This window comes from Enoplosus armatus, chromosome 11 (genome assembly GCF_043641665.1).
Source record: "Enoplosus armatus isolate fEnoArm2 chromosome 11, fEnoArm2.hap1, whole genome shotgun sequence".
In the NCBI taxonomy this organism is placed as follows: Eukaryota; Metazoa; Chordata; class Actinopteri; order Centrarchiformes; family Enoplosidae; genus Enoplosus; species Enoplosus armatus.
Genome location: NC_092190.1, coordinates 22071756 through 22176468, shown reverse-complemented (window position 1 = coordinate 22176468; position 104713 = coordinate 22071756). Strand labels below are relative to the sequence as shown.

The following is a 104713-nucleotide window of genomic DNA, read 5'->3' as shown; positions in this document are numbered from 1 at the left end:
GTGGGGGGGGGGGGGGGGGTGCTTGTTGTATGCACTACACATTTTGCATTTACAGCCTCTGCAGTCAACGGGAAAGTATAATGTGTTCCCTGTGTGCTTATGAAATGTATGTATGTATGTATGTGTATACTGTATGTGTCCTCATTCGCATTGTAGAAGAGCACAAGATGGACACACCACAAGGACCCGCACAGGAAAACAGTGCTCCAGAGCGCCACTAGTGGTCAAAAACTCCACTGGGTACCTTTAACTTTAACTCTAGCTGCGGGGTCTTCATGCTTAACTGAATATTTGAGCTTTTGTGTAATCATTTTTTGTCTTTCACATTCCTTATGTTAAATGTCTCTTTGAGGAGTCCCATCAAGCTTACTATTGTGCGAAATTGTCAGCTGAGCGTGATCTGTCAATGAAATCCCTGACTTTGTATTACTGTGGATAAAGAATATCTCTATATTTGTTTATGATGGTACAGCACAAGCATCCTTGGTTTGTTTTTACTGTTGACTGTGTTGCATTAAATTGTACAGCACATTATACTTCAGTCTCTGGTGGTACATCACTGCTTGTTTTGAGATTTGAATCAGACTCTTCAGTCAGGTTGAGAGACGTTTCAGTATTTGAAGCAACTCCTGAGTCACTTTGAGCTTGAAAGGTTGTAAAGGTGGGAGGGGTTTTCCCTTGTGCAAGGGTGGAGCGGTTCATCCTGCTGCGCCGCAGCGACTTTAACAGCAGTGGCTGGAGGGAGCGCGCAGACGCAGCGCGGGAGCTCTGCACGGTGCGCTTGTTGGCGTGTTCGATGGTGAGGTGGCACCGCAGCACCTGGACAAACACCTCCCGGAACTGTCTGGAGGAGAGGTTGTAGAGAAACGGGTTGAGGACGGAGCTGAGGTAGAAGAAGGAGTCGGCCACGGGGTGGAGAGTGACGTAGCTCCGGAAGTAGGAGTTCGTCCAGCGGGACTTGGGCACGGCAGCAACCATGAGACGACGAATCTGGTTGGGAAACCAGCACACCGTCAAGGATCCCACGATGAGACCTGAGGAGAAGTCAGAGGAAAGTCAGGGACACGAAAGATGACAAGAGAGACGGGAACACTTACAGAAAAGGACAGCCGTGAAAAAATAGGAAATTGAAGGGAGAATTTAATATTATGATACCACCTGCACATCTGTACACTAAATATGAAGCTAGAGCAGGAGATGGTTAGCTTAGCTTAGCATAAAGACTGGAAACAGCTTGCCTGGCTCCGTCCAAAGGCAACACAATCCACCTACCAGCACCTCTCGAGCTCATTGATCAACAGGTTATGTCTCATTTGTTTTATCTAGTTGTCTCTCAAAAATGTACTCAGTAGGTAGAAGTCATACTGACCTCTGCACACAGTACGTAACAATGCAAGTCCAGTTTTCTACCTGTTTGCTTTCTCGAGTCAGTCAGCTCAACTCGAGGGGGAGCTGATAGTAATGATCATTGCACAATCAAAGCAAACCTGCACAGTACTGCCTCTGTCACATCGTCTGGTATCAGATACTTGCGGTTAGCTGCCAAGGTCTGTTTGGCTCTTCACTGAACACCATTAATTATCACTTCTTACACCAGGCATCAGTTCACCGAGGCGTTTTCTCCCCCCAGACTCATTTAATTTCATGAATTCCTTTAATAGGGTGCTGTGTGGGCTCCCTGCAATTCTGAACCTGGCGGACGTGATTGAAATCAGGCTCATCATGCCTGCTGATGTTTTATTCCTCCCAATCCGTTCCTAGCACTATCTGTACTGCAGGTGCTCCAAAGAAATTCACCTAAAGTTACCCACAGTGCCTGCACGTGCACCTAGCATAGTTTACCACTGACTCACTACAGTGAAACCCAGCGCGTTGACCTCCAGGACACAGGACGGCGAAACCAGCCAGCTGACTTATTTCATGGGTCATGTCTGATGTCATGTTCTTACCCTTTGCACGAACTAACAACATCCTCATTCTCTAATCTGGTGTTTATCCATTTCCCCTGCTGTGTTTTTAATGGGAATTACGCTGTGACCAAACAGCCTTTCAACATTCACAAAATGAGACATAACTTCCTGCAGTGGAACACAGATATCAACACATTTATTTATAATACACCGTCCAAGACTGCTGAGGGAAAAAAACAAACGTGAAAAGCTTCACAAACAGGCACATGTAGGTAGGTATGTGTTTGTTTACATGCAGACAAGACTGGTGCTCGTTATTAGTGAGAGGCACCAACATAATGAGTTTGGTGATTCTCACTGTCTGCAAGCTTTGATGACTGCAGCCCATGTCTGAGTTTGTTTTTTTTCCAAAGATGCTTAGAGACGGTATTCAGGCCTTAGTTACCGCTGACGACACCAAGTACACATCTTTGGATCTTTGTGTGTTTTAGTGATGTTTTTCTCCCCATTTCTTAGACTGTACTGGTTCTTTTTTAATGTCTCAAAAGTGAAATAAATACTGGGGAGGTGTGAACACCGGCTATTTTGGCTAAGCTGTTTTCTTCTTGGATATATTTAATAACTTGGCTCTATGGATGGCAATGTCAATTGGTCAGTTGGTCAGTTGGTTGGTCCGCCACAGACTGAAATATCTCAACAACTATTTGATGCATTGCCATAAAAGTTTGTATATAGACATTCACTACCCCTACAGGATGTATCCTAATGACTTTCCTGACCTGACTTTCCTCTGGAGCAGAGGGGCGGAGGCGAACATACTGCGTGGGGTGAAAGACGCAGGTGCATGGTGTTCTAAAAACTGGAAGTTAGTTATTGTAGTTCGGACCGCTGATTTGGCCGCTTATCAACGCGGTCAGCAGTTGGAGCTGCAGCACCGGCTGTGACACACGGTTCACGGAGGCAATTAAGGTAGTTTAAAACCCTTAGGGTCTGATAGAAGAAGAAGAAAGAAGACGCTCCTTACAACTCCAGAACTTGCCAAAGAATCATCACGTTTTTGTTTTGTTCAGTATCACAGTAATCCAGTGATAGTTGTCTGTACATCAATGGGTACATTGCAAACAGGAACTGCTAATAGCTAATTCGGTATACTTTTAATGGTGTCAATTTGAGCAATACAGGCAAAAGAAAACATGGCTCAAGTTGTAGCCCACTGCTAACTCACTGACGCCATGGCAACATTACACTTCCTACAGTTGTCTCGACTTTCACGTCAGCACGTAGCTTGAAGCACCGCTAACTGCAGACTCACAGAGCTGCTGGCGTGGCTGTAGACTCTTAGTCCTCTTTCTACCACTTGCTACAACACTCCTTTTTCACAATTCAATGTAGCCACACGACAGGTGCAAACACAGCTTCAGCGTGGGGCCAGTCCAACCACCTTGCCAATGCGACGCAAGCCTACGAGCTGTTTAGAAAGATCAGCCCTGTTGCCAGAGCGATGCATGCTGTTGCTTAGCAGGGTCACTCGCCTCGTCATCACAGATTTGAGGTTGGACCTGAACAAGAAATGATGGAATCTGCTGTGCTCCAACATCCACAACTCTGTCAAAAATAAACCTGGACCTTTCTGTGCTTTGACATAAAAACAGTCAACTAATTAGTAATTATTAATTGAGTAGTTGTCATTTTTGCAAGATTGCCTTTATTTCCACTTTCCAATGATCAATAATCTGATCCAACATCTGGCATTGGCATTCAATAACTGAAAATGTTACTTGCTAAAAGTGAGGAAGCCTACAGAGAGTTGATTTATTGTGTAAGTGTGAAATCATCATCATCATCATCGGCCAAACATAGGGCAAATGTATTGTCTGTGAGGACAATAAAGAGGGAGAAAGAGATGTTCGGCGTGAACGTACAGACGCAGAAAGGTGAGATAAAAGCGAATCATGAGGAGAAGAAGAGAACAAAATAGGAAAGTGAGCGAGCCGGGAACACGAATGCAATACATAAGACGTAAAGAGAGACAGAAGAGACAAAGGAAGGGACAAATGCTGGCTGTGTTGAAGACAAAAACTACTGTAATCAGTGCTGCCATGATTCATTTTTCCCTTAAGCTTTGATAGATCATTAAAGGCAGAAGGGTAATTGAGTCTGTTTGTCACCGTCTGCAAATGTATTCTCCTGGTGATCTTTTCAAAAACACTACTCCCACCCCAGAGGTTATTTGAATGTATGGGTTTTATTTAGCGTCTTAACTGCCTACAAACCTGCAAACACCCTGCCAAGCACCGCGTCGATGTCTTTCTGAATGGCTGTTCTGCTGAGTATTTAATGGAAAATGACGTTTCAGAGACATTTGCAGCTAGAAAGAAAGCCAGTGGCAATGAAGAATCAACATTAAGTTGTTATTGAGCATTTTATAAAAATTCAAAAACGTGCAGAGAAAGACATCAAGTCCTATTAGATTCATCCTGTCAGGTCCCACCAGTTAAAAGCACACGCTTGCCGAAGACAAACGACTTGTTGCCAGCGGTAGCTTTTTATTTTTTTTTTTAATTCCATATCGCATCTTTAAAAATCAGGGGGGACTTTGAATGCATCCATCAGTCCATCAAATCAACCTTCAGACAGCACTGACTCAACATCACATTGTGTTCCAGCCTGTAAAAATGTCACTGATTGGACAAATTGGCCCGCTGTAATTGAAGGCGTATAATTGTTTTATTTCGAACATGACGTCCCATCACATCACCACTGTTCTGACACAATGTGGATGACGCTTTGTGCTCTGGCATTTTAAAAACTTACATGCGTTGACGTTGATGAGAGGAGGCAGCAACAATAAAGGTCAAGTCTTCAATTTTAAATCCACAATTCTTTTTTTCCTCTTTTACATAACCGTAAGAAACAGGAAGCAGATGAAATTCAGTGAATGATTGGCAGTTCAGTATCAACATATTGCTACTTGCCAGATACAATAAATTAACAATGTCTCTTAATTATGATGATAAAAAAAACAAAAAATGCATTTCACAGGAGTTACTGGAGCCCAACCAGAGCTAAAAGGAGAGTGAGAGTTAGATTTACATGTGTCAGGTGGCCAGAAACACAACTGCAATTTAGCTCTGTGTCTGCTGGGTGTAAGAAGACAATGTGTGCTAACAAGTTAACCACAATATCTTGATTAGCAGAGACAGCGTGTCGCCTGTGTTTGCTTGGGAGACTTTCTGGCTGGATTACCAACTGGGAAATGCAGGTAGCTGCGCCAGGGTTCACTGTGTGTGTGTTTGATTGTGGTCATTTCATTTTGAATTTGATGGCGTCTTCCAATAGCTTATTGTTCTTTTACAACCAACAGTCTAAAACCCAATTTTCTTTTTGTTTTGTTTTTTCATTTTTGCTTAAAAAGTCATTTAAATGATAACTGATCAGTACTGTTATTGATTCAATTCCTGCTAGATCAACTAATTGTTTCCCCTTTAATTTGATTGAAGGGGGATATTGTTGGTATTTTGCACCACAATGGGCCCGTGGCTTATTTTTGCCCCAGATCCCCCCTAACCGCGGTCCTGCCCCCCCATTGGTGGAACATTGCAGCTTTTAAAAAGTCCAGTTTTCCACAGTGTATCATCCTTTATCCTGCCATCCTTATAAATGACACTAACTGTCCAACTAAAGCTGTTATCAATATCACACACTCCGCTGATCCAGTTTCAATAAAACCTGGAGGGATGGTACAGTTTGGCAGTTTGTTCTAATGTTTTAAAAAACAGGCCACTAAAATGTCCCTTAAAGTGATGATGCCGTTTGTTACTGATTAGGCTACGAGGTCGTCTTTATTATGGGTGGTCTTACTCTGATCAAGGCAACAGATCATGTATGAAATGGCACTATCTTTCTTAGAGATGGATTTTTCTTTTCGTTTGGTTTTACCAGTCACGTCGGCTCATTGATCACAGTCTAGTCGTTCATCTGGAAAATTGCCACTGAGTCAGCACAGATCAGTAATATACCTGCAGAGAAGATTGTATGCAGCGAAAGCTGTGAAAGTGCATGTGTGTACGTGTTCACTCCACTCACGGGTAGGTGTGAAGCACTCACATGTTGTTGATAAATCTTTATTATTATTATTATAATTCCACTCTTGTCTTGCTGAATGCGCCTGCCTCAAAAGTGCAATCTAAGCTCTCATCAGTGATGTCCCCGAGCTCACACACACACACACACACACTTACTGTCTCCCTGCCATGGGCAAAATATAACTGTCTGCTAATTAGAAAGCAATGAAACCAGATTATTGGAACAATTAATTGTGTGTCTTTGCTGTAATTGGAGTGTGTGATTGAGCTTCTTAGCTCCTTGGTGCAGTACACAGTGGAGGAGAACAGGGGACGTGAGCCATTGTTTCAAGTAAACATAATTTACATTGTTTAACACGTGGTGAGAAGAGAAAAGGGACTAAAAAATGAAAGAGATAAAGGTGTCCCTGTGTAGTAGTGGCAGGGTCCGCCATTCCCGTGGAGGATTCTTGTTGCCTTCACAGTAAAAGATTCATGTATGTAATCCAGCGTTACTGTTTGTAGTTTGGTCTCATTGAGATCAGCCTCAATGTTTTCTGTTCACTTTCCTGCAGTCGTATCAGAGTTGTATTAAGTTACTGCTAATGCAAACACAACATTTTCCTACTGCTGCGGCTTCACATTAAAAGCGTTCAACTGGCGAAACACGGTGTGGCTTTTATTGTGAAGCTGTCATGATAACTGCCTCCCAACAAACATAATGCATTTGTCACCGAGGTTAGCGGCGCTTACACAGCGACAGCAATCGCTCATCAAAAATGCACACCTCAAATAAGCTCCTTAAACAAATGCACAAGTTCCTCCCTTAATAGTCCTTGTGTTGTTCAACACAACAGTCGCTAAGTCAACGTCTAATTAGACTAATGACTGTCAGTCAGGTCAAAGGCGACGCCCAGGTGAGAACCAGGAAAAAAAGATGATAAAATTTAAGTAAATGATAAGATGACATTTCTCAGCTATTTAGTTTCAACTCACATTTTTGAGCTTCCTTTACTTTTGAGTCACACTCATTTCACGCCCTACAACAGTCTCAGCCTTACTCAAGTCAAGGAGTCTTGCGAGATTTGTCCTATTGAACTAATGTATTGATATTTGCCTGATAAATATTTAATAAAATTCCTGAGGTTGCTCAGACTGAACAGCCTGACCACTAAAACATCCCCACACTTCCAAACAGGTAAATCTCTACCACTGAAGGGTCTGGGACCAAATCTTATGACACTAAATGAGACTCTAAAATGAATCACTTTTTTCACAAACTTTGCAGCGGCTGCAGCTGATTTGACTCCTTCACTAGACTCTTTTGGAAGCAGGCTGTCTGCTCCACAACCACACACCTGGAACCGCTACAGGCCGCGTAAACCCGCACATGAATGTTCAGCAGGGCTGCAAAATTTATTTCATAACTCACGGAGGAACTTTTCAAATAGAGGGCATCGCCACATCATTGATGCCCTTCATTTCCATGATTGGAAACGGCTCTGTAGATTCAAATTGAATAATCAAGAGAAGTGAAATATCTCCCCCAGTATTTATGGATGCTGCCTGACTGAAGACCTAATCCCTGATTCTCTGAAGACTGCTGCATGGCCGTCTTGATTGCATATTGATTTAAAGCATATAGTCGAAACTATAAAATTACCAAAATGAAAAGTGTTGCTGAAGGAGAAGATGAGTGTGTGATGAAATCATTTCTGATTTGCATGATGAGCTGAAAATTAAGGAATGAGCTTTTTCACTTGTTTACTGCATGATTATGTAACAGATTTCCCCCTCAGGAACTGTTTATTTCAGTGTGCATCAGTGAGGGATTTATTATAGGATGAGCCGGCAAAATATGCTTGTTACCTCTCTTAAAACTAAGCTAATTTTTAGTTTAGTAAAATGTTATCAGACAAGTTAAATAATGTAACTTATATACATCAATAAACAATTAAAAATGAGTATTAAAACAAATATAAAGCTTTATATTTCTTTTTCAGCTATACCGAGCTTAAGCTAACTTTCATCATCACACTACATCAGGTAGTGCATGAAATGTTAATTATCTATATGCAGTACTATACTGCTGTCGCATCACTGTAGAAACTGTTGCAACAGTAGCTAAAGCATTTTATTATGTTATACCGTGTGTTTTAATGTCTCTTTTCTCATAAACTACAAAAGTTCAAAGTTTTGCCACCAGTGTTTCATTTAAGTTAGCGAGTAGTCTCGCAATTGATAATTAGCTTTTTTGAGGATAATGGGAAATGTTGTGTGGGGGACTAGATAAATGATTAAATGTGTGCCAGGACTAAAAAGACAGGAAAACTAAGGAGTTCAAAGATAAAAAAAAGGGCCAGTGAGAGATAAAAAGGAAATGAATTAAGTTTTAATTTATTTCATCAACTGATGATAAATTAAAGTATAAATCTTTATATTTCTTTTTACGTTTCATTTTAATTATCCAACAGCAATGTTTCACATTTTTGACTTTCACAACATTTTGTCTGTTTCGAGGCTCATACATCATCAACACGACATAATAAACTGCAAGTGTTTGATCACTTAACATTAGAGTGAGTGAATACGTGCAGCCGCACATTAATACGAGCCCCTTCTGTACTGGAGAAGGAAATGAAAATAAAAGAGAAAAATCTGTGTCATGCAGAACACTGAGATGAGTAAATAATCTGGCAGCCATGTTATTGATCCGGTTAGATTTTCTCCTCAGACATTGGATGAAGTTGTGCCGAAAGTCTGTCCTGTGGATAATAGGCAACCTGTGATGAAGGCAAACATTATCAAAGCCTGTGACAGCGAGTACAAAAACCCACTGAACCCACACACACACACACACTCACACACTATCAGTGAGCAGACAGAGGCACCGTGGATGATTTACGCCCACAGAGAGTTTAAAAGAGCTTTTTGTAGATTGGAATTTTGTTGCGTAATAATGAGTTTTTGAGTTGCCAGATGGGTGGTTTTAACTAGCAGGCCAACTCAGACAGAGCCAGGTAGACATCAATCACATCACAACATCATTCATTTCAAATAGTCAAACATTGTCTGATAATCCTTTAATTTTTCAAGCATAAATTGTGGTGTCCTTCATTGCCAACACCCATCTGACACCTAGGAGGTTAAATTAAACCATGAAGAGTGATGGCGAATCGTTTTTGACAAAAAGTCAATTAAGGTTTCTTCCTGCTCTCTAACAGCAGCGTTGAATGTATTACATCTTATCCACGAAAGCCTCTCCGACTGGGAAAATCTAAAGTCATTTATGCGTCTGTCAGGCACAAATAGAGTGATTTCTTCCCCCACTGCAAATGGAGAAAGAAGTGACTGTTGGTAATGTTGGGCTGAAATCCAGGAGGAGTGTGAACGAATTAATTTGGAGGCTAACAGAAGATCCTAAGTCATTAAAGCACTTGAATAACTTGAGCAAGTCACAGAGGAATATCATTCATAATGGAAGTAATTTAATCATCTTAGAGGAGATTTTCTCATGGAGACATGGACGCCTGCTGATAGATAATCCTGCTCTGGAGATTCATGTTTGTAATCTTGGAAGAAAAAAAAGGAGGCTTTTTAATTTGAACAGATGTTCATGAACAGAGCTGTGGTCTCAGTCTGATGCAGATCATTTTGTTTCATATAAACATTTGCTGGACGTTTTAATAAAGTTTCATTGGGTGTCAGTTAAATTATGTTGTTCGCACAGCATGACAAAGAATTCATAAGCTGTCGTCAACAGCGTGATTACCACGGTTTCCTCTGCCGTTGCAGGTTCTTGTGTCACCTCAGCCCAGTCTGATTCGATTCCAAGATCAGGTTGAAACTGAAGCAATATGGGAACCAGGGAGAAGAATGTCGAAGTGCATGAAGGTAAAATGTCAAAACTAATACACCTGGCTGACTTTATTTAGGGCAGCGTGTCTCAAGCTATAAGAAAGCTAGATGGCAATATGAAATGTGTGAGTGGTTACATCAACCCCTCAGGACGACGCATAGAAGCGTTTTCTGATCTGATGCCTGAAAAATAAAACAGTTTTCAGATCAGACACCACTACGTTTAAGGTGTGGTTTGGTTTAAGCAAATATATTTATTTATAATGACTACTTTGTTACGGTCAGGGAATGACTGTGGTCATGCTATAAAGAAACCAACGTTTGGATGTCAAAGTCCAACGTTCGCACACAAGAGTCAGACTTCTTTTAATGTAAACATGTCATTTAGGGGCATTTGCTGTCAGCCTCGAAGATCTAAAATATCAAAGACGTCCGGTGAAAGCCATGTACCTCCACAAGTTCAACCTCCGGTCATAGAGTAGCCGGAGGGAAAGTTGGAACTGCTTATCTTCACAAATTGTGCTTCAACAGGAGGTTGTTGGATTTGTGCAGATTTGCTAATCATCAATTTAAATGTGCTTTGTTTGACTTTCAGACCACGCAGGTTAGACAGCGCTTTCATACCATTAGTGGGGTTGGGGAAGGTGGGATATTATGTCCAGCTGTGTTTTAGTTGTCGGGACAGCTTAATGCTTGTAAAACATCTGGTGGCGGTGGAGGTTACCTAATCTCATAATTCATCTTTTTATGTACGCAGATGATGTGGTCATATTTTCTGCCCGCAGAGCCGCTCGACAACATCTGCTGCGTGTGAGAGCTCAATATGGCGCCGGCCATGACATGAGATATAATGCTGAACACAGTTCCACTACAGTGGAGGCGCTGAAGTGAGCAGCGAGGTCAAATATCTTGATCTTGTGTGACTTATCAAACAATAGATTGTATGGTAACGATAACACACGTGTACTTTGCACTTACTTACTTACACTGTACTTCTGATCGTTCTGAGATCAGACTGAGGCTGAGCTGCAGGGCAAAGTTTAGACGCAGCACAATGGCATATAAAGTTAATGTGAAGATTACCAAGTCTACCAAACTGAGGTGCAGATGTGCACAGACTGGTCCAGCAGTCAAATCCGATAATTTGAGACTAACATTGTCTGAACACACCTTAATATTTGTCCACTTTGAGACGAGTAATTGACAGTAATGATAACAATTTCATGGGATGGCTGTTTTTAATGCTTGTAAATATCTATTATACCATTGGCTCCTGCACATTTTCTGTCATTCTCTCCAATTTGGAAGCCAAAATGGATTATTTCCTGTCTTTGAAAATATAATACAATATTGTGTGCTCTGAAAAACATCTATGTATTTTCTCTCCACATTGTCACCCTGCTCATGTGAGAAACTGTGAGCAACAATGCACCAAACTCCACTTACATTACTTGTGAGTCACGATATTATAAACAAGAGGCCGAGACGAGTCCAAGGCGTCGGGAAAGTGTTCTCGAGACCGGACTCAAGTCCAAGACCGGCAGGAAGTACTTCAGCTCGGAGTAACACTTCCCTGAATTTGATTATTTCCAGTGAAGTCAATTAAAGGCACCAAGTGTACTCATAACGCCACATCTCCATTCACCACACCTCACGCAAGCCTGCTTCAATCACACGGTGCTGCAGAGGATTCCAGGCTGGAGCAGATGTCGGTTTTACCCTGATTACATGAAGGTGTCACAACAATACATGTATCGGCTGAGGAGAGTAACAAAGAGCAGGCCGAACACAGTTTTACAGCACAGGAGCAACCAGCGTGGGAATGGAGCCACCTTTTATAGGACATTACACCTGCAGGGAAGGATGAAGAAAAGGGAGCAAGGAGGAAAATAGACTTGTTAGAAGCACCTTCGTATCTCAACTTTAATATTATTATCATTATTTCATACAAGGCTCTAAAAGTCAGAATATCTCGGCCTCTGCTGCTTTGAGTGCTCAGTCAGGATGTGTCGATATGGACCACAAAATAAAAGAGTGCTTAGACAAGACACTGCTTTACATTTCTTGTAAACTCTTATTAAAGAATTATAATTCCCCACTTTTACTCTGAAGGTCAGATGCATGTTCTGAAAGTTTTAGGTGCCATTTACACATACACCTATCCATGACCTAACGAACAATGAATGAATCGCATTCATGAACTAAGAGCGAGACGTCCCCACAGGCTCTAACTCGTCCACACAGATCATTCAGTGGTTGAACTGATCAGGGATCAGATAAACGCTCTGTGCGCCTTGTATTTGATTGTATGTGTAGAAATCGCTGGAGCCGTTTCTCCTCGATGTTTTAATGAGACAAACAGTTGATTTCAGTGTAATTGTGGTGTGAGGACAGAGGAGACGGACAGACCATGGATGTAGGAAAACCAAACAGTGAGTGGACGGCTTACTGACCTTTTCATCAACATCTCGCTCGAGATTGACTAGCTGTCCCGTCCTCTCAAGACACATCATGAAGTGACTGAATGTAAATGGGGTATTACTTCAAAACCTCACATTTTACTTAACACTAAAGTGCATGGATTTCCACACCAATATTTATTTCTACCATGTGACTCCCGGCAGGCTCAGTACGAAACAGACAAAGAAGAGAGGAAAGATGAAATAAAGTGGTTACATTTGGTATCAACAGTCCCATCTGAGAATGTGGTCACTTCCACTGCCTGAATGCACATTATCCCCATTTACCACCACAAATGAACACGCTAACAGTACAAGGACAATCACACGTACCTATTATACCCTGGTCTATTTAATGATGCATCACATTGGAGGTTCACCGGGGTTTGGGTTTGTTCATGCACAAGAGCAGCTGGCCATCTGTTACCTCTGTCCAGTAATAATGTTATGGTGCCTTTTAACCTTCGTGGGAAGGACTCGTTTTTGTTCTCAGAGTTTTCAATGTTATCAAAGGTAGAAGTAATCCAAACAAGCAGCTGTGAGCTGTTTCCTCTCCACAGCTTCGGTTTGATGACCGTTAGAAAATAATTTAGGAACAAATGTGGTAATTGCTGTTCAGTCTCTGGTGAGAGCGGTGTGATGAGGTTGGACAACATTGAGAAACCTGCTGCGACCGCAGCACAACCAATCTCATGACCAATCAAGAGTGAAGAGTTTAATTCAAGCGTCTGTGTGGCAAACGTAACAGGCTTTTAGTAAAGAGGCAAATCAGGAGCGATAGTCAACATGTGTCAGACTAACAGATGTCTCCGTGCTGTAACTCTGCACTCGTTGCTGCTGCGACTGATAGTGTTGACAGAATCAGAGCGATTTGGTCGGCAGCCAAATCGATATCTTCCAAAAACATACACCGCGGTGTACCTTCAGGATATGATGACGGACTGCTGATAAAAGATTAGGATAATAAGTAAAAGTCTGATCCTCGTAATTAAGACCAGCAGTCGGAAATAGATTGAGCCATTTTTAAAAAAGCCGCCAATAAAGGGGAAACATGGATAAACATCTCTGATGAAGGCTAAAGTGATGAAGACGCTTAGCCCCAGCCTTTTTCACTGAAGACGTCTTGATATGTCTCAGAAGGAAGAGCACTGGTTTAAATACTGAAATGAGTGACGGATGAATTCCATTTAGCTGCCTCAGCCTCAAGCTCGTGCTGGCTCGTTAATCTTATAATAGTGATCAGTCATCTTGTTTGTATTCGTAGACTGTGTATAAAGATGGCAGTGTTAATGTTTTCCACTCACCGTGTCCACTTGTAAGTCGTCACAGTAATATCAACTGTCGGCTTAATGCTGAGACAATGTTAATGCTTTACTTAGTATCAGCTCACTGTCAGTTATTAGCCTGGTCCTCCAGCCCTAACCATGAAGTGAGTTAAATGGAAAACCCAGCTGAGGATGCAGCACGTTCAGTATTGGTGTTGTGTATGAGGGCCTAAAGTTTAAAACAATATGTCCAATAATGAGATAATACCGTGCTGAGTGTTAGATTAGATCTTAGCCACAGCATATCTGTAGCTTCATATTTAACAGACAGATATGAAATATGTGGTATTGATCTTCTCATTTAAAACTGCCAGAGAGAGTATAAGCGTATCTCTCCAAATTGAGGCTGCTTTTTTTAAATATTGACATATTATCACCGTATAAAGTTGTCCCGGCCAACATTAGCCTTCATGTGATGTCACGTCTCTCTGGCCGCCTGATGAATGTAAGTCCAACGTTCACTCTCTCCTCAGCTCGGCCTTGTCTCTCCGTTATTTTATCTTTTTATCTCATCTTCTTCTTTCATCACCTTTTCATCTTGGCATGAAAATCAGTCAAGGAAGAAGTTTCTATTCATTCAGAAAACCTACGCCCATTGAATCAATATCAAATTCTCATAATTGTAGCGTTTGTAATCGCAGCACCCTGATTCATCTTGTAGGCGTTGCTGCAACACAAGAGACGCAACAACAAATGCGGGACTGTCCCTTAGCGACGATGACATGTCACGGTTCATCAGTCATCCTGCTGGGCACATCCTCTGCTCTCATCTACTGCTCTTTAATTGCTTTCAGGAGTGAACGTGATCAAACATGCCGGTTTGTTTTGATCGAGGCAGAGCCCCTCGAAGCGCTGCGTCCCACAGGACGTTAAGAAGCTCCTCCAGCCTCACCTGCTCACTCTCGCGCCGGCAGCCTCACCCTCAGCAACATCCGGCGTGACAAAGGCCCCTCATTAGGGAGGCAAAGCAATTTTCCAACTTCAGGAGTGCTGTGATAGATTCCTGAAGAGAGGGAGCTCAGCCAGAGTTCAGACCTGAAACCTCTTCTTTTATGCGTTGTCCATTTCTCACTGAACTTGTTTATTCTGTTCAATGTGTAACGGTCCTCAAATATATAATATAATATGATATAATAAGCACTCAGTGTCTACATCTCATCTGGGACTTTGTTCTGATCTCAGTCATTACTTTTTTGCAATTTCAGTATCACTGATTTGAATTTAATTAATGTGAACTGGGCCCCCATCACTCCGGACCTGAGGTTCGAGTCCGCGGTTCTTGGCTTAAGACATCCTCTTATCTGCTGCCCTGAAGCCATAATAATGTTATGAATGTGACGTAAAATGCTTCAATACATCATGAAATACTAATCGCTGTACTTACAGGAAAGTATGAGCCTGATGAGTCTCCCACAGGGTGAGTTATGTGCTGCGGGGGAGTGCAGACACACCAGTAAGTCACCCATCTAATCTCTCCTCAAGGTTTTTGTGCTGCGTGCTGTTTTGAGGCTGAGAGCATTACTGACAGTCTCTACTCCAAACGCCTGTGAAGGTTCTTCTCATCAACTTCATCTTCATCGGTCAAACATGTCCTAATGTCTGCTCTTACTGATAATCTTAATGAGGGGGATAACATGTGAATATCAGGATGAACTGTTTATCTAACACATGACGAGTGTGATCACTGTCACAAGCTGCACTAATCAATATTTTCATATTAACAATGGATCAAATGTGTAACGTGAGAAGGCTCACTCAGAGTAATAAACCCACAGAGAATTATCACCAACTCGCATTGTTTTGTTTTCTAGTTTTAACCTCGTGTCAGCCTCATTTCCAGCCGTTTTCAGCTAAAAAGCATTGATTATCATGATCTGCACTTATCAATATTTACATGTTAACAATGGATTCATTGGCTATGTGTAATGTGGATTGCACATAGTGACAGGCCCATTGAGAATTATTACCTGACAGTTCCCCTCAGCTCCTCTTAGCATTTTAGCGTCTTTCAGCTCATTGTTTTGGTTTTATCTTCATGTGGTTCTGCATCACCACCCTCATCAGCCTCGTTCCCAGCCAGGGCCAGGGAGCTGTACGCTATACCTGCTCAGCTCAGAGCAGCAGACAGGCAAAGTTAGCAACTAGCTGGCAAACATAGTGGAGCGCTTAGCGGCTAAAGCGCTATTTCTGTCAGGAGTTGGTGGAAGTTGACCAAAACAGAGCTAAATGGACAGCGGACGACGTTGGACTCTGGATACTGGTGATTGTGTCAGCAACTATTTGCAACAACTTTAAGAGGTGAGTCAGTGTTGTGTTACCAGCTCGTTCTGCTGACCCAAAGTTGACAAAAAATATCAGCAAGAAGGCAATTTTGTAATACTAACTTTTTTAACATGTCAAATACTTCATGTTGAGCCAAAACATTTGGAAAATAAGTGACAAGTGGGGAGAAACCGATCACCTCACATCATCACAATCACTCCCAGGAGTCAGTGCCAAGTCCTGGCATGCTGCAGCACATCGGGGTGTGTGAGGTACTGTACAGTGTGGTGTTGTAAAACAGCCACACAGTGTAACCTGTGATTTCCCCTCAGAGCCCTGACACAACATGAAGCTACACAGTCGCCCTCGCAGCCATCTGCAGGAGTGTCTCCCAGGCGGCTCGGTGAGTGCGGGCTGTCACTCGCAGGAAGGCTTGCCTTTAGCTATGCTGGCTGCCGAGGGACCACAGGGCTCTGGAGCTTCTTACTAAAATATGCAGCTGTCACTCAGAGCAGAGAAGATGGCGGGAGACGAGGGAGAGGGTTAGGGAGGAGGAACGGTGAGGCACATTCATCGAGCTGCCCAAAGAGGCTCAACGAACCCTCCCTGAGATTTATTTTATATTTGATAGAGAAGAGGTTTGATGGAGGCCACCCAGGCAGCATAAACAGGCTGATGGGGAGTCAGGATCTGTGCTCAAACACAATAAATAAGCCCCATCGATCCGGAGGAGAGAGGTTCATGGGTGGCAATTGGGCTGTCACTGCACTGAGCTATGGCCGCGCTCTGGCAGGCCGGTGGAAAGTGGCTGATGGGAACAGGTAAGACAATGCCAGGCCAAGAGAGTTATAAAATCCCCTTAAAGGAGTAATCCCCCCCCCGAGATTTTCTCACACTGTTAGATGGCAGCAATTTATTGTGTTGGATTTCAAGAGTTAATAGCCATTTTTGCTGTTGCATTTCACCACTCTGCCTGCTAGTTTTCTGAGCTTAGACTTCTCTAACAGAACTTGTGAACTTGGTATCAGCGCCTTTCATACTGATGTTTTTGTCCTTGCATGACTCGTAAACGATAAGCTATGTTTGCACTTGACTGGCATCAGGAGGGAGCATTGTAATTCAGGAATTCCCCCTTTCGTCATGTAACAAAGTCCGAGTTTCACTGAAAACTACTGACCAAATCCCAAAACCATCTGTGGATAAGACGAACACATCACGGGGTTTCTGTGTCTCTTGAAGTCGCCTGAATTTGCTCCCGTTTAATTTCCACTGCAGCCTGGATGATTCTCAGCCAGTCGAGGAAGAAAGAAAGAATCTTGCAGACTTGCATGTCTAAAGTCTTAAAGCTGCACCGATCAATACTTTATCATTAACTATAGATCAAATGACTGCGTGCAATGTTAAAGGTGTCACTTGTAGTAATGACCCCACAGAGAATTATCACCCGACTCTGCAGTTCCCCTCAGTTTTATAGAAGGTTTTCGCCTCTTTCAGCTCAGAGTTTAAGATAACAGTGATCATACGTTTTTCCTTATCATACTACAGCAATACGAGAACAATGCTGTTTCTTTATTTCCATGTCGTCTATGTGGATTATCAGCTGGTGAGGATGCTGACTCTTTGATGGGACGTGTACCTGTAGCTTTAGCCTCAGTGTTCATGTACGTAGCCGCCAAGTCACATATATTCAAGACCAATTTTACATTGTTATGTTAAAACAAGTGAGCTGGACACAGTCAGCCGTAGACAACTGATAAAAACAGTTGATGCTACCTCTGTCTGAAAGCAGGGATCCACTGTTAGTCTGAGGCTCAGTGGACGGTCACTGTAATCGTAGTTAAACTGTATGCAGTGTTTTGGTGACTGTGTTCATTAATGATTTTCCTTGCTCTCTTATTTAAGTCTTCATGCCCCCCCCCCCCCCCCCACATGTGTTCAGCCTCACTGAGTGCTCACGTCACAAATGGCCTGCAAAAGTCAACGGTCACAGGCTAAAGGCTGAAGGCAGCAAAACAGAATTAATATTCATCTCCCAGAGACTGAAAAAAAAAAAAACGATCTAAAGCAATTAACCTTCTGTCCTGGACGTGACGTGTGGGCAACTTAACAAGGATGTTCTCAGATTTTAATTATTCTCCAAAGTCGCCGAGTCGCCCAACCAGGATTAAAAGTTATTTCAAGGTAAAGTGGAGCGGTGACAGGAACGTGGCCACTTGAGAGATAACTGACATCGGTGCTTACAGCGGGAGCGACAGTTTGGGAGTGTGCATCGGAGCGCAACTCCGCAGGTCTGCCGACTGCAATAACAATGCAATTCATATTCAAATGCAAACTCAGATCATTCCTGCAGCAGAGTAAAGCCAACAGTCAGTGAAGAGGAGAGTGAACACTATTGATGCAAGCAGACTGTGTCATATCCCTTCCACTTCCTGCTTTTACAAAACCATCAGTCTTCCTTATGCACTGCAGGGAATCGCCCACTCACCAAACTTTAATCCTGACAAAGGATTCTCCCCAGATCACCTCACATCTGCTGATCATTTCAGAGGCAGTGTTATTGAAGGGTGGAACCTTCCAATAAACTGAGCTATAAACAGCAAATACAGCACGATTCAAAATAAACACAGCCAAAAAGCTTTAATGCATATTAATATTGTATATATGGTGGCCCCAACAGTTACTTCTTCACAACAAGATTTAGTCAATTTCACTTTCCTCTGTGCCCAGAAAAAACCTGAATCTTGTTTACTCTTTTCTGATGCTGCAATATCACTTCAGTATATCTGAATATATGATTTTCAGATAGTATACGCAAGATCCAACTGATGCACCTTACAGAGCTAGAAGGAATGTGAAGATGGGAAAATGATGGTGTTCTTCAGACAGAATAATATGTGTTGTTCTTTCTTATTCTCACGCTGATTAAAGCTCTCGCTGAGCACTTTATTTAGCCCAAATATTAGCAATGACAATGGCTCATTTATATTTTACATTTTCACAACAGAGGTTTTATATGGAACCCTTACAGGCAGCCATTGGATTATTAGATCTGAATTGTTTTTGTTACATTATCACTGCATGGTGCATTATCAATTCAATTCAGTTTTATCTATATAAATGACAACAAAAGTTATCTCGTGACACTTATTTCCTGTTGCCTCTGTACCCAAAATGTTTTTCAAAAGAATGGAAATCAATGGCTGCATAGAGGACATGTCAAACACAGCAGCTGTGATGTAACGTATGTTTGAAAAAAGGCTAAAACATGCAAGAAGAAACACTGCGGCCATTTAGGTTTGTTAAGATAAAACCATGGAATGAGATCATTAACAAAATAAGATGTTCACAGCTATCATGGACTGAGATAAGGACTTCCAAAATGTCAATCAGAGGATGTCTTAAGAGTCAGTTGGTGAGCTCTGCGTTCAGCAGCTATCGTCAACAGATTTTTTTTTCCTCTCCTCCAAGGACAGCTTGATTGCCCCTGGAGTGTTTTTTCAGAACCAGCATGAACCACCGACTTCATGTTTTTCTCTAAAGGCTAAGAGGACCATATAACGAGTCTGAACCCGCAGTCTGTCCACAATAGGCTGTCAAAACGTCTTCATCTCTTAGAGAACCAGCATCGATCTGCCTCACGAGTCCTCTATGAACTGAAAAGAGTCTCGCCGCTGCCTCTTCTGGGGAGTGCAGCTTCCAGAAGTTTTTGGCCCCAGAATCTGAATGACTGTTTCTCATCGATGACTCACACGATCAACAAATGTTATTGTGTTTCGCTCAGCTTTACTTTGCAGCTCGTGCTGTTAAACGCGTGATTCACAAAGACATTACCGTCTGTTACTGAGGGAATCTATCCAGTCAATCAAACTACCTGCATAAACATCTTCATCGATCCAACGCTTCATTACAGCAGCTTTCTGTTTGGGGAATAGCGCGCTTGTTTTTCCTCATAACTGTGATTATTTGATCCTCAGACTGAAATACAGCTCACATTAGAATGAGTCACTGTAATCGTGGCAAATGTTATGTCAGCTAAATGCCAGTGTGATGACCCCTCCCGCTCTTGTTTGTGGCTTCTGGTGTGTTCTCCTGTGTTTCCTATTGTGTAGGATACAGAGTGGCTGAGGTGTGTCAGGAGGATGAGCCACATCTGAATCAACTCTTCCTGATTGCTCTTCCTGCCTGCCATATAAGAGGGCTGGATTTGAAATACATTTGTTTAGTTTAAACCGTCATTCTCTGTGTGGTCTCCCCTGTTTTGTCTGATCTCTGAGCCGGTTCATGACACCAGCGGGCATTGAAAGACTGTGAGTGATCCGCTTACTTGGAAACTTACTTACAGGTTGGGAAGTATGTGAATGTGATGCCTTTTGCCAGTAAACTTGAAAGTTCTGGATCCTGACATTTAGTTGCCAATATATGTCAAACTCAAAAAAAATAAATAAATGCTGGATCCTACACTTCCCATAATAACATTTACATTAAAAAAATTAAATAAAAAAAGCCAAAGCAGCCTGAGGACATCCGGGTTATCTTCTCAGACTTGATAAAGCTCCCTGCTGAGCCACAGAAGACATTATTCAGCCGTGTTCACAGGCTGAGTTCGACTCCTGAGTTAAAACTGATCGGTGGAAAGCCACATCCCAAAACTAAATCACCCGGACAAAGAGCTGCCTGTCCAACCACTCCATCCATATCAGTCCATTAAGATATCCCGCTCAAAAACAAATACACCACTAAATAATTAACAAGTACCAGTCTTGCATTAAAACTCTTACTTATAAAAGTTGGAGGACTTTAAGTAACACATGTACTCAAGTATTTAAAGTAATAAAAAGTGTAGTATGAATTGTGAATAGAGGTTCTTTACAGTTTTTTGGCCACTTGGAGGCCACAACGACTTCGCCTTATGAAGTTGTTATAGCTACAAACACGAACACGGCGCACAGAGTGTTTCTCTCCAGCCGACGAATGCAAGTTCACTCTTCTTTTAGCTCTGTTTTGGTCACCTAATCCAGCAGGAAATATCTGGCTCTTCCTGGCTGTTCCCCAGCTAGTCTCCGACTGTGTCTGTCTGCCATCTGCTGCTGGGCAGTTAGTGTACAGTGGGGTTTTAGAGCTCTTTGCTGATTAGAGCAGCGACACTGAACCAAAACAGTAAAGTTGCGGGCTGTAAAACCAAAACAATGACCTGAAAGACGCTAGAGCTGAGGTGGAGTCTGGTGATAATTCACAACCGGCGGCCCCTTTCACATTACAAATAGTCATTGTATCCATTGTTAGTATAAAAATATTGACAAGTGTAGCTTTAAATGAACAAGTAAGTACTATTTCTCCGTTTGAGCTGATACTGTTGGTGTGAGGAATAATTCCCATGATGCTTCTCTTCACTTGTTGACTGACAAAGGGAGTATGTACCATCTGCCACTAGTTCTTAATCTGCACAATCTGCTCTTCACCTTTACCATGAATACCTTCCTCATCATCTTTCTTCACCCTCTTTGTTCCTCCATCTCTTCCTGCTAATCATCACATCACTGTCACCGTCACCATCCGTAGCCTCCTCCTCCTCCTCCTCCTCCTCAACATCATCATCATCATCATCATAACTGCCACCCCCCCTCCTCCTCCTCGTCATCATCATCATCACCGGTTAACACCAGTCGGCGTGAATATGTGTTAGCTGGTTCAGAATTACCTCCGTACAGCAGGACAGAAACATTTACGTTGTACGAGGCCATTAAGCTGCGCAGGGATTGTGACTAATGGATGAAAAGCCCATTTTATGCATTTGGTTGTAATGCAGCTGACCCCTCCCACCCCATCCGTCCGAGTTCATCAGAGCACAGAAACTCAATTTCATTCACACACTGGCCAATTCTAAATACATAATTAGACCGCTGAGGGAGTACGATTGGTAACTGAATCAGAACTGGAGCGCCACAGTCCTGCACTCAGGGAAACAGTGAGAAATGGCACAGGTGTGTGTGAGAAGATGGACTATAATGTTCACTCATTAATAAACAAATATGTATATGAAGAAGAATCAGCTGTGTTAATTTAGATGAATTGATATGTCAGTGTCTTATGAAAAGATAAATGGCAAAGGAGTTGGCAGAAAGTCAGCGTGTATCCATCATTAGTTTTCTTCCCCAGGACGCTGCGAGGCTGATTAAATGTCTCAGTGTGGCTGATACATGGCTGTCCTGAGGACCTGGACCTGGTTATAGTCACAGTGTGAACCCCTCAACAGTGTGCGGGATGCATACTATAGATTTTTGTCATGGTGAAAAACCTTCTAAAATTAAAAGGAAGATCTGAGATCAGTTTGTTGATGTTTTTTAGGGATGCAAAGTGTCGGTGTCTTATTATTATTGTTCTGCTGTGTGTTCTAGCATCACTGTCACACCTTCGAGGTCACTTTTCAGACTTCAAGACAGAAAAACAACCGTGCATCACTAGTCACCCACCACACCCCGACCAGTTTAGACAGAGGAGAGTGTTAATGTTCCAGGGATATAAGAACCAAACAACTTCTATTATTATTTTTTGTCTTACCTCTTTCTACTACAGTTCCCATGATGCTTTGGGGGACGTAAAGACAATCATCACTGGATTACTTTGATTCTGAGGAAAACTTACAAACACGATGATTTCCAGGCAACTTCTGGAGTTATGAGAAGCATCTTTTATCTCTGATTTTTAAGCGGATGAGTCACATCTGTGTGTTCAGATGTGCTGACTCAGAGAAGGAGGGGGATTTTTGACACAAATAGCAGTAAGGGTTTTAAAGTACCTTAATATGAATGTGTATATTTTGTATTACACTGACACTGTGAAAACCTTGAGTACTGATAGACAACACAAAACAGGTATGCAACCTTGCAACTCCATCAGCAACCGGCCAGTTTAAAAAAGCAAAGTAAGACTGAGCTGTAAAAGTACACAATGGACTCCAGTGCTGCGATTCTGACCCACGAAGCTGCATGTGAGTATGTGTGTCAGACCGAGCCAACGTGACATCATGGGTGACTGTGTTCAAACCAAGAGTGGTTGTGTGTGTGTCAGCAAACGCACCGGATGTGTGGTGATGGCAACTAATGCTCGTCTCATTACAGAAAATATCTGATGATCACATTGGGGTCATATTTAACGTCAGTCACCTCTTCAGGGAAGCAAGTACTTGTGTACCAAATACTTATACTTAATACTATTATATGCGGCCCTCACTCCAGATGCTTTTGCAAATACAAAATATGAGGCCTGCTTGTGCCCTCCTTTGTAGCAGACCTCTGCAGACCATTCTCACTGCCATGTGCCCAGCATTTTAAAAAATGGTGGCTTGTCATCAGCTGCAGGTAGCAGCTGCAATGTAGATGACAGGTATCACAAAGCTGCAGGCAGCAGAGCCTTGTCTCAGCATGCTCCCGTTCCTTAGAAAGGTTTGCCATCTGCAATTAGAGAGGCAGATTTCTGAATGTCCTTCAAACTGGCTGTGCGTTTTTCTCCTCTGTGCTGAACAAATGAAAGAAGATAGTAAAAAAGATTGTGGTTGATTGGCACGTGCGAAAATGTACGTATTTACTCTGTAGAGTTGGGTGATACATCTCTGTGAGTTTGTCACTACAAGACAAACCTTTCGCATTACACACAGTCATTTAACTCTGTTAATATAAAAAATATTGATTAGTGCAGCTTTAAAGTGTGTACATATTGTTGTATGAAGAGGACAATAAATTCCTTTCTCAATCCTTTACTAAGAAACTGTTTTGACTGATGTACATGTGTAAATTATAGAGGAAATAACAGTTTATCTTTAAAAGTTTGCTTCTGCAGTGTCTGGAATCTGGTTCCTGTGTGTCCTGCTTCTTGTCAGCCGACTGTTTATTCATGTGGTCGTTCTCTGTGACGGTCAGATGTATGACTAAGGGACTTTGGGAGTTTGTCTGCTGTACGTGTTGGTGTGTCTCCTATTTCTTTTCATTTCAGGCTGTCTGCATTGGGGCATATCAGCATCCGTTAACGTCTCTGAGATCCATGTCCAATGCTACAGTAGCCGATGTGCATTGGACCAAGACGGTGCCGATGCCCTCAGGATGTCCACCCCAGTGCTCACATTCAGTTTATTCTGCAAATTCTGTTATTAAAATTTTATCTGAGTTGGCCAACTATCGGCAGTTTTGGCACCCGTTGTGCACCTGGCTGCCTTCTGAGCTTCTTTGATATCCTAAATAGCGGCTACATTAACAAACTGAGAGGACTAAACATCTCTCTATGTACGCAGCAATCTTCAAGGTTGAAACATCCCGCAAACACACTTAAAACAAGCAATAGTCACTATGTCAGGGTGGTCCATCGGCAGTGTTTCTCTCAGTTCAAGAACACACCCTAAATAAAACAGTGTGTGTGTGTGTGTGAAATCAATCATTTGAATGGTGATAACATAAGGAATATATAGCCTTTCTCACGTCCACTTGTGGCACCGCGTCAAGGTGGAGTCTTAACTGCTGGTGTAAACAGATGAAGAGGCTGTCTGACATGTCCGAACATCCCGGGCAAGCGGTGGTAATTTAACATTATCACACAGACACTGTTCCACTCTTATGTGGACACTTAGATCCCAAAAGGTATTAAAGCTTGGACTGTATACACACAATAGAAACAGAGACACAGAGAGCTCTAAAACCATGTCTTTGATCGGACACAGTTGGACGAACAAGGTGTCTTTTTTTAGATATTAAACCAACTACCTACCAAGAAAAATGATGGTCTGCTTCCTGGCTGTCTTGCCCTTTGAACTTTCGTGCTTGGCTGCTCTTTGAGTTCCGTTGGCGTCCCCGTCCATAGATCCTAAAGGTTTCCGGAGGACGAGGATCATGGCCCGGCACATGAAGGCCACGCAGATCAACACGATCATGTAGATGATGAAAGAAATAAAGATGCTGAGCCTGTACATCAACCAGCGCTCCCTCAGATTAGTACAGAAAGTCAGGTTCTGGACGGGTGTGTCCAGGCGGAGGGGAATGTGCCCCTGCGTTCCCGTGGCAACCAGCAACGGCAGGGCCACGAGCACGGACACCAGCCAGGCAAAGGTGATGAGGGCAGAGGTACGTCTTCCACCCAAGGCTTTGTAGCGAAACGGGTGGCAGATAGCCACGTAGCGCTCAAAGCTAAGCGTGGCTACGTTGAGGATGGTGGCATAGCTGCAGGCCTCGAACAGGAAGTTGTAGATCTTACAGGAAGCGTTGCCGGATGTGGACGTGAACGGGAACCAGATGGCGCTGTAGAGCTCCACCGGCATGCCGATGAGGAGCACCAACAAGTCGGAGCACGCCAGGCTAACCATGTGGTCGGTCACGTTCTTCTGCAGGTAGCCATTGCGCCTCAGCACTTGTGTCACTCTGATAGTGACGGAATTACCCACAATCCCTGTCACCAGGATGAGGCTGTAGAAGACTGTCAAGACGATTTTGACGGGGTAGCTGGGTTCAAGCTCCCTCCAGTCTTTGTCCTCTGCTATCTCTATTTCCTCACTCATGGTCACGGAGTGGTGAGCTCAGATTTTCCAGGTATTGATTTTTTTCCTTTAGCTTATCAGTTCTGCTGGGCGCAGTCCCTGTGATTACAGCCAAGATCCAAAAGTGAGCTGTTTTCCAAGATAACAACCTGCACTGAAGACTTTTCTTTGCCTGGAATTATTTGATTCTTCAAGGAGGGTATTCCAGTGGGAGGGAAACTCCGAATCACAGTAGGTGTGTCATTTCAGGACACTCCACAGCAGAAAATATGACGTCTCTTCAGTACTTTTTACTGCCTTCTGAATATTCAGTGTCTCGTCCCCAAAAGTCCAGTGTGTGGCCCAAAGCCTGGTCCATCTCCTCCCATTCCTGATGATCAGCTGGATCAGATCAGCTGGAGAGTCCTCGTAGCTCCTAGTCCAGAGTGGTTTCACCTCAGTCTGAGCAAAGTGTTAGCCAACACTCGACTCACACACATTACCTCCTCCCAGCTACGAGGGCAGGGCAGTTAAACATTAAACACTACGACAGGCGGCGCGAGTGCTAAGACCTGGTTTCATTCCTTATCATCAGTACTAATGTGCCTCCCTTTCACATAAAACACTTTGTTTTACTCCAAGTTATTGTTGAGGTTAAAAATATAGTTTAACACACGTGAAAGGTGTTGCAACATGCCTGACTTTGACCAAATAAATCTAATTGGTTGAGTTGAACAATCCCGTAGTTTTGTTTGGAGATCATGTTAAAGATAAAGCTGGAGAACCCGACAGCGACACTCACCTTAAACATGGCCGAGAACATGCACTTAAGAAATAAAGACAAGAGAGGACAACCATTTAGGAAGACAGAGAAGTCAACAGCAGAAAAAAAAGAACTGTAAGTTACGTGCAGGGAAGTTGAAAAGTTCAAACAGGAACCGGGCTGAAATAAGCCAGGCGTAGCTGCGTAGGTTCAGTTCATATCACCAGGTCTCCCGGAGATAAAATGGAGGAAATGCCAAGTGAACTCTTACAGAAACAGAATTATGATTAGGTAATGACATTTGGGTGGTTGATAAAATGATACTCTCAGAGCTCTTAAGAGTCTGGTTTTATCTTAAAGATAATGGGTCATATTTTACTTTAAACACGGAGAAGAACACTGGCTGCGTTGCTCCTTGAAGCATCCGTTTGTCATCCTTACAAAAAAACAGAAACCTTTTCTCCAGACTTCACGGGGGGGCACATAGCTGCTCCTGCTGCAGCAGACAAAGCTGAAGCGAAGTCCACAGGTTGAATTTGATTAGATAAAAGCTTTGAGTGCCCTCTCACCGTGATTCTATATTGTCGGAGACCGTCAATTACACCACCGCGCTCCGCATGGCATCACACTGTCAGCCAGATGTTAACTGTCTAAAGTAAAATCAAGGTTGATTGTTCATTATGATACTGAAGCCTCTTATCCACTGTTGTGTTCACATGCGCTGCGTGCAATTACATACAGCTTGACAATACATATCTCAATTATGAGGTGCTGGTGTGTGCGAGATTGCATGAATTGTCTTAGTGACTTTGAGATAAACACATCACGGGCCGTATCGCGCTGTGCGCCAGAAATCATTCACAGCTGTTACATGTAAAAGGAAATAGGCCAACATAAAATGGATGACAAACACGAGAAGGGCTTAACTAATGGCTAAGTGTTTACATAACAAAACCAGTCATGCATTGCAGAGATAAGGACGACTTTTAGCCTACGTGGAGCTGGTTGTTGGATTTCTACAGTATAAAAAAACGAAAGGATGTCAAGGAGAAAGCCTTATTCACTTGAGTCTCCACTTGACACTAAAAAGATAAAAAGGGACACACTCTACTTGAAACGCCTCAGGGAAAAGATATTCTATACTCTACAAGACCTAAAATGTCTGCTGCTTTATGTATCAACATTTAGGAAACTAGTCTGTGTCTAACAGGCACTCAGCAGCACCACTGGTGGCCTCTATTATATAAATTCATAACCATCATGCAGCACAATACACTGAAAGGAATATAAAAGCGATCTTTAGTAAACCGAGAAATGTTTTCATACAACACTATGAAAGAGAATATTTTGTGGTTCCTTTTCAAACAAATCTCTAAATGAAATGCAGGTGCCTTTTTTTTTTTTTTGTGGCTCAGGCAAACACAAGATGACTGGCCCTGAAGAGGTGCGTGTGAACACAGCGCCGCTGTAATTGGTTAGCATTGCGAGCTCTTCTCTATGTGCACATTTTTCTCGGTGAAGTGGTTTGTTTCATTTGTGTTCCATTTTATTTGAGTGTCTGAATACGGAGGGGGTAAATTTATTCACTGAGCGCCCTCAAAAAAGTGGTCTCTAACAATCCACCTCCACATGTGAAAACTGTTGTGCAACGCTACAGTAGAGCTGGGAAGTTATACGATTTCATTGATACCAATGCCATTATCGATTCTGCTTATCTTTATCGATTCCCTTATTGATTCATGATCAATTTTTTGTGAGGGAAGAAAAGCAGGCCTGCACAGGTTTTCAGCGTCCACGCAAACTGTTTTATCGTCTGTCATCATCTAAAATGGATGAAATTAAAGAATATTTGTACAGCATCTGTTTTCATTTAGGTTTAACATCAAAGAAAATACCTGCTAAGCCTGCCAGAATGGTGCATTTTGTGCTAATCCATCCATCAAGTACATGTTGAGATATTTCAGTGGATAAATAAAATGTTTGATCTGTCAGGGGACCAGCGAAGTCTGTAGGATTGATCCTCTGACCATGAATGTCTGTACAAATCGTCATGGCAATTTTTCCAATATTTGTCAAGATAGTTTAGTTTGGAGCAAAGTGTTGGACCGACCGACCGACCGACCGACCGACCGCCATTCCTAAACTCTTTCTGCTAGCACAGATAAAAAAAATGAGTAAATGGCAGAATAGTTTGATCTGACGGTGGCCGCTAGCTCTTAGCACGAACCTGCACAACTTGTCCACGACTATGTGGTCAGGAGATGAGAGCAAACACATGCAAATCAAATCAAAGAAGAGATGCTGCTGCCCTGACACTTCTCACCAACATCTGCAGTGTCTCTACAAAAGAAATATGATCCTGTAGATATATACCATTTAACACAGAGATTCAAAAAGATACGTTTTAATAGTGCAGTGTCAGTATGAAAACAGACTTGCAAAATAAAAGGATAATTCAAGAGTTGAGGTTGATAAAAAGGGAAGTTACGATTACAACCTTTTTTCTTTTAGGTCTTATAACATCTTCATTAATGACACAGAAATAGCTCAGATAGGAAAAACAAGACAAAGAACCTGAGAAAGAAAAAAAAAAATCATATCAATGATTCCATGAGCACCATCGATAAGAATTTTCTTTTGAAGTCAAAGACATGGGAAACATTACCACTTGTAAACTAATCATCCTTAAAAAATAAAATAAAAAGCTTTTATACTTTACAATTGTGACAGAAGGAGGGACAGCAAGTGCAATAATGAGCATGAACCAGACAGGTTTATATCAGTCACTTAAAGTGCTCCACCCGTTCATTTACCCTCACAGGACGGTTATTACTTCCTCCACTTCAAACGTCCAGTCAATGGGGAGTGCAAGAAAAACACCACTCTGTGAAGATGTGCACACATCTGACAGATAACAACAGGACGGGTGGAATAACATTGACTTTTCACCTTTAGCTGTAGTGTTTACACCCTGGACAGACTGACACGGAGGCTGCTAAAAGACCATGAAATCACAAACACAGTACATAAATCATTTTTTGCTTAAGAAAGAAAAAAAAAAAAAAAAAGGATCATATACAACAGTCCAATCGATGTGATATAATCTCAGTTGCAAGTAAAAGAGAATTTGGCGGTCATGCAAACTCTTCCTCTGGCAGTCATCATTTACATTGATCTATGATACAAAATATAACATGATAACACAATCTCAGAACAGGAATCCATAGTGGTCATCTGAATTTCACAAACCAAACATCCATAATGTTTCACTGTGTACAGTATTTACACCCACTTTGAAAAGCAAACTGCTCACACGAGCAGATGGCCGTTATTGCAGCAAGGCGTTTTGTAGCTTATAGCTGAAGGCTTACTATCATATTCAAACACAAAGGTTATGTCTCTGTCACAGTTTGTGCTCATGATCCAGCACATAGACTGTACATATATATATATATATATATCTTTTAATACAGTCTATGATCCAGCACTGTCACAGGTACAGCAGGAAACAAGAAAGCTACAAAGGGCGTGACGCTTTCTTGTTTAGCTGTAGTGTGACTTCAGTTTTCTTCATGTCCGACGTACAAAGGCTTCCTTGACGAACGAAAGTTAAAACTAGTCCAAGATGAAAAATAACAAACGAGGGATTTTTTTTTTTTTTTGCTGAGAGATGTTAGAATGTAGAATCTCATCAGGACAGTGTTAGTATCACCCGGAGGTCTAAACGCACAGAGGTCACTGAGCGGTCTCGACGTTACCCAAGCTGCCGAGGCCGGGCAACATGAACTCATCACTGTATTGTGATTCTACCACGTCACTACTCACGGAAACAATGCAGTGATATAGACTGGCTCATCATATGAAGTGTGTCATACGGCTGATTTGAAAAGCAAGAATCCCAGATAATCACGCCTCTGGAAACCCACGTGACGGATGGCACCGGTTTCTACAGATCCAGGTGTTGATATTAGTGACAGCGCTGCAGTACAGTATAAAATTCAAGGGGATCTGTGTGTATGGAAAAGTAGGCTTACTCTGTCAAAGGCAGCCAAATCAAAAAAAAAAAGCTTTTTATGTACGTCTGACAGATTGTCATTTTGAAACTGCCTGCTTCAATCATACACTTCCAAACAAGCAGCAAGGCTTCAAAGGGCCTGTAGACAAACAGGACGATGTGCAGTACGGAACAACGTCCTTTCTAAAAGAATCATGTGAACTCGCTTCTGTTAGCGTTACGATCAAGTTGTACCGTTTCATTTGGTCACACGACAATATAGTAATCACTGATAATGTCCAGCACCTTGAGCACCATAAAGTTTCTATTTACATCAACAAAGTAAAAACAGAGTCTGTGATGACTGAAATGTGAAAACAAAAATGACTTTGCAGAAAACGGATGCTTCGTCTCGTCACTGTAGAAAATAAATAGATTTAATCAGAGGCACTGGGGTAGTTCAAAGTCTCTGAAAGCTTCCAGATTGTCAGCTCGGTGAGATCCACGTTCGCCACCTTGGGAAGACAAAAGAAAACATTATGAGACAAAAACGATTTATGGGTGCACACTTCCATGCAATGCTTCCATTAGCACTCCACCGATTTAGCATTGCACTCCTAGAACTCACGATCAGGAATCCAAATCAATGCAGCAGAACCAGAGACATCGTCTTTTTTTAATTCCATGCATTCGCCGATAGTTCGGATTGGAGATTCAGGTGTGCTGCGCTCGTAGCGGCTAATGTAGCCTCGAGCTGCTAGCCTCAAGCAGAGATGAGGAGCGAGCTACAGAGGTCTGGTAAGCTCACTTCTTTCTAACTCCACACCCCCAGATTACTTTCATTTTCAAACTTGTTTCGCCTCGCTTCCCTTAGTTACTGTCGCTACACTTGCCAAGCTTTGCAATCTAGATCGGGACATTTGTAGTTTACGATGCTAAAAGTGGAAGATTTACGCCTCAAAATTCACGATCATTTCTGAAACAATGGGTATTCCATTTTGTACAGAAGTAAAAAAAAAAAAGCAGGCTCCTCATTCTTAGGTGTCAACTGTGGATTTTATTGGCTGAAATTTTATCAGATTTTATCAGCTGTAGCCAGCTAGCATAAGTGGCCCCAAAGGATAAAGCCACATGTCCCTGGCAAAAAGTCAGCACAGGACACCATTTTCTAGGAATTTGGGTCTTTAAGACAGCATTTGGAAATCACATTTGGAAATGAAATTTAAATACATAAATAATTTAACAGTTATAACAGAATAAATGAAATGTGAAAAATCCAAATCATTAAAAAGTAGTAGACACTTTCCTTTTGGTGTCTTTGGAGGGAAGTTGGGGGGTACATTGGGGGGACTGAAGACTAAATCACTTATCGAGACCACTGAATAGATTAACAGTTAATCATTTAATAATCAATAATGAAACAATCACAGGTTGCAGGTTACTTCTCTGCAGGTGGACACACTCGTGCATCTGCTCCTCCATTAGACACCACATACCCAGCAGACAGGCTTAAGTCTGTCCTAAACTGCACTGTTCTCATTCCCCACTAACGCCTCTATTAGAAGCCACATGCTGAGCTCAAAATCTCTCTCTGCCCTGCTGGCAATTACTGTGTGGGTTTGGGAGGCAGATGAGAAAAGCTTGACAAAACCTATGAATAGTGAAGAGACTGAGCCGCAGACTGCGTACGAGTGGGTGGCTAAAATATTTACGTGGTGATCATTCTGTCCTGCTCGTCTCCTGTCCCTCTTACTCACCACCGCGTCCAAACACTGAGGGCGTCAGACTAATGCCTGACAGATGTTCGACGAGAAACAACTGAATGACAGCAGGGAGGCGGTAGCAGACGTTCTGAGCCTCGTCGAAATACTACTGGGATGCACATCTACTTTACCACTGTGTACTACTACTTATTAAAGCTGCATTCATTGATTTCTGGCCACTTGGGGGCAGCAAAACAAGTTGAAAGCAAAATATTGACATAATTTGATCTTACAGTTATTGGTGAGTGCGTTAGCAAACATTTGCCTATTGACAAATTTAGCAGGCATTCGTTTGGGGTCATGTTTCTGGCCATCTGACATGCAAGTCTAATATTCACTCTCCTGCTAAATGCTCCGCTACGTTCTCCAGCTAGTCGCTGACTTTGTCTGTCTGCCATTTGTTGCTAGGCAAATGTACAGTGGGTTTTCAGGTTTTTTTTTGCTGGAAACAAAACAAGATTGAGTAGAGGACGAAAGTGGAGGAGTGGATGAAAATCAAAACAATGAGCTAAAAGATGCTAAAACACTGTAGAGCTGATGGGAACAGCAGCGTCTGCAACAATTCTCTGAGGGTTTGTCATTAGCGACACTTTGCACTTTGTACATGCTCATTTTATCCCTTGTTTATATTTTAAAAAACTATTGGTTTACAAAAGCACAGAGGATGCAGTTAAAATGTTACCAAATCTGCTTGATTCACTACATCTACTGTGCTTCAAAAAGAAGCATTTAATTATGTAATATCGTATTTTTACATCAGAAGTTGTCACACTTCAAAAGATTACAATCCCATTTTGAAACAAAACTGCTGATGATGCTCTGGTGGAACAAGTACTCAGATCTTTTACCTCAGTTAAAGTAGTAATACCACAGTGTGGAAATACTCTGTTACAAGTAAAAGTCCTGCATTTAAAACCTTACTTAAGTAAAAAGCTAAATTTGGGTTTTTTCATATTTTTCGAAGGGTGAGCTTCAGACAATCCAGCTGATTTATGCATCTTCCCATTTACACACACACACACACACTAACATGCACATGAACAAACACAGCAGTCAGCAACACACAGGTCAAAGCCAGGAGGGACCGAGTGATCATTTACTTTGTGTTTGACTGCTGGATCACGAGCAGAAGCTTCCTTCGTTGGGGGAGATGGTGTGTAGAGGGATAAGGCTTTCACACTGCTCACTGTCTTCCGGCAGTCTGCGGGTGGAGGGAACGCCGTGTCAATCACCATCACAGACATCATCTTGACAACCATCATTATCATAATCATCCCTCACCAAACGGGAACAAGCATTCACAGAAGAATGGAGAGAATAACTGCCGCAGAGAGGGAAGCCAGTCAAGCATGTTCATCTGATTACAGACTTAACTTAGCGAGGCTGCGAGCTACAAATGGAGTCTATTGTCCTTGTGAGAATGTCAGAGAAGAAAAGACTTTTTAAGTGTGTGTCACATTTAAGGTCTATTCATTTTTAATAGGTCACACACACAATGAAACAACAGCTCACTTTCCATTTAAAACTTTAAAAGCTTTACGTTTTCTTTTTAAAAGACTTTCACATTTAGTCACAAACTCACTTGGTGCAAAGACGTGAGTGCAAATGAACTTCGCCTTAGATGTGTGTGTGTGTGTGTGTGTGTGTGCACAGAAATAACTTCCACTTGCCTTGAACAAATGGAACTCAAAGAAGCAGCATTTTCACCCATTAAGCATGCGTGTCTGTTTACACCCTTCATGCACTCGCGTCACAAATGCCATAGTAACCACATCGGATGCTATGGAGGCAGTCCATTGGAAAAGGACACTATGTGACTAACAACCCATCTGAAGAAAGAGAGACAACTGGAAATGACGGTTGTGGTGACGATATAGCAATGTGATGAGTGAGTCCGATAAGACAGATTCACATTCAAAGTGGCTGTTTTTGCACCAGTGGTGATGCCTAATGTTATGTTAGGCCATTAATAATCAGGCATTTTCTGCAGACTCTTAAAACTGGCTCGTGATAGATGAGAGCACTTCATCACCTTCATGTTTTGTAAAAGTTACACTGTCATCACCTGGTAATGTGGTTGCAAGCAGGGCAGAAACCTCTTGTTTGTGTATTGATCTATTCAAACATGCCAAATGCAACTTTTTTTTTATGATATATGATGATAATAAACGCATTTCTAACCAATTCCCCACACGTGTGGCCCTTGTCACTGCTTGTCAACGCCCACTGTCGGCCCGAGGATCATTAAGAACATTTTTGAGATGATTTAAAGAAGGGAAATACTTGGGCTTTACTGTGGCCTCGTTGTGAACGCACAATCACTCTGGATTTCTGTGTATCATTTGCTGAGAAGTGTATATCAGCAGCAGAAAAACCGTCTCTGTATCCGTCCCTCTCTCTCTTTTCACCTTCTCTTTCTTCTTCTGTCTGTTGCCAACTCAGTAACTCACTGTTCAAACAAAAATAAATAGTTTTGATCTGTATCTGTGTTAAGTGTCAAGTCTCTGCAAGTGCTTTTTCATATACTGAAACTAATGGCTGCTTGAAAGACAAGAAATCAATGTAAAAGCTGCATGCCTGGAAAATGATCAGCAGTACTTGTAACTATTGGTCATATGTATGTTAGCGTGGACACAAATGATATATAGTTAATACAAACAGTAGCTGAGCCTGTTTCTGTACCTCTGAATTCGGTGTTTCCTGCAAATGAAGACGTATACTCTCCTCAGCCCCACCAGGACAGGGTCCCAGTTATTGTAGTGGCATAAGAGCGTGGCGATGAAGAAGGAGAGGAAGACAGGGACTGCCCCGGCAAAAAACAGCCACGAGAAACGTACCTATCCACACACACACACACATATATGGAGGAAAGTAACCAGTTACAACTACTGTCATTACTGGACTTTTCATTTTAACCCCAAACTTAATATACATTTAATTCATTAGCATTTCCAGACAAAGTCTTTCATTTAGAAACCTACTCTCTTCAAACTGGTGTCTTGCCGATGCTAAACAAACACAATCTTGAATCTTATTTCAAACTCTAACTCTGATTGTTAAGTACCTGCGGGGGGGAAACTTACCTTCTGCATGCAAATATCTGCCATAATAGAGAGCGGGATGGTGAGGCTCAATGCCAGAGTCCCGATTAAAGATGATGTGAGGAAACAGCCCCTGTGGAGAGAAGGCAGCGTCACCAATCACAGCATTAAAACGTTTTTTTTGGAATACTGGATATTCTTCTTTTAGATGAGGTAAATTTAACTCATTCAGCAAAGAGTATCAAAATGCCTTCATACAAATAGTAAATTGTGATGAATAAATTATGGGTCAGGTGCTCACCAGAGCCAGAGGAACTCTGAGAGAACGGTTCCGATGAGGCCGTTAATGAGGATGTACGTCCACACCAGCTGGCTGGGAAGCTCAAAGGCCTCGAAGCCCGTGTAGTGGAGCAGGAGGAAGCCGGGCCACAGCAGCAGCAGGTTGAACAGACCCACAAACCCTGAGGGACACACAGAAGCTCCAGCTCAGACAGCTCCAAAAACACCTTCTGTCAGCCACAGTGGCGGCAACTTCATGGAATAAAAACTGTTATACTGTGCGGGGGTCTCTATTTTTCTGGCCACAGAGAGTTTCAGTACGTAGATAGAGAGCATGCTGAGAACATCGTTAATGACCGAAATAACTACAACAACTGCTACACACACGCCAGACTGGCCGACACTGAGAGTTTGCTTACCGAAGAACATGGGAATGTCGAGCTTATCCTCCCGATCCACTCGTCTCTTGATCATTACAATGTAGACGGCGTACAGCATCGCCCCAGCCAGAGACCACAAAGAACCTTCATGAACATTTAAAAGTCAGTTAAGTCAAAAAAAGATGGAACTGTATTAATTCAACTCTATTACGCAAGAGAGTAATGTGTAATTTCACTACGCAATAGTGACTTGAGAGAGTGACAGATACTCGCTGTCTCCATGGTTACCTATGGCGCCGTTCTCATCGGGGTTGTCCATGCTGGAGAAACTCACGAGGGCAACACCGCCCATGCTAAACAAGAGAGATGCTGCATGAACTGACTGGTTCAAATTCACACGGAAACAGGTAAACAGGAAATCACTGTGACAGAATGACCCCTACAGTGTTCTTATATTCCGGCCCAGCACATCGTGATTGATGCCCCGTTGTTCAAGTGCCAAAGCAGGAGGGTTGTGTGTCCTTTATGTAGCAATGTAAGGGTGTGGAGGTCAGGCTGGTGGATGGGCGTGTGGGGGGCCTCTGACAAGACAAGCACAACTATTTGTGTAATAATGTAAATACGGTTCTGTGAATTCTGGATGACCACCAGAGACGGAACAGAACTGACATTCACATTATCAAAATTTAAAGTCTAGATGAAACGGGGATTTTGAGAGCATCTCCAAGTGAAACAGGATCGGCAGGCGGGACATAACGATGGGAGGAATTTGATTTGACGTACCATGCAGTTGCTAGCTAGCTAACTAATGAATCTTTGCTCTGTACCGCTAAAAGCTGAAGATTGATTGATGGGTGGGTGTTGGTTGGTTCAAGCTTATGTAAGCACACGTGACTGAATTTTCACAATAAGAATACAAAGAAATAGATTTTTTTGTATTCTTTTGACATATATTGTTAGGTAGGTGCACAGTGGATGTGATCTAAAAGGGTTAAAAGGGAACATTTCGACTTTAAACAAAATTGAAATAGGTGCCTTAGGCAAAAAATACTAAATATGTATAAAGGATGCTACCCTAGGCCAAGATCAAGGGGTCACGACAAAAAACATGATCCTTCTGGGTACCATGAATATTTACAGGCCTGCGAGTGTTGAGATATATTGGTCTGAACCAGCCACAAATAATAAGGATATGGAAATTCTGTCATAGATGTATAATCAGTGTAGCTGTCTTGTGTTTGCAGTGCTTGGCTTCTTATCACTGGCCACTTAAGGAGGAAATGACTTTGAGAGAATAGCAATGCCTGGGGTCAGACTCTGAGCAGTATGACAAGTTTAAATACACAGCTTACAATACTCAACAGGAAAAGGGTGGGATTTTGGTAGATTTGGGAGAAACGAAAGACACTGGCTGTGTTTATCATAATCAAAAGGATGAGAACCGAAGAATTCCAGTGTCGTGAATTTCAACTACTAGTGGAGGGATAGTATTTTAGAAAACAATAGTAGACATGTAAAGCCAGACACAAATAACAATAAACAAATAGGTCCGCACATGCAAATACACGCTGAGCACTGAAACCTCCCAACATGCCTCTCTCAACTCAGCCCTTACCTCAGAGCCACAGCCAGCAGTTTGGACAAGGTGAAACGGTCGCTGCTATTGCTGGGAAATATGCCCGCTAACACGAGTGTGAACAGGCCTGAAGAGGAGGAAGAGGAAGAAACAGAGGTGGAAACAGTGGCATCAGAGCAGTAGCAGCAGTGGGTATACTTCTCCTTATTGATATATGATGGCTGACACTACCTAACCAAGAAACATCCGCCCAGTTTAGATACAGTAGTCTCACCTTCACATTTTACATATTGTCATGAAATGTCACAGAGAGAGAGAGAGAGAGAGAGAGTCACCTGAAGTGGACGACAGAATGTTGACTATGGCAACCTGCGTGTCGGACAGGGCCTCCTGATAGGACAGGTTAGCCAGGAACCACTGCAGGAGAAAGACAGGCAGCGATGTGACATTTTCTACCAGGAGTGGACAAACACCTCACAGCACAACAGCCCTGGTTGGGGTAAACACCGTCTCATTTACTTGTTCAATCTCTGAGGCTCCAGTTTGTTGTGTGATGAAGCAAGCACCCCCATAAAGTGACTCTCAGTCTTAACTTACACGTTTCTTTTCATCTGTCCTCTATCTAATATTATAAATAATAACAATAACAATTAAAAACTTTTAGAAAAAGAGATCCAAGCAGTTGCCGCCAGAATTATGGCAGTCACAAACACTGAATGACTATTATATTTTATTGCATATTCATACTATTTATAGCATAAAATGTTCCTGTTTTGATATCCACCGTTTATAATGTAGAATTGAAGTTCAAAATTACAAGATGTGAATAATATCAAAAATCATAGCTGGGAAAAAGCGAAATATAATGTGTATAATGTAATCACTCGCGTATTGTGACAATGACTTTAATATCTCCCAGAGGTTCTTTATGCTCAGAGAGGATGAGTCACAAATTAAAAGCAGTTCGTCACTTGAAAGGGGACATTATTAATGACTCGCAGTTTTGGCTCGCTCATAAACAATCCCTTTCTGCACGCACTTTCATAATTCATGTGTCAACAGCACATTTTTATTCAAAGTACCAGCAAAACACATCTGTCGCCACCTGGCTAGCAAATAACACAAAAAGAATGATCAAGTGTGTGTGTGTGTGTTATCAATTATGCTTTATAAGGAGTGACTTTATAAAGGGGTGAAGACATAAGAACAAGACACAGGACAAGTGGTGCTGAGCAGGTCCCCATATTGTTAGTATGTCCCACCAGAGCGTGCACCAACATGTAGACCATAGGCATGGTGGAGTGGAGACAGCAATGCGTTTCCAAGGATTTGTAAATATTTGAAGTACAGAAATGTATTCAAGCCTTAATCCTGCAATAACTTTTTGTTGGGGCACTTGGGGGCGGCGGAAACTAGTTGGCAAATAGTTGCTTATTTACACATCCAGCAGTTATAGAGCAACATTAGCATTCCTTTGGAAGCGTGCTTCTGGCCACCTGGTGAGCATAAGTCCAATATTCACTGTCTTTTAGCTTGGTTTTAATAAAGTAAATATCTGGCTCTTTAGCTGCTAAATGCTCCACTAATGTTTTAGGCCGGACGGCAAAGCAAAGCTGAGGGGATCTGCAGATTTGGGTGATAAGTCTCTGTATGTTCATGTCTACAAGCGACCTCCTTCACATTGTCACATTGTTATTATAAGAATATCCTTTCAAGGATATACACAATGCGTTTTGGTGAGAAACGCTTACTGTGATTGTTTACAGTGTAAAACACAGTGCCTTTAAACTGAATGTGTACGTTTGGAGGTCACAGTGACAAACCCACAGAAAACCCTGCAGTAACTTGACTGTTACTTGACTTTGGTAATAACATCTCAAGATTTCTGCCTCCCAAAACATTGCTGTTTTTGAGACTGTTAACCATCTTCTAAATTGAAGTGAATATTTTTCTCATGTATTATGCAGCAACAAAATATTCAGCACACCATCATGCCAATAATTTGATACAGCAATGTAAAATCAAAGGCTGACTTTGACTCACCACAAAGCAGAAGAAGAAGCTGATTTTGGCCACATCAGTGATGGTTAGCTTGCCCACTGTGCGCAACATGGCCTCGTGGTCCTTGGCAGCTGGGTAGGACATGCGGGACAGTTTGGCCTCCAGGGCTTGAGTAGAGGGCAGCTGACGCACCTCCATGATATTACTAAAACGCACCCGCTGCTTTTTGGAAGCTGCTGGGAGGTACAAGTGGAGAGAGGAGTGAATTGACGGAGGCAGAGAAAAGCAGGTCTCATTGAGGACTCCACTTATATTTGCAGCAAGGGCATCTTTTCATGTTATTACACAAAATATCACCATTATCAGGTGCTAATGCATGGCCGGGCTGACCACAAGCCTTGTCATTTCAAACACAGGTGTCAAACACATGAAGGCAACACAACAGAAACCAGAGAAACTCTAATGAACTGTCTCAGAACCTTTACTGAGTGGCTTTGGACTCTGGAGGTACTTTGCCTTTCAGTCTACTCTAGAAATTGAGGTTGGAGGAGACCTTTGGTTCATAATTTTGATCTTATTTTGATGGTATGAGAAAGAGAGAAAAGGACAAAGTGAGTCTGAGGGTCACCTAAAAAGGTCCGTCAGAGGTTTCTCATGTTAAATATTGTATTTCTTTCATATTGGCTCTTATCTATTTCCTTGGCTCACCGTCGCCCTCTGTTGGTCAAATGTTATTTTTCCATATTGATGAGGTTATCAATCACATATCAGTCAGGTCTACTCCTGTGGTCTTAGCAAATTCAGAGGGGGGGGTACAATGTTGAAACAAGATAATAGATATGCTTCATGTTATTTTCTTTTTAAACACAGACAACATCGGCCATGTACTCACACGATTCACAGTCAATTAAACAATTTGAATGCTCAGCTGGTAAGTCCTGGAACTTCACTGGAACATACAGGGGTTCACTCTGCACAAGAGAGAGAGAAACTCAGACATTTATAGTTGTTACAGTGTTGTACACTGTTGTGTTTCATTTTGTACTGTATTTCTGTAAGATTGTCAAAGGCTTTGTCAGTGTTTACATGTTTGGGTCCCACCACTGGCAACACTGGCAAATGGTAGAAACTTCAAAAACTTAGTTACACTTAAGAGGCTCTACAATTACAGTACGTACCAAACCGGTGTTCACAGTGGTGTCAGTGGTGCAGGATGCAAAGTAGGCCTCAGCATCAGCAAACTGCAGAGAGACGCAATTCAAACCAAATTTACAATTTCATCTCGTCTTAAAGGGCGGGTTCACTGTGGGTTCAACCCTAAAACACAATCAATTATGAATGTGCATACCACAAAAATGGCTTTATTTGCAAAAGAAACAACCACTCTGCTGTGGCTTTGAACTGAGCTTCGATGCAGGACAATGGGGCAATCTTTCAGGCCACCAAAAACCATGCTAAATCTTTTTGATGAAACGAAGCTCAGTGTAGACAGACAGGCTGTGCTGGCGATTAAAAAAGGTCATACTCCATGATTTCCACAACTTTCTGCTTCTGCTGCTGATGTAGCTAAGAAAAATAAACTGAACAAACCTGACAGAAGGCACGGTCTGTGATTCTGTATCAATGACGTCCCCCTGCCCCCGCGTGGTGGCGGTTAACTACTTACAAACGCAGAGTGCCGGCGTTTCAGAGAGCCCGTGCACTGCTGCCTCCAGGGCCGCCACAGCAGGAAACCCAGCAAATAGAGTACGAACATGGAGGTCTTGGTGAATGTGCTGAAGAAGGGTTTGTTGTACTCCTGCCGCTTGAAAATGTACTGTGGGAAGAATCAACAGGAAGAGGCTGTTAGGACAACAGCTTTTATTGGTTAACTGAGGTGTTGCAGGCTGGAAAGTCTATACTTTTATGCTTTCAAGCACCAGGTTTGGTTTCACAGGTCTGAGCTTTCAACTCTAACATGTTAACATCAGTGTTCCCTCTCAGGCACTCTTGTTTGTTTTCTTTTGCATTTCAAGTTTGTCAAGTTAAATATAGTCCTTCCTAAGAGGATACTGTAGGAGGAGAGGAGCAAATTATATTTACTTAATATAACGTGACACGTCTTGTACTTTTTACTCCAGCACATGTATCTGATGGCTGTAGTTGCTGTAATTTAACACTCCAAAAGGGGATCAGTCAAAATTAATGTACTTTACTACTGCTATTATTAAGTTAACTTAAGTTAAAAAAAAAATAGAGAATTAGAGTTTTGGTCTTTCACATTTAATGGGGTTGCAGTGTTGATATCTAATAGTTAAGGATTCAAGTACTTTATCGAGCACTTGTTGGAGAGAGAGAGAAGGAGGCGAAGTTATGTCATACATTGGGGCACAACACAACAAAACACAAACATATCAAGTTCACATTGTCTGCTGATCCCAGAACAGTTCAATGCACTCTGGTTAATGAGTATACCTGCGCCCCCTCTTCTCATTCCATTACAGTTGTGTCACCTCGTACTGCAACCCACCTTGCAGCAGCAGGTGTGGGGGAAAACTGACTGACTGTGACAAAGTCCTTACTGAGGTTAGCTCAGAGGAGGCTACCCAGATGACATCCACCAGCAGGAGTATCACCACCCCCAGGGCCATCCGCCTCCGCTGGGCCGCAGAGCTACCCTGGGAGCTCATCCGGTTCATGATGAACACCCACTCCATCAGTACACTGGTAAGAGATGCATACAAGATATTTAGCTCACTTCTGAACCCACTTTTATAACAGTGACATACTGCCAACAGAATTATAGATTCTAACAAGAAGGTACAACCATGTTACAGTTAGTGTCCCTACTGAAAAAGCAGAAATCACACAAATATTATGTATAACTTGTTATAATGTTGCAGACATTCAACAAATTCAAATAAAATTTGAGCAGAAACAATCAGTTAGTCATCAACTGAAAATGAATCACCAACTATTTTGATAATCATTTAAATCATTTGTCAAGCCCAGAAAACAAACGTCTGTGCCAGCTTCTCAAATGTGGATTTACAGCTTTTCTGTAATTTAATAATGTAAAAAAGGCAAGGTGTCACCTTAGGCTCTGAAAAACAGTGATGGGCTATTTTTCCTCTATTTCCTTCCATTTCATAGTCTAAAGAGGCTATTAATCAATTAATCAAAACACATGAATCAATAAAGAAAATAACCCACAGCTGCAGTTTTATTTCTAATCGTGCAGGACTGTAACAGTGAACACAGCAACCACAGTCGGCTCAAGCCTGTGAGTTAGTTGTTCAAGAATCAACATTGTCTTCAGGTGAAACTCCTGAAGGCCACGCTTGAAGTAAGTATGACTATAATATCCTGGCAGAGCAGAGAGAAACTCTCAAATAACTTTTTTTCCCATTGCAATACACACCTGTTCTCCAGCAAAGTGTATACTCTGAAATCTTCCTTCCAGCTGCCGGCTCAGAGACAGTGAGTGTGGAGCGACCAGGGCACTCACAGTTAACACAAACCTGCCACAAAAAGGAAGCACAAGACAGTAATGTTGCTCTGTCTTACACCTCAGACTATAAAGTCCCTGCAAACAGCAGTGGACATGCTGACGCTCTCATGAGTGACAGTATATGACTCTAAGTAAACCAAAGACTTATTAAAGAAAGACATGTTTGCATCTCTACTTTCCTCAGTGTTGAAGTAAGCTAACTGCCAGCTAGCTAAATGTCAACTGTGGGTGGTGCATTGTAAACAACTCAGGATAAAATAGAGCTGCACTGTACGTAGCTACACATTTTAAGAGTAAGCTTAATTGACAGGCTATTTTCCGTTTGTAAACGTGTAGCTATGTGTGAATCCCATTACAGTTCTCGTGGTCACATGAGCCGCTTCTAGCTAGCGGAACAGCTCGCAAGCTAGCTATTTAAATAGCTATTAAATCGTTACATACTGGAGGTCAACAAGTAGCGCTGTAGGTTGTGTTTCTATGTGACGTTAACGCTAGTCCATCCACGGGAGTTGGTTCAGGTCCAGCTAATCTATTCAGTTAACGTTAGCAAATAACATCGCTGTGCGACGCTTACTTCTTTATCAATATCAGATAACTGACGTTGACGAGCTAAGCGCTAACAAGCTGGCTTGATTAAGTGGTCAAATTCTTAATTGAAGTAGACTTTTTTTACCTGAATGCGAGGAGAGGTCATTTAGTTTGCGCCATTATTTACGTGTCTTTTCATGTGCTGCTGAGATTTCGACAAAATCACAGTTTTTACGATACAATTATTGGAAGCCCAGTGGTTGTAAACATTAGCGCACCCTCCCCTCTTCATTATCAGGTGACATCACTCATGTGGTGCAGAGACTTCTGGGATATGAAGTCCTAAAGTGGCAGACTTCTTCATAAACGCCATGTCCATTCATTCTCTCCATTTAAACACTAACTTATGTGTTACATAAGTGTTACATAGCTGGGAGAGATGTAAAGGGGTTAACTTTAACTGTCTGGGGGGGGGGCTGGAGCTGACACTGACAGACACACAGCTTCCACCACCTATTTCAATGATAGCACAAACACTGGAGCGGAGTGTCACTGTAGTAGGTTATGCAGAATATTGGTTATGCAGAATATTGATGAGAACATATTACAAATACAAAGCAGGACAAATAACATGGCTGAACAGAATTAAACAACAATATAAAGCACAACTCTGTTCACTAAATTTGCATTCGGTAGAGAATTATTACATTTTGTGAAAACATTGCTGGCATGTTACAAGGAGGAACGAGGCCTACATTTATGAACGTGTGAGAGCTCACTGCTTACTGTGTGCTTTGAAATAGATGTTTATTATTCATAATCATTTGGTGTAGAAGGGGTCCACCTTCTGGCAGCAGGGAGTAAACGTACTGTGATTACCTGCAGAAGTGCTTGAACATGTACTGTATAGAGTATATTGGTAATTGCACTGAAATAGGCATAATATTGTTTCTTGACACCATATAAATCACAGTAAATCTAGTTTAAGCTTTCTAAAACATGCTTGGAATTATATTTTCTAAGTAAAGTTTTAAATGAAACCCTCATCACTTTGTTGTCAATACAATACTAAATGAAACCTCTTCCAATTTATTGTTAATATGATATCAATATTAGAATATTTATCTGATATTCCCATGCATTTTCTAATACAAGTCACCAAATGTAGATGGCTAGGAAAAAAAACCCTGAATATTGCATGATATTTCAACTTTGCAAATTTCAAATGTTTTTTAGTAAGGGTGTCCAAACCACCAGTGAATATATTTTCTTTCCAATCCGTTAATTGTGTTGTACCTTGGAGAGACTTTTTCAACCTGTAGAGCACCTCTTAGAATGGCATCAAGCACTGTGGCATATTCCTTGGGTGTAAACAGGTATCGAAACCTATTCAGAAATTCAACAAAAGACAACAGTAGCCCTTAGTAATTAAAAAGTTTAACAATAAATTGTTATTGTACACCAATTTCTGAATAAACAGGATTTATTTATTTTTGTTTGAACTTTGTGTCTTTTAAGTTTTGTGTCGCTGTCTGTGGTGCTGATCAGGAGTCTGTGGCAGAGAGGCAGATGCGCCCAAACAAAAACGATTCCACTCGCGGCTTATATCGCTTTTAAAGAAACATGCTACAATATACATCTTTAACTAATCATTTATAAACATATATATTATATTTATATGTAACAACATACTGTAGGCCACAGTCTCTGAAACCGCGTGCAGGGCTTCATGTGTCCAGCAGGTGGCGGCTGTCTCTGTGCTGCGCGTTCAACAACCGTAGAAGAAGAGTGACGCTAAACATGGCAGCTTCCCTGATGGGCGAGCAGAGCACTTGAGTTTGTGGAATATTTTAATATCTATTATATTGTTAAGTCTGCGGCATTTATTAATTGTCTCTACGGCGAAGTAAAGAGTCGGTGTAGCGGTAAGTATCACATATAAAGCTGCTCGCAGGGTTAGCAAGGCGGTTAGCATGGGGCTAGCGCGCTTGCTAGCTGAGAACAACGTCAGTTAGTGCAAAGGATTGTGATACTCAGCGTTAAAGCCTTGTTATTAATGGTTTATAACTAATGCATCGTAGTATTTAATGGGGAATAAATGTCAAACAACTGAGATAATTGGTGTTGTCGTTTATGTGTAGCACGCTAACTCAAGCCAACCTCGCACTTTCTAATACACTGAACGTCATTGTGATTCATCTCGGCGGGTTATAACATAGAGTCAGATAACTTCCGTATTCACTGCGGTTATATGTTACACAGGTTGCAGTGTTTAATAGGGTTTTGGAGACCATGTTGTCCGCACAGTGAGGGAAGCAGAGCAGCATCATGGAGCTTTCTTCAGAAGAGGGGGGGACTCAGACTCCCCATGTCATCGATATGACCACCAGTGAAAGGGTAAGCTCTTCACATACTTCTTAATAATGCATGAGTGGATCTGGGACTTAGACTCATATAATGGAAGAATTGGTTAATGATGACACTAGATTGGCTTGTGGGATGAAGCAATGTAACAGTGACACTATGCCACTATGTGCCCACTATGAAATAGTGTGGAAAGGGTTCGTTTTGAAGACGGTAAAGTGGATTTTGGTTCGGGTTCAGCCAGACGTCTATTTTAAAAGGTTCATTCAGTTTGTTTTTCCATTCCAGGTGGTGGATCTTCTGAACCAGGCTGCCCTGATACCCACAGACGAAAAGCTAACAGTTCTCAAACAGGTTTGTAGTCTTTTCTCTTAAAATCAGGTTTTCACTGTTGTGATATCCAAAAAGAAATAGCAATAAAAAGCAGTTTCATAATAATGTTGGGGTTATTTTAATGTAAAATGTGTTGCACATCTGTGTGGATTACTGTATTTCCGGTAAATAAACATTTGCTTTGCATTGCAATGTTGTGCGATGTGTCCTGGGTGCAGTAATTAGGTGGAGGACAGTACTGAATCAATGAACTCATGTTGTTTTCAGGTCCAGGAGTTCATCATTAATAAGGATCCCTCTCTGCTTGACAATTTCTTGGATGTAAGTAAAGCTGTGTGCAGCAACTGAAATACACAAGCTATTTGAATGCATAAGCTGTATTCAGTATAAAATGGCATATTGTGCAATAGAGCTCTATCAACATGGATTCATAATTCTTCATCCGTTGGCGTGTTCATCCCGTAGGAGATCATCGCCTTCCAGACCGACAAGTCTATGGAAGTGAGAAAATTTGTCATTGGCTTCATAGAGGAAGCATGGTGAGTTAGCTGGACGGGTCTTCCAGTTTGTGAAAGAAAATGTTTTGCAGCTTTCTCAACCTTTTTTCTTTTTTATGTCTTTTCCAGTAAAAGAGACAATGAACTCCTTCTGAGACTGATCGCCAATCTGAACATGTTGCTGAGGGATGAAAGTGTGAACGTGGTGAAGAAAGCCATCCTCACACTCACCCAGCTGTACAGAGTAACTCTGCAGGTAAACACAGGCCTCATTTATGAAATATTCTCATTTATACATTTTACACTTCTGTGATTTCACCCAAAGAGTAAATGCTGTAGATCTGATGTAGCTTGTTTTTTATAGGAATATAGAACAAAATCAAGCCACTACTACCAATATCTGCTGTGTGTTCACACCCTTTACTCTTCTGCCTCTTTCTTCCAGTGGCTGGTGCGCTCTAAAGCAGTATCGGAGAGGCAGGAGGCATGCTGGGATCTGGTCACACAGATGAAAGGGGATGTTCTGGCCCTGCTGGACTCTGAAAATGACGGCGTTCGCACTCACGCCATCAAGTTCACAGAATCATTAATTATCACTCTGTCAGCTCGGACGTCGGACTCCGACGTCCCCAAGCGGCAGGAGGGTGACATCAGTCTGGACAAAGTTCCCAAAGATCACTCGTACATTCGCTATGGTACGGATATTAGAATCCTGCTGTGAGAGCGTAATGTATTTTTCTTCCAGTCCATTAAAGCTCATGTTTTAATATTATTTCTTCTTGCTGTGTGAATCGGCAGATGTTTTATGTGAGGAGGGAAAGACCGCACTGGAGAAGCTGCTGAAGTTCATGGTCCACCCTGCTATTTCCAGCATTAACCTCACCACAGCACTTGGCTCCCTGGCCACTGTCGCCCGTCAGAGGCCCATGTTCATGTCAGAGGTGGTGCAGGCGTATGAGACATTGCATGGTAAGCGTTCGTGATCCAGTCACGTCACAAAACGCTGTTTAAAACAAGTGCCGTGTCGGCCTGATATTGATACAAAACAAACTGATAAACTGAGACAAAACATCTGTTGTGTTTATCCTTGTGACTCCACATAGTAATATATTCAATAATATTTCCTTTTTTTCCTGTGTACTTGAACTTTTTTAGCCAACCTGCCGCCCACTCTGGCCAAGTCTCAGGTCAGCAGCGTGCGGAAGAATCTGAAGCTGCACTTGGTGGCGGTCCTCAAGCATCCCTGCAGCCTGGAGTTCCAGGGTCAGATCAGCACTCTGCTGCTGGACCTGGGAATGCCTCAGAGTGAAATAACCCGCTCCACACCTGCGCCGCGTGAGCAGCGCAAAAGGCCTCGCCATGAACAATACACAGAGGGGAAAAAGGTCAAGATGGGTGAGTAGCAGTCAAGATGTTCTGATTTAATACATATAGCAGACTGTGTTTGCTGCTTTGGTCTTAAAAGAAGAAGTGTTGGACGCGAACACCTGCAGGTTCATCGTAAACACCCAGTATTTTTGTTCGTTCCTTGCCTTCAGAGCCAACCCTGATTGAAGATGACGAGGACAAAGAGGAGCCAGCCCCTCTCTCTGTCCCTAAACCAGCTGCTGTTCCAGTTGCACAGTCCGCCATTGACCTCACAGCTGAGTTCCTGCACCCGCTGCTCAACCCCGAGAATGTAGCCAACCTGGTGAGCAGCAGTGGCCTCTCTTTTCTGTTTGTTTCTATTATATGTTTGTTGTATGTTTGTTTCGCTTATATCTCGGTCTGGTTGTTTAGGTGCTCATCAGCATGGTGTATCTGCCTGATATCATGCCAGCATCCTTCCAGGCCACATACACACCTGTTGAGTCAGCAGGCACTGAAGCCCAGATTAAACATCTGGCCAGGCTGATGGCCACACAGATGACTGCAGCTGGGATCGGTCCAGGTTAGTAACGACGACATCCAGAACGAAAAGGCCTATTTGCTTTCTTGCTGAGAGTTGGATGAGAAGATTGATACCACTCTCATGTCTGTCCTTTCAATATGTAAATAACAAAGTGTAAAAACAAAGCAAGTTGGGGTTTAAAGGGAGGGTCATGTGTGAGACTATTTCTTGGTTGGGTCGTCGTCGTCGTCGTCGTCACTGTGACATTGCAGGCAACCAGCAGAGACTTTCAAAATGTCAAATTATTCCTTTAAAACTGATGTTTTCAATTTTCGAGCCAGATCGATATGTGATATGTGCAGGCCAATATTATCAACAGAGGTGGGCTTACTGCTGACACATTAGCATGTAGTTATTCATAATGATTTGCAGTCAGTCTTACTCTTAAAAGTATCTTTCACAAAATGTTCATGTTCATTAAAAAACCCATCTTAGGACTTGAGCAGTGCAAAGCCAGAGAGGACGATGCAGGCAAAGAGGAAGGCAACGAGGAGGACTCCGCCGCTAAAGACCTGCTCATCAAGCGCAAAGTTCCAGCTGTGATGGTGGGACAAGCGATCTCTGTGGTGGGAGGTTACGCGGAAAAGCTTCCGACCCCAGAGGCTCCCACCACAGTCAAGAGGCTTCCTGAACCCATCCTCCCTACAACACAAACCAAGTGAGTTCTGGCTCTTAACACGTGGATGGCAGAAGTATTGAACGCTGCACCTTTTGTGTAAGTCAGATTTATATCACCCTGCGTGATTCTGGTCTGTTGCAGAATGGCAGGGGCGAGTGGGAGGAAAAAAGTGTTTCGGTTGTCGGATGTCGTCCAGACTTTGTCAGACACCCAGATTGAAAAGTTAACCTCCAGTGCAGTCAAACGCATCCTGCATTCAGAGAAGGCGATTGCTCAAAGTGGCATGTCCCATGTAAGTAACCACCCCACGTTTTAGTTCCTCATTTTCTTCATAATGACTGAGCAGCACTTCAGGTTTATTAAGCACGAAACAATCAAACGATTTAGAGGATAACCACATAGAAATCTGCACGGCAGGTCAGAGTGAAGCTCCTCTCAAGGCTCGTGACGCAGTTCGAAGGCATGATGAAAGAGGACGTGCTGGAGTTCATCCTGGATGACATCAGGACAAGGAGTGACCTGGCCTTTTCTCTCCTCTACCAAGAGTACAACACTTACCTCAGCCAGCTGCCGTCTGGCCTGCTGGACAGCTACGACCACTGTCTCTACACTCTGCTGTCAGGCCTGCAGGAGAAACCCGAGCAGAGGGACGGGTGAGACAAAAATGCTCTTCATCCTCACACGTTTGCAGCATGCTTTCCCCCCTCTCGCTCTTATTTAAACTTGTGTGCTGGTTATGTGTTCTGTGAGCCCATTATTTCCACGTTCTGTCTCTCCCAGACTTTTCACTAAACTGGTACTGGAGGCTCCCATTATAACAGAATCGGCGTTGGAAGTAATACGGCGTTACTGTGAGGACGAGGTGAGTGACACGACGAGGACGCAGCTTCTCGTATAGCACTAGTTCCCTGTATGTCCACTCAGCTGTTTGTTGTGTCCTGTGTTTCAGTCTCGGGTGTATTTGGGTATGACGACTCTGAAGGAGCTTATCGTCAAACGGCCCTCAAGGCAGTTTCAGTACCTGCATGTTCTTCTGGATCTCAGCTCGCATGAAAAAGAGAAGGTGATAACATTTCCTGTGTCGCTCGCACTCTCACAGTTCTGCTGAGCTGATTGTTCTTTTATTTCTGTGGTTGACCGTGTTTTTATTTTCAGGTGCGGACCACTGCCTTGGCTTTTCTCAAGCGTATGTATGAGAAAGACCAGCTCAGGGACTACATTGAGAAGTTTGCCCTGAATTACATGCAGCTTCTGGTCCACCCCAACCCTCCGTCTCTGCTCTTTGGGGCTGACAAAGACACAGGTTCGGAATAGGAGTGGTTGATTTCAATATGATCCAAGTCGTACCTCTCACCTTTCTAGCAGCCGTCAACTTATCTTACGTCATGTTTTTACTACTTTTTTGAGTTGAGTTTATTGAGGTCAGCATGTGGTCTAACTGCTGTTTTTGCTGGACAATAAGCATACTGGATGTAAATTCGCTGAGTACGTCTGTTTTCACTGCTTCTGGTAAATTTATACAGCAAACATGTATGTTGACACAACGTTTTGAATTCAGTGCAAACTGCATTTACACCAGTGATACAAAAAAAGAAAGACACTGCCTTTTCTCACTATTTTAGATATAAAGATGAGTTACTTGTAGTTATGACTAATGTCCACTGGTGTCAGCTAGTAATGACGGGCCCTACTCACTGCAAGATGTGCTCACGATCATCTAGAAACAGTGTTGTGGGGAGAAGGAAAAACACTTTACATGAACTTTTCCAGCCTAAAGTTTCCCCGCCAGCCAAAGAAATACAAACTTCTTTGCCATCTTAGTCCACTCCTGGAACCTTACAGTGTTGTGTGTTTGTTGTGACAGAGGTGGCTGCGCCCTGGACTGAAGAGACCGTGAGACAGTGTCTGTTCCTCTACCTGTCCCTGCTGCCTCTAAACCACCGGCTGGTCCACGAGCTGGCATCAGTCTACACCGAGGCCATCGCTGACATCAAGCGCAGTGTGCTTCGAGCGATAGAGCAGCCCGTAAGTCCCTCCTCACTGTTAGTACGTCCTCACTCTGCTCAGGCTCTTGTTCTTCTTAAAGAGCTCAGTTTGAAATTAATTGTCAATGTTATACCTCTGTGACAGTCTGGTATGAGGCCGTCCAGCTCATCAGTATTTGTGAATATGAACAACTCGTTCCAAACAGCTAGGAACAACAGAACCACTGTTTGAGTTCCTACCTGCTGTATAGGGGAAAGCTGCGATATTTAAACTTGAATGACAGCAAATAATTGTGACAAGACAAGAACCAAAAATAGAAATGAACCCCAAAACACAAGGTTCTCTGGGTGCAAGGAGAAGGATGCTGTCATCTGATAGCCAGCAGCTATGCATGCCAGGAAAGCCTAGCATGACAAAATCAGCTGAGCTCACAGTCTGGACTGTTGGACTGCATGTTTATCTATTTCTTCATGTGTTTGTAACTGGTTTGACCACAAGAGAACATAAAATAGAGCAAACAGTGCACGGTGCAACTTCCTTGCTGTGTTCCAGACCAAAGAAAAACACACCTGTGACCTGATGAACTGTTGGTGTTCCCAGAAAAGTTGAATGAATTCTTTCTCAGAGGGAAGACACTAAATTGCACTAAAATGGACTTAAATTAAGCAACGCTCCTCTTGTGTTGTTTCTGTAGATCCGTGGAATGGGAATGAACTCTCCCGAGCTGCTGCTCTTGGTTGAAAACTGTCCTAAAGGGGCAGAGACTTTAGTTACTCGCTGTCTGCACATTTTGACAGATAAAGGTAAATAAAAGAACACGCCACTTTTCGTCAAGTCTCAGAAATGAAAAATGTGTATAACAAGTCTTTCTTTCCACCACGCAGTGCCTCCATCTCCAGAGCTGGTGGAGAGAGTGCGAGACCTTTACCACAAACGAGTGCCAGATGTTCGTTTCCTGATTCCCGTCATAAATGGCCTAGAAAAGGTAACGTTGTGAAACTCATCCCAGTCATCTAGTAAAGGCAGGTGCACACATCGGATCACAGGAGACTGATTTGGAACAAGTGCAACTGTTTGTAATATGTTTATCACACTGCATGCAGTATGAACACATTAGCTTGATAATCTGAATCTGAATCTGAATTCTTTCCTGGATTTTTCTCATATAGAATGAAGTCATCCAGGCTCTCCCCAAGCTGATCAAACTCAACCCGATCGTAGTGAAGGAGGTGTTCAACCGTCTCTTGGGCACTCAGCACAGTAAGAGTCATTTATGGCTTCCACTGGAGAACATCATGCTACTTTTTTTACATGAAGAACCCTGCTCGCACATCTACACATCCTACACATTCGTTTTATTTCTGTGGAGGATTCTTCCAGGTGAAGCCCTCCTGATGCATTCTCACTGCTGTGTGTTACCTTTCAGGTGAGGGGAGTTCAACTGTGTCCCCTCTCACCCCCGGAGACCTGCTGATTGCCTTACACAACATAGACTCAAACAAATGTGATATGAAGTCTATCATAAAAGGTCAGTGTTCAGTGATTTAAGCCCTCAAGCCAAAGCTGTTAAACATCTTCATCAGTGTTTCTCAATCTGTCATTGCTCTAATCTCTTTGCATGTTGGCCCTTTTGACGTATATCGTTTCTATGTTGTATATTTTCTTTACTCACATTCAAAGACTGCTCCTGTAACACCACCACTGCCAGGTTTTAGAGTTTGAGTTGAATTATATTTATTTTATATGCACCCAAATTGCAGTCTGACTGCAGGCAGTATACTACATGACACTTCTGGCTTAACAAGTGTAAATAATATAGTGAATTTCACGCCAACGCAGTTCCTACATGTTAAGATATGTTGGTCAGTGATCACATCAGCTACACTGTTCAGTGTAGGTAAAAAATAATATGTTTGTTTTCAATTACTCTCAAATGGATCATTATCTTAAACTGTATAACGGGTTTGGGTCTGTGATATAAATGAAATGATGCTTAGCTGAGCAGCAGTTAGATTGATTTGCACATGTTCGACAGCTGGCAATGAAAATGTCCTGTGTGTGTACTCCAGCTACCAACCTGTGCTTTGGGGAGAAGAATGTGTACACGTCGGAGGTTTTGGCGGTGGTGATGCAGCAGCTGATGGAGCAGAGTCCCCTCCCCATTCTGCTCATGCGTACCGTCATCCAGTCCCTCACCATGTATCCCCGACTGGGAGGCTTCGTCATGAACATCCTGTCCCGCCTCATTGTCAAGCAGGTCTGCACCAAACTCCAGCCAAATATTCATGGTTTCTACAGTCATTGATTGTATTTTTTCATAATCGCTTTTTGTTGTTGTTGTTTTTTACCTGTAGGTGTGGAAGTATCCCAAGGTGTGGGAGGGATTTGTGAAGTGCTGCCAGAGGACGAAGCCTCAGTCGTACAGCGTGCTCCTACAGCTGCCGCCCGCACAACTGACGAGCGTGTTTGAACGCTGCCCGGAGATGAGAGAGCCTCTTCTACAGCATGTCCACTCTTTCACACCCCATCAGGTAGGAGCTGTTTCCAAGTTCACCGAACCTCATTTAGAGTCTAAACAAAATTGTACTTCCTTTAGGATTTCCTTATGTACCAAGTGCCTCCTGTTTTTCTGTGTAACAGCAAGCTCACATACCTGCCTCCATCATGTTGGTCCTGGAAGCAAATAAAAAACCAGAACCGAAACCTGTAGAGCCCGTCGTGGAGAAGGAGGTAAGTGATGAAGATATAAACATGTTGCACACTTCTTCCTGCCATAAATTGTTAATATCCCTCAGTGACATAGGTATTATAATTTACTCGAATTTTTGTTAGTTAATTAGCATCACATAAATGAGCCATTTTGTCTTTCCAACGCTGCTGGTTCATTCAGTGTTTCCCAGCCAATTCTTATCTAATGTCTCATATAGTCATTTATGATGGTCCATGATATGACAAAAATAAAACAATCCATTCATTTATTCATTCATAAGTCGTTGTCATATTCTCCTCTCTTATTCAGATGGAACCAGTCCCTGCCCCAGTTGAAGAAGAGCCTCCCACTGTGGCACTGAATGAGCCCAAGACTGCAGTCCAGCAACACCCAGCCGTCATGAAAGATGAGGAAGAACCAATGGAGCAAGAAGAGTCTGATCCAGTGATACAGGAGGAATCTGTTGACACTGTTTCCCAGGTCAGAATAACTCACAATAGACGTGTCTTTAATATTTTTAGGACTCAGTGACAATTAAACATCTGGAAACCTACACTGGTTAGTACAGCACATTATCTATGGGACACAAACAGGACCATTTAAGCCAGGGTATCCACTGGTTGGAAATCTGGAAATTCTGTTTTTAAAGCTATTCAATAGTTTTCTTCTACTAAAAATAAAGTTTTCTCACATGCATTACTTCAAAGTCATCACAAATGGAGTATTCTTAATTTTTACAATCCACTATTGACAAGAAATTGGCTATAATTTGAACTAAAAAAAGGTTTGCCCTGAAAGCTAATTTTGGTTCTCTTCAGGTGGAGTTGGCAAGAGCAGGGGAGACGCCATCACCTCAACCAGAGCCAGCTGAGGAACCGATGGAGGCGTCTCAACCTGAACCTTCAGACCTCAAGGACCCAGAACAAGATGTTGAAGCTGATGTCACAGGTCCTGAGGCTGGAAGCAGCAGCGAAGATGTAGAATGACGGCGCAGAACAAATGCACTGAAAATAAATGAACATTTCTCTCCTCTGCAAACATCCCGCATATTTTTCAGGATTTCTTGCAGAGAAACATTTCTCCGTTCTTTTTGTATTTGTAGAAAACTGATTTTGAGGGGGGGGGGGAAATCAAGGTAACTTTGTGTATGAAAGCCTTCATGTCATGATGAGTTGGCAAATAAATCAACAAAACGCTGGTTTACTGTCTGCTTCTGTTTGTTCCACTACTTCCCTATGGTTCAGCATGAATCTGTAAACTACATCTCAAACTTCATGAATAACCGTGTTCCAGGTGTGATCAGTAGTCAGCAGTTTGTATGCAGCATGTTTAACAGAAAATGTCAATATTTATGAAAAGTCTAAGAACAACTGGACACCCTCAAGATATGGATGTGTGTATGTTATATTTGCAGCAAAAGAAGAAGAATGCGTCATGTTAAACATGAATAACATAATTATACACGACCAATATTGATGTTCTTCCACAACACGCCTGCTAATATGACTGAACTATTTTGATATAAATCATTGTACCATCAACTCCTTTATTTAATCAATACGTTAACAACTTGTGATATCACCGGAATAGGCTCTGCTTTTATTTTGGAAATTGCAACCGGAAGCGTATTAAATCCGAATCTCTGGTCTCGCGTAGTCACGCTTTTGGCCGTTGGCCGGACGGCTAGCCTCGCGAGATGAGTCCGAAGCTAGCCCAGTGAATATTTCTTAACTGTCCATTAGCTCGTAACCGATGTACAGCAGTAACTTCAACTGAGCGACGTTGCCAGTTTAAATGAAAGCCGTAATTCTCGCCGCCGGGTACGGAACCAGGCTCCAGAGGGATGTGGTGGCCGACAGCAGCGGGAGGTTCGCTCACCTGGCCGGCACTGCCAAGCCGCTGCTGCCGGTGGGACGGTGTGCTTTGATCACCCACTGGGTCCGTGCTCTGACCGCCTCCGGCTGCGTGGACGGCATCTATGTTGTTGTAAGTAGCAGCTGCATTTTATTTTTACTTGTATACTTATACTTGTATTTTCATTTTGTGCTACGTTATAGTTATATTCCGCTACATTTAGCTGGCAGTTTGTAGTTGCTTTGCATCGTTAAGAAATAACCCAACAGTATGTAAAGCAGTTGAAATTACCCCAATACATTAGTTGCCATTATCGTATTGTTTACATGTTAATGCACCAATAATAACAATCCAATTGTATATAATAAAAACATGACACAGTACATTTTGCAGTGAGTTCTTGTGTGTTACAATACATAAGTTTTTTATTTTAAGTCTTCAAGGACCAGGGCTGATATCTTCATCTGTGATATACAAGTGTAAACCTGAGAGTGAATGACCCCCTCTGTCCCTCTGCTTGTCCCCTCTCCACAGACTAACGCTCTTTACCATGCTGCATTTGAGGAGTGGGCTTCACATTTCACAAATGTCAAGGTCCTCAGCGATCAGACGAGAAGCAATGATGTAAATACAGTCTTACAATTATTCAATTATTCACCGTCACCACTACTTATGTGATTGTTTTGGCCCTTAGAAAGTAGAAGTCCCATAGTGCCAGCATGTGCTTTGCTGAAGTGTCCTTCAGTAAGTCAGTAATGCACGACTAGAGGATTGTGTGCAGTATATTTCTTTATATTTTATATCAGCGTTTTCTTTTCTGTGTGTGTGTGTGTGCACACAGCTGAGGAACTAATTGTTAAAATTGCAATTGGTTAAATCGTTTCAAGCAAACTCTTATTCCACCAGGGGCGTCTTGGTGCTGTGGCCTGCCTGCAACTTGCAGTAAAGCACTTCAAGATAGAAGACCATGTCTTAGTAATCGGGGGGTACGTTTACTGAGTTAACATCATCAACACGACCATGCAGAGTTACTGTTATTGTTTCTGCCAAGTTGATACAACTCCCTTCCCATTGTCAACAGGGACACCCTCTTTAAAGAAGATTTTAGCCTCAGTAAAGTAAAAGAGAGGTTTTCTGACCTCCAGGCAACGTGTGAGGACAGCTGTCTGCTGCTCTCGTACCAGTGCAAAGAGGAGGGTGAGTGAGAAATGAAGCGTAACATTATGGAAATCGTCATGCTAAAGTGTCAAACATGGCTCGGCCTCATGCTCACAATTAGTTCTGTATTGTTTGTCTGTACAGAAACTCATAAATACGGCATACTGGAGGTAGACGGTGATCTTCGTGTCCTCTGTATGAAGGAGAAACCTCGTCCTTCGGAGACAGAGTCGAGGAGAGCAGTAAGTTCACCATAAGACACTGAACAAAGCCTGCCAATAATGACAAAAGATCTTTAAAGTCCTGACATTCAGCTTTAATTAGACAGCGTTTACGTCCACATCAGATTAAGGGATTGTAACTCTTGGGCCATAAATCATTTTTCATCAGTAACATATTTTAATATTATGAATACACAATTTTATCTCAGAATGAAATCTGAAGTCATGTCGTGTTCCATATTTAGTCATTGTGATCAATATCAAGTGAAGGTTGCTGGTACTTTTATGACGCCCAACATGTACAGTGTATGTATTTACACTGTATATCTTTGGATCACATTTTCAGGCAACACCCAGCTAATAATTGCCATTTGTTTTTCAGTGTCCCTGTTTCTATGTGTTTTCAAAGAAAAGCCTTCCTCTGTTGGATAGCTTCATTGAGGAAAAGAAGGTAACTTTAATAATCTAAAGTCCCGCATGTGATGGGAATCAAGAGTAAATTATGTGGCTAATTTCATCATTATGCACAACTCTTTTTTTTTGCCCTAGGAGGCTCCTCTTGATGAGAAAGATGCCCCAGGAAACTTTGTGTCGTGGCTCATTCCAAGGTAATTTCTGCTGGACCCTTTAGAGTCAGGGGTCGAGGTTTAACTCACTTAAGTCATCCGAATCATCTTTCATCATCACGTCTTCTTTACTGTGATCACAAAATGAGATTTTGACTTTTATAATATTATTCATACATGTAAAATGATGTAGACACTTGGCTAAAACCAGTACTTTTTAAATCAACATGTCAGTATATTTATCAATAAATTACTGTTTTCTTCCCCCTTCAGGAAGCCAGTATATATTCATCAGATTTTTGGCCGCTTCGATGTTGGAAACTTGCCGTCCTATGTTGAATGTGACCTTTACTTCAGAGAAAAGCTTCAAGATGTCGAGTCTTACATGGTGTAGAAGAATCAGTGATGGACAAAAACGCCATGTTTATTATGCCATGATAAAAAAATGATCCATGACGAGCACAAAAAGAATCTGATGTTAAGTCTTGGCAAACTTAAAGAATTTGTCTGTAACACTAAATCAAGACTTAGAACTGTAAATATGCAACATAATATTGTATGTAATTTTATAATAACAATTAAAATCATTTTATATTCTTTTCATTACAACCAATGATTTGTCTACCCAGTGAGGAGTCTTGTGCATTTGTCAGAGGCCTTTTCACGTTTGTCCTCCATCTTTGCGATGCGGGAGCCAAACTGCATGGCTCTCTTGGGCAGGACGGCCGATTGGCCGAGGCCCAGCTGCTTCGCTGTCAGTCTCAGGAGGAGTTTCTCCCCGACGCCTCGAGGAAGTGACAGATCGGCCTTCTCCCACAGGGGCAGGGAGTTCAAGTAGCTCACCACGTCCTCGTCCAAGTAGGGAAATCTGCAGATGGCAGTTATATTCGTCAGATACTCTGCCCTGAACAATGGAGGTGAAAGGATTTCCATCTGTGGAGCTCACAGCATTGACGTTTTTGATTGGGGGTCAATAATTTGTACAGGTTCCAATTAAAACTATTGGTACAATGCTGTTCATGCATGTCTTTCGGACAGTTTTTGGATTCTGCTTCCATTTATACGGTCAAACCTGTATGTTCCAGGCTTCAAAGTACATGCCAAATATTAATAAACGATTAGTCGAAAGAAGACGGTTCTTTCAAATGAAAAGGTTTTTGACCACTAGTAGCACTATGGAGTTTTTATGAGTGGGTTCACAGGTGGCGGATTTCACCTCCTGCCACTGGTTCTCATGCTATTCCACTGATTGACAGGCAGAAAAGAAGAAAACTGCAAGGTAGCAAACTGATTAACGATGCACAACGATTAGTTTTACATTGGCTTCGCAAATGTTTTCGGATGAGGAAAATGCACTCAGCATATTTGTTAGGCCTCAAGATGCTTTGGTGAGAAACACTAAATGTAAACATAACTTGCATCATTGAAACACCTTCACATCACCTCAGGCTCTGGGAACATGTGATGGGTGCCTGAAACAGATGCCACACTGACCTGGCCTCTTTCCCATGGTCCCCTATCACTCTGTCATCTCTGCCCAAATTCCTGGAAGAGATCCTGCCCAGCTCCATGGCCAGTTCCTGGATCAGTCCCTCGTGTCCAGACATCTTAAAGCGGACTCTGTGTCTGGAGTAACCTGCTAGCTGCTCGTCTGCTCCGATTCCTGTCAAAATGACCTGCAGTGATGAAGTAGCAACACAGAAAAGCAGGTCAGGGAAAGCTGCATCAAATCCCCTGATTTGTTCCTGGAAAGAGCAAAGTCTGATGTTTGTGCTTCACCTTTGCTGACGATGTGAAGGGCCTCTGGTCGTTGTCCTCTGTGATGAACCCCGTCCCTCTTGCTGCAAACCACACAGCACATCCAATGCTGTCATCAAGCACCGTATCCAGTGGATGCACCAGATGAGAAATACGCTCATGGCGCATTTTCTGCAGCTCCTCCTGCGCTACGTTGATTTCAACAAAATTCCACCTTCTTTCAGGATTCAAGTCTTGTAGTTCCTTGAGGCCGGCTTTTCCAGTAATCCTGTCTGGAACATCAAAGGGGCTGGACGTTTGGGAATCGGCTCCATCAGTCTTAGAATCTGTGGGCTTATTTTTGTGCTTTTTGGGTTTCTTTGCAGACTCTTTCTGCGTCTTTGGCTCCTGTAGTTTAAACGCTACATTGAGGAGGTCTATTGGTTGATGAGCAGGTATGTGACGGTCAGCTAAGACAGCCAGGATCATTGAATCGATACCTCCTGAAAAGAGTATAGCAACACTAGCATGGTCTTTAGTAGGAGGGGAACTGTCATTCACCCTGAAAGGCAGAGAATGAACTCGTCGCCTTACTGCCTCACCGAGGACATCAATGACACGCTTTACCTCATCGTTTTTCTCTTTGCTTGCAAGCAGCTTCTCCAGATCCTTAACACATGAATGACAGTTAGGATGAATTTCTTTCTCATTTAATGACTTTGGGATGAATGTATTCAGGGGGCTCACGGGCGACGCGAGAATGAGGCCTGACTGGTTCATCACAGCTGTGCAGCCGTTGGGGACAGACTCCAACATAGTTTCACTGCAGCTAGAGACTAGATCATTTCCACCACGAGCCCAAGGATAAACCTCAAACGTCACAGAGCCAGCTTCTGAAACAGCCTTCAGGTCAATCCTATATGCACCAATTGCTGGGACTTCTTGCCAAGCAGACTGACCAGGTCCAGAACTCTGGGATGCCACAGACGTCAGGGTCAAGACGTTGACCTCTGCTTCAAATTTCCACAGCAAACTCCGTCTACCAAAGAAGTCTCTGCCAAACCAGAGGTAGTCACCCGCCTTTTGGTAGTAAACAAACCCCCATGGCCCTCGTATAGTGGACAGGACAGACAGAATCTCCGAAGGGCTGTTGCAGGATGATAGCCGCTGAGAGACAACAGCAGTGTCATTTTCCTCCGGCATCACTGGGAGACCTCCAAAAACCTCCCCGTTCCACACCAGGACATTCCCAGTGTTGTCTTGAACTGGCTGAGGGGTAAGAAGACCTCTCATGTGAAGAACGTGTGCAGAGAACAAACACTGACAGCAGGGACTTGTGCCTCCGACTGTGAGATCCTGGCTCCAGTCGGGCCCTCTTCTCTTCAAATGTTCATGAACGGTTTTGTCCCACTCAAGCTGAGCTGGAGACAGACTCAACAGACAAAAGATGCCGCACATTGTTGCGGTGAAGGTTAGTCTTACATATCCTGCAGTTCCTTCTTCATGTTATCCAGCTCCTCTGGAGGGAGAAGAAATCATCTGTTATGTTCAGCTACATGATGTACAGCCTCTGTTATTAAGTCATGACACAGAGAGATACCAGCTAGTTTATATATTACAATATTTATTTAAGTTTCCAGCTCTCAACTTACTTTTGCATGAACTCAGTGTCTGACCTCTGTCTGCTATGAAGAAGATGTTACTGTTCCTCTGCTGGATGTAGACTCTCTGGAAGATAAAACATACAAAATGTACATTAATGCGTACAAAAATACACAAGTTCCTGAGAAACAGGTCTTACAACACAGTTAAGACTAAGACGTTTATAGTTGCCAGGACATAACCGCATTTAAATGCAGGAATAAATACATATATGTGATTCCTTTGACACAACTCTACTCACCCTGCTTTTCTTCAGATTGGAGAGCTCGTCCACCACAACCTTCTGCTCCTTGATCTGCAAGAGAGCAACACGAAGTATATCACAGACCTGATAAACAGGAAATTCTTCGGGCAACAATTTAAAGTTCCTACGAGACAAGCAGCTAGTGGGAAAGAGGGTCCTAATGTCACTCCAACATTCAGGTTTGCTGCGTGTTTACCAGCTAATATTTGTGGCTAATGTGTTAGCCACCAGCGACATGTTGTGGCTACCTTTTTGTTCAGTTCCTCCTTAAGTGCGCACTGTCCTTCCAAACTATCGTCGTTGTCCCGGCTCTTCGAAGACATATTGGTGAAAGGAAACTTCAACCAAGACTGTTTAGAGCTTATATTGATGTAGTTGAAGCTAGCTAACCTCGGTGTAAAGACATGCTCAGCAGCTTTCAAAGCTCTTCCGGGTGCGGAGGTGTGTCCAGTTTTGGCTCCACTGCCCCCTGCAGGTGGGCGGTTGATACATACATTATTTTTACTCCCCAAGATTCCCCATGACTACAAAACTATTCCCATGTTCCTCCCATTGAAATATATACTAAAGGAGCACTAAAGCCACAACTTTACAACAAATTAATGGTCAATTTTCGACAAAACTAGAAATTAAAATGTCTGATTGAATCCATAATCCTGAAATGAATTAAAATAGTCTCTTCCGCGCGGTGTATTGTCGTCAATTCAATTCAATACAATTCAATTCAGTTTTATTTATATAGCGCCAAATCACAACAAAAGTCATCTCATGACACTTTACAAATAGAGCAGGTCTAGACCGACTCTTTATAATGTTATTACAGAGACCCAACAGTCTTCTCCTTCTTCTTTCAGATCCAGTCGATAAAAGATGAACTGTTCCCAGAGCTGTTGCCAGGTCAAGCTTGGCTCAAAGCTGTTGCTTGTGGTTCATTTTATAACCTACAAGTTCCAAATTGAATACATTATTTTACAACACGATGTGTTGTGTAGAAATTATGACCCGACCAATACTGGATTTTAGAGGTTGATACCATTATTGATATTTGTCCTGATAATCTGATAACCACCTAACCACTGAGTGGTCATGCTGCCGCACGTCAAGTCTCCAGTAAATAAAACTGGGCTCATGCCAGTCAGTTCAAGTCATAGGAGTTTTGTCCCCATGTTGCTGGTGGAAAATGCACTCAGATGATGAGAGAAATAAGGAACCCTCACAGGAGAATCACGAGGGTGTGTTGGAACACAACTCTGGCATGAGTGTTGAAATTAATTTTCTTATTCTCTCTCCTTACATTAGATACACAAACGGCACTACTTGAAAAACATAGACTAAAATCAGAGGTACATTTTAACTTTGGTCTACAGCCATCTTGACCTGGTGATGGCGCTAGGGAAAAAAGTCAGAGGATCTCCAAAGTCAGTGGCATTCATCCTCTGGTGACCATGAATGTCTGTACCAGAATGTCATAATGCAATCCAGCCAATGTTTGTTGAGTCTGGACCAAAGCGGTGGACCACCCCGACAGACTTGGCCAAACGCAGAGCCACACTAATAGCGTGATTAAAAAGTCATTGAGGGAGGGGAGAGCATTACTCATTCACTCAGCATGCAGGGATTCAAACCAGCAACCTTCCAGTCACATGTGGTACAATTACATTACAGAGATATATTTGAGCACCTGAGATTCTGTAGCCCGGCAGCGGTCAACAACCGGTAAAGAGACATTACCCTGGATGACGCAAATGTTGATCTTGCTCCAGCAAGCAGTCGGTCAAACACCCTTTGGAACCTGCAGTGTGACAGACAAACACTCCTGTCTGAGGTTGTCATGTTGGTCTGCTGCCCACTGAGCTGCGATGCTGTATTGATCTGAAACAGCTGTCAGGTGTTTACCGTTTCTTTGCCTGGAAACAAGGGTTGTCATTTTGGGAAAGGTGGCCAGGTCAGGACAGTGACCTTTGATGTTTATCGTACTCTGGTGTCTGCTGTCAGGGCAGCGGTAGATATCCACAGAAACAATAAGACCGCAACACTGTTATGTTCCAAAAATGGGTAAAGGCAATAATTATAATTGTTTCTGGTGTTCTTTGGTCACTGAGAGGGTTGGTGATCTTATTGTGTCCAGTGTCACATTTTGGGAGACCTCAAGAGCCCAGCCTCAGTTATATTCCAGCTAACTATCAATGACAATGAATGACTGAAGCGAGGGAGCTGTGCTGTAATACCTGTCAGCTCTGCTGCAACAAAGAGTTAGAGTCTAAGAGCTCAGCACAAAAAAAGAACAGAAGCCCTGCATGAAAAATAGATGAATAATGTGATCCAGCCACACGTGCACCGTCCTTCAGGTGAGATTTCACATCCTCCCTCCGCCTCTATCCCTTCTTTAGCTGTGGCTTGAGAGTGTCAGACAACTTACAGGAGGCAAGTCATTCTCATATTTCTGTCCTGGAAGTACAAATTTAGCCGACGTAAACACAGCTTGTTGTTCCACACTCAGGCTGTAAAGGGATCCTGCAGACATAACCTGCGGGTCACATGGCCGCAAAATGACACAGCAGCCGTCTGACCGCTGATGACAGGTAACATCCAGCTGACACACCGGCCCAGTAATAGTGCGGCAGGTAATCTGTTTGTACCAGCTCAATGTGTGCAGACTTTCAAACGGCTGAGGGCTCTCTGTGATCCTTGAATAGATCACAAAGGGACAGAAGGGCCTATTGTCATCACTCGGCCCAAAATATGTGCTTATGTTCCTTGTTAGTGTCAGTTTTGGTCCCGCATGCGATGAGCTGGCACAGAGTAGGCCTACGTGATGCTCTTGGCCAAATTAACTGGTGCTTTGTATATCTATTGTACATCTACATGTGTGAAAATAACAAACAGATATATGGGTAGCCCTGCAGCAGAATGTGTTTTCACACATATTCATATTACTAGGCCTACATGTTAAATATAGTCATTACATGTAGATAATGACTTCATACTTCTCTGCAGGGTGCCTGGCAGCCTCATGGTGATGACCACGTTTTAAAACCATGTGAAAGAAGAAAGAACAGAGCCCGGCTAGCTGTTTCCCCCTGTTTCCAGTCTTTATGCTAAGCTAAGATAACCATCTGCTGGCATGTTGCTTTTTATTTAGCATGCAAACATGAGAGTGATATATATAAAATATATATACTAATACCACTTCTACCCATTGCAATTATATTTATGAAAGGTAGAGGAAGGGCAAGACAAAATATTTTTAAAACACTTAATGTGGTTTAGACATCATAAGCAATACTTCAGATTCGCCACACCACCTCATACATCTACATGTACACATTTTGAGGTTACAGTGTTTCATGTATTTGAATTTGAACTCATGAAAAAGCAGCAGAAGCTTTCCGCACCACACCCCTTTAGATTTGGAGCTATTGCTTAAAACACTGGGCATCAGGCTCTAAATGTGCTCATATTTCTCAGTATGTTGTAACAAGGCTGGATACAATAATACATGTTTATTGGATCAACATGACTGCAATGAAAATCTCCCACAAAGGACCATGAGGCTGCGCTTCAGCACACGTCATTTTGGTGAATTCGGCCAAAGTTTGTCTCTGTGCTTTGTGTGTGCTTGAGGGAGATTTGGCACCTGATGGAGCACATTTTTGCTGTCATACTTCAGCTTTCATAGCACTGTAGGGATGAGCCCGAGAAAACTGGAATGATCAGTCGAGAGAGTTTGTGAGTTGAGCTTGACCTGCACTAACTAACTATAGTTAGGATCAAATGTGCATCAGATCCTTCTAAAACAAAACACTTAATCCAAGTGATATAATATGAAAACCACACACCAGCCGCCACAAGATGCAGCACACTAACCTACTGTACTGCAGCCCAGGATACATCACTCAAGAGTAGACATGAGGTTTCAGTGGTGAGTGGGGGGTCCCACTCAGCTCATAACAGCCCTTTATAGTCCACTGTGCATCCAGGTGCAGTGTACAGTCCAAAGAAACATATTAGCCATGTACTCACTGAGCCAAGGAGCCCTCATCCATGCAGACTGTAATTAAAGCTGCGATTCAGTTCTGTTGACATAGTTGGACAAGTGCAAGTCATCCAAATGTGGGCTTTGTTCACTGCCAAGCTCTAATGCAACAGGCTTCTGAGTAAACAGGCGATAACGACAGTCTCCGCTGCCAAAATGTGTGAAACGTTCATCTATCACTTGTGTTGTGTGGCATCAGGCAGGTCCAGTTAATCTTTAACTTTAACAAAGAGATTGCAACGCTTTTCTCTCCACAGTGGTTTGCTTGTTTAGATCACTTAAGTATTTCTCAAGATTCAGTTTATTTATGAAAAGAAAATGCAGCATGTAATAAAAAAGTCTCCAGTGATATTATTGGATTTGGCAAAGGTGGAGCTGTGAAAACATCTAAAACATTTCTCCATTTAAGGCGGAACTGTTCTCAATAAATCAATTGGTGTACTGCTATGCGTCAATAAATCAATTGGTGTACTGCTATGTGTATCAGTAGATACAACAATATAGTTCCATTAGTGACACAGTGACTAATATAACCTGCATCCCACTGACTGAAAAGGACCATGTGGTTGTAACTGCCTAAACTCTCTTACAGTCCGTCAGTAATGGAAAGCACATTTACTCAAGTACTGTACTTAAGTACAATTTTGTACTGCTTGTACTTTACTTGAGTATGTCCATTTGGTGCCACTTCAGACTTCTATTCCACACACATTTCAGAGGCAAATACTTTATTTAACAGCTCCAGTCACAAGTTACTTTGCAGATTAAGATTTCACGTATAAAACATTTGATAAGTTTATAAGATATGATCTCGATTAAACCACATAGCGGCATATAAAGAAGTCGCAGTTAGCTCCACCTTCACCAACTACAACAGTAAAATGCTACTTACACATTAATGCATGCAGTAATAATATTAAATTGATTAAAGGAAATGTGATAATATAACATTCCTGGGTGCCTGTTTTCTGCATAACAAGTACTTTTATTTTTGATTTTCCCACCAACACTTCTGCTTAAGTAGTATTTTGAATGCAGTATTTTTACGTGACGACAGCGAAGTGATTATTTTATTATTAGTATTAGTATTATTATTATAGTTTTGATTTGGTTATCTTTGTAGAGGCAGATAAGAGAAGGTAACACAGACAGCTTTTTGTGCAGATATGGTCCAGCTTTTTTTTTGCGTGTGTGTGCGTGTGCGTGTGTGTGCGTGGTGGGAGGAGCCGAGGACCGCACTTGTTTTTGACACAATGTAAACAACGGCGGGTCACGTGACAGCGTGGGTATATTCGAGGCGGGACGTAAACACGGAGCAGCAGAGCGGAGCTAGCCGTGCAGCGGAGCAGTGCTCAAACCAGCCCCTCGCTTTGTGTGGGCTGTTTTTATTTTGCCACTAACCGGCTGTTGAGGCTAAACAGCTATTTCTTTCCGACTTCAGCTACAGTGTTAGCTAAGTTTGGAGAGGAGGAAAAGGGACAAACGCCGTGTCTTTTTTTGTTGTGTGTGTTTGCGTCGCTGCCTGCAGACAGGAGGATGCAGAGGTAGCCGGGGCTCGACCTCCTTTACATTACAAGAGACACACACACACACACACGCAGTGTTCACCTGGTTATCTTTGACATCTGGACGGCTTTGAAATGGATAACTCTGGAGCGAAGAAGACGTGCTGCGGTAGGTCATTCTTCTTTCCGTGCGAAATTAAAGGGATGAAAAACACGGACACAACATGTCATCAGCTGATTCTGACAGTTACATCTCTTTGTTGCAGACTCTGTCCGGGACTTCTTCACTTCGGCTAAATTCCTTATTTACATGGGACACGCGCTGTCAACATGGGTAAGTGACACACTGACACTGTCTATTTACATGACACAGCATCATACAGCGTGATGACAGGCTTCACAATGTGGCTTTTCAGTGCCAGACTGAGTGTAATACAACATTAATGTGTTATTGTTACATTATGTGTTATTATAACTGTCATTACAATACAAAATGACATGTTTTCCTTGTGTAGCTCCCCACACACGAAGGGGAGAGAGGAGAGATGTAACTGAACAGGGTGTTTCAGACTGTGGATTTGTTATGCAGCACGTCCCAGACCACATTTCCTATCAGCCCTAACCTGGAAGTCTCGAATCAAGTATCAGCCTGGCCTTCAAATAACCCAGATTTTCATTTCCAGGGTGACCGAATGTGGAACTTTGCTGTGGCCGTTTTCCTGGTGGAGCTGTATGGGAACAGCCTGCTGCTCACGGCCGTGTACGGGCTGGTGGTGGCCGGCTCCGTGCTGCTGCTGGGGGCCATCATCGGGGACTGGGTGGACAGAAATCCCAGACTCAAAGGTGAGGGAGGCAGTTCAAATCAAATCATCAGTCGTAGCTGTTTTAACTTGGATTTGTCGTAACACAAGTTTGTCACGAATGTAGTTTTGATCCTGAAACTAGATGTGGAGCACTTTCAAAGGGACTGGCATGACAGCGTCATATACAGTGTGCACATGTGCTGTTGTCCTCCCTCACATTCACAGTTAAATGCACCTCTTGTGGAATTTTTATCCAGAGGAATTTGACAAAGGCACCATTAGATTTGATGAGGGAGCGGGGAATGTGTCCAACCGTCTTGTCAAAGCGCCCTAATGAACCAGTTTTTCCACACAGAAACCTGTTGTCTTTGATCATATTTCTGTCCCTAATGTTCTTCGTGGCGTTTCCACAGTGGCCCAGACTTCTCTGCTCGTCCAGAACAGTTGCGTCATCGTGTGTGGGATCCTCCTGATGGTTGTTTTCCAGTTCAAAGAACAGCTTGTGGAGCTTTACAATGGATGGATTCTGGTAAGATCCCCCCCCCCCCCGTGCTGGGATTTTCACTGAAAGCATTTTTGCCCCCTTTTTCCTCAAGTACAACACTGACCACGGGATGGAAACATGCTTTCACTGATATGGACTCGTGCGTCAATATGATTTATGACCACATGAACAACGTCTACAGATGAGTGAGACGAGTTCACTCCCAAAGACCTTTGACTGCTCCACTAACTTAAATTGACAGAGTAGGTTAGTCATTATTAACTAACTAACTCTTATTATTTACACACGTGATGCTCAACATATTCTTTTTTGTCGCATTACGATAATTCGTTATTAACGAAAAATTGTTATTGATTAAAATATTTTGGAATCACAAGAAAACAGAGGTAATTACACACACACACACACACACGCGCGTCCTCAACAGCCTTCTGTAGGAAAAGCTTGTGTCAGTGTTTTGCAATGGGCTTGTTTACACTTGTTGAGCTATGTAAGTTCATGAGAGCTCCCTCAGCCACAAAGGTTCAGACCTGACTCTGCAGCTGACCGAGATGCCGAGCTGCAGCCTAGAGAGGTTTCCGTCTGTCGTGGGAGACTCGTTGGGGAGGCGGGTTGAAACACAAAAGCCTTTCTGTTGGGAGGGGGGGGAATGTCTCTGCATTTGTGGGTCTCCAGAGAAAGGGTGGGGGGGTTTCACCATGTGAGAGTGTTTAGAGGGATGGCCGGTGTCGGAGTGTGTGTGTGGAGGTGGAGGGAGGTTGGCGAAACAGGAGATTGAGTGTCTCGTTGGAGGCTGTGTAGTCAGCAGGTTCTTCAAGGCCTGTCACATGACAGAGGGAGAGAGGGAGAGAGAAATGTGGCCTGGCCTGTTGAAGCATTTCTGTTGCTTCTCTGACCGGAGCAGCTGCGTTGCAATGTACATACGGATCAACGAACAAAGGAGCCGGCCAGTGTGTTTGACAAATTTCTAGATGAAGTGTTGCTACGTTTTCTAGGTTTTTTGTAATCCGGTGCTTCTTGCTGCTATAGTTGAGGTCACATGTATTATAGTATTGTATCAGCTATTTTTTCCACAGGGAGTTATAGATTTTTTTAGTGACATGTGATCGTAGCACACAGTCTTTGGTTAGTTAAGTATTTTGTTTTGTCTTCAGAATCAGGTGAAATCTGTATTTCCATACTTCCCAGTGTTACACAGTTATAAAGGGTTGAAACCACCCTGAAGGTTGCTTGTCATTCTGGTCTCTTGTCATAAAAATAACCAAAATTGGATGTGTTTTCACTAAGTCTTCTATATCCATGTTTAAAGGCTAAGGTTGGTAGGTTTCTTGTAAACAAATCCCATGCAAATACTGAAACGATTGGTCAGCCCTCTCTAAATACTTCACGACGACTTCCTTACCTTGTATGTGGCGCTCAGCCCCAGGAATAAGCTATAATCAGGCTTATCAATCAATCACTTTATTGTTGATTTTAGACTTTACATGGAATTGGTTGACAGTAAGAAAACATTTCCAAATCGAACAATAAGACACAAATGTAAAAAATATACCCTTGTTTTGTTTTTCAGACCACCTGCTACATAATGGTGATCACCATCGCCAACATCGCCAACCTGGCCAGCACGGCCACATCCATCACCATCCAGAGGGACTGGGTGGTGGTTGTGGCGGGTCAGGACAGCAGCAAGTTGGCAGGTCAGTGTTTCTTTCCCGCCGCCGCCTTATCACCTAATGTAGGGCTCAAGTGACCCGTTATCAGATGTGTCCAGAGGGGCAGACTTTGAACCCTGGATGCTGACTCAATCTCGATTTCACCTTTTATGTCCCTGCAGTTTCCTCCTGATTGTTATTTAAACTATTTAAAAAAAGATTATGAACAGCACTTGTGAACTTGGCGACCCTTATCAGTTTGCTGAGCTAGCGCTGTCATTCTGGTAAAAAGCTGCTGTCACATGAATGTGTGAAACCTATAAAGCCTATAATGACTGTTTGATCACACTTCCTACTAAATCTGGAACTGAATATCCACTTACACCCCCTTCCGCTCTTGTATCAAACAGACATGAATGCCACAGTGCGGATTATCGACCAGCTGACCAACATCCTGGCTCCCATGCTGGTGGGTCAGATCATGGCCTTTGGCTCCCATTTCATTGGCTGCGGCTTCATCTCAGGCTGGAACCTGTGCTCCATGTGTCTGGAGTACGCACTGCTGTGGAAGGTCTACCAGAAGACGCCGGCGCTGGCCGTGAAAGCCGGCCAGAAGGAGCAGCAACAGGAGCTCAAACAGCTCAGCCCCCCCAAAGGTAGCTGCCAGAACCTTGTGTTTGTGGTGTTTTATTTTTGGTAATAAGCATCTTACTCATTGGTGGAGTGTGGAGGGTTTTGGCCTGTGTGATGATCCAGACTAAATATAACTCTCCATGCTTCTGCCCCTTCGCAGACCTGGAGAACGGCCAGAGTCCCGAGGAGTCGTCTCAGCCGCTGATGAATGAAACCCCAGTCGTGGCCAAGCCCGACTCTCCCAAGCAGCACGGCTGTTGCTACCAGGTGAGCGAGCCCCTGCGCACCCTCAAGGCCGGCTGGGTGGCCTACTACAACCAGAACATTTTCTTTGCCGGCATGTCCCTGGCTTTCCTCTACATGACGGTGCTGGGCTTCGACTGCATCACCACGGGCTACGCCTACACGCAGGGCCTCAACGGCTCGGTGCTCAGCCTGCTGATGGGGGCCTCGGCCGTGTCGGGCATCTGCGGCACCGTCGCCTTCACTTGGGTCCGCAAGAAGTGCGGCCTGATCCGCACGGGCTTCATCTCGGGCGTGGCCCAGCTGTCCTGCCTCATGCTGTGTGTTGTCTCCGTCTTTGCTCCCGGGAGCCCCTTCGACCTCAGCGTCTCGCCCTTCCAGGACTTATACACCCACCTGATCGGAGAGAAGGCGCTGCCCGAGGCCGACTACAGCCTCACCAGCGTTCTTACCGGAAACGCCACTACTACTGCTGCACCAGCTGAAGAGCTGACGCCTCTGCAGTCCTACATGTCTGTTAGTCTGCTGTTTTCTGGCGTCATTGCTGCTAGAGTTGGTGAGTAAAGTGGTTCCCCTTGAATTGTTTTCTGGTGGAAAGAGGGGTCATCTAAATAAGATATTGTATTTAATACAAATATTTTGTTTTTGGAGCAGAGTAGAAGTGCAAATGATCATTGATTGCCATTGAAGTAAATGGTGCATAGTCTAGTTAGTTTGTTGGGTGTTATTCAAAAGGAAATTAGAGTGCCCTTGTTTGTTGGCATGTTGACTTCCTTTGATGAGATTATAAGAGGCTGTTTCCCAAATTATGACTTCCTAAAGGTGATTCAAGCAGGTCCACAGGTTGAACTTTTCCATAAGTCACTACGGATGTGTCATGGATGTCAGCGCAATATCTGCAACCTTTGATTCCAATAATGTTGCCTGATAATTCCCGCTACAGCTACCGTTGTCTTCTAAGGTTGTTTTATTGTGGCTGTTAAAATGTCATTATGGCTGACTGTTGACCTCCGTCTTGCAGGCCTGTGGTCCTTTGACCTGACAGTGACCCAGCTCATCCAGGAGAATGTGATCGAGTCGGAGCGAGGTGTGATCAACGGCGTCCAGAACTCCATGAACTACCTCTTAGACCTGCTGCACTTCATCATGGTGATTCTGGCTCCGAACCCGGAGGCCTTCGGCCTGCTGGTCATCATCTCTGTCTCCTTCGTGGCCATGGGTCACATCATGTACTTTGGGTTTGCCTTCAAGAGCCTGGGCAGCCGCCTCTTCCTCTGCTGCTCGCCGGAGCAGAAGGTGGAGAATGTCGACAGCCCCTCACTTCCAACCACCGTCTAACCCCGTTAAAGAGACTCTGTCCTGGGTACATATTTCTCAAGCCTTACCCTACCCTTGCATCTTATTTATCTGACTAACATCTTTGCTTGTAGCCGGCAGAATGCTAATGCTAAGGTAAACAGAGAGGTAACTGAACATGCCATACATGCTGTAGCCATTAATAAAGCATTAATCATTAGCAGAGCGAGGTGAGTAGAAAGCTTACAGTCATAGAAAACTAATCCGTGGTAAAACTCTGGATACGGCAGGGCTTCTCTAACTCTCTCAGCCTGGGAGTCAGACGAGAGCCTCTGCCTCTCACCTATGGGTTCATGCTCTTTGATACATACATGTACTGTCAAACAAGGATCCATCACTTCTAGGCTTGTGACCCCAAATTCAGGTCCTGCTAAAGGAGTCAGGGGATAGGATTCTCCTCCTAACAGCCTGGATGTAGCTGTGAAGATGTTTAAAAGGTGCTTCAGCTAACTAAAGGGCAAAACGAGGGAGAAGTCTTGCAGGGAAAGCAGGCACTGAGGCTTGACTTTAGGGGGACGACGGTCTGAGACCAAAAAAGACTGAGCGTCCCCCATTTCCTGACACTTGGCTCTCAGTGACTTGGTGCTGTAGCTGTGTCTGCTAGCTGTTCTCTGATATCCTACTCTTTGGTTGTGTCAGCTTACATTTACATGTATGATGAGCAGGTCGTGGATGTCTTCCTCCAGAGAGAGAGAGAGGGTGGGGGGGTGAGTACCTTTTTATTTAACCAAACACAAAACTGGGATCTAGTCTCTTTAATACGTGGTTATAAAGGGTTATGCAATCAACTGTATTTGTTGAGGAAATACAGACGGTGGTTTTTATAATAATTGTATCATCAGTATTGTGTTGTGCCATATGAAAGAAATCCTATGCACCCTTGTCAATAGCTCTCTCAGTTACCAAAGTCAAAGCCCATATGTGGCACAAAAGGAAGTGAGGGAAACCAGTTATCTGTCTGAAGCATTCCAAATATATATTTTTACATCAGGTGACAGTAGTGCTTTCACACCCCCCCCCCCCCCCCATTGTATCTGAATATTTCTAACCCACGCTGAGATTGTACTTAAATTTTGTTTTTCCTCTGGTAGTTTACATTAATAGTGTTATTTTTGTCACCTTTTGATTTTGATGTTCTCTCGAGTAATTTTTCAATCATGATTGTTGTTGTTACACAGGCACTTTAAGTGATTGACGACCTGTCATTACACCGAACGCGCGATCAGGCATTTGATCAATATTTTTGCACACAAGGCTGAAGTCCCGGCTCCCCTCCGAAACCCCCGCTCAATCTTATGTCAATCGCTTATAGTCTCCCCGCCAGTCTGTTCTCTGCGGTGGGGGGCATTGTGGTTAATAAAGGCACATATTGTAACACTCAGCAACACGTGTTTATGAGGAAAAACTGTACCAGCTCCTGTGAAAGGGTCCTCAAAAAAACAGCCAGTCAGGCTTAGCCAGTAACCCTCATCTGATCTCAGTTCACCGCTTCAGACTGCCAACAGACCCTGGACCTGCACTGAGTCAGGGTTTTAGTTCTTACTGCTGCAATTTTCAACAGAGGTGGAAACTCAAGTCCAAGTTCTCACACTCACATAGACATCTTTAGCTTCACTAGAACTAGTCTGGAAAATGTATTTCAGCAGTATCGCATGAAAGTGTGTGGCTTTTCTTTGTTGAACTGAGCAAGGCTGTGTTTTTATTGCTAATGAGTTCAACTTTTCATTTGTGTTATTTGGTCTTTTAAGAAACGACACAATCTCACTTTAAAGATCCGCCGACATGAAGTAACTAATGTAGCTAGTTCCCCTCCGCCTCTGACCTTCAGTGGTTTCTGACGCCTTCTTCTTGTAAATGAACCTCGACAGCTGTTGAACGCACACATGTGGCTACATCGAGACAAGTTACTGGCCACACCCCACCCGGTGAAGAATCGAGCCAGTCCAGCCAGGATTTTGGTAATAGGGTGGGAGAGATGTTTAGGTTGGACACAGAGGTAGCCGCAGCAGATGTAGGAGAACAGAAGGCCACTTTTTAGCCGCACATTCCCATGAAAGCTGGTGGTGAGTCAGGACGTCCGCAGGTGTACCGTGAGGCTGGGAGCAGAGCTTCATTTTCATGTTCCACCCGGGTCTAATGTCACCCCAAGCTCAGTCTGGGCGTGAGAACAAAACCGGCTTTTACAACGGTTGGTCTGCTGATTCAGGAATACCACACATGGCCATAACTCTATACTTTTAATGTAAATAACATTAGCTGTCAGTCAAAACCAACTTAAATATACAACTGGAAAATGCAAAACGAATATTTTGTGTATGCTGTTGCCATGCTGTTTGTCATGAAATGTTGACTTTTTTTTTTTTTTTACATGTTTTATATACCTAGTGTTAACATTTTGTGTCAAATTGAGGTTTCTTGAAGATTTTTGAATTTGTGTATAGAGCAATTACTGTCTTTCATTTGAATACATCTGTATCATACTGCTTTAATCTGACAATATATAGCTCTCTGTATGTGTGTGTGTGTGTGTGTATATATATACACATTAGTGTTATTGTAGTTCTATAGACAAAAGCATTCAATCATAAAGAAATCATTCATTTTTATGTAATAATCACACTCCACTGAATATAAGGACGTTGGTACTGCTTGTATTGCATGAGGTCTCCTAAATAAAGAAAACCTTTACAATCGCCTGTTGTATAGTCCTGTGTGTGTGTGTGTGTGTGTGTGTGTTCGCAGGGTTTCCTGGCCTCAGTCTCGGGCTTGGCTGCTGCTGTGTGAGGTCACATACCACAGCAGAGTTAGCTGCTAATTTCCTCCCCAGACTCCCTCTCTTTCAGGCAGCCAGTGTTAAACTGAGTGACTTTAAGCTGAGCTGGATGATCTGGTCTTGCGTGCCTGCTGCAAGGACAAAGAGCGTCCTGGTTTTTTTTGCTCGACACAAGCGACAGGAGGGCTCGGCCCGGGACGATTGAACAAGCTTTTACTCTGCACTTTGCGGTCATTTTGGCATCTCAACTCTCTTTTTTATTACTGATATGCACTCTGTGGGTGTATTATGTCAAGAGTTAGTACCACTTTAAGAGGTTTACTTAACACCAAATACCAATGCACTGCTAATCAGTAAGACAGCTACTGAATACAATAGTACCACTTTGAGTCTCTGTTGTCAAATGTTGTGTCCCAGCATCACTTGCAGAAATATCACGTTTTCATGGTCGTCTTCCTTCTTTTTCTACCCGACAACATTTACTTTGAACAACAGTAATAAAAAGGCCCCGGCACACACAAAACATCACATTTAGCCTGAAGATGGATGGTTTCTGGTTCCACAGTGCATGAGATTACTAATTTATACAGACAGCAGCACTTTATAGATCTGTTTCAGATATGTCATTTAACCTGCTTTTTTATGAGCATGTCCTGTCTTGTTTTTAATGATTTAGACCCTGACTTTTCACATGCTCGCCTGTTTTTTTTTTTTATGCAGAATGTGCAGTAAGTATTGACTATTTGTGCTGTAGACCTAAGATGTTTTTTTTTTTATGACAGCAGGATATGTCATATAACAGTTCAGAGGGTTCAACAAGAGGAGAGCAACGCCTTAAAAAAGCTACGATTTAGGCCCCTACTACTTGAAAGGGAAAAGGCCACTGACTGTAGCGAAAGTCCAATGTCTACAGGCAGGAACTGGGACTCGAGATAAGCGCGCACAGTGGGGATGTTATCTCTTCATGTGCAACACCTCAAGTATCTTCAATCTGAAATAATAACCGACTTCCTTAAAAGTCCAGGAAAAAGCCTTTCGCTGCTATGTAATGTAAGGTGGCATCAGTAAAGATATTTATGTGATACTACTGCTGATAGGCGTCGGAGGCTCAAACGTCATTAAAGGAATACTTAAAATTGTGGGTAATGAAGGTGCCGGGTTTCGACAAGGAAGACATAATGTGTAGAATACAAAAAAAGATCTCTCTGGTTCCGCTGAATCAACTTTGATCTCGAGTCCAAATGCTCCTTTAAGCTATAAAATAATGACCCACTTCCACACCAAGAGTCCAAACCTCCTCTGTGAGCTCAAACTTGTCTTTGTTTAAATGGACACAAGTTTTATATATGCTTCTTTTATATATATGTATATTTCCAAAAAGGATTGTCTGTTGCTCAGTGTGGTGTCTTGCTCAAGGGTAAACTCAAAGGCAGTGGACAAAGAAGACTGTCAAACTGTAGTAGGAGTTCCAGGGTGATTTACGGTAGTGTTTTCTTTTTCGTCCTGAGAAAGTCAAGTGTAACTTGAAGATGAAGACAGGGCTTGTGTAGGTTTTTTGTTTTTATATTTATCGGATCTGCTTTGACCAGCTCACACCAAGTCAATAAAAGTGACAGATAAATAGCTTCGGACTCCATTAGTATGTACAGAGTGACCCAGTTTGACGACCAAAGCTCCTGTATGCCCTCGATATCTGTCAAACACAGAGATCGTGAAAAGGCACGATGGATCCGTCCTCGGGGGTGGGGGGCCGTGGGCCGGAGCACCTGATAGAGAAAGGAACTGAGAAAGGAACTGCTGAGATGAAAGTGCACTGTCATATCCAACCCTGGGAACAAAACGTGACGTTCTGCTTCTGAGGCAGCTTACTCAGGACTTTGGGATTTGTTATTCAAGAGTCTGCTGAGTCTGGCCTGACTTTACAGCACCAATAATGTGACTTTTCAAGGTCCTGCTCACACAGGAAAAAGATAAATGTTGAAGATTTCCAAGAACCCCACCACGAGCTGTTAACGTATCATGGGCTGTTTCCAGGGAATTAGGAGTTAGGAATCGATTCAAATATGTCAATATTATGTGTTTTGTTCTTTTGACATTCTGCCTCATTTCTTAATCCTAATCCTTTTTAAAAGCAACAGTCCGACTAGATGTGTGTCATAGTTCCCCTGCTTATACAACATCTACATATATAACCGTCACACAATACTGACAATGGAGGGCTCTAGAAGAGTCCAAAGAGCGAAATCATTGAGGCCGACAGTTTAAGGAAAGGCTTACATCTTTTTATTAAATTCCAAAGTATAGAAAAATGTAACTGCACATCTAAGTGTGTGCATGCAGTGCCTATAGAAGGTTTTCTCCCCACCCTTGGACTTCTTCATGTTTTAACATTGGCAGTTAAATAAAGATTTATCTGGAAGATCCAGGTGCATTTCATTTAATATCCCCTCAAAAAAACCAGTGATTCCCAACCGGGAGTACTTGTAGCCTGGTGGGTACCTGGAAAGACTGTGGAATTGCTCAGATAATTTGAAAAAGAAATTATGCATTTAAGCATTTAAAAAAAAAAAAAAAAAAAGGCACTCAGTATCCCTCGGAGTACAGTAAGACCAATCATAACACTTGATCAAATATGGCATGGCTATAATTCAGAAACACACGATGTCTTCAGCTAGTGATTACCAGCGGGCATGTGGGAGACTGAAGTGTCATTTTGAACCATCATCATACTAAACTCCATGTTAGAGTAAACCAGACTGTACATCGGCAAACACACCCCACCCCCTGCATGAAGTCTGGTGGTGGCACCAGTCCCACAGAGCTCTTGCATGCTTTGTGCATTGCTTGCAAGCAGAGCGTAAAAGAAAGCGGAGGTGATCACATGACAGAGGCTCCAGAACTGCAGTGAAATACAGAGAAATCCTGGAGGGAAACTTCAGAAAACAACCACAAACACACGCACACAGCCGAAGCTACACAGGAACAGCTCGGTAACAATACTGTTAATATTCTGGAGTCAGAATCCAGACCTCGGTGCAGTCCAGGGTCCGTGGCAAGACTTCACACATGATCCCCGTCCAACACAGCCTCAGCAGTTTACAGAGGAAAAAGTGGGGGAATTTATTTATTGTTCAAACTGATACAAACTCACTGACTCAATGCTGTAATTGCTGCCAAAGTGAGGGATACTTTCGCAATCCATTTTTTTTCCTGTTTTCTATCTGTATAGGGATTTGTGTCCACTCTGATTTAACGGCACGAAACAACAGAAAAGAATCCACTGGTGTGGTGAAAACTCTATATGCACTGGATCTGCGTGAGTGTCTGTCTTTGTACAAGGTCACGTTCAAGAGTCTAAGAGGCCTGCGAGCCAGCTGTGGTCAAGTTTCTTCACCCTCCTCAGTTCTCTAGCCTGGGCTTTCGTCAGAGCCGGGGCCGCAGACTCTGCCGCCTGGCCTCCCAGCTGTTCCTGTCTCGCGCTGCTGGATTCCATTTCCCCCTCTGAATCCTCTTCCTCTTTCTCGCTCTCCATTTCCTCCTCTGCTGGTTTATTTTCCTCCCTGAGGCCATATGAGCACACATGGGGAAAAAAACCAAACAAAAAAACAAGTTAACATGACTGTGCACATTTTCAGAGATAAACAAGAAAGTCCACATTTTCCGATGTGCAGCGTTTTAGCTGGAATCTTGAGTTGCTGAACCATGTGAAGCCTGAATTCCAGCAGTGTTTTGTCAACTCATGCTGAGATTATCAGACGCGTCACCCCCCCCCCTCACTAACATAAGAAAGGGCACAAATAACCACTTTGACTGTACTCATTTTTCTGTTTTTATTGGCTTTCAGAACAAATTTATGGATAGTCAAAGCTTTTAGGACCAGCCTTTGTGGACTACTGACCTGCCGTCTGTTACGGAGATGAGCAAGGACTGTACAAACATGGAGCAGAGGAAAGAGGTGGAGGGCAAGACGTGGGCCGGGGTCTGCAGAAGCTGTCGGGGGGGGGGGGACAAAACAAGGTTTAATGCACAACAAACTGACGCATCAAAAAAAAACTACAAAGATGGCTTAGCTTTTAAAATCTCACAAATTTGAAATGCGCAAACTTCTCACTCGTTCACTCAAATATGTATTTTTGTTAATTAACAGCCAATCTCATCAGGCGAACAGTTCCACGTCGATGAAGCAGCTTATGTACAACACAAAGTGGACACAACCCCTGCAGCGCTGAACTACCGACCTCTTTGATAGCAACAGAGCCCTGTGGCAGAGGTGTTCTGTCAGCTGAGAGGCTGCTCGCTGCGTCTTCATTTCCCTGTTGCCGATGTTTCCCCAGCAACAGGTAGAACGGTGTCATGGCGACGCTGTCATCAATCACAAGCTTGAAGGAAAAGGAGAAAAAAAACCCTCACAATGTCAGGAAAAACAGGAAACATCTCACATTAATAAAAATGAAAGTAGGTCAATAATCTGAAGAGGTGGGACAATCGACAGCACTGATGTTTTTACTGTCCGCCAGTTACTTCACCATTACCCCGTGATCATTCCAGAAGAAAACAACAGCTGATACAGGCATCAGTCCAGCTCTGGGTTTTCATTTTATTCGTTTTGTTATGTTCAGACTGGCCAACACGAAGAACTAGACCGATAGAAGATATCAACCCTGGTCTCCCCAGAGCTCAGAGAAAGTGTTCTAAACTCGCTCGGCTCGAGGTTTTGATTAGCAGGCCGAAAAATGTTTGAAAGCCTTCTGTACTGAGCAGCGGTTTGTGCTCAGGTGTGTTGTACCTGTTTGCTGGACGCCATCAGTCGGTCATCCTCCGCCTTGGTGGTGAATGTCATGAGGTCCTGCAGAGGAGAGCCCACATCAGCCAACAGCATGCACACAGTAAATGCAAACGTATTGAGTTAAGTCCTTTATGCCGCAATGTTACTGTTTCTTTACATAAAATGTTACTGAGAAGAAGCAGAACAGAGTCTGAAGGTTGAGCTTGTGCTCATTTGGTTTGACTGAAATCAGCCATTTCAATTCTACGTGAAATATCTGAGTGTGTCTCTGGTGGTGGTGGTGGTGGTGGTGGTGTTTACCATGTACTGAGTGAGGAAGTACAGCTGGGAGCGGTTGAGCCACTGGCTGCTCTCCTCACAGCTCTCCAGCATCTCCTCCCTCGGGGCGAAGACGGCGCGAGTCACCTCCCCCGAGCACACGGCCTTATGGGAAAACAGCGGCCGAGGCTCGCTGGGCTTAAACACAAACACTGGAGATATAGAAGAAAGAAAACCGGCGGGACTCATCAACACAGGAACAGAAGAAGTAACATTTTAATAACTCTGATAGTTGTCTCTGATTATTTTTCTATTTTTAGAACACAGCTGTACTCTGGACCAGAAAGAGTTCATCATGGCTTGGCCACAAAGTGTGGTATTTTTGGCTGGAGGGACGGCAATGTTGGTCCAGCCTGAAATATCTCCACAGATATTGAATGATTGCCATGAGACTTGGCACAGATATTCATGGTGCCCTGAAGATGAACCCTACTGACTTTGGTGATCCCCTGACTTTTTCCTCCAGCGCCACCATGATGTTGACATTCATGGTTTTAAGTGATATGTCTCAACAACTATTGGACGTATTGCTGTGAAATTTGGTAAAAACATTCATGTTCCCCCGCAGGAGGAACTGTAATAACTTCAGTGATTCCTCGACATTTCCTCGATCACCATCATCAGGTCAGAATTCCAATTTACCTAATACTTGGTACATGACCTGAAAAACTAATGACATTCCCATGGTGCTATTTAGCCATGGTGAACATGGCAAATATTATACCTGCTTAGCATCAGCATGTTAGCATTGTCATTGTGAGCGTGTTAGTTCTCAGGTCAGATTTTAAGGACACTGTCAGGTCAGAGTCGTGTTGTATGTTGTGTCATCAGTAACCTAAATAAATAAATCAGTAAATTTGATTTGCACAAAATGTTTTCCATGTGCTTTGAGATGCGATTACAACTTGGAAATGCTAAAACTTTTAAAGTTTAAAAGCTTACAGTCGGTGCATCCAGCCTGACAGCAGAAGGCAGCCATGTTCTCGGAGAGGGGGTCGGCCAGCAGCAGGCTGACGTCCATCGAGGTGCTCCACTCCACTGGCAGAGAGACAGAAAAGTCCAATTATGTGTATGAACAAAACTATCAATCAATTGCAACAAAATGCATGCAGCTGCAAATTTGAGTTTTGGACGTGTACATGCAGCCTTACATGAGCAGGTAAGGAGGTTCCAGCAGCAGAGCAGGTTTTTGGTGGTGGTTCCCAGCAGATACTTGGAACAGCTTAGTCGCCCAAAACAAAGATCCCTGGAGAAAAAAAAAAGTCCCTTTTGTTTTCCTGTGACTATAAAGAATCCCAAGTGCACCCCCCCCCCCCCTCAACCAACCGGCTCCTCACGCCACACATATTTCACAGGATTAGCTTTGGACGAGTTTTCCGCTTTGGGGGCTTCAAATGGAAACACGCAAGCAGGGTCTGAACACCCACCAGGAGCTAAACACCCGGAAGATTTGTGTCTGGGAGATAAAATCAATAATGGCCACCTTTTCAGACTTCTAAATGCAGCCTTCTACTTACTATTTAAAGTGAGTCTGTGACATTCCTATGCAGATTTCTGCATGTAAAGAGCCTGGAGTTGTAGGTCAAGCTCTTCACATCCATAGGTGGTAGTTATGTAAGGGGCACTGGGCAGCTGTCAAAACAGCTGACCATTAACGTCTTCCAGTTTCCATCCTCAAACTTTGAAGTCTTATTTCACACAAATTTCTCTTTCAGCTCCCAAATTACACAGGAAATGTCCGCTCATTTGAAGAAGCTTTCTGGGTGTGATTGAGTTTTTGGCGCAAGGCAGCTCATCAGTTATTCATTATTAGCTCAGACAAGCTTACATTCATGTAAGAGAGACCCACTAATAGTACCCACTAATCTCCAAGAGAGTTTCTAGTGGTGTCTACTGATGCCATTAAAAACAGTTAAATGTTTATCTCAGATACAGATAAATTGCAAGTCATCTCTTTTTGTTTTCCCACAGTGTTCTGAGCTTATTTCAGAAAAGTGGTACAGAAACTAGGAACAGTAGTTTTGTGTCCTCAGTGACCAGAGGGCCCCTTTCTCGAGAGGAGACATCTGCCAACATTTCTGAGACTTCAGCAACGTTGCGAAACTGCAGCCCGTCCCCGTGTTCAGCTGGCTGACAGGCAGCACTTCTTTTCCCCCCCGCCAGTTACTTCCCATGTCAGCCGTGAGAAACAACGCTAAAGAAAAGGTCTTTCAAAGACGTCCACCGCTGAGGAGCCTCCACAGCAAACAGCCAAACTCTAAAACAGCTGGTTGCTTAGTGAATCTGTGTGTGTGTGTGAACGGTGCTTTAACTAACTGAATGTGAGCCCGAGAGTCCCGTCTGCGTTTACCGGGGGTGAATGAAATAAACATTTTATAGTTCAGCAGCTCTTCAACAAATATTATTAGTGAAGCTACAGAACAGACACTTTGTACAATTGTTTGGATCCTTTCCCCTCCCCCTTTTATTAACCTGCTCAGGTACTGCAGCTGAAAAGTTGCCATTTGGCCAAATCAACACCTGTGTGTCTCTAACCATTGTGTGTGTGTGTGTGTGTGTGTTTAAAGTCTGATATATCTTATTCCTCTGTGCTATAGCGCTGTTGTCATTAAATTCACATCAATGGCTGACATGTTCCTTCATTGTCAAACTAGAGCAGCAAATGTGTATTAATCTGCAGCCGGAAATAGTTCCCAACAAATCCACTTCCTGTTTGTTTCCTTTAGGAAATTGCAGAGCCTTTTTAAAAAAAATATTTAACTGAATAAAAGGCTGTGATGTGCCTGTGTACAGCCTATAACACCAGTTGTTTGGTACGTGATACCGGTGAAAATATGATGTCAAATGCGTCACTCTTTAATCTAAATACAAAGAGCTGGACAGGAAGATGGGTAGCTATAGTGTCGTAAAGAATCTGACCAAGTATTCAATGATCCTTTTCAATACAGTCCAGCACTACAAGTATTGAGTTAGTGAATGTGTGGGTATTCGCTCTGACCTAATAGCTCCTGGTGGCTGGGACAGAGTCGTCAGGAGCTCCCAGGAGGCCGGGCTCCACACAGTCACCACCTCCTGGAAGCTGACGGCCAGCAGGGAACCGTCGGCTGAGAAAGAGCAGCACTCGGGCACCAGGCCGTGATAGGCTCCGACGAAATCGCACGACCAGGAAGGCCCTTCGTCTGCTGGCACGTTCAAGAGGAAGGAGAGAGGGAGACAGACACCGAGAGTGTTGGATTAGTGACGAATACAGCCTCATTTGGCTCAAATCGAACATTTGACCTGATGTGCTGTGAAGCCAAAATGGTAGAGGCTGGCTCCAACAAAGTGACTCGACTCCCTCTGATGTCTCCCCGGCTAAAAATGTGCAAAATCATGGTTGTACAAAGCACTTTGGATAAAAGCGTCGCCTGCATGGCACTGATGGTAGGATGGACATTAACTTTATGTTTTTCAGTGAGATCAAAGAAAAGTGATTGATAGGAGATAATAAATGTATGTTATTTCTTTCAACTGTATGCGAATTGTGCTTTTCTTTTCTATATCTATGCTTTTCCAACTTCATGCCTGAGCTTCTGTGGTTAAAGACAGCTTTTCAAAGCAGCTTCAACCACTGACTGGTGAAGAACACATAGTTCTTGAACAATAAAGTGGAGATGCACACCACGGGACAGAAAAGTCAAAGCCTACAACAACAGAAAAAGTTAGTTAAAATAGCAGAGGAAGTATTACCACACTTTAACACATCAGCCAAACTCTGCCTTTTGGTTGAACGGACTGTCAGAGACCCAGCTAGACTGCTTACCCTCTGTGTGGGCCGGTGTGGCCAGCTGCCAGGCTTTGAAGTGTCCGTCCTTGCTGGTGGAGACCAGCATGGTGGTCTGGCTGTCGGCGGCGTGGCAAAAGCACATGGCTGTAATCCGGGCCTCGTGGGGGGCCGAGATGGTCGTGTTCAGCACAAAACTGCAGGTGATACCGTAAGCGTGTTACAGGGACGTGTTTGGGGACCAAGGACAAAATATATACATATATTATTACTGAACTATTGTTCTTAAACTATGGAAAACATTACTGGAGAGGACAATGCAGTGGTGGGGTTTGGTTCTATAATCCAAAATGTTCTGTACACTGATCAGTGTGATTCACAATGCTGGACAACCATCTTGAGACCACTTTTAGACCGGTCTACACCAGAATGTTATCTGTGTCACTGGTAGAAACAGCATTTATAGTTTAGAGGCCCGTACCTCTGTGTTTGTTCATCAAATAACCACAGTTTCAAGTTCAGCTCCAGCTCAGCAACTTTCTGTTTTCTTTCCTCCACTGTTGCCAGCCAGTTGCCAGAGGCATGGAAGGCCGCCTTGACCACCTCAAACTGCTCCAGGCCCGACTCATGAATGTACTCCTGCTGCACTATGTCCAGCTGTGGGAAACACAGAAGATGAGAGACCTCAGAATTGAGCTGTTAAAGTGCTGTTAAGTGATCCTGTGGATCAGAATAGATTTGTGCTCGTCTGTTTGGACTTGAAATAAGTTGTCTCCAAGTACTCGCAACCATATTTAGGCTATTCCAGGTGCTGAAATAGCACATTATGTCAATAATAACCTCCACAAATGATCCACAAACCTACTTGGTGCGTCTTATGTGTGATACCTTTAGTTCAGCTTATAAAGCAAAGTGCTTACGTTGTACAGCAGTTTGTCTCTTTGGAGGGAGTAAAACTGCAGGTGGCCTGGTTTCCCATTAAGCACCAGGGATTTGCTGTGTGGGTCCACCATCAAGTCTGTCCTGACACAATCTCCTGCATCAGGACAAAAACAAAGACAACAACCCTAACAGTTATAAGACCTTTACATCCATTTTCTACACATCTACACCATCACTGTGTCATCAACTTGGGTGACTGGCTTATTGGTCAACATGAAAATATTGGTGGATTAAAATTTAGAAGCAAGATTGTTCTCCAATAACTGAAGGTTATTTATGATATGTGTGTTTATCTTATGAGCCCACACAACACGTTTATGACCAATCTACTGTAACGTGCTGTTGCCACCTACAGTCTGTACTCACCTTTGACCAGGCCCTGAATGACAGCTGACACTTTAACGCAACTCTGGATGATTGTGATTTCTAAAACAAGAAGAGACGGACATCAGTTAGCACAGCCTTCCTTTCATACTGAACACTCTACATGCACAGTTCACAGCTGTAATCAAGGACACAGATGTGAGCTCTTGGGAGAAAGATGTGCTGTCACATGTAAAGCTCGCAGACTTTAAACCAAGTGGCAAACATGCATGTATCAATGCTGAAACTAAAGTAGTTCTTAAGCTGTAGTACCGCTAGTGGCCACTAGATCATTTCCCAACCGCTTGCTGCTCATTGTGTTTCATAGTACAGGTCACAGCTCCTTACTGTTGTCACTGTGCGAGGTACAGAAAAGCGCTCCATCAGGTGAGACGGTGATGTGTGTGATGGCGGCACCCAGGCGGGGCAGGAAGTCCCGCTGGCTCTCTTGGTTGTATCGCCACTGGACGAGCACCGACTCCAAGCCTCCACTCAACAGGTTGGTGCCTGGTAAAACAGAGACACAGACAGGGGATGCCTTTTTGAGCTAAATTGGTCATTCTAGCACAGCATTTGAAAAAAGGACAAAAACTGAAGAGTCCCCACTGAAAGAGATAGTGGAGAAAGAAAGAAATTCTAAGACAGGTAACGAAATGAAATCTACCCTCTGGGGTGAAGCACAGTGAGCTGACAGCACTGTGGTGCCAGTGCAGGGTGGTGTATGTGTACTCCTTCTTGTGGTTGAAGTTTCTCCTGAAAGGATAAACAGTAATGTAAGAAAAATGAGCTACATTCATACACTTTATAAAACCCACACTGCAGAGTCCTAAAAGTATATAGTGTAGTCGTAATTAAGGACACATTGTGAGTAGAGGAGGTGACAAAATGAAAGTTTCTTTCATAGAGTGGACTACATTGATGCAGCTATCAGGAAAATGCATGCAACGCAGGTGAGCAGCAGATGTTTAGACTAAATAATGGATCACAATGATCAACACAGTGGCTGTCAGTGTATATTCTTCAAGGCCAATGTTGTTACTACTCACCACAAGCGAATCTTGCCATCTTCATGCCCAGTGGCAATGCAGTCATCTTTTGGGTGACAGGCGACGCACGTGAATGTGTTCTTTCCTCCCTTCTTGTTGTCTTCTTTGAGGGAAAACCTGTTAACAAGGACACACACGCGGTGTTATTGTAGGCAAACGTGGGTTAGTGAACATCATGGGTTTTATGATTCATGACCTTTGTCACATAAGACGATTCCAGTCTTGAGCTCTACATCATTCTGTCTATTGATAGAGAAATTTGTAATCTCGAGCCGTGAGTGGTTTGTGGTTTTACTACATAAAATGTGTGAAGTGATCTTCTATAATCCACCATCTCCACACCTCGTAACTAAAGCATCCCACAGCGCGGCTCACCTGTATGACTTCTGTTTCTTGAAGAAGTAGACCCCCAACTGCAAACCTTTAGCTGAAGCAATATATTCGCCCTGTGAGGAAGGGAACATTTGGTTATGAACACAAACATGCACCGCGGCTGACCAAGATCTGTACATGAAACCTAAGTAAATGCCGGTGTCAAGCTATCAAAAATAAAGTTAATCATTGTAATGCGATATACCCAGTTTATGGGGGGGGGGTGTCAGTATCTGAAGTTCATTTGATAGTGACTCATTTTATGCTTCCACTGGGGTTTATTGGAGTCTCTGAAGACAGACACAAGATCAGTGAAAGCTATAGCTAGCTCTCATGTCCAATAAGATATTGTCTCCTACATAATTTTGTTTTGGCACAGCAGGAAAGTTTGATCACTTTTGGGATGTGACTGTTCCAGTCGGTGCGTTAGTGACAGTAGTGGTTGTGTATGTACCCCTCTGCCAAAGGCGATGGCCACTGAGTGGGAGCTGACGTCGCTGAGCACAGCAGAAAGCTCTCGGGCCTCCACCAGCTGATCTCCGCTCTGCGGCAGATGCACTGCAACCAGCTGGAACAACTCTGCACACACACACACACACACACACACACACCTTATTAAACATCAGCCTATTACACATTCTTACCCAGTGACCTCTTACCCAATTTGTACTTCAAACATGTTAAAGCCCCCATGAGAATGATTTGACATTTTTTACTAACTGGCGACTCCTTGTGGAAGTTTAAAAACACTGAAATCGGCAGAAATGCATGCAGATGCCCCAGTGCACGTCCCTGATCCGACTTGCTGGATTTGATGGGCTGGAAGCTACACATGGACTGCACCAATTTTCACCAGGATTGTCTCATTTTTCCACAAAGAAATTTCTGGTATTTAAATGATTCATAAAAAAAAAATGTTACAACCACAAAAACAGTCTACACATAGAGGTTTGAACACATCTAAAAGTTCAGGTGAGATTTATTCTGAAAACCAACAGAACAACTGCTTTTTGGTTGAATAACAGGCAGCTGTAAGTAGCGGCGTGAAGCTTTATAATGGCAGCTAGCATGCCAATTAGCCTGTCTCTAGTTTGTTTGGTACCATTTCAGCATTATTATTGATTACTTTCCCCCTTTTAGTCTCATGTAGCTGACTGATTCAGTGCATGGCCTGTATTGCCAAGGTTTTGGGTACATTACAAATGTTCCACCAACATCTTCTTCGGGTCAAAGCACACAGCAATGACCACAGACCACAAAGAAAAGATGTTGAACGTACCACATCTTTTGTCACTTTGCGCGGGAGTAACGATGAAGATGACTCCTTCATGGTTTGCAGATGCGTAGATGGAGTAAACCGGGCACCCAATGACGTAAGTCTGGAAGAGATCACACAGCTGTCACACATGGCGGCCAGACATGAGACCCACTAGTCCCTCACTACTGTGTCATTGTGCATGAACACCTTGCTCATTCTGCTGTTGAATAAACCTATACTAAACATTATGTCCAAAAGATCGGGATCAGCCACACTGACTGCAAGGACTGGAGAGCAAACAATACGGGAATCAAACCGTACCTTAATAAGGATACCGTCTGTGAAGTCCCAAAGTCTGACAGTGCCATCTGCTGAGCAAGAGTAGACCTGCAACACAACAGGAATGCATCGTAAACAGCAACAACCTACATCCTATTTCATCAAAGTAATGTATGAAGCAACATAGAGGCACAACCTGAAATGTGCCAAGTACAATCAATCATTGGACCTGAACATATGATAATGATATGAGTGAAACAGCTAAACATTAGTTGTGATAACACAAGCTCAAAGAAACCCATTTAAAATATATTCAATGTTTTTAAAATGCTTAATTAAAGAAATAGTTGACCCCAAACTCACAACTTAACAGCTACTTCTATTTGAGGAAGTTGGAGCTGTAACTCTTTCCATCACCTGTTAACAAGCCGTGCGGTGAGATGACTGTACCTGCAAGTGGTTGGAGGGTTTGAGCACCACACCTGTCACCAGGCCGGTGTGTCCCCGCAGATCGTGGATACACTCCTCTGTGCAGGTGCTGAACACCTTCACGCACTCTCCTGAGGCGCACAGCAGGAACCTGCAGCCACATGAACCACATCTTTCACACACAATAACTTCACAGCTTGCTGTGTTTTTGACGGCATGTGTGTCATATAAGTTACCGTCACAGAAAAGTGAAAGCTGAGTGTCGCAAGGGTGAGACAAGCTGGTGATACGTCTTTGTAAACAGCAACAGAAATACCGTCAGTTAGCTAGCTAGCAGCCTGTATTGCTAATGCTAACGGCTAGCACCGGCTTTAGCTTTCTAGCTAATAAAAACCGGAAGGACCGCGAGAATCTCTTCCACCAAATACCAAACATTACCGGACTGAAAACACACACTCACCTTGCATCATTGGTTATGACAGGCTCCCTGAAGTTTATTTTACTGCCTCCTCGGTGAACCACGCGGATATCCCCGTGTTCGACCATGTTTTTACCCGATTGAACTTTCACCTCTGACCGCTGCGTCTTCTTCCTAGTGTTCAGTCACCGGTCGGCGAGCCAGTTTACAGGCGCTTTACTGCCACCTGCTGGACTGGAGTGGAGCGTGGCAGCTACTGTCACGATAAAATAAAGCAGTTTCATTTTCTCTAAATGCAAAATAAATATGCTTATCTTATCTTACGTTTTGCTCATTGCACAACAAGTTTATAGCAAATAGGAGGAGTTTCACTTCCTGAAAGTGTAGATTACAGTGGAGACCTGTTGGTGTTCTTGTGTACCGCAGGGGAAAATGTGAGATGTGAGGTATTGAAAGTATGTGAACAGAAGGGATTGTACAATGCTACAGCAGCTTTTGTTTTCTTACTCTCTATTTGACATTACTGTTGCTGTAAAATGCGTAACATAAAAACAGAGTCATAATTTCGAGAAAAGTCAAAATTATGAGAAAACCTCCTTTTTGTTTTTTGTTTTTTTGTTTTTTTTAAATAAAAGCAATGTGCTTCCATAGAAACATAACTCACCTTTTCAAGTTTATAATTGTCCTGTCTCCTGATAATGAACATACACTTACATTCCCCCAAAACTATGAAACTTGACATAAACAAATATTCCTATATTTCTGACACTGCTGTTTGACCGTCTTTAAGTAAATTACAGTTGTTGTCTTGCTAAGTTAACCCAACAGGACATTAAAAATAATAATAATAATTTAGACAACTGGAAATGAAGACATTAAGTTCAGTCATACACCTGCTAGTTTTATTGACTACTAACTAAAAGTGTTATTGTTTGGACTATACATCATCATCTTCTAATTGCTTCAGTTTCAATCCTCTAACACGCGTCTTCAAATTGCATTTCAACTGAAAAATGAACGAGAAATGTACTAATGACTAATACTAATCATTCCTCTCTCAACACACACAGAATTGACAATTAGGCCTATTGTGTGTGTGTGTGTGTGTGTGTGTGTGTGTGTGTGTGTGTGTGCGTGCAGTGATTGGATGGGCGGGCTTCCTGAGTACAGTAAAAAGAAAAGAAAAGAAAAAAAGGCCGCTTCCTGAAATGACAGGCAGAGTAAAAAAAAACGAAAGTCAAAGAGCGAAACAGCTGCACATGGTGGCTGAGACTGACCGGAGAGCAGCACAGAAACGCCTCAGGTAACACAGAGAGGAAAGATAGCACTGAACTAGCTGACTTATTAATACAACAAAATATATATATATGCGAGTCATGAATTAACAGCATACATGTGAGAGCCTTCACCTCCCTCTTCGTCCCTTTAAGCGCATGGTGATAACGCGTTCAGCATGAGCCAGTGGAAGCATATTCAGCAGCTGGAGATCAGACTCCTGGAGCATGTGGACTATCTGTATGATGATAACTTCCCCATGGACATCCGACAGGGTCTGGCCAGCTGGATCGAGTCTCAGGACTGGTGAGTCCTGCTCCTGTGTGTGTGTGTGTGTGTGTGTGTTGGAGGCTGTCCTGCCCTTTTCCTCGACTTTTTTCTCCTCCACACAAACAAGAAAGGCAACTATGTATTTTAAGGTTGAAAGATCACTTCCCCCAAATTACAAAAACAACAGAGCAGGGTGGAAGCAGATAGCTCAGAGACAAATGTCTCAAAAGATGGACGGAAACAAATGAATCAGTTGTAGTCTCAGGGATCCCCCGTCCGATAAGATGTATATTGATCCCGGGGGGGGGGGGGGGGGGGGGGCGGAACTGTACAGTACCGGTGCTCCCGTTCAAGAGAAGAAAGCAGCATAAATTTAGAAATAAAAGTATGTATAAAATATAAAAATGAGAAATAGAAAATAAAAATATACACATTTACAATATAGTGAAAAATAAAAGTATATACAACAGCAATGTATATATATGTATGTATGTATGTCAGTATATGTAGAAGATTTCCAGTCTGTTTCTTGAGTGACACTCAGAGGGAGGAGCTGAACAGTCTGATGGCCACAGGCAGGAATGATCTCCTGTGTCTCTCTGTTGTACATTTGGGAGGAATGAGTCTCCCGCTGAAGCTGCTCTTGTGTCCGACCAGTACGTCATGGAGAGGATGTGAGACGTTGTCCAAGATGACCCGCAGCTTGGACAGCATCCTCCTCTCTGACACCACCGTCAGAGAGTCCAGCTCCACCCCCCAACAACGTCACATCAGTTTATTGAGTCTGTTGGAGTCCGCCACCCTCAGCCTGCTGCCCCAGCATGCAGCAGCATAGAGGATAGCACTGGCCACCACAGACTCATAGGACATCCATATTATTATAACTGACTATACTGTAGAGTGGCAGATTAATGGTGAAGAGTGTGAGACCTATGAATAGTTACTCTTATACATTCTCCCTTTGGGCTAACTTTTAGTCAATGAAACAATAGTGAAATTAAAATACTCTGGACCCCCTGGAACCCCGTCAAGGACCCCTGGGGGTCCCCAGACCCCGGGTTGAGAACGGCTGCCACACAGAAGCACGTTTCCTGTGAATCAATATGTAATTGTGTTTTTACTTTGATTTTATTTAGACTTAAATCATGTGGTTGATGTCAGGTTTTCATTTAGCACTTGTCAATATCTTTATATTAACAACGAATCAAAAGTCTATGTGTGATGTGAAAAGGGGTCGCCTGTAGAAGCGAACCCACCGAGAATTATCACCCAGCTCTGCAGCCCCCCTCAGCTTTATGTCATCAACCCGGCTGCTATAGTCTCAGTGAAAAGAAACAGTAAATAAACCCACTGTGGTTATGGTTCTAGTTTGCAGCTAGCTGGTGAACACGGTGGAGCATTTAGCAGCTAAAGAGCCAGATTTTTTTTTGAGTTGGTGGAGACCAAAGCGAGACCCTGAAAGAGGGTGGTGAAGAGTTACATTCATTAGGCGGCCAGAAACATGACCACAAATGAATGCTAATGTTGCTGGGTGTGTAAACAGGGAATTCTTGCACCCATACCAACAAGCTTTACATATGTCTTTGTTTTTTTTCCTGTAGTTTCCAAATTGGTAAATACAATATTGCCCTCTAGCGTGCATGCTAACATTATGTGCATGTACGTCAGCATGTCAAGCATCTGCCCCAAACACCTCCACATGTTTGCAGACATGCCGGGCTTCATCACACTGTCTGTTTTTCAGGGACACAGCAGCTAACGATGACTCAATGGCAGCGGTGCTGTTCACCAACCTGCTGTCCCAGTTGGAGAGGGTGCGCTCACAGGAACTGAACTTCCTGCAGAGACACAACATGAAAATCATTCAGCAGCAGCTTCAGGTTTGTCACCACTCCTTCCATCCCGCCATGTCCTGGTTATGTCACCAGGGACTTTTTATTTTACATACAAGGAAGAACCTCTGTCACGAAATAACAAAATCAATGTGGGCGAGTAAGATCCAAAGTTTGTGGTTACAACTTGGGAGGCAGACAAAGGGTGTATACAAATCTACATTGTGTAATTTCCCCCCCAGGGATCGATAAAGTGTTTCTGATTCTGATGATCTGATTCTGATTACAGTAATCCACGTCAACGTACAGTAGTCTTCAGGCTGGGCAAATCTCTGTCAGTGTCTTCATCATCGCAACAAGACAAAACATGTTCAGTTCAGGCGACATGTTCACTTATCGGAAACAAAATGGACAAAACAAAAAGAGATACGCAAACAAACGTTTTTACATAAACCGGCCCAGGCCCATGTTCAGAGGTGTCTAAATGCTGAAAGCTAAGTGCTTCACGGTGGAGGGTGGACTGACGATAGGGTCATTATTTGCAACAGTCCAATTTAAACCATCTGCAGTAAGGAGAAGTAGTTTTGTGGTCTATGGTGTATGTGTAATGGAGGTGAAAGGGAAGTAAGCTATAATGGCTGTACTTTCAATATGGGAGCCGCTATGTAGGTAAGTGCAACTGGTCTCTTTTGTTTTTCTGTGTTACCCGAGAGAGGCAGCCACTGTTTTCACTATTCCGTGTCTCAAATGTCAAATGAAGAGAGCAAAGGCCATTTGAGTCCTGATATGACCTTTTGGAGTTTTACACAAAATTAAAGACAGTCTAGTCATAAAAAAATGTATTGCTTTAAAGGGGATCTATTATGCTCATTTCCAGCTCTATATTTTCATTTTGTGATTCCACTAGAGCAGCTTTGCATGATTCACAGTTCAAAGAAGTCCTGATTTATCTTATTCTGGCCCCTCATGCAGCCCCTCAGTTCACCCTCTGTCTGAAACAAGCCGTTTGAGCTCCTGTCTCTTTAAGGTCCCCCTCCTTAAAACCCCACTTTCTTCTGATTGGCCGGACAAGTTCCAGAAGTCTAGCTGACTTGCCACTGAAGGCAAACTGTAAAGCTAACGTTACTAAGCAATGTTAAACATAAACATAAACATCTGGTCTGAGCCTGGAGCAGAGATACCATATAAGGACATCCGTGCCTCTCTGACATCAGATAGACGCGGCGGTTGAAAACACTGAAACAGAACGTTTCAGGGCGGCCTGAGCCGGAGCTTTTGGCTCACGGGGATCATTTTTACATACGTTTACCTCATTATTTGGCAACTTTTAGTATGAATATCCAACATTATAACATTATTCTATATATATGAATGAAAATGAGGAAAAGCGTTATAGGTCCTCTTTAAAATACTTGTATGATAACTATTTGTTAAGGGGCGAAAGACTTCCCATGTCACTTTCTTTCACGTTATCATGTTCTGGAGCTGATCTCTCCGTGAGCTCACGAGAGTGTAGAGTCAGATCCTGGAGCTGCACAGGATGTTTGGTTGAGGTCAGAGCTCGATGACGTTGTGAGCCTCAGCACACATTTAATTCTGGAGAGGACATATACCTTTTGCAGAACGAACCCGTGAGGTTTCATACTGCTGTTTCCTGTGTGTCTGAACGTGTGTGTCAAAGGCAACTCTTCTCAGAGGAAGCAGTTACTCCTGTGCGGTAGTCAAGGGTGTTTGTGGGTTGTTGTTGTTGGATGTGCAATTGAAGCTGGTATCATTGATTCAAACCACTCAAGAGAGATTCAGACCATAGCTGTGTCTCATCTCTCTTCCATTTGTTTGCCTAAACACCCACATTCAAGCAAGATCTTTCTCAGGAAAACCCCCCTCCGGTACACACAAAGTGATGCGTTTGACATTTTCGTTTGATCTGCCGCTGCTCTTCATCAGAAATTCAAGAAAATGTCCTCGCACTGCTGGTTTGACTGTCTAGAGTAAACGCAGCAGTAAGAGTTAAGCACCAAAGATGTTTCCAGAAGACATTTTCGCTCAATAATGCAGGTCATCTTCAAAGAGAGGCGAGCTTATGAAGGGCAGCTCTCAAACGTTAGACACACTGAACTGCTGCTTGCTAATGCTCAGCAGCATTTGTTGTCGAATGAAAGCGAGAGTGTAGGTGTGCGTTGATGCATCCTCAGGTCACCATCCTGGCAGTGATGCATGAAAACTTAGTCACACCTGGAGGCGAGAGAGAGAGAGAGAAAAAAAGTTTCCTCTTGCCACAGCAGAATTTTTCGTACTTTCGTACTGGGCCTTTGAATGAGCTGACGAGCAAAACAGCACCGCACTCTTCGTGTAAATATCATGCAGAACATGAGAATCATGGGGTGATGTAGAAGCAGCTGTGGAGGGTGGAGAGTGGCTGAGGGAAAGTTTGTGGCTGCTCCGTATTCTAGATGTACTGAATGAGCATGTAGCATTGCTACAGTCCATTATTTAGAAATAAAACCCTGAACTGTGAGCATGTTCTGAGCTTTCACATACTTCACGCTGAACCTATATATGTGTACTGCGATGAACAAGGTGTCTGAAACAGGTTCTGAACAGATTTTGCACATAAAGGTCAGTTTGGTCCCATGAGGCAAAGAAAATCCCCCTGATGATGTCGTAGTGATGTCATCAGGGTTATCTTGACTTGGACTGGTAACCTGTGTTACAGACTAGGAGAGTTTAAAAGCCGTGGGTACTTACCAGAAAGGGAGGGGCTAATGAAAAGATGCCGTGGTTGCATTATGGGAAATGGGATCCAGCGCTTTTTGGAGTTTGACCCACTCCACCAACTAAAAGTCAGAGTATCTCAGCCTCTTTTAGATTTTGACCATTCCTTTTTTAATCCGTCTCATGTGAGTCCCCCAACGTTGTGGACGTGCAGCAATAAATTGCGGGTGTTTCCTCATATCTGGATGTTTTCTAAAAAAAACAAAACAATGAGCCTCAAGCACTTTCAAAGAATTTAGTCCATCAGAATGTATTTGTTGTTAGGCTGATAGTTGGCTATAATCATTAATGAGGGTGGGACATGAGGAAATGGTTCCAAATTACATTATTGTCCCGTGTGTGGGAATGAGCTCTTCTTTTAAAAACAACAGCCTTGGACAAAACTGGTCATACTCCAAGTATCTGTGCACACCTTTGGTGACATGCCTCCTCTTTACACTTTCATTATGAGTCAGGTTGAGCTTCATTCCTTCGCTTATTAAATACAGCAAAGTACTTCCAGTAAAAAACCTCATGTCTCGGAGAAGACCCATGATGACAGATGTCTGTGAAAACTGTTTCCTCCTCGTCATCAGGATGGCAAGATAAACAGACACTGTGGAAACTAAACCGAACGTTTCAACCAAACTATGCTGTTGGTTCTTTTGCATATTTCTCTTCAAACATGAATGAAATCCAAGCGCGTTTTTGTAACCTGGAATATTCTTTCTGTGTGTGTGTGGGGCCCCACAGGTGAAATACTCATCCAACCCTGCCGTCATGGCCAGGGTTATCTCCAACTGCCTCAGGGAAGAGCGTCGGATCCTCTCCAGCGCCTGCATGCAGGAACAGGTTTGTAACACTGTGTCCCTCAGAGGGAAACTCCCTCTGGTTCCTGAATAACGGCTGCTGCTGGTAAACCGGGGCTGCTACCAGGAACACAGCCCTTTATAACTGACACCCCCACGTTCCCAACCACTTCACTTTATTCCCAGGAAACAATGTGGCTTGAGAAAATATTTTCATCCGAAAGCGCTGCGACGCCCATAAACAAGACAACACACAAAAACTTGACAGGTTTTATTGGGAAACAACAGATTACGTTTGATCTGTATCTTTCAAAAGCACAGAAAGTGATGAGAGAACTCCCCCACGCTGTCCTTTTACTTGCAATAACGTTAATTAATATTGGTAGGTAAAGGACAGCCTTTACAGTCAAGATAAAAACACAGCAAGTAAGTTCATGGAAGAAGACTAAAGAGAACATTTTCCAACAGGGTCCGCTGGAGAAATCACTGCAGAACTCTGTGGCCTTCGAGAGGCAGAAGAACATGGACAGCCGAGTTGGGATGATCAGGGGCAGCGTGCAGGTGACGGAAAACACACACACACATCATCGTCATCCCATCATGTTCATCCTTTAAAATTAATTTCAAAAAGATATGTCTGTCTGTGTCTAGTTGATGGACCAGGCTGTGAAATACATCAAGGACATGCAGGACGACTTTGATTTCCGCTACAAGACCCTGCAGTCTCGAGGTGAGCCCTGTTGTAAGATGTGCACACGAGTTGTGGTGGGGGGGGGGGGGGGGGGGGGGAGCCCCTGAACCTACTCATTTGAAACTCATTTCTTACTGCCGTGAAAAGAACTGCACAGCCAGCAACACACAAGAACATGCTCAAAACTAAGTATTTGTGGTTGTGTGTGTGTGTGTGTCAGAACCGACAGATAGGAACTCTGAGACGATGAAACAGGAAGTAACAAGACTGCAGGAAATGCTTAACAGCCTCGACTTTAAAAGGAAGGTATGCATTTATATCACCGTGCAAAGCTCTGACATGTGAGGAACGAGGGAGTCTTTACCAAAAAGTCTCCAAATATAAAAGTGACAAAGACGCCAACACCTCATGAGTGTACGAATAAAGACTCGTTGCACCACCACTGCTGTTTTTCATACCTTCGCTAGGAGATCCTGTCAAAGATGGATGTTGTGATCAAGGAGATCGATGACCTGATGACCTCTCAGCTCAACCCCGAGCTGCAGGACTGGAAGCGCAGGCAGCAGATCGCCGCCATCGGCGGTCCGCTGCTCACCGGCCTGGAGCAGCTGCAGAATTGGTAATGGCCGTGCTTTCATGCAAATGTTCGGTTTATAAGTTACATGATTAAACATGCATAAGTAGGTAACACACAGGTAAAGTATATAGAACATGTAGATGATGAAGTGTTTAACTTCTATCAAGCAGTCGTAAAGAGTTTTCCCGAGTGTTGAGAGCTGCAATCAGTGTTCATGTTACAACTGTTTTGTCTAATTGTGCACTGGGAAGCACATAAACAGGAATCCATTTTATTTAGCACGTACATAAATACTTACTATTAGTATATTTATTTCCTACCACACAAGCTGGTCCTTTTCACCACACTGGCTACTGTTACCCAGGCTGGGTTTGGCTTGGGAGCAGAGTCAAACTTTCCCTGATTGTTGTCACGTCCAGTCGTTTCCAGTGTGACTTCTCATCAACAATGGCTAAACCCAGATCAGCACAACATCATATTTGAAGGCCATGTATATACAATAAGCGTATAAATCTCTGTCCGCGTCCCCTTCCTCTCTCCTCCTCTTCCCTCTTATCTGTCTCCCCTCTCAGGTTTACTCTGACAGCCCAGAGTCTCTTCCAGATCAAGCGTCAGCTGGACAAGCTGGGGGAGCTGGTCGTCAAGGTTACCTACGAAAGTGACCCAATCCCCCTGCAAAAACCTCAGATGGAGGAGCGAGTCAAATACCTCGTCTACCACCTCATCAAGAGGTACTGAACGCCACACGAGACGCGAGCAAAATGATGTACATGTACTTAAAAATGCCCTTTTTAATAATTAGGTGCTTTGATCATAACTAATGTACTACAACACTTTTATTATTTAAGTGGTACCAAAATATCCTTTAATCATCTTACTATTTCCTCACATTGTTACACACGAGTGAGCCTTATTTTGTTTTATAGTTTCGAGGTGGTGTGTCACCATCTTGTCTTATTTCTGTAAACGTGCAGACGGTGCATGGGAAACACTGACTTCCTCCTGTATAACACGTTACACAGTACAGTAAGGTGCGAAACACAGGACAGACACAAACAACTGGGGCCTTGAATGCTCTCGCGTGAGCTGCCGAGCGAAGGAACTTGGTTAAGTATAAGTGTAAATCATATGCGCTGTGGTTCGTTCTCAGCTCCTTTGTGGTGGAGAAGCAGCCATGCATGCCCACACATCCACAGAAGCCCCTCATCGTCAAGACCGGAGTACAGTTCACCACCAAAGTCAGGTATCATCATCTGAAACGTGATGTGTTTTATTTGACTGTCTCATTCCTGTTTAAAGTATATTACTAGTAACTAAATATCATTTTTGTGTTTTCATCTTTTTTATTCATGTTTTATTTATTGTTGGTTGGTGAAAGCATAGCAGTGATGTTGGTTGAAATTAAAAGTAGTGTTTTGTTTTCCTCCCAGGCTCCTGGTTAAACTTCCAGAAGTGGATTACCAGCTGAAAGTGAAAACAATATTTGACAAGTGAGAATTTTACGTTTATATTTGTGTAGCTGGTTTTGCACTCCAAGGCCAAGATAATTACTTGTCCACATAACTATAAAGTAATCTATAATCAATGTAAAAGTCATATTCTTGCTAATCTTTATATATATATGTGTGTGTGTGTGTGTGTGTGTGTCTCTAGGGACCTCCCCCCTGGCAGAGTGTGAGTACAAACAACCTCAATACAGGACGGACTGCTGATGTGTAATTATAGCAGGTTCAAAGAACAGCGGCCGACAGTACACTTCACCAGATTGCAGACGTGTTTAGATACGTTTTCAAAGTGTAAACATCGACACAGCTTCAGTTTACTGCCTCGAGAAATGTTCTCACACACCAGAGTAGAAGCAAGTATAAAAGTACTTGTACATAATAGCAGGTGAATTTCTTTTGTTACCTCTGACATAAACATTACAATCCTTCTACTTTTTGGCCCGTTTTTGTTTTCATTTCATTTTCCACATTTCCAGAAGGACAAAATACTCCAGGACCACACGTTGTTCAAATTCGTTGTTACAGTAATCTGGAGTTTTTATTTTGAAACCACACACAAAACTATTCAGTATTCAGTAGAATTGATTCACATGTCAGATTTCAGCAGCCGCAGTTGCATATGTATCATCTAAAAACAGTCCGCATGGATCCCCCACTCATACCTTCTTACCCTCTTTTTCTCCACAGAAGTCGTCAGTTTTTCATCCTGACCAACAACACTAAAGTCATGGACATTGAGGACTACTCAAACGGCTGCCTCTCAGTGGAGTTTAGACACCTGGTAAGACAACCCCTTCACTATCTGATCTTATTCATGCTTATGTGTCATTTATTAGCAGAAAATATCAACACCTGGGGACTTCACCCACAACCAGCCCTCGGTTGCCCCCCAACACGACAGGAAAAGCACTTACCTTTCATACTTCAGTTTGAGTAGTTTAGCCAGTTTGTCAAAGTGTTTGGTTTTCTTTTGTTGATTATAAGCCAACTGACTGTTTGTATCTCACAGCAGCTGAAAGAGAAGAAATATATCAATGGCACAAAGGGGAATGAGGTAAGAAAGGCAGACGAGTTGACCATTAATGTACCAGCAAAGTGGCCTCCTAACACCTGTGCTGCTGTAATGCTTAACTGTGAATTATTTTCCAAATAAAAATAAGGAAATGTTTCAACCATGGCATTACTATTGCTGTCTGACCTGTCATTCTAAAACTGTCGTACCCGATGAGCCTCGCGGTTGTAAATGTTGGTAATGCTGAGGAGGATGATGTGATTGTGTGTTTTGCAGGGTCTGCTCTCTGTGACGGAGGAGCTTCACTCTCTCAGTTTTGAGGCTTGCTTCACAGTGCAGGGCCTCACCATTGATCTAGAGGTCAGAGTAGATGTGACTTGATGTTTGGCTGTCTGATGTTGTTGTTTGCCGCAACTTGCTCATTGTGTATGTGGATTCCTCCAGACGTGTTCTCTGCCGCTGGTGGTCATTTCCAACGTGAGCCAGCTGCCTGGAGGCTGGGCCTCCGTCATGTGGTACAACCTTCTGACAGACGAGCCGAGGGTGAGCTGACACGCTGTGACCAAAATATAATACAATAAATCAGTAGGTTGCAATGTTCAGAAGCTGTTTTAGAGAGCAGTCGATTCAACGTTATGATCATTTTAGAGGATGTACAGTTGAGTTGTACTGCATTATATTATTATCAAAAAACACTTCCACATCCCCACTCTTCTCTCCTCTTTCCTATACTCCACAGAACTTGGCGTTCTTTGGGAACCCACCTCGGGCCACCTGGAACCAGCTCTCTGAGGTCCTCAGCTGGCAGTTCTCCACCTTTGCTGGTCAAGGCCTCAACAAGGAGCAGCTCACCATGCTGGGAGAAAAGCTTCTCGGTATGTTTGCCCTTTAAACTACACGGTGACCGTGACAGCTGGGGAGGGACACTTTGTATTCAGACCACATACGTAAATCTTGACGTGACAGCCGTTAGGGTTAGAAAGCCGATTTATGAAGAGAAGGCAGGAGTTGAGCATTTCAACAGGACCCTTAGCTGATGACTTGAACTGCCAAGCTGCTGAATGTTGGGTACTCCAGTACAGCCATTTATGGTATTTACTGTATGTTTTTGTAGGTCAGCATGCCTCCTCTAGTGACTATCAAGTGTCCTGGTCCAAGTTCTCCAAGGTAAGTGTTCAACAATATGTACATACCACAAAGGACCATGTGGTCTCATCTCCGATATGCTTGTGCCACCTAGTGGCCAATGAGAAAGCATGTTCTGTGCCCCACGTTGCCCATTTCATATTGACATGAGATGTATATCTAATGTAATGTTTAACTCTCATTGTACCTTTTCCATGTGTCATTCTTCAAGGAGAATATTCCAGGAAAGCCCTTCAGTTTCTGGATGTGGCTGGACTCCATCCTGGAGCTCATCAAGAGGCACTTGCTGCCAGTCTGGAATGAGAAGTAAGCCCCCCCCCCCACAACTGTCCCAATACAGCTATGCAGTAGGGCTGCTCCTCTTAGCATGTTGCTATGATTCACTGGATAAGAGCTCAACAAGGTTCTGACCAGTCGTTCTTAGTTAAAATCACCCTTTCCAAAAAAAACCCTGTTACTTCCTGTCAAAAAGATGCCGTTGCAGATGTTGCATGCGCCATCCTGGGTGGTGTTTGTTTCTGTTGTTGTCACCGTGATGTTGCCAGGCAACCAGCAGACAGTCCAGGAAGTGACTGGCAGTGTAACGTAATGTTGCGTACTGTGCGGTTTTCCCATTAACCGTCTTTCTGGTTTCTGGTCTGTGTCAGACAGAAAAACTCCACCTCGTATCACAATAAATTATTGCACTGGAAGTTTAGTTCTACACTCTCAAACTGCACCACTTACAGACCTGCAGGAGTTGACGAGTCCATGTAGAGAAAGTCAAGTAATAATGACTGAAGACTGATGCAGTTGTTACCTTCTTTGCCTTTTTTCTGATTCATTTTATTATTCATGAGTGTAAATTCCATGTAAAGGGTAGAACAAGCCAAACAACTTGACCGTGTAAATATCAGTGATAAAGTGTGATGGAGGAGCAGGAAAGACATAAAGTGCAAAGCATAAAAAGGTCACTGTTTGTTTTTTCTCTCTCTCTCTCTCCACCATCCACGCAGCTACATCATGGGCTTCGTGAGCAAAGAGATGGAGCGCACTCTGCTGAAGGACAGAGAGCCGGGCACATTCCTCTTACGCTTCAGTGAGAGCCACCTCGGAGGAATCACTTTCACCTGGGTGGAGCACAACGACAATGGTGAGGCCTCTATATCTATCTAAATACCACAGCCACCAGCCAGCTTGTGTCAGTAAAATACTTAAGTATACTCAACTGCTGATCTTTATTTTACTTTCAGCCAGTTAAAGAATCACCATACGCACATTTACATACGTTTAGCCCGAGGTCTGTTATATCAGTTATATAAGGAAAGGTATATATTTTCACGTTACGCCTCGCTAACAGTGACTTTTTACCGCAGGGGAAACCAAGTTCAATTCTGTGGAGCCCTACACTAAAAACCGGCTTAGCGCTCTCCCGTTTGTCGACATCATACGAGACTACAAAGTGATCTCAGACGGGGTCGTCCCAGAGAACCCGCTCAAGTTCCTCTACCCCGACATCCCCAAAGATGAGGCCTTCGGACGGCTTTACAACAGTCAGCCAAGCAAAGGCAAGACGCTTTCTTCATTTAGAGTTTGTGTTGTTCCGAATCTGTGGTGGCTGCAACACTAATCTCTCTCGCGTCTCTGTTAAACTTCCAGTCCATCCATACATACCGTCTACACTGATCTCCATCTCGAAATTGCGGTGAGTTCATTTGAGGTCAATGCAACCTTCAAGCTGAAAATGATTAGAAAATACTACGTCACACTTGAATGACTTGTATATGAATTTCCACTGATGAGAAGCGGTCCCTTCACTTGTATTGTCTCTGTTGTCCCAGCTCTAATGCAAGCACCTCATCCCCTTCCTGTCAGTCTCCTGAGCCACCAATGACTCCTGGGGAGTTTGACATGCTCAGTGAGCACCTATGCTTCGACATCGACACCGTGAGTTTGCACGCGTTGCCATTTGTTGTGAAAGAAATGCGTGGCTCTTTAGTTGACATGTTTTGTGCTAATGCTGCAGCGGCAATGCTATATGAAAAGATGATATAGTGTTACTACATTAGCATTAACATTAGCACATTAGTTTATTAGCATTATCTTGTCTGCTGCTGATGCTGCTCTCCTTTGTGTTTTTGCAGATGAGTCCTCCATATTCAGAGTGAAGCCAGATGAGACCTTTTGCTCAAAGGTTCCTTGAATCCTGCCCAACAGTTTTCACGCTGGCCTGACACCAGTCGCAGATCTATGCCCACATCTTGATTATCATCATGAAGCAGAGTCTGCCGTGTTTAAATAGGTTTTTGTGGTTAAGTTGGATTCATTTTTTTTTTTTTTATATTTTATATATTCACACAATAATTTGTTTGTCAGTCTGTCTTTATTGTTGGTTTTGAGAGTTATATTTTAACTATTGACTGATTTTCTATAAGGCCTATATTGTATATAAAACCATTTAAACGTGTTTATTTTGACTGCATGAATGTATCACATTGACATTAGCTTGCGACTGTGTTTCTGCACCACTGTCCTAATTCTTACTGGCAACAGCTGACGTTTCATGACACAATGTGTTGATTCAACCTTTACACCCACGTCATCGTTCATTCAATCATTCCAGGTTAGCTCATCTGCCACCTATAGCCCATAATGAGTCATGGCAAGGTGTACAGCAGAGGTTTATAGAGCTTTTATTTTGGAAACATCTGGAAGTAACACACGTACTGACTGCCACCGGCCTGATAGATGCTCCTACAGCATTTATCGAGAACCACGTGATTCCTCGAGAGTCAAGAGTGGGTGGATGTGTGCATATTTCAATCTAAGTCGTTACTCACCACAAACAGTTTGCAGAGACTTGTCAGAAGCACGATCGGGCTCCACAGATTTGACCCTGTTTTGCAAACTAGCACGATGACACACTCGCTCTCATCCAGATAACAGCATCATAACATTCATACAACAGCATCAAAATGCTCACTCATGCCATTTAGACACAAGTTGCAGATCATTTGTAATTGATTATTATTAGTCCAAAGTGGGATAAGTATTATTTTCATGTGTGAACAACTGATCCAGAATATTAAATAAAGCCCCCCCTTTTCATACATTCAGCAGACACTGTGCAGAATCTGTCAATAACATGCATTTCAATACAACAGCCCTGCAATCAGAGCCACCCGATTGCAGTAGACTTAGCTCCACCTGTCCTCACAAGGCCTTGACACACCATCTTTGACTGATGGTGGAGATGGGAGTGGGGAGGGGGCTTTCATCGAGAAAATTCTGTCAGGTCAGGGCCGGGTCTCCAAAAGAAATACAGGCATCAAAAACACACATTTAAAGGAGGTGAAGGGGGTTGAGGATAATAACATTCAGTCAATCATTAGTGCAAAGCTAAATGACTGAATGATGTTTCTCCATGTTCAGTTTGGAGTCGAGGCAGCAGCCTTTGTGCCAGAGTGTCATTAAACATAATGTTAAAGCAGAGAACACAACACCGACATGTTATTACTTCATAATGTCAGTACAGTCGGCTGTACCAGGGCCCTGAAAACTGCACACCTACATGGAATGCAGCCATGATTGTTATTATTATTATTATTATTATTATTATTATTATTATTACACTTGTTTGACAGGTGAAAAGGTCAGTGGCCCAGTTCTCTGGTCATTTAGGCCACTTCCATTGCAGGGAAACACGTGACTGTTTTAAAGGGTTCAGCTGTTTTTGCCACTTGGTTTGGGATCTTGGATTAACCCTTGTTATTATATTTGTGTCTCCCCCCTTATTTTGGTGTTCCCTGTCAAATTTGACCGGTCTGGTTTAACTGCTCTTACATTAACACAAAAAACATAATTCAAACATAATCATCACCAAATTTTAATTAACACCTTTTAATGCTGTAAATAATTTCTCCAACTAATGGTGAACATGAATAACTGCAGAGAATATACAAAGAATAGACACTGAAAATTATAATAATAATCAAAGAAAATCAACAGGAATAGTCATCTTTGTGTGTGTGTGTGTGTGTGTGTGTGTGTGTGTGTTCACACACAGGAGTGGCATTGTACAATCAGGTTGGAGTGTGCTTTGCAAACGCAGGCATCACATTTGTAGCATGTCAGTCTTGTTTTATTGTCTCTCGGGGCACAGAGCTTGCATCTCTTCCTCTTTTGCCCCTGTCCTTGTTGGGGGGGGGGGGGCAAACACCTAATTGTTTAGTTTGAAATGTGTAAATCTTTATATATGGGGCCTTTGAACAGGTATCTTGCATTGTTTGGTCTCCCGTGGGGGGGTGGACACA

At 43.1% G+C, this 104713-nt stretch overlaps 8 protein-coding genes across 9 annotated transcripts; 3 read left to right on the top strand and 5 right to left on the bottom strand.

Moving 5' to 3' along the window:
• Nucleotides 1–531: 531 nt before the first annotated feature.
• Nucleotides 532–25416, bottom strand: gpr39 (G protein-coupled receptor 39). Its single transcript, XM_070915259.1, has 2 exons — nucleotides 24633–25416; nucleotides 532–1034 (listed from the first exon to the last, which is right to left on the bottom strand). Exons 1-2 carry the CDS (start codon nucleotides 25414–25416, stop codon nucleotides 532–534), a joined length of 1287 nt encoding a protein of 428 aa, XP_070771360.1.
• Nucleotides 25417–30543: 5127 nt separating this feature from the next.
• LOC139292655 (solute carrier family 35 member F5-like) lies at nucleotides 30544–42650 on the bottom strand. Its single transcript, XM_070915016.1, has 15 exons — nucleotides 42572–42650; nucleotides 41733–41874; nucleotides 40838–40987; nucleotides 40350–40412; nucleotides 40064–40142; nucleotides 39214–39404; nucleotides 37506–37587; nucleotides 37210–37297; nucleotides 35883–35947; nucleotides 35634–35738; nucleotides 35237–35396; nucleotides 34978–35068; nucleotides 34577–34731; nucleotides 32995–33095; nucleotides 30544–30646 (listed from the first exon to the last, which is right to left on the bottom strand). The coding sequence occupies exons 2-14, from the start codon at nucleotides 41865–41867 to the stop codon at nucleotides 33014–33016; spliced, it is 1446 nt and encodes a 481-aa protein (XP_070771117.1). The 5' UTR covers nucleotides 41868–41874; nucleotides 42572–42650; the 3' UTR covers nucleotides 30544–30646; nucleotides 32995–33013.
• Nucleotides 42651–45010: 2360 nt separating this feature from the next.
• sympk (symplekin) lies at nucleotides 45011–54826 on the top strand. Its single transcript, XM_070914435.1, has 27 exons — nucleotides 45011–45114; nucleotides 45452–45586; nucleotides 45842–45907; nucleotides 46154–46207; nucleotides 46352–46425; nucleotides 46513–46639; nucleotides 46829–47078; nucleotides 47182–47352; nucleotides 47539–47778; nucleotides 47922–48073; nucleotides 48163–48313; nucleotides 48749–48971; nucleotides 49074–49224; nucleotides 49350–49585; nucleotides 49713–49794; nucleotides 49882–49995; nucleotides 50088–50235; nucleotides 50797–50957; nucleotides 51613–51721; nucleotides 51803–51903; nucleotides 52088–52178; nucleotides 52345–52446; nucleotides 52988–53175; nucleotides 53273–53449; nucleotides 53559–53648; nucleotides 53938–54108; nucleotides 54447–54826. Exons 2-27 carry the CDS (start codon nucleotides 45518–45520, stop codon nucleotides 54612–54614), a joined length of 3666 nt encoding a protein of 1221 aa, XP_070770536.1. The 5' UTR covers nucleotides 45011–45114; nucleotides 45452–45517; the 3' UTR covers nucleotides 54615–54826.
• Nucleotides 54827–56941: 2115 nt separating this feature from the next.
• On the bottom strand, nucleotides 56942–60622 carry asnsd1 (asparagine synthetase domain containing 1). The gene is made up of 4 exons (XM_070914723.1): nucleotides 59207–60622; nucleotides 58922–59103; nucleotides 58053–58295; nucleotides 56942–57807 (listed from the first exon to the last, which is right to left on the bottom strand). Exons 1-4 carry the CDS (start codon nucleotides 60620–60622, stop codon nucleotides 57678–57680), a joined length of 1971 nt encoding a protein of 656 aa, XP_070770824.1. The 3' UTR covers nucleotides 56942–57677.
• Nucleotides 60623–60642: 20 nt separating this feature from the next.
• On the bottom strand, nucleotides 60643–61453 carry asdurf (ASNSD1 upstream open reading frame). Its single transcript, XM_070915362.1, has 4 exons — nucleotides 61319–61453; nucleotides 61068–61121; nucleotides 60817–60892; nucleotides 60643–60683 (listed from the first exon to the last, which is right to left on the bottom strand). The coding sequence occupies exons 1-4, from the start codon at nucleotides 61391–61393 to the stop codon at nucleotides 60643–60645; spliced, it is 246 nt and encodes an 81-aa protein (XP_070771463.1). The 5' UTR covers nucleotides 61394–61453.
• A 5191-nt stretch (nucleotides 61454–66644) lies between these two features.
• On the top strand, nucleotides 66645–71785 carry slc40a1 (solute carrier family 40 member 1). The gene is made up of 8 exons (XM_070914378.1): nucleotides 66645–66780; nucleotides 66878–66945; nucleotides 67295–67454; nucleotides 67828–67943; nucleotides 69490–69616; nucleotides 69982–70227; nucleotides 70365–71003; nucleotides 71469–71785. The coding sequence occupies exons 1-8, from the start codon at nucleotides 66747–66749 to the stop codon at nucleotides 71783–71785; spliced, it is 1707 nt and encodes a 568-aa protein (XP_070770479.1). The 5' UTR covers nucleotides 66645–66746.
• Nucleotides 71786–76854: 5069 nt separating this feature from the next.
• On the bottom strand, nucleotides 76855–88678 carry wdr75 (WD repeat domain 75). The gene is made up of 21 exons (XM_070914377.1): nucleotides 88593–88678; nucleotides 88154–88283; nucleotides 87746–87811; nucleotides 87446–87545; nucleotides 86621–86745; nucleotides 86170–86240; nucleotides 85795–85911; nucleotides 85413–85501; nucleotides 85097–85255; nucleotides 84752–84811; nucleotides 84364–84479; nucleotides 83925–84100; nucleotides 83483–83640; nucleotides 82679–82862; nucleotides 80832–80926; nucleotides 80623–80718; nucleotides 79663–79832; nucleotides 79363–79422; nucleotides 78815–78955; nucleotides 78475–78566; nucleotides 76855–78136 (listed from the first exon to the last, which is right to left on the bottom strand). Exons 1-21 carry the CDS (start codon nucleotides 88676–88678, stop codon nucleotides 77923–77925), a joined length of 2505 nt encoding a protein of 834 aa, XP_070770478.1. The 3' UTR covers nucleotides 76855–77922.
• Nucleotides 88679–89796: 1118 nt separating this feature from the next.
• Nucleotides 89797–103512, top strand: LOC139292079 (signal transducer and activator of transcription 4-like). Of its 2 annotated transcripts, none has more exons than XM_070914235.1 (24): nucleotides 89797–89853; nucleotides 89981–90131; nucleotides 91840–91975; nucleotides 95435–95533; nucleotides 95959–96051; nucleotides 96142–96220; nucleotides 96402–96487; nucleotides 96649–96800; nucleotides 97331–97489; nucleotides 97909–98001; nucleotides 98189–98248; nucleotides 98412–98432; nucleotides 98951–99044; nucleotides 99273–99317; nucleotides 99552–99635; nucleotides 99720–99818; nucleotides 100015–100150; nucleotides 100390–100442; nucleotides 100633–100727; nucleotides 101417–101553; nucleotides 101777–101968; nucleotides 102060–102102; nucleotides 102242–102347; nucleotides 102545–103512. In XM_070914235.1, the coding sequence occupies exons 2-24, from the start codon at nucleotides 90004–90006 to the stop codon at nucleotides 102566–102568; spliced, it is 2214 nt and encodes a 737-aa protein (XP_070770336.1). In that variant the 5' UTR covers nucleotides 89797–89853; nucleotides 89981–90003; the 3' UTR covers nucleotides 102569–103512. The 2 variants fall into 2 exon arrangements, with proteins under 2 accessions (XP_070770336.1, XP_070770334.1); XM_070914233.1 differs by having other exon boundaries at nucleotides 102060–102105.
• Nucleotides 103513–104713: the final 1201 nt, after the last annotated feature.

Coding starts and splice junctions, on each gene's coding strand:
- wdr75 (XM_070914377.1), bottom strand. CDS start 88,678: ATGGTCGAACACGGGGATATCCGCGTGGTTCACCGAGGAGGCAGTAAA. Junction 85,912..86,169: donor AAGAAACAGAAGTCATACAG/GTGAGCCGCGCT, acceptor CCTTGTTAACAG/GTTTTCCCTCAAAGAAGACA. Junction 78,137..78,474: donor ATCTCCGTAACAGACGGCAG/GTCAGTAGTCCA, acceptor ATATGGCCTCAG/GGAGGAAAATAAACCAGCAG.
- LOC139292655 (XM_070915016.1), bottom strand. CDS start 41,867: ATGGAGTGGGTGTTCATCATGAACCGGATGAGCTCCCAGGGTAGCTCT. Junction 40,143..40,349: donor CCACTGTGAACACCGGTTTG/GTACGTACTGTA, acceptor TCTCTTGTGCAG/AGTGAACCCCTGTATGTTCC. Junction 37,298..37,505: donor CATTCTGTCGTCCACTTCAG/GTGACTCTCTCT, acceptor CCTCCTCTTCAG/GCCTGTTCACACTCGTGTTA.
- asdurf (XM_070915362.1), bottom strand. CDS start 61,393: ATGTCTTCGAAGAGCCGGGACAACGACGATAGTTTGGAAGGACAGTGC. Junction 60,893..61,067: donor CCAATCTGAAGAAAAGCAGG/GTGAGTAGAGTT, acceptor TTTATCTTCCAG/AGAGTCTACATCCAGCAGAG. Junction 60,684..60,816: donor GACACTGAGTTCATGCAAAA/GTAAGTTGAGAG, acceptor TTCTCCCTCCAG/AGGAGCTGGATAACATGAAG.
- asnsd1 (XM_070914723.1), bottom strand. CDS start 60,622: ATGTGCGGCATCTTTTGTCTGTTGAGTCTGTCTCCAGCTCAGCTTGAG. Junction 59,104..59,206: donor CCTTCACATCGTCAGCAAAG/GTGAAGCACAAA, acceptor TCATCACTGCAG/GTCATTTTGACAGGAATCGG. Junction 58,296..58,921: donor GACCATGGGAAAGAGGCCAG/GTCAGTGTGGCA, acceptor TGCCATCTGCAG/ATTTCCCTACTTGGACGAGG.
- LOC139292079 (XM_070914233.1), top strand. CDS start 90,004: ATGAGCCAGTGGAAGCATATTCAGCAGCTGGAGATCAGACTCCTGGAG. Junction 99,045..99,272: donor CAGTGGAGTTTAGACACCTG/GTAAGACAACCC, acceptor TGTATCTCACAG/CAGCTGAAAGAGAAGAAATA. Junction 100,151..100,389: donor GCTGGGAGAAAAGCTTCTCG/GTATGTTTGCCC, acceptor ATGTTTTTGTAG/GTCAGCATGCCTCCTCTAGT.
- gpr39 (XM_070915259.1), bottom strand. CDS start 25,416: ATGAGTGAGGAAATAGAGATAGCAGAGGACAAAGACTGGAGGGAGCTT. Junction 1,035..24,632: donor GCAGACCATCATTTTTCTTG/GTAGGTAGTTGG, acceptor ACTTCTCCTCAG/GTCTCATCGTGGGATCCTTG.
- slc40a1 (XM_070914378.1), top strand. CDS start 66,747: ATGGATAACTCTGGAGCGAAGAAGACGTGCTGCG. Junction 66,946..67,294: donor GACACGCGCTGTCAACATGG/GTAAGTGACACA, acceptor TTTCATTTCCAG/GGTGACCGAATGTGGAACTT. Junction 67,455..67,827: donor CAGAAATCCCAGACTCAAAG/GTGAGGGAGGCA, acceptor GCGTTTCCACAG/TGGCCCAGACTTCTCTGCTC.
- sympk (XM_070914435.1), top strand. CDS start 45,518: ATGGAGCTTTCTTCAGAAGAGGGGGGGACTCAGACTCCCCATGTCATC. Junction 46,640..46,828: donor TGTACAGAGTAACTCTGCAG/GTAAACACAGGC, acceptor TCTTTCTTCCAG/TGGCTGGTGCGCTCTAAAGC. Junction 52,447..52,987: donor TATGAAGTCTATCATAAAAG/GTCAGTGTTCAG, acceptor TGTGTACTCCAG/CTACCAACCTGTGCTTTGGG.